Source organism: Trachypithecus francoisi, unplaced genomic scaffold, assembly GCF_009764315.1.
Source record: "Trachypithecus francoisi isolate TF-2019V2 unplaced genomic scaffold, Tfra_2.0 Lachesis_group19, whole genome shotgun sequence".
NCBI classification, from domain to species: Eukaryota; Metazoa; Chordata; class Mammalia; order Primates; family Cercopithecidae; genus Trachypithecus; species Trachypithecus francoisi.
Window position 1 is genome coordinate 32,927,072 of NW_022681464.1, and position 144,179 is coordinate 33,071,250.

The 144,179-nt window shown below is 39.2% G+C and overlaps 1 protein-coding gene across 4 annotated transcripts; it reads right to left on the bottom strand.

The window, feature by feature from the left end:
• Positions 1-14,877: 14,877 nt before the first annotated feature.
• RBBP8 (RB binding protein 8, endonuclease) lies at positions 14,878-116,221 on the bottom strand. 4 transcript variants are annotated; one of them, XM_033178144.1, is made up of 19 exons: positions 115,976-116,221; positions 112,806-113,012; positions 102,975-103,017; positions 93,946-94,041; positions 74,574-74,686; positions 67,307-67,373; positions 59,932-60,107; positions 57,228-57,332; positions 52,945-53,042; positions 51,233-51,345; positions 48,629-49,520; positions 48,421-48,547; positions 45,267-45,355; positions 43,963-44,077; positions 39,363-39,506; positions 33,554-33,623; positions 24,502-24,598; positions 18,480-18,621; positions 14,878-15,226 (listed from the first exon to the last, which is right to left on the bottom strand). In XM_033178144.1, exons 2-19 carry the CDS (start codon positions 112,912-112,914, stop codon positions 15,129-15,131), a joined length of 2,694 nt encoding a protein of 897 aa, XP_033034035.1. In that variant the 5' UTR covers positions 112,915-113,012; positions 115,976-116,221; the 3' UTR covers positions 14,878-15,128. The 4 variants fall into 4 exon arrangements, with proteins under 4 accessions (XP_033034035.1, XP_033034036.1, XP_033034039.1 ...); XM_033178145.1 differs by lacking the exon at positions 115,976-116,221 and adding an exon at positions 115,259-115,625; XM_033178148.1 differs by lacking the exon at positions 39,363-39,506.
• Between the last annotated feature and the right edge of the window lie 27,958 nt (positions 116,222-144,179).

Here is a 144,179-nt window from a genome sequence, read left to right on the forward strand (position 1 = left end):
ACTTGAGGGGCACACAACCTACGGAGACAACAGGTTGCTAAGGGAGTGTTTGTGCTACCCCTCCCCTAACCGCAGGCAGTGCAGCTTGCAGCAATGAAGCTTGCTCCTTCCTTCTGCTTGAGGAGAGGAGAGGGAAGAGCAGAGAAGACTTTGTCTTGGATCTTGGATACTAGCTCAGCCACAGTAGGACAGGGCACTGGGCAGACTCATGTGATCCCCATTCCAGGCCCCTAGCTCCTAGATAACATTTCTAGACATACCCTGGGCCAGAGGGGAACCTACTGCTTTGAAGAGAAGAACGCAACTCAGGCAGGATTCATCACCTGCAGACTAAAGATCCCTTGGGCCCTGAATAACCAGAAACAATATCTAGGTAGTAAAACCATGGGCCTGGCCGGGCGCGGTGGCTCAAGCCTGTAATCCCAGCACTTTGGGAGGCCGAGACGGGCGGATCACGAGGTCAGGAGATAGAGACCATCCTGGCTAACATGGTGAAACCCCGTCTCTACTAAAAAAACTACAAAAAACTAGCTGGGCGAGGTGGCAGACGCCTGTAGTCCCAGCTACTCGGGAGGCTGAAGCGAGAGAATGGCGGGAACCCGGGAGGCGGAGCTTGCAGTGAGCTGAGATCCGGCCACTGCACTCCAGCCTGGGCGACAGAGCGAGACTCCGTCTCAAAAAAAAAAAAAAAAAAAAAACAAACCCATGGGCCTTGGGTGAGACTCTGAGATGTGCTTGCTTTAAGTAAGACCCAGCACATTCCCAGCTATGGTGGTAGGGGTGAGAGATTCCTTCTGCTTGAGAGAAGCAGAGGGCAAAGTAAAGGGGATTTGGTTTTGCACCTTAGGTACCAGCTCAGCCACAGTGGGGTAGAACACCAAGTGGGCTCTTGGGGTGCCTGATTCCAGGCCTTGGCTCTTGGATGGAATTTTTGGACCTTCCCTGGGCTAACAAGGAGTCCACTGCCCTAAAGGTTGAGTCCCAGGCCAAGCAGCATTCAGCACAAGCTAACTGACCAGCCAGTGGGCCTGAATTGAACGTCAGTGGTAGTAGTCTGGCAGTACTCCCCGTGGGCCTGAGGTGGCAGTGGTTATGAGGTGAGGCTCTTGTAGAAGAGTTTGGCACTTTCTTATAAAACTAAACATGCCATTACCATATGACCAGACAATTACATTCTTGGACAATTATCTGGGACAGATTATAATTTGTGTTCTTACAAAACTTGTACATGAATGTTCATAGCAATTTTATTTTATCTTTTGTTTGTTTTTTGTTTTTGTTTTCTTTTTTTGAGACAGGGTCTCTGCTGCCCAGATTGGAGCGTAGTGGAGCAGTCATAGCTTACTGCAACCTTGACCTCCTGTGTTCAAGCAATCCTCCCACCTCAGCCTCTAGGTAGCTGGAGCTATAGGCATGAGTCACCACACCTGGCTAATTAAAAAAAAAAAAAAAAATTGTATAGATGGGGTCTCAGTATGTTATCCAGGCTGGTCTTCAACTCCTGGGCTCAAGGGATCCTCCCTCTTTCACCTCCCAGGGTGCTACAATTACAGGCATGAGTCACTGTGCCCGGCCTGCAACTTTATTTGTAATAACTCCCCAAACTGGAAAGAAATCAGACATCCTTCAACAGGTGGATAGCTAAACAAAGTGTGGTACATCTGGCATAAAAACAGATGCATTCAGATGAATCTCTAGGAATTATGCTGACTGGAAAAGGCCAACCCCAAAAGGTTATATATTGTATAATTCAATCTCTGTAAGGCTTCTCAAATGGCAACATTTTAGCAATGGACAACAGATTGTTGGTTGCTAGGTGACTGTGGTGAATACCTAACATATGATACAATTGTGTAGAATTAAATACATACATTACACAAATGTGTAAAAATAAAAGGAGATTTCTGAGTAAGATTGTATCAAAGTTGATATCCTGGTTGTGATTTTGTGCTATAGTTTTGGAATATGTTACCACTGGAGGAAATGGGTAAATGTTTCATAGAATCTCTTTGCATTATTTCTTATAACTGCATGTGAATTAAAATTATCTCATTAAAATTTTCAGTTAAAAAAAAATTAACCAGGGCCGGGTGTGGTGGCTCATGCCTATAATCCCAGCACTTTGGGAGGCCAAGGCAGGTGGATCACTTGAGGTCAGGAGTTTGAGACCAGCCTGGCCAACATGGTGAAACCCCTTCTCTATTAAAAAAATACAAAAATTAGCTGAGTGTGGTGGCAGATGCCTGTAGTCCCAGCTACTTGAGAGGCTGAGGTGGGAGAATCACTTGAATCCAGGAGGCAGAGGTTGCAGTGAGCTGAGATGGCACCACTGCACTCCAGCCTGGGGGACAGAGTGAAACCTGGTCTCAAAATAAAAACAAAATATTAACCATAAACACAACATTTTCCTTAAAAAGCATCAGGCCAGGAAAACTCCAGGCCAAACTTTCAGTTCTATTCTGGAATGTCACAGGTTTTTCTCAGAACCTCATGTGACTTCAGATCGTTGTTCTTACTATGCATCTGTTCAGATACACTCACTCACATATATATATATATATTTTCCTTAATACGATTTTTTAAAAGACAGGGTCTTACCACATTGTCCAGGCTGGACTTGAACTTCTGGGTTCAAGCAATCCTCCTGCCTCAGCCTCTTGAGTAGCTGGGATTACGGGCACACGCCACAGCTCCCAGCTTCCACATCTGTTTCTTTACAATCTTCCTCATCCATCATTCTATTGAATAGACATTAAGACATGTCTATTATTTTTTTTTTTTTTTTTTGAGACGGAGTCTCGCTCTGCCGCCCAGGCTGGAGTGCAGTGGCCGGGTCTCAGCTCACTGCAAGCTCCGCCTCCTGGGTTTACGCCATTCTCCTGCCTCAGCCTCCCAAGCAGCTGGGACTACAGGCGCCCGCCATGTCGCCCGGCTAGTTTTTTGTATTTTTTAGTAGAGACGGGGTTTCACCATGTTAGCCAGGATGGTCTCGATCTCCTGACCTCGTGATCCGCCCGTCTCGGCCTCCCAAAGTGCTGGGATTACAGGCTTGAGCCACCGCGCCCGGCCGTCTATTATTTTTAATAATAGACATTAAGTACTTTGTAGGTTGATGAATTAATCTGTTGCTAATGTGGCCCTGAGACTCACAGCCCTTAATTGCTCTCTAGTGCCTGGGGTCTCATATGAGATTTCCTCCCTTCCTTTCCTCCCTTCCTCCCTCCCTTCCTTCCTTCCTTCCTTCTCCCATCCTCCCTCCCTTTCTTTCTCTCTCTGTCTCTTTTTTTGTCTGTGAGACAAGGTTTCACTCCATCACCTAGGCTGGAGTGCAGTGGCATGACCACTGCTCACTGCAGCCTCGACTGCCCAGGCTCTGGTGATTTTCCCACCCTCAGCCTCCTGAGTAGCTGGTACTGCAGGTATCCACCACAACATGCAGCTAATTTTTTGGTATTTTTTGGTGGAGATGGGGTTTCGCCATGGTGGCCATGCTGATCTTGAACTCCTGGACTCAAGTGATCCACCCGCCTTGGGCTCCCAGAGTGCTGGGATTATAGGTGTGAGCCACCGTGGCTGGCCAAGATTTCCTTTCTATGAAACTTGAAAATGTCTGATAGATGACCTTATAGCATTGAAAAGATTATGCCTTTAGATCTACTAATACTGAATTCTTTATTTTATTTATTTATTTATATATATATTTTTGAGACGGAGTCTCGCTCTGTCACCTAGCCTGAGTGCAGTGGTGCACAGTGGATCTCAGCTCACTGCAAGCCCCACCTCCTGGGTTGACGCCATTCTCCTGCCTCAGCCTCCCGAGTAGCTGGGACTACAGGCGCCTGCTACCACGCCCGGCTTTTTGTGTTTTTTAGTAGAGACGGGGTTTCACCATGTTAGCCAGGATGGTCTCAATCTCCTGACCTCATGATCCACCTGCCTTGGCCCCCCAAAGTGCTGGGATTACCAGTGTGAGCCACCATGCCCAGCCACCAAATTCTTATATTCTGGAAACACCAATCTTTTTATAGGGAAGAGACTAAATCTCCTTTTCCTCCTCCTTCCTCCTCCTCTTCTTCATTCTCTTCCTCACCTTTTTCTTCTCCATTTTCACCACATACAGACACTAGACATAGTCCTTTGCTTTGTCTCATGCTCACAACAAGCCTATGAAAGAAGTATTATTTCTGCCACCTTATACATATAAGAAAAAAACTGAGGCCCAGCCACTTACCCATGGTCACATGGCGGATTGCTGGAGGCCGAAAGAGTGAGGGTCATGATCAACTCGGTATACCACTGGGGGCTGTATGAGTAAGCAGCAAACTGTTTCTCATAATACAGAACGTTGGCAAACTGACAAACTGCGAATGCCACCTGGAAGGACTGCTGAGGGCAGTCATGATCCAGGCACAAATGTTTCTTATTATTAGGCTTAATTAAAGCCTGTCAGTAACAATATGAACCTGTGATCAATTAAGCAGCGGACCAGTTGTTACCTCCTCCTCCTTGCTCTTGTTACCCAATGAATACAAAGGGCTGCAGAAGCTCAGAGGCTGCCTTTGCTCACTAGAAGCAGGGGGCCCTTTTCTTCTTGTCTTCTTCTCTTTTCTTCTTCCCCATGTTAGCCTTTCCTTAAAACAGTTGTTTTTGTTTTTTGTTATCATTTCTATGTTCCTCCCTTCCTTTAGTCTCGTAATGACAGTCTCAGGCAGAAACAGCAGTAACTGCTGTAATGATGGTCTGAAGTAGTAACAGTAGCAACTGTTATAGTGACTGTCTCAAGTAGTAACTGTGGCAGTCTGCCACAGCTGATAAGTAGCAGAGCCAGGAATAAAGCATGGGTCAAATGTACATCCTCACAACACCACACCTGTGGTTCTGTTACCGCACCAGGTTCCTTGCCCAATGCATGACAAGTCAATACACTGAGACACCAAGTTGCAGCAGAGAAAGAGGTTTAATCATCAGGCAGCCAAGTGAGGAGATGGGCAGAAGCCTCAAATCCCAAAGAGTTTGGGGCTAGGGATTTTTTTTTTTTTTTTGAGGCGGAGTCTCGCTCTGTCGCCCGAACTGGAGTGCAGTGGCCAGATCTCAGCTCACTGAAAGCTCCGTCCCCCGGGTTTACGCCATTCTCCTGCCTCAGCCTCCCAAGTAGCTGGGACTACAGGTGCCCGCCACCTCGCCCGGCTAGTTTTTTGTATTTTTTAGTAGAGATGGGGTTTCACTGTATTAGCCAGGATGGTCTCGATCTACTGACCTCGTGATCCGCCCGTCTCGGCCTCCCAAAGTGCTGGGATTACAGGCTTGAGCCACCGCGCCCGGCCTATTTTAATTTTTATTCTTTTTTTTTTTTTCCAGACAGTCTGGCTCTTGTCATTCAGGCTGGAGTGCAGTGGTGCAATCTCAGCTCACTGCAACCGCCACCTTCAGGGTTCAGCGATTCTCCTGCCTCAGTCTCCCGAGTAACTGGGATTACAGCCACACACCACCACGCCCAGCTAATTTTGTATTTTGAAATGTGGTGACGCAGAGGTTGCAGTGAACCGAGATCACGCCAGTGCATTCCAGTCTGGGCGACAGAGTGAGACTCCGTCTCAAAACAACAACAACAACAACCAACAAAAACCAAATACTCTATATACCACAAGTATACTATATATACTGAAATTGCAAGTAAGGCTCAGTAGTATTTGCTACCATCAGTATAATCCATGTGATTTTTTTTTTTTTAATGTGATGGAGTCTCACTCTGTCACCCAGGCAGGAGTGCAGTGGTGTGATCTCAGCTCACTGCAATCTCTGCCTCCCAGGTTCAAGAGATTCTACTGCCTCAGCCTCCCGAGTAGTTGGGATTAAAGGCACCCGCCACCATGCCTGGCTCATTTTTGTATTTTTAGTAGAGGTGGAGTCTCACCATGTTGGCCAGGCTGGTCTTGAACTCCTGATCTCAGGTGATCCACCCACCTTGGCCTCCCAAAGTGCTGGGATTATAGGCGTGAGCCACTGTGCCCAGCCAATCCATGTGAATATTAATGCACAGAGTCTTTGAAAGTTTTGGCTACTTACATGATATTATTGTAAATGATTCAACTTTGTCTTGAAATTGATCTATTACTCTTCTTCAAGATTCTAGAATAATCTAACATAATATCTTGTGATGCAAGACAGATGTTAAAGATCTTTACCACTGGCAGGCCGGGCACAGTAGCTCACACCTGTAATCCCAGCACTTTGGGAGACTGAGGCAGGTGGACAATGAGGTCAGGAGTTCAAGGTCAGCCTGGCTAAATGGTGAAACCCCATCTCTACTAAAAATACAAAAAAGATTAGCTGGGTGCAGTGGTGGGCACCTGTAATCCCAGTTACTGGAGAGGCTGAGGCAGAGAACTGCTTAAACCTGGGAGGTAGAGGATGCAGTGAGCCGAGATTGTGCCACTGCACTCCAGCCTGGGTGACAGAGTGAAACTCCGTCTCAAAAAAAAAAAAAAAAAAAGAAGATCTTTATCACTGGCAAAACATTATCTGTGTGAGTAAAGATAATCCTGATGCTGAGCAGTCAAAATACAGAAATACCTTTACTTCTAAAGTTGGCATAACACTGCAGCTGTCATTTGTAACTCTGTTTCAAATTTAGCTGTTCATCTGTAAAACAGAAAGACAAGTAAACTTGTACCCCCAACCAATTTACTTATAATGAGAGGTTGGAATAGATTATTTCAAGCATTAACTTTTTATTCTCTGATTTTTTGAAACTGTCAAATGCATGCTCAGGCCATTTTTGCACAGCTTGCTATCTGTGATTTTCTTGAGCTTAATGCTAACTTCCTATCAAATCCACTCCAGATATTGCCTGGTTCACTGGAAATACATGTCTTTCAAATTTTGAGTCCACTTTCTACATTTTCTCACAAATACCTTATCAAAATTGATAGATACGTTGATGGTCTAAGGTTAATCTGAGTTTCGTTCTTTATTTGTCCTGCCAAACTTTGGTGGAAATGTTAATAAACAATGAAAGGGCCCAGACTCAGTAAGCATGAATAAGGGATAATTATCTTTCTGAATAAATGGTTAGAGGATAAATAGGAAAAAAAAAAAAAAGCAAATTTCCTGGACAAATTTCCAAGGGGATAGTGGGCAGCCTCAAATTTGAGTGCAGAATAACATGTTGGGCAAATATCCACTACATAATTGTCCCTGGATTCTTAAATATGTAAAAAGAAAGTTCACTGTAGAATTACTGATAGATTAATTTCTCTTTTTAAAAGTGTTACAATTACAAATGACATGTAGAACAAGGGTCCCTCCCCATTTCTAGTAGGAGACCGAGTTTAATGATTCTAACTTTGCAATGTTCCTTGTGACCACTGAGTTGGTTAAAGGCTCACTGAGGAGAATTTTCATATTCATCTTTGTGCTCTCAGCTGCCAGTTCTGGTATGTGACAATCATTAAATGGTTACTAAATTTCTTCTTTTCCATTGCACCTCCATGTCTTAGCTCAGGTGCTTCTCATATTTGGAATATTAGATTACTAAATGCTTTTTCTTGCACACCTGACTCTATGCCTGATCACGCCCTCACCAAATCCATTTTATATATATTGCGGGCCTGATGATGCCATCAACATTAACGCATTACTACACAGCTCAAAATATTTTCTACTGTCTTGAAGCTTAACATTGTACTACGTTTCCTTGGTGTCATAGCAATATTTCTTAATTTGCCTTATACTGATTTGTGAACTTGTTAGAAATATAAATGCTCAGACAAAATCAGAAACTTTGGGGAGGAGCTTGGCAATCTGTGGTTTAACAAGCCTTCCAGGTGATTCTGTTGTACACCACAGTTTGAATGCCACTGTACTAGCCTGTAACAGTGACTTAGGGCAGTGTTCTCAAACTTGGCTGCACACCGGAATCACACAGGGAGCTTTAAAAGAAATATTGATTGGCCAGGTGTGGTGGCTCAAAGGCAGGCAGATCGCTTGAGCCCAGGAATTTGAGACCAGCCTGAGCAACATGGTGAGACCTCATCTCTACAAAAACAAACAAAACAAAACAGGCGTGGTGGCATGCCTGTAGTCCCAGCTACTCAGGAAGCTGAGGCTGCAGTGAGCTGTGATCATATCACTGCTCTCTAGCCTGGGTGACAGTCTGTCTCCCCAAAAATTACGGATGCCTGGAACTTAACCTCAGACAATTGGCCTGAGGTGCAGAAAGCATTTGACTAGGTGGACTTACAAGTAAAGGTGATAAAATTGAACGCTTGAAATAAATTCATGTTATTAAAGTATCATTGTTTACTGAAGCTCTGTATAAGATTTAATTTGAAGAAAGGGATCTTCTACTAGTGGTCTGAAAAACCACAGTACTACAGACTCAAGTCTAGAGTCTTAATTTTGCATTCAGGACCCAAGTTTACTGCCTCTCTTACTAAAACCACATACTAGCTCTACTCCCTAGTTCTAATGCATACACCTGCAAAGGGGAAAGAATATCAAACTGAGGTCCCAGATGCCATACGTTCTGGTTCTAGCCCTTTGGGACCTTGGCAGTCACTGACTCTTTGGGCTCCTGTTTCTTCATTACAAAGTAAGGGGCTTGAATCAAATGATCTCTAAGGCCCCTTCTGACTCAGTATTTTAGCATTTCCACATTCCAATTAGTTTCTCAACTTAGATTGCATTGTCTCCTCTTTGCTTCTCTAGCTAGGTTAACTCATCCTAAGGCATAGTTTGGGTTCTAATTAGCCTTAAGATTTCTTCGGCACTCAGCCTAAGCCTCTTTGACCTTTTAGGCATCTTTTTACGGCTGGCTGTTCTCCCCTGGGTAATAGGATCTCATGCATTTCTTTGTATTCGTAAATGCCCAATATGTAGGTACACAATGTTGACTTTTTTTTTCCTCTCAAGACCATGAATTCTTACCTCTGCCCTTGGCTATATTTCAACAACAGCTATGTTGAAAGCTCTTTTTGGCCTGATGTGCTATCATTACTGTTGCAAAGGTACTCAATTCATATCCTATATATCCTAGAAATTCTCTTTTGATTGCTCAGCCTCTAGTTTCCAACTAATTATTTCTCCAAAAAGAGCTCTTGGCTGGGCGCAGTGGCTCACACCTGTAATCCCAGCACTTTCGGAGGCCGAGGCGGATGGATCACCTGAGGACAGGAGTTGAAGACCAGCCTGGCCAACATGGTGAAACCCCGTCTCTACTAAAAATGCAATAAAAATTAGCCAGGTGTGTTGGCGCATGCCTGTAATCCCAGCTACTCAGGAGGCTGAGGCAGGAGAATCGCTGGAACCTGGGAGTAGGAGGTTGCAGTGAGCCAAGATCGCGCCACTGCACTCCAGCCTGGATGACAAGAGACTCTGTCTCAAAAAAAAAAAAAAGTAAATAAATAAATAAAATAAAATAAATAAAAAATAGCTCTCTTCTGGCCTCTGCTGGTGTGATAGCAGACAACTGTTTCATTCTTTGCTTAAGTGCATGCCAAAGAATTAAAGTGTAAGGACACTTACATTTTCTTTTTTCTCTTTTTTCTTTACCTCTTCTCTTCTGTGAGACAGGATCTTGCTCTGTTTCCCAGACTGGAGTGCAGTGACACAATCGTGGCTCACTGCAGCCTCGACTTCCCAGGCTCAAGTGATCCGCCCGCCTTAGCCTCCTGAGTAGCTGGAACTATAGGCACACACCACCACACCTGGTTATTATTATTATTACTTTTTTGAGATAGAGTTTTGTTCTTGTTGCCCATCCAGGCTGGAGTGCAATGGTGTGATCTCAGCTCACTGTAACCTCTGCCTGCCAGCGATTCAAGCGATTCTCCTGACTCAGCCTCCCGAATAGCTGGGATTACAGGCATGTGCTACCAACCACATCTGGCTAATTTTGTATTTTTAGGAGAGACGAGGTTTCTCCATGGTGGTCCGGCTGGTCTCAAACTTCTGACCTCAGGTGATTCGCCTGCCTTGGCCTCCCAAAGTGCTGGGATTACGGGTGTGAACCACCATGCCCGGCCTATTATTATTTTTATAAGAGACAAGGTCTCGCCATGTTGCCCAGGTTAGTCTTGAACTGCTGGGCTCAAGTGATCCTCCAGCTTCAGCTTCCCAAAGTGCTGCGATTACACGCATGAGCCACTGTGCCCGGCCAACACTTCAGTTTTCTAAGGACTATTCTAACAGTTCAACTTGGCAGAGAGAAAGACTGAGGTGTCTCTTAAACTGCTAGATATGCTGAAAATACACAGTTGGATAGTAAAATTTGAGATATAGTTCAAATGCTTATTTCTGCAGTGGCATTTTTCAAAATTAAACTCATGGATGTTATGAGATGACAAAGATGACAAAGTAAGATTCTTAGGTGTTTCTTTAAAATCTTGCTCTTTTAGAGCATATCTGTCAAATTCTGCCGAATCCTGACCCTGTACTTAGTATTGTGCCTGGTAAAGATAAAGCGCTGAATAAACGTTTGTCAAATGAATGAACTAGTGTTATTTGGTTTATGTACCATTAGTCTTTTTATGTAACTGAATTACAAATGAAAGACCATCCTGGAGCCAGGTGCAGTGGCTCATGCCTGTAATCCTAGCACTTTGAGAGGCCGGGGCAGGAGAATCACTTGAGCTCAGGAGTTCAAGACCAGCCTGGGCAACCTAGTGAAAACTCATCTCTATAAAAAGAAAAAACAAAAAATTTAAAGAAAGACAATCTTCGGAGAAATCTGTGCCCTCTTTCAAAGTTATTTATTTCAGAGGGTCTAAGAATGCCCTACATACATTTAAAAATACAAGCTAGTTGCAGTTTATTATTTTGTCATTTATTGAGACAGGGTCTCACTCTGTCATCCAGCCTGGAGCGCACTGGCATGATCTTGGCTCACTGCTGCCTCAGCCTCCAGGGACTCAAGGGATCCTCCCACCTCAGTCTCCCAAGTAGCTTCTGTGCCACCGTACGCAGCCTAGATGCAGTTTAAACTGTTACTAATACATTCAGCCTATTGGCAGCAGCCTTCCCAGTTGGACTTTGAGAAAACTATTCACCGCAGGAAATGTTTCAGGGAACATTCTTCGGTTTCATCTGGCTTTTCTCTCAAGGTAACATTATTATGTTTTCTACACATATTTGGGTACCCATGATTAACTCATTCACACTGTCCCATTTGACAACCTTAGGTTTCAAACGGTTTAATCAGAGTATCTCTTTACTAAAGGTAGGAAAGCTGGCAGTCAAATGTTAAGTGCTGACATATAAGTTCTGCATGTTTCCTAAGTTTAAGTCAATAGTCTCTAACTTTAAAAAGCTTGCTAGTGGCCAGGTGTGGTGTCTCGTGCCTGTAATCTTAGTACTTTGGCAGGCTGAGATGGACGGATCACCTGAGGTCAAGAGTTTGAGACCAGCCTGGCCAATATGGTGAAACCCCATCTCTACTAAAAATACAAAAATTAGCCGGGCGTGGTGGCGGGTGCCTGTAATCCCAGCAACTCGAGAGGCTGAGGCAGCAGAACCGCTTGAACCCAGGAGGTGGAGGTTGTAGTGAGCTGACATCGTGCCACTGCATTCCAGCCTGGGTGACAGAGTGAGAGACTCCGTCACACACACAAAAAAGCTTGCTGGAGGCCGGGCGCGGTGGCTCAAGCCTGTAATCCCAGCACTTTGGGAGGCCGAGACGGGCGGATCACGAGGTCAGGAGATCGAGACCATCCTGGCTAACACGGTGAAACCCCGTCTCTACTAAAAATACAAAAAACTAGCCGGGTGAGGTGGCGGGCGCCTGTAGTCCCAGCTACTTGGGAGGCTGAGGCAGGAGAATGGCGTGAACCCGGAGGCGGAGCTTGCGGTGAGCTGAGATCCGGCCACTGTACTCCAGCCTGGGCGACAGAGCGAGACTCCGTCTCAAAAAAAAAAAAAAAAAAAAAAAAAAAAAAAGCTTGCTGGCAACCTGAAATTACATATAACTATATATAACCAGTGAATGACATTCTTATGAAATATCATCTAACATGTCTATTATACAAATACTTTACAAATGTATAAAGCCCTTTAATATATATCTTTTTAAAGAAAAGCTTGAGTGCACTGTCATAAACAGCCATTTTGCATTTATGTATCTAACTCAAATTTTTTTTTTGGGGTTTTTTTTTTGAGATGAAGTGTTGCTTCATCTGGAGTGCAGTGACGTGATCTCGGCTCACTGCAGCCTCCACCTCCCAGATTCAAGCGATTCTCCTGCCTCAGCCTCCTGAGTAGCTGGGATTACAGGCGTGTACCACTAAGCCCGACTAATTTTTACATTTTTAGTAGAGACGGGGTTTCATGTTGGCCAGGCTGGTCTCAAGGTTTTGACCTCAAGTGATCCACCCACTCCGGCCTCCCAAAGTGCTAGGATTACAGGCATGAGCCACCGTGTCCCGCCACTGAAATGTTTTTAAAATGTGTCTATTTCCTTACTCCATTTAAAGGTAGAAGTTGGTCCACAGCAGATAAAAAGGGAGACAGACCTCAGTTCCCTCAACTTCACAGTGTAACTGAAGAGAAAATGAAAACTGCTATAAATGGGATGGATAGCTGTGAAGCTACCATCAGGTGGACAAACCCTACCTCTTTCTGTTTAGGCTGCCTCTTAAAAAGCAAAATCCATTGAAAGTATATAGCTCCAACCACATATCCTGTGGCGCCTTGTTGAAATTCAGGTGTCTCTCAAAGTCCTGGCCTTTAGAAGGACTATACTATAGTGAAGATGAGTTAGTAGATTCTGGAATTAGGCAATTATGGGTTCTAATTTCATCCCTACTAGTTATTAGAGGTAGCCATGAGATGGATAATTCTGACCTCTGAGAAGTCAGGAAAGTTGTGAGGTAGGGCTTTCTGGAAAGTTTGTTGTAGGGAACAAAAACAAATGGCATGTACTTTTTTTCTTCTTTTTGTGCAGAACATGGACATGATGCTAGAGGTGGCGTAGACTACTTTACAGATACCAGGATGAACACCAATATAAAGTATGGAAGAGCAGAAAACTAGGAGAAATCTGGGTCCCTAAGGCCATTATGGAGCTGCACTAGTGGCCTTGGACTGCTGACCTCTAGACTTTTTAAGGTGAGAAAAATATAGCCAGTCATTTGTTGTTTAATCTGCTGTTTTTTGGATCCTTCTTTTTTTTGCAGCTTAACAATATTAAGTGATAAATTCACAGGGTTATTTGAGGATCGAAAGAGAAACATTTATGTGAAGAGTATAACACAGTTCTTGACATACAGTAATGACCAATGACTACTATTATTTTTGGAAGATTAGCTGACTACCAGCAGAGAACAAAAATCAAACACAGGAAGGGAAGAAAAGGGCTGAATAGAAGTGATGATAGGGTGATAAAAAATTCAGAATAGCTGGACGCGGTGGCTCACACCTGTAATCCCAGCACTTTCGGAGGCCGAGGCGGGCGGATCACAAGGTCAGGAGATCGAGACCATCCTGGCTAACACAGTGAAACCCCGTCTCTACTAAAAAATACAAAAAATAAGCCGGGTGCGGTGGCGGGCGCCTGTAGTCCCAGCTCCTCGGGAGGCTGAGGCAGGAGACTGGCAAGAACCCGGGAGGCGGAGCTTGCAGTGAGCGGAGATCGTGCCACTGTACTCCAGCCTGGGAGACAGAGTGAGACTCTGTCTCAAAAAAAAAAAAAAAAAATTTCAGAATCATGGAGCCAAACAATGTACATAAGTGGTCTGACATAAAGTATATAATCAATATGTGTAATTCCTTTTCCTATCCTATTTGTGAGAACACAAACTAATGGCATTTATTCACGAGAACCTTGATCAACAAGGAAGACCAGACTAAGCAAGAAGATTTTAGGACTCTGAGAAGTAAAGATTGTACTTATAAGGTTATTTATATTTGAGTGAGACATTCCATTCAATGTCTCTTTCATTTCTGCTTATGTAATACTGTCAAGATATGGATCAAAGAAATACACAAAAGAGACACTGATAAACAAAATGTCACTAGAAAAGATGGCACAGATTGGTCAGTCATCTTAGTGACTCATATACTAGGTCCTAGAGGAATAGAAAGTTGCTAAATAGAAAAATCTATTTTGAAACCAAATTGTTCATAACATTTGTCAGTCCACAGAAATAATACAATAGAAGTTGAACAAATGGGCAGAGAACTCAACATATTTAACCTTGAAACTGCACCAGAAAAAAAAAAAAGTATAGCTGGGCACGGTGACTCATGCCTGTAATCCCAGCACTTTGTGAGGCCAAGGCAGGTAGATCACGAGGTCAAGAGATCAAGACCAGCCTGGCCAACACAGTGAAACCCCGTCTCTACTAACAATACAAAAATTAGCTGGGCATGGTGGTGCGTGCCTGTAGTCCCAGCTACTTGGGAGGCTGAGGCAGGAGAATCACTTGAACCCGGGAGGCGGAGGTTGCAGTGGGCTGAGATTGTGCCACTGCACTCCAGCCTGGCAACAGAGCGAGACTCCTCGGGGCGGCAGGGGAGTATGATGAAAAGAAAACATGTGAAGAGCTGGAAAATTAGGACCAGATCAGAGAATAATGTTTACAGTATATGGGAAAGGAAAAAAAGTCGATATTTGTGGTCACTTGAAAGAAATTTATGACAGTGTAGTACCTGATTCCAATTCAACAAAAGATGGAGAGTTTTAAAAAACTATTAAAATATAGCCTTTCTTTTTCTTTTTTTTTTAAAAAGACTTAAATGCTAGACACTGTTATGACCTAGAGAAGAGCAACTGATTAAGAAAAATCTGTAATGATTAAAATGAAGTCACTGCTCAATATAAATACCAAGGGAAGATGAAGTAAAAAGAAAAGAACTGAAAGGGAACAAATCACAGACTACAACTATTGTATTTTGAAAATTGTATTAGGTATCACTACATAAAGTAAATAAAAACTCTTAAGTTAGAGTGCAAAATGAAAGCGCCTTATTGTTTTAAAGGTGCAAAAGCAAAATATCACAAACATTTTCAATAGAAAACTGATTTATAAATCCATTTATAGAAGATCAAAAAACCAATGTTTAATACCAACTTTAACTATAAATAACTAAGAAGGAAAAAACTGTGCTCCATCCTTCTGTTTCTGTTTCAACGTCTATGTCTTCTGCTCCTTGCCTTTTGGAGAAAATATTGCGTTGTAAGGCTGACGTCTTTTTGGGCGAGGACAAGGATCAAGATCTTCCTTAATATAACCTTAAAAACAAATCATAAACTTAGAAGACTGTATGTGCAACATGTATTTCTTTCAGCTTATATCTAGTAAACATTTCTTATTTGATGCTTTGTAAGTTTATGTAATTCTTCTGATTATTAGCTTTGTGATGCTGATGATTGATCTCACTATTTAGCATCAGTTTCCTCATTTATAATAATGATAGCAGTAAACATTTACCAAATGGTTGCACACAACATCTCATATAACTCACATTCCTTTGAAGTAGTTTCTACTATACCTGTTTCACAGATGAGGTAATAGAGACCCAAGGAAGTTAAATTACTTGTTCAAGTTCACAAAGCTAGCAAGTAGAGGAGCTGGGACCTGGCCCAAGCTCTTTCTTATTCCAGAACCAGAATTCTTAAACACTTTCCTATTCTGCCTCCTATAGGTAGTTGCAAAGGGGGACAAAGTGCTAAACATGAACTCTATTATAAATTTCAGGCCGGGCGCGGTGGCTCAAGCCTGTAATCCCAGCACTTTGGGAGGCCGAGACGGGCGGATCACGAGGTCAGGAGATCGAGACCATCCTGGCTAACATGGTGAAACCCCGTCTCTACTAAAAAATACAAAAAACTAGCCGGGCGACATGGCGGGCGCCTGTAGTCCCAGCTGCTTGGGAGGCTGAGGCAGGAGAATGGCGTAAACCCAGGAGGCGGAGCTTGCAGTGAGCTGAGACCCGCCACTGCACTCCAGCCTGGGCGGCAGAGCGAGACTCCGTCTCAAAAAAAAAAAAAAAAAAATAAATTTCAGGTACTTATCAAAAACACTTTTTACAGTAGCTATTTCAATAGATGACAATCCCTCTATACCCTTCAGACTATTAGATCTCCTAAGGTGTCTCTAGGTATGTAATTTTCAGGGGAAGTAGTTGCTCTGCCATACGCATAGGGGTACAATCCCAGGCTCTATCCAGACTGATTCTATCTGGTGACCAGGCAGTGAGATATCACATCAAAGGTGACTCAATCTAGCTTAATAATGGGGAAAGCAGAAATACAGTGAAAGCTGTCAGAGAGTTGGCATCTACCGTTAAACATCTGGAGCTTCTCTAAAAGTGAAGGTCTCTCTCTCTCCTTGTGCAGTCAAATCATCAGAACTCTTCATTGAGAACGGTTGCTTTTCAAAATTAAATTAAATTCATTGTTTTTTTTTTTTTTTTTTTTTTTTGAGACGGAGTCTCACTCTGTCGCCCAGGCTGGAGTGCCGTGGCCGGATCTCAGCTCACTGCAAGCTCCGCCTCCCGGGTTTACGCCATTCTCTCGCCTCAGCCTCCCGAGTAGCTGGGACTACAGGCGCCCGCCATCTCGCCCGGCTAATTTTTTGTATATTTTAGTAGAGACGGGGTTTCACCGTGTTAGCCAGGATGGTCTCGATCTCCTGACCTCGTGATCCGCCCGTCTCGGCCTCCCAAAGTGCTGGGATTACAGGCTTGAGCCACCGCGCCCGGCCAAATTCATTGTTTTTTTGAAACAGGGTCTTGCTCTGTTGCCCAGGCTGGAGTGTAGTGGTGCAATCACGGCTCACTGCAGCCACTACCTCCAGGACTCAAGCCATCCTTCCATCTCAGCCTTCTGAGTGCCTGCTGGGGCCACAGGCATGTGCCATCATACCTGGCTCATTTTATTATTTATTTCGTCTAGACCCAGGGTCTCACTCTGCTGCCATGGATGGTCCTGAACTCCTGGGCTCAATGGATCCTCCCATCTTGGCCTCCCAAAGTGCTGGGATTACAGGTGTGAGACACTGTGCCCAGCTGTGAATAGTTTCCATAAGATGGCAAGGCTGAAATGAAATTCTAGGTGGTATAATTTTATCATTTGACATTTATTTAATGCTATTTTTTCTTCTAGTGGGTAAAAATTTTAGATGTTTATCTATAACTGACAAACACAGGCCTAAAGCCTGAGGGCTACTAATTAATTAAAAAGTCAAATCATAAATATTCTAAACACTACTATACTTTTCAATCACATACCAGAAGACACATCCCGTTTTCATAAAACTCAGTATTTTTTTTTAAGACAAGTCAGGTACAGTAGTGAGAACGAAGGGAAAGAGTAAAAGAAGGAGTTTGATCTGTAACTGAACGATCAACTGAGATAACTAATGGCCTCTGGAACAGCTAAAGTCATTTTGGCTGGGTGCAGTGGCTCATGGCTGTAATCCCAGCGTTTTGGGAGGTCAAGGCAGGAGGACCACTTGAGGCCAGGAGTTCCAGACCAGCCTGGGCAACACAGTGAGACCCTGTCTCTAGCAAAAAACAAAACAAAAAAGTGCTGGGTGTGGTGGCACATGCCTGTAGTCCTAGCTACTTGGAAGGCTGAGATAGAAGGATAGTTTGAGCCCGTAAGTCAGAGGCATTAGTGAGCCATGACTGTGCATGCCACTGCACTCCAGCCTGGGTGACAGAGTGAGGCCCTATATTAAAAAAAAAAACAAAAAACTTGACAGTGTGCTTAGTGATACAGCGGATTTATACACTGGTAGAAAGTCTTTATCCTTATTAGGCCAGTAACAAAACTTCAGAGGTCTACATGTTTCTTAGTTGTTATTTGAATATGAGGTGTGTTTCAAAATAATCTTCCTATCTCTACGGTTTTAAAAAATAATTTAGATCTGAAAAAAAAAAATCATTTTGATGATAGAATGAAAGAGAAATTGTTTTTTGAAATTTGGTAAAGCAGAATAATATAAGCACAATCACATTAAAGTGATATAACCAATCTCTAATTCCAACTAAATTACTGAAGAGTCCTTTTATCTTTAGGAATGTTTTTATGTCACAACACTAGCACCCAACCTGCAGAAAAGGTAAAGAGAACCATAGAAAAAAAGGTGCATGTTCACATTTGGGCATACACAGTATTTTATTTTATTATCTTATTTTATTTTATTTCTGAGACAGAGTCTTGCTCTGTCGCCCAGGCTGGAGTGCAATGGCACAATCTTGGCTCACTGCAACCTCCATCTCCTGGGTTCAAGCGATTCACTTGCCTCAGCCTCACGAGTAGCTGGGACTACAGGCGTGTGCCACCATGCCTGGCTAATTTTTTGTATTTTAGTAGAGATGGGGCTTCACCATGTTGGCCAGGCTGGTCTTTAACTCCTGACCTCAGGTGATCCACCCGCCTCGGCCTGCCAAAGTGTTGGGATTATAGGCGTAAGCCACTGTGCCCAGCCAAGTATTTAAAAAAATTAATTATAAAATGTTACAATCTATACTCTCACCTCTTTCCATACAAGTCTGAGTGGAAGGAAAACCAACTTCCCAAAAATTCTCTGGTGTGTTGGGTGGAATGTAGCGGAATCGGTGTCTTGAGCAGGAAGCCAACTTCTTTTCTCTTTCTTCTGCTGGCATATCTGCGTAATACTAATAATAAAAACTGGTAAGTTTTTTCACTGAAGAATACTAAATGGAGTGTTATGCTTATTAATTATAAACTAGAAGCTAAAAAAGCCATTTACTAAGATATTCAGCATTCTAAGGAAACTTAATCCTCACTGATGATACTATTAGTAATTAATTCTTACAGACAGTATTGATGTTGGTCTGTGAAGTGCCTGCTTCACTGATGAGAAAAGGAGCTTGTATCACAATGTAAACCAATAAAGTGCTTCCTTCATCAATAAAGTCTTGCAAACAAAAAAAAAGCCAGTTGAACTTGACAGTGTGCTTAGTGATACAGCGGATTTATACACTGGTAGAAAGTCTTTATCCTTATTAGGCCAGTAACAAAACTTCAGAGGTCTACATGTTTCTTAATTGTTATTTGAATATGAGGTGTGTGTTTCAAAGTAATCTTCCTATCTCTAAGGTTTTAAAAAATAATTTAGATCTGAATGTTGTAGGCTCCATGAGTTCTCCCTTTAAGGTTTCAGTTAGGATCAAAAGCATTCTATTTTTTGGCAACTGTGAAAACAAAGAATTTGAACTTCATGCACACAAGGATAAAATTATATGTAAAAATTATACAGGTTTTTAAGGCCTAGACTTAATGAAAACAAAGCAGTAGTATAAGGTTTAACAGAACATAGATGGACAGAATCACTTTTTTTTTTTTTTTTTTGAGAGACAAAGTCTTAGTCTGTCACCCAGGCTGGGGTGCAGTGGCATGATCTTGGCTCGCTGCAACCTCCCACTCCTGTGTTCAAGTGATTCTCTTGCCTCAGTTTCCCAAGTAGCTGGAACTACAGGCATGTGCCACCACGCACAGCTAATTTTGTATTTTTAGTAGAGATGGGGTTTTACTATATGTTAGCCAGGCTGGTCTCGAACTCCTGACCTCAAGTAATCCACCTGTCTCAGCCTCCCAAAGTGCTGGGATTACAGGCGTCAGCCACCCAGAATCACATATTTAATCCAGCCAATTCCTTCACTTTACACTTGAGAACTTGAAAATGTAAGTGGTAATTTGCTAAAGATATCACCTATTGAAAGTGACAGGCCGGGCGCGGTGGCTCAAGCCTGTAATCCCAGCACTTTGGGAGGCCGAGACGGGCAGATCACGAGGTCAGGAGATCGAGACCATCCTGGCTAACATGGTGAAACCCCGTCTCTACTAAAAAATACAAAAATTAGCCGGGCGAGGTGGCGGGCGCCTGTAGTCCCAGCTACTCGGGAGGCTGAGGCAGGAGAATGGCGTGAACCTGGGCGACAGAGCGAGACTCCGTCTCAAAAAAAAAAAAAAAAAAGAAAGTGACAGACTTAAAACTAGAATTTAAGTTTGAAGTAAAAGCTTTTAATACATTTCTATTTTACATAGATTAAAGGCTTTAAAGAAGTGTGAAACAACTTATTCAGGTATCTTTTTCATCATTCTCACTGCCCTAAATTTAAGCCTTTGTTACCTTAGTCTGGGCTTTGGGATGAAATGACCTTAGAGAATCAGAGATTATTGGAAAAAACACTGCCACTAAATTAAAACATACTTGAGAAACAGTAGTCGGTCAGTGCAGTTGTAAGACGGCAAGCAAATGGGTGAGTGGTAGAACAGGAAATCAGAGAGGAAGTGCAGTGCCAGAGTTTATTGTCTTGATAAGGACTTTAGATTCTTTTTCTTAGTGGGATGGGAGGACACTGAAGGATTTTGGGAATGACATGATTTAACTTTCATTCTAAAAAAAGGCCATTCATTGCTGAGCTGAAAGTACATTGTTAAGAGACAAGAATGAAAAGTAAGAGAATGAGGACAGAAGTACGTGGGAACTCTATGTACTTTCTGTATAACTTTGCTGAGAACCTATAACTGCTCTAAAAAAATAAATATTTATTTATTTTTTTGAGATGGAGTTTTGCTCTTGTCACCTAGGTTGGAGTGCAATGGAGCAATCTCAGCTCACTGCAACCTCTGCCTCCTGGGTTCAAGCGATTCTCCTGCCTCAGCTTCCCTAGTAGCTGGGATTACAGGCATGCACCACCACATCCAGCTAATATTTGTATTATTAGTAGAGACAGGGTTTTACAATGTTGGCCAGGCTGGTATTGAACTCCTGACCTCAGGTGATCCACCCGCCTCAGCCTCCAAAAGTGCTGGAATTACAGGCGTGAGCCAGTGTGCCCAGTCAAAATAAAAGTTTTAGAGTAAAAAAAAAATGACCAGGAGAGCACTCAGAAGCTATTACAATTATAAAATGTTGGCCGGGTGCAGTGGCTCACGCCTGTAATCCCAACACTTTGGGAGGCCGAGGTGGGCATTTCACAAGGTCAGGAGATCGAGACCATCCTGGCTAAGACAGTGAAACCCCGTCTCTATTGAAAATACAAAAAAATTAGTCAGGCGTGGTGGCGGGTGCCTGTAGTCCCAGCTACTCGGGAAGCTGAGGTGGGAGAATGGCGTGGACCCAGGAGGCAGAGCTTGCAGTGAGCTGAGGTGGTGCCACTGTGCTCCAGCCTGGGCAACAGAGCGAGACTCCATCTCAAAAAAAGAAAAAAAAAAATTAAAAATGTTGCCTTGGTCCAGGGCATTAGTGGTGGTGATAGCAAGTGGATGGATATGGGATATATATATACACATATTTTTTTGGGACAGAGTCTCACTCTGTCGCCCAGGCTGGAGTGCAGTAGCCAGATCTCGGCTCACTGCAAGCTCTGCCTCCCGGGTTCACGCCATTCTCCTGCCTCAGCCTCCCGAATAGCTGGGACTACAGGTGTCCGCCACCTCACCTGGCTAGTTTTTTTTTTTTTATTTTTTAGTAGAGATGGGGTTTCACCATGTTAGCCAGGATGGTCTCGATCTCCTGATCTTGTGATCTGCCCGTCTCGGCTCCCAAAGTGCTGGGATTACAGGCTTGAGCCACTGCGCCCGGCCTGATATGGATATATTTTGAAGGAAGAATCAATGAATCAGTGGGGTTTGTTGATACGTAAGTTATTGAGATGTGAAATAAAAAAGTAGTGAATAACTACAAGATCTCAGGACATATAGGAGACTCAGTGGTGAGGTTTGGGAACTGAGGGCAGATATTGTATGTTTTTGGACACGTGAAATTTGAGATCACTATTGCAGATCCACATGAGTATTGCACACTCAACTTGTAGAATAGGCAATGGGATACATTTAAGAACTGCAAGCTTGTAGTTAGTATTTAAGTACATAGGACTGGCACTTCCACTTCTGTTTATGATTGAGTAACAGAACAGATTCACTCTCCTACATAAATTAACTAGAAAAACTAAAATGTACACAATAATGTTTTGCAGAGATTGGATAACAGAAAGCATGGGAAATGATTATTGAGAATGAATGCAACCTAACAGTGTTTCTATCAAAATAGCTTTTTTCTAACTAGTAGGATTAGTTCTAGATCGTAGAATTATGGATATAACTAAAAATCAGAGATTTACTCAATGCGGACCATTTCTTTAAGAAATCATGATATATTGAATTTGTGTAATGAAAACTCACGAACTCACATTATAGGCTTTTGCTTGTATTGCCAAACTGCTTTTCAAAATAGTGATCCCCATTGTTAGTACGTAAGAGCATATTTTTACCCAATGCTTACCTGCATTACAATCTAGTCATACTTTCACATATAATTTTAATGTGCTCGGTTATCAAATTTTCTAGCCCATAGGTTAAAAAGGAAATTTAAAAGGGGAAGTAAATTGCTGAAGGCAGGCATCTGAGAGCTAATGGACAAGGGAAGAAATAAAAACAGCATGCTCCAGGTCAAAATAGAACCTGCCTGGGACTATTTAGTAAAAGGACAATCAGTACAGTTGGCCCTTCATATCCTTGGGTTCTACATTCATGGATTCAACCAGCCATGGATCAAAAATATTCAGGAAAAAACCTGCATCTGTATTAAACATGTACAGACTATTTTTCTTGTCATTCCCTATGCAATATAGTATAACAACTATCTACATAGCATTTACATTGCAATAGGGATTATAAGTAATTAGAGGTAATTTAAAGCATAATGAAAGAATGTGCATAGGTTATAGGCAAACACTATGTCATTTTTTATCAGGGACTTGAGCATCTGTGATTTTGGTATCCACAGTAGGTCCTGAAGCCAGTTTTCCACAGATACAAAGGGATGTCTGTACCAGCTACTTCAACATCCAAGACAGCCAATGTATAAAAGGAAAAATGTAAGTGTTTAACTGTTTATTCATTGTATCTTGTTTAGGAAGAAAAATGTTTGGTGCGGTGACTCACACCAATTCCCAGTACTTTAGGAGGCCGAGGTGGGTGGATCACCTGAGGTTGGGAGTTCGAGGCCAGCCTGGCCAACATGGACCCGTCTCTACTAAAAACACAAAATTAGCCGGGCATGGTGGTGCATGCCTGTAATCCCAGCTACTTGGGAGGCGGAGGCAGAGGCAGGAGAATCGTTTGAAGCTGGGAAGTGGAGGTTGTGGTGAGCTGAGATCAAGCCACTGTACTCTAGCCTAGGCAACAAGAACAAAACTCTGTCTCAAAAAAAAAAAAAAGAAAAAGAAAAAAAGAACTTGGCCGGCCACGGTGGCTCCCATCTGTAATCCCAGAATTTTGGGAGGCCAAGGTGGAAGGTGGCTGGATCAGTTGAGGTTAGGAGTTTGAGACCAGCCTGGCCAAATAGTGTAACCCTGTATCTACTAAAAATACAAAATATCCATGCATGGTGGGGGGTACCTGTAATCCCAGCTACCTGGGAAGCTGAGGCAGGAGAACTGCTTGAACCTGGGAGGTGGAGGTTGCAGTGAGCCAATATCGTGCCACTGTACTCCAGCTTGGGCAACAGGGCAAGACTCCATCTCAAAACAAAAAAACAAAAAAACAAAAAAACAAAAAAAGAACTTACATTGGTGGTACCAACTATTTAAAAAAAATTAAGAGCATACCTAATTTCCTGAGAATGCTGGTGAAAATAATGCTTTTTTTTTTTTTGAGATGAAATTTCACTCTTGTTGCCCAGGCTGGAACACAATGGCATGATCTCAGCTCACTGCAACCTCCGCTTCCGGGGTTCAAGCAATTCTCCTGCCTCAGCCTCCTAAGTAGTGGGATTACAGGCAACTGCCACCATGCCCAGCTAATTTTTGTAATTCAGTAGAGACGGGGTTTCACCAAGTTGACTAGGCTGGTCTTGAACTTCCGACCTCAGGTGATTCACCCACCTCGGACTACTACCAAAGGTTTCCCTAAATAGTATATGTATAGGAGCATTTGCTATAACATAACACAAGGGGCAACAACTAATGCAAATACAGAAAAATGGCATGAATGTCTTAAGCTGGCCATAAGAACTATGGCTTATGCCCCAGACTCATGTAATCTAAGAGAAACTGAGGGTTTTTCATCTGTTTATCTCTCTCAGGTCACAGCCAGAATACCTTTTTTTTTTTTGGAGACAGCCTCGCTCTGTCACCCAGGCTGGAGTGCAGTGTTGCACTCTCCGCCTCCCAGGTTCAAGCAATTCTCATGCCTCAGCCTCCTGAGTAGCTGGAATTACAGGTGTGCACCACCACACCCAGCTAATTTTTGTATTTTTTAGTAGTGGCAGGGTGTCGCCATGTTGGCCAGGCTGGTCTCGATCTTCTGGCCTCAAGTGATCTGCCCTCCTCGGCCTCCCGAAATGCTGAGATTAGAGGCATGAGCCACCGCACCCAACCCAGAATACTCCTTATTCCTTCTGTTACGCCTGGCTCAAATAAGAGGTTTCTATAACAAATATGGTTTGTATATGTGATTTTAAAAGCATGCATTTATTATCTATAAAGTCATACTAAAAAAAAATTAGTATCTACATTAATACTTACAATTTCACATTCCTTACATGTGTGCCCAAGTAGTTTTCTTCTCTCCTCTTTTTTCCGAACCACCTCAATATGAGGAAAATTTTGCAAGCTAGTCTCTCTGGGGGAAAAATGAATTAAATTAACAAAGCTTAGAGTTCAGAGGAGAAATAATCCCCAAAACATTCATTCATTTTATTTGAAATGCTTATTCAGTATGTTAGAAAAATATTGCTTCATCAAATACTTATTAAGTGCTTACCTTAAATACATCAAGTATTTTTATGTAACTAAAATTACACAAAATTTTTTTCTAACTAAAAAAAATAAAACTATTTACTATCCAAAGTGATCTGGAAATTCAGTATAGTCCCCATCAAAATACCAATAATGTTCTTCACAGAAATATTTATTTATTTAGAGACACAGTCTCGCTCTGTTGACCAGGCTGGAGTTCAATGGCATGATCTTGGAACCAATCTCCACCTGCAACCTCCACCTCCCGGGTTCAAGTGATTCTTGTGCCTCAGCCTTCTGAGTAGCGGGATTACAGGCTTGTGCCACCACGCCCAGCTAATTTTTTTATTTTAGTATAGACAGGGTTTCACCATGTTGGCCAGGTTTCTCTTGAACTCCTAACCTCAGTTGATGTGCCCACCTCAGCCTCCCAAAATGCTAGGATTACAGGCGTGAGCCACCATGCCCAGGCTTTCACAGAAATATAAAAAACAATCCTAAAACTAGTATGAAACCACTAAAGACATAGCAATAGCAAAAGCAATCCTGAGCTAAAAGAATAAAGCTGGATGGGCACAGTGGCTCACTTGAGGTCAGGAGTTCGAGACCAGTTTGGCCAACATGACGAAGCTACGTCTTTATTAAAAACACAAAAATTAGCCAGGCATCGTGGCACAGGCCTGTAATTCCAGCTACTCAGGAGGCTGAGGCACAAGAACAGCTTGAACCCCAGAGGCAAAGGTTGCAGCGAGTGGAGACTGCGCCACTGCATTCTAGCCTGGGCGACAGAGTGAGACTCTGTCTCAAAACAAAAACAAAAACAAAAACAAAAAAAACCCATAGCTTCCAAATTTTGGGGGAAGGTGATTTAAATAATAACAACTCTAGTCCTCCTACTTGACTAGCTCTGCAATTATTATACTCTTTCTCTACTATAATATCACTGTCTCAGTGAATCAGCTCTTTGTATGGTGGGAAAAAAAGAAAAAAACAACCATTGGGGCCGGGCTCGGAGGCTCACGCCTGTAATCTCAGCACTTTAGGAGGCTGAGGCGGGCGGATCACAAGGTCAGGAGATCAAGACCATCCTGGCTAACACGGCGAAACCCTGTCTCTACAAGTACAAAAAATTAGCCGGGCGTGGTGGCGGGCGCCTGTAGTCCCAGCTACTCGGGAGGCTGAGGCTGGAGAATGGCGTGAACCCAGGAGGCGGAGCTTGCAGTGAACCGAGATTGTGCCACTGCACTCCAGCCTGGATGAGAGCGAGACTCCGTCTCAAAAAAACCAAAACAACAACAACAACAACAACAACAACAACAACAACAACAACAACAAACCGTTGGATGATTACAATATTTTGAAAGGAATCTTTTTTTTTTTGATCAGTAGGCTTAAAATATCTAGTAAACTGTGCAGTAAACAGATGCGCTGTCATCCAGGCTTTGTTGTTCTATTTCTAAAGTACAGGCACAGTAGATTTAGCATAATTTTTCAGGGTCCTAGGATTTTCGGAATGGTAAATGAGCAATGGCTTCAACTTAAAGTCACCAGCTGCATTAACCCAAACAAAAGTCAACTTGTCCTTTGAAGCTCTGAAGCCAGGCACTGGTTTCTACTCTCTAGTTATAAAAGTCATAGATGGCGTCTTCTTCCAATAGAAGGCTGTTTCATCTACACTGAAAATCTGTTGTTTAGTTCAGCTATGTTCATCATTGATCTCAGCCAGATATTCTAGATAATTTGCTGCTACCGCTTCTATATCAGTACTTGCTGTTTGCTTTGTAGTTTTATATTATGGACATGGCTTCCTTCCTTAAACCTCATGAACCAACCTCTGCTAGTTTCAAACTTTTCTTCTGCAGCTTCCTCAAACTAAAGAGAGTTAGAGGCTTGCTCTGGATTAGGCATTGGCTTAAAGGAATGTGGTGGCTGGTTTGATCTTCAATCTAGACCACTGAAACTTCCTCCATATCAGCATTAAGTCTGTTTCACTTTCTTACCATTGATGTGTTCACTGGAGTAAGTAGCACTTGTGATTTTCTTCGAGAACTTTCCTTTGCATTTGCAACTTGGCTGACTGGTATAAAAGGCCTAGCTTTTTACCTATCTTGGCTTTTGAAATGTCTTCCTCATTAAACTTAATCATTTCTAGCATTTGATTTAAAGGTAAGAGATGTGCAACTCTTCCTTTCACTTGTATACTTAGAGGGCATCATAGTTTTTAGTTTTTTTTTGTTTTTTTTGAGACAGCATCTTGCTTTATCTCCCAGGCTGGAGCACAGTGGTGCGATCACAGCTCACTGTAGTCTCGACTTCCTGGGCTCAAGCAATCCTCCTACCTCAGCCTCTCCCAGTATAATAGTTGGAACTACAGGTGTGTGCCACCATGCTCAGTTAATTTTTTTGGCATTTTTTGTAGAGATGGGGTTTTTCCATATTGCCCAGGCTGGTCTGGATCTGCTCATCATGGCCTCCCAAAGTTCTGGAATTACAGGCATGAGCCACCATGCCTAGTTCCATCGCATGGTTCTTAACTGGTTTAATTTCAATGTTGTTGTGTCTCAGGGAATAGGGAGGCCCAAAAAGAGGAGAGATGGGAAAATGGATGGTTGGTGGAGCAGCCAGAACACACACGGCATTCATTGATTGAGTTCGCTGTCTTGTATGGACATGGTTCATGATGCCCCCAAACAATTATAATAATAGCATCAGGCTGAGCGCGGTGGCTCACGCCTGTAATCCCAGAACTTTGGGAGGCCTAGGCAGGCAGATCATGAGGTCAGGAGATAAACACCATCCTGGCTAACGCGGTGAAACCCCGTCTCTGCTAAAAAAAATACAAAAGAATTAGCTGGGCGTGGTGGCGGGCACCTGTAGTCCCAACCACTCAGGAGGCTGAGGCAGGAGAATGACATGAACCCGGGAGGCGAAGCTTGCAGTGAGCTGAGATTGCGCTACTGCACTCTAGCCTGGGTGACAGAGGAAGACTCTGTCTCTTAAAAAAAAAAAAAAAAAAAGCATTAAGGATCACTGATCACAGAACACTAACAGATATAATAATGAAAAAGTTTGAAATATTGTGAGAATTACCAAAATGTGACACAGAAACATGAAGTAAGCACGTGTTGTTGGAAAAATGCTGCTGACAGATTTGTTCAAACAGGGTTGCCACATACCTTCAATTTGTAAAAAACACAGTATTTGCAAAGTGCAATAAAGAACCGTGAAATAGAAAGTATACCTTAAATGGAAGTGTAATAAAAAGATCACATACATGCCCCTCTAGTTGGTAAGCACTTTCCCTCAAAAAGAAAAGTTTTAGTCACTCTACTTCTAAGCATAAGTCCTTTTTTGTTTCAACTCAAGAACCCTCAACTCTGGTGTGATCTGTGAATTAGAAAAGGGAAACCAAGAAAGTACACATAAAAAATATTGCCACCACTATATTTTCTTTCAAAGAGTTTATGGAATCCTAGGATTATGCAGATCACATTTTGGCCATACCCTTTCCTCTGAATATTAACTACTCTACATATATAGTGTCTTATCATGACATAGGGAATCTCCCAGTAGAATGGCATGTGTAGTAGACCTCAAAGCATCACTTAAACAAGCTTCTTGTCCCTGATGCTACACAGTCGATCTTCCCAGGTTTGCAGTGTTAGTATTCTCAGTGGGAAAAGCAATCATGTAACTCTGAGAATTTTAGCATCCCCATGCCTCCATCCCCACACTTGCATTCACCTCTTGTTCTCCAGCTATCTAATTGCTTCAGAATAAATAAAGCTACTCATACATATTTTCTAAAAAACTAGTGAACCTCTAATATGAAACATTTAAAATGACAGTTTTTTTGTTTTTGAGACAGGGTCTCACTCTATTGCCCAGGATGGAGTGCAGTGGTGTGATCATAGCTTACTGCTACCTTGACTTCTGGGCTCAAGCGATCTTCTCACCTAAGCTTCCTGAGTAGCTGGGACTACAGGCACACACCATCACATATAGCTAATTTTTAATTTTTTGTAGAGACGGGGTCTCACTGTGTTGCCCAGGCTGGTCTCAAACTCCTGGGCTCAAGCGATTCTTCCACCAAAGCTGCCCAAAGTGCTGGGATTATAGGCATGAGCCACGTGGAAAATGACAGTTCTTACTCTGCAGTCCTACTTCTAGGAATCTACCTCAATGATCTACAGGCAAAAATATGAAAAGAGAACGTGCAAGGTTATTCACTGCAGCACCATGCACACTAGGCATAACTGTCAACAGCCCAAGTGTCCATTGCTAGGGTATAAACTATGGTAGAGTCACATAATGAAGTACCATGGAGCTAAAAAGAAATGAAGAATATCGCTATATACAACTTAAGTGATTTCCAGGATCTCTAGTCAAATTAAAAAAGCAGGCTGGGAGCAGTGGCTCACGCCTGTAATCCCAGCACTTTGGGAGGCCGATGTGGGCAGATCATGAGGTCAAGAGATTGAGACCATCCTGACCAACATGGTGAAACCCCGTCTCCACTAAAAATACAAAAATTAGCTGGGCGTGGTGGTGTGCGCCTGTAGTCCCAGCTACTCGGGGAGGCTGAGGCAGGAGAACTGCTTGAATCAAGGAGGTGGAGGTTGCAGTGAGCCGAGATGGCACCACTGCATTCTAGCCTGGTGACAGAGTGAGACTCCGTCTAAAAAAGCAAATTAGAGAAAAGTATATATAATATTCTATATGAGTCACGGAGAGTATGTTTATACACATGTATTTGCTTCTATTTTTCAGGATAGAAGAAAAATAATAAATTTTAAACAAATGATTACCTATGGGGATAGGGAGCTAATAAGATATAGAGGCCAAGAATAGAAGTGAGATTTATCTGAATATACTTTATTGTAGTCTGGTACAATGTACATACTTTGTGTCCATTATACAAATTTTATATACATTTTATATATATAATGTATAAAGTATACATTATACTTTATATACTTTTACAATAATTAAATATGAAAAGAAAAAAACCCAATTCCTAAAAAATCAAAAGCAAAATAAACCTGGGTACTGACTTGGTGGCATAACTATGCAAAAAATATCCCAAATGACTTAAATAAAAAAAAAAAACAGTGATTTGACTGTACATTTCTAATAGAATATATTTTAAGGACAAAAGAGCATACAAAAAGTTTTCAAATTATTTTCATTAATTATGTTATTGGTGGTATTATTCTGAAGCTGCTTTATGTGTATTGTGGAATAAAATAAACTAAGGAATTATGTTGGTGGCACTGAGAAGTGGGATTTTTGGTAGGTGGGAAAGTAAATACAGATGTAAGATAGAGGAGTTTACATAAATATCCTGTGGTCCTGAATCTGAGTTAGAGTGATCATTATTCATTATGAAGTATAGTTTACCTTAAAAAATCAAAGTGATATGGCAGGGCGAGGTGGCTCACACCTGTAATCCCAGCACTTTGGGAGGCCAAGGCGGATGGATCACAAAGTCAGGAGATTGAGACTATCCTGGCTAACAGGGTGAAACTCTGTGTCTATCAAAAATACAAAAAATTAGCTGGGTGTGGTGGCAGGCCCCTGTAGTCCCAGCTACTCGGGAGGAGGAGGCAGGAGAATGGCGTGAACCTAGGAGGCACAGCTTGCAGTGAGCCGAGATCGTGCCACTGCACTCCAGCCTGGGTGACAGAGGGAGACTCCGTCTCAAAAAAAAAAAAAAAAAAAAACCAAAGTGATACAAAAAACCTTCTTTCTAACTTTGTCCACCTAAAAGGCTGAGAAACAATGACTACAGCACAACCCTAGCAGCCAGACTGTGGCCTACACACCATTCTCACTAAAAGGAACTAGCGCTCCAGGAAAAAGGAACTAGGGCTCCAGCAAAAATGGCAGATTCCAGATAGCAGAAGCAAGAAAGCTATGAAAGAAGCTTCCTTTAGGCAAAGATGGGACAATCTGAATCTCTCTAAAGATAATGACTGCAGGCCGGGCGCGGTGGCTCAAGCCTGTAATCCCAGCACTTTGGGAGGCCGAGGCGGGCGGATCACGAGGTCAGGAGATCGAGACCCTCCTGGCTAACACGGTGAAACCCCGTCTCTACTAAAAATACAAAAAAACTAGCCGGGCATGGTGGCGGGCGCCTGTAGTCCCAGCTACTCGGAGGCTGAGGTGGGAGAATGGCGGGAACCCGGGAGGCGGAGCTTGCAGTGAGCCGAGATCGCGCCACTGCACTCCAGCCTAGGTGACACAGCGAGACTCCGTCTCAAAAAAAAAAAAAAAAAAAAAAAAGATAATGACTGCAATGGATTACAACCCATCAAATATACTTCAATTGATGAGTATATAATGACACCTAAACAAAAAACAAACTAGTCACATTTGGGATGCTAGAGTACCATTTGTTTGGAAAACTGGTAACTAAAAAACAAGAATTAAGCATTTAACAAAATGACAGTTCTTTAAGAGTCTCACAGGAATAAAAAAAATCTTGGCCTGTTAGATTTCTAAATTCTCAATGGAAATAAAAATAAAAGGAATAACCTTACTAACTCAATTTACCAACATCCTAACTTAAAGAAAAAAATAACAATTTTTTTAAATGAATTACTATGTCTTCAATTTGCTTTAAGAACAAATAGTAGGTGACTGTAAGTAACAGAATTTGCAATCTTTGTGAAAGGCAGAAAGTCAAATTATGGTTAAATCAAGATGCTTAGGGTCAGGCGAGATGGTTCACGCCTATAATCCCAAGACTTTGGGAGGCCCATGTGGGTGGATTACCTTAAGTGACAAGTTCGAACCAACCTAATCAACACGGTGAAACCCCGTCTCTACTAAAAATACAAAAATTAGCCAGGCATGGTGGCGGCCACCTGTAATCCCAGCTACTTGGGAGGCTGAGGCAGGAGAATTGCTTGAATCCAGGAGGCAGAGGTTGCAGTGAGATGAGATCACGCCATTGCACTCCAGACTGGGCAACAAGAGTGAAACTCCATCTCAAAAACAAACAAAACAAAACAAAACAAAACAAAAAAACCCAAAACCAAACCAAAACAAAAATGATGCAAAACAAAAAGGTTTGTTTTGATTTTAAAGATTCAAAAATCCTCATAAAGTAATTCTGAAGCATAATAAACCTAAGTCTTACTACCTATTTTACTAAGTCTTGGCACACTGCAACCTCCACCTCCCAAGTTCACGCCATTCTCCTGCCTCCTGAGTAGTGGGGACTATAGGTGCCCACTACCACGCCCAGCTAATTTTTTGTATTTTTGTTTTTTTTTTTTTTGAGGCGGAGTCTCGCTCTGCCACCCAGGCTGGAGTGCAGTGGCCAGATCTCAGCTCACTGCAAGCTCCGCCTCCCGGGTTTACGCCATTCTCCTGCCTCAGCCTCCCGAGTAGCTGGGACTACAAGCGCCCGCCACCTCGCCTGGCTAGTTTTTTGTATTTTTTAGTAGAGACGGGGTTTCACTATGTTAGCCAGGATAGTCTCGATCTCCTGACCTCGTGATCCGCCCGTCTCGGCCTCCCAAAGTGCTGGGATTACAGGCTTGAGCCACTGCGCCCGGCCAATTTTTTGTATTTTTTAGTAGAGACGGGGTTTCACTATGTTAGCCAGGATAGTCTCGATCTCCTGACCTCGTGATCCGCCCGTCTCGGCCTCCCAAAGTGCTGGGATTACAGGCTTGAGCCACTGCGCCCGGCCAATTTTTTGTATTTTTAGTAGAGACAGGGTTTCACCAAGTTAGCCAGGATGGTCTCGACCTCCCGACCTTGTGATCCCCCCACCTTGGCCTCCCAGAACTTCTGGGATAACAGGCGTGAGCCACCGTGCCTGGCCTACCTAAAGTCTTATACTACATAAAACTTGTACAATTTAATAAATGCCCCAAGTTGAAAATAAGAATAAAAAGACGATTTTTAAAAAAATAATAAAACAGGCTGGGTGTGGTGGCTCATGCCTGTAATCCCATTAGTTTGGGAGGCTGAGGCAGGTGGATCACCTGAGGTCAAGAGTTCAAGACCAGCCTGGCCAACATGGTGAAACCCCATCTCTAATAAAAATACACAAATTATCCAGGCCTGGTGGCGGGCACCTGTAATCCAAGCTACTTGGGAGACCAAGGCAGGAGAATCACTTGAACCCAGGAGACAGAGGTTGCAGTGGGCAGAGATTGTGCCACTGTACTCCAGCCTGGGCGACAGAGTGAAACTCTGTCTCAAAAAAAAAAAAAAAAAAAAATACACACACACACACACACACACACACACACAAGAAAAATAAAGCAGAGAAAATCACTATTATGACTGCCAAAAAAAAGGTGATGGTGGTAAAAATTTTCTTATTTGTAAAATTTGTCATTTTTATGCTTGAGTCTTTTTTTATGACCATAAAGTAAATAATTTTAACTTAACCAAAGTAGCTATTTACAAGTTTAGAGATACTCTGACAAAGACAGCTCTATTGGCCAGGTGTGGTGACTCAAGCCTGTAATCCCAGCACTTTGAGAGGCCGAGGCAGATGGATGGCTTGAGCCCAAGAGTTCAAGATTAGTCTTGGCAAAGTGGTGAAACCCTGTCTCTACAAAAAATAATTAGCCGGGTGTGGTAGTATGTGCCTGTAGTCCCAGATACTCAGGAGGCTGAGGTGGGAGTATTGCTTGAGCCTAGGAGGCGGAGGTTGCAGTGAGCTGAGATGAAGCCATTGTACTCTAGCCTGGATGACAGACCAAGACCCTGTCTCAAAAAAAAAAAAAAAAAAAAAAAAAGAGAGAGAGAGAAATAAAAGACAGCTCTATTGTACTTCCAGTCACATTGCTGGTATAAATAAAAACCAACTTACCTTTCATTATCTTTAAAATACGGCTCCACAAATGCTTTCTGCTTGACTTTGTCTTGTTTATCACCATGAACTATAAATAAAACATGCACATTACAAACTAAATGTATAACTTAATGAGAAATAATTAGCTTGGAAGAAAATGACATGTACTCAAACTTCCATTTTCATTGGGTTTCATACTCTAGGCCTCTGAGCAACTCATTTAAATTTTCTGTAACTATGTAACTACTTTTTTTTTTTTTTTTGAGACGGAGTCTTTGCTCTGTCACCTAGGCTGGAGTACAGTGGCAGGATCTCAGCTCACTGCAAGCTCCACCTCCCGGGTTTACGCCATTCTCCTGCCTCAGCCTCCCAAGTAGCTGGGACTACAGGTGCCCACCACCATGCCTGGCTAATTTTTTGTTTTCTTTTTTTTTTTTTTTTTTTTTTTGAGACGGAGTCTCGCTCTGTCGCCCAGGCTGGAGTGCTGTGGCTGGATCTCAGCTCACTGCAAGCTCCGCCTCCCGGGTTCACGCCATTCTCTCGCCTCAGCCTCCCGAATAGCTGGGACTACAGGCGCCCGCCATCTCGCCCGGCTAATTTTTTGTATTTTTTTTAGTAGAGACGGGGTTTCACCGTGTTAGCCAGGATGGTCTTGATTTCCTGACCTCGTGATCCGCCCGTCTCGGCCTCCCAAAGTGCTGGGATTACAGGCTTGAGCCACCGCACCGGCCATTTTTTGTGTTTTCAGTAGAGACGGGGTTTCACCATGTTAGCCAGGATAAACTCAATCTCCTGACCTCATGATCCGCCCGCCTTGGCCTCCCAAAGTGTTGGGATTACAGGCGTGAGCCACTGCGCCCGGCCTCTGTAACTACTTTTTTCTTTCTTTTGCATCTGCACAATGAAGCGGGCGCTGTTTCATTTACCTCAAAATTACTAGACAGCTAAAAGTCATTATCTCAGAAAGTATTTCAGAGTTTAAAAGAGATATTCAGATGCCCACTATTATCATCTGACAAGAAACGACAACGAAAAGACAGCTTTCAATATTAATTTTGGCTGGGTGCAGTTGCTCATACCTGTAATCTCAGCACTTTGGGAGGCTGAGGTGGGTGGATCACCTGAGGTCAGGAGTTCTAGACCAGCCTGGCCAACATGGTGAAACCCTGTCTTTACTAAAAATACAAAAATTAGCTGGGCGTGGTGATGGGCGCCTGTAATCCCAGCTACTCGGGAGGCTGAGGCAGGAGAATCGCTTGAACCAGGGAGTTGGAGATTGCAGTGAGCTGAGATTGTGTCACTGCACTCCAGCCTGGCAACAGAGCAAGATTCCATCTCAAAAAAATTTAAAAAATTACACATAATTATACATCTTTATAGAGTGTGATACTCTATGTACACAATGTGTAATGACAAATTAGGATAATTAGCATATCTGTCACCTCAAACATTTGTTTGTCATTTCTTTGTGTTGGGAACATTCAAAATCTGTGCTTTTAGCTATCTGAGAACATATAATATATTGTTGTTAATTACAGTCACCATATAGTGCTATTGAACACTACAACTTATTCTATTTAGCATTTTGTTTATTTTTCTGTTTTTTGGAGACAGTCTTGCTCTGTTGCCCAGGTTGGAGTGCAGTGGCACGATCTAGGCTCACTGCAACTTCCACCTCCCAGGTTCAAGAGATTCTCCTGCCTCAGCCTCCCGAGTAGCTGGGACTACATGTGCACGCCACCACGCTCGGCTAATTTTTTGTATTTTTAGTAGAGACGGGGTTTCACCATGTTAGCCAGGATGGTCTCGATCTCCTGATTGTGATCCACCTGCCTCAGCCTCCCAAAATGCTGGGATTATAGGCATGAGCCACTGTGCCAGGCTCCCTTATTTATTTTTCTTAGAGATCAGGTCTTGCTATGTTGCCCAGGCTGGAGTGCAGGGGCAATTCACAGGCACTGTACTACTACTGATCAGCATGCAAGTTTCGACCTGCTCCATTTTTGAAGTGGGCCAGTTCACTGCTCCTTAAGCAACTTAGTGGTCTCCTGCTTCTAAGAGGTCACCATATTGATGCTAAACTTAATATGGATCATACCCCAGAACTCCAATACAGCACTACTCCAAGAACTCCAAGGCTCAAGCTATCCTCCTGCCTCAGCCTCTTGGGTAGCTGGGACCATGGGTGCCTGCCACCTTGCTTGGCTAGCTATATTTTTCTATTAATTAATCCACCTTTGGCTATCCCAGTCTTCCCCATCTCTAGTAACCACTATTCTACTCTCTACTTCTATGAGATCAACTTTTTTAGATTCCACATACGAATAAGAACATGTGGTATTTATCTTTCTGTGCCTGGCTTATTTCACCTAATATGATGCTGTCCAAACTCATCGATGTTTGCACATATGACAGAATTTTGTTCTTTTTAGTGGCTAAATAGTATTTTTGTGGCCGGGCACGGTGGCTCAAGCCTGTAATCCCAGCACTTTGGGAGGCCGAGACGGGCGGATCACGAGGTCAGGAGATCGAGACCATCCTGGCTAATACGGTGAAACCCTGTCTCTACTTAAAAAATACAAAAAAAAACTAGCCGGGCGACGAGGCGGGCGCCTGTAGTCCCAGCTACTCGGGAGGCTGAGGCAGGAGAATGGCGTAACCCGGGAGGCGGAGCTTGCAGTGAGCTGAGATCCGGCCACTGCACTCCAGCCTGGGTGGCAGAGCAAGACTCCGTCTCAAAAAAAAAAAAAAAAAAAAAAAAAATAGTATTTTTGTGTGTGTATGTATATGTGTGTGTGTATATATGTATCTATACATATATATCTATATATATAGTTTTCTTTAACTATTTATCTGTAAATAGACACTTAGGCTGATTCCGTATCTTGGCTATTCTGAACAGTGCTGCAATAAACGTTGAGTGCAGGTATCTCTTTAACATACTGATTTCCTTTCCTTTGAATACACACCCAATAGTGGGACTGCTGGATCTATGATAGCTCCATTTTTAGGTTTTTTTTTTTTTTTTTTGAGACGGAGTCTCGCTTTGTTGCCCAGGGTGGAGCACAGTGGCGTGATCTTGGCTCACTGCAAGTTCCACCTCCTTGGTTCACGCCATTCTCCTGCCTCAGCCTCCCGAGTAGCTGGTACTACAGATGCCTGCCACCACACCCGCTTAATTTTTTTGTTTTTTTCAGTAGAGACAGGGTTTCACCATGTTAGCCAGGATGGTCTCAATCTCCTGACCTCGTGATCCACCCGCCTCGGCCATTTTTAGATTTTTGAGGAATCTTCATACTATTTTCTAAAATGGCTATACTAATTAACATTGCCACCAATCCTGTTGATTTTTATAATGCATCTTTAAGGTAAGTTATAACTAGAGAATAAACAGATTAAAGATTTTATCAGAAAATTGGTGACAAAGATTAAAAACTAGAGCTCATAACTTGGGACCTGACTCCTAAGATGTCTAGACTCAAAATAGCTAAACGCCAGCATCTATTCAAAGAATCAAAATTTACTGAGCATTGTGCGAAGTTCCAGACATACAATTTGTAACAAGAGAGAGCAGGTCTCCTGTCTTCATGGAGTTTACATTACAGTGAGGAAAACAGACATTAAGCAAGCAGAGAGTTAAATGTTAAGCAAGTAGATAGTTAAGGGTTATGTGAGAAAGCACATGTAAGGTAGTAACTGGGTTGAGAAAATAAAACAAATACATAACAAATCCTAAATTATATGCCTGGGTGACTGGGAAAAATAAAAACATCTGAAGATTTTTTGGTAGGAAGTAAATGGAAATTGGCTTAGACATGTTATGTTTAAGCTGAAGAGACAAAAGTATCTCACAGTACTCAGAAATGCAAGACTGGGATTCATCAGAGAAGTCAAACCTAGAGATGCAGATTTGGAATCATTTTCAGAGGTAGGGCTAATAAAAGCTGTGAGAGAAAACAAGTTGTGACGAAGAAAGAGTCTTGGGGATATTCTAGGAAAGAAGATGTGATAAATAAAAAGAACGATGCAGCATCATCAGAAAAGGTAAGTGAGAAGAAATTCTGGGATAGTCAGTGTCAAATGTAACTTAAAACGAGGAACAGAAATTAATAAGTACATCTTTGCAAAAAAATATTCTTTTTGTTTGAAGTGAAACCTATTAGCAAAAGGTCCTTCGTGGGGGAAGAAGGATACGAACAGCTGTAAATTTTTATTTCAAAATTTACTTGATGGAGTTTTTGCCATGGACTAAGCAAAGAAAACACTACTGTCCTCTATCTTCGGTTTCGGTCTCGTTCATTTTTGAGTTAAGGGCTGTTTTAAAAACCTCATGGAAACATGAGCATAATCAAGATTGTCCCACAGTAGAACGTTAAGTTCATTTAAACCAGCATAAAACAATCTTTGCACTACATTAAAAATTCAGACCAATTTAATAACAATGAGAAAAATGAGAGAGATAACAAAAATTACAATTTTCAATCCAGATTATCTACTTAGATTTTCAATTACTCTTTTTCTGATTGCTATCCTACATTATAAAATTACTGCTTCTAATGAAAGAGATAATAAGACTAATACACGGGCCGGGTGCGGTGGCTCAAGCCTGTAATCCCAGCACTTTGGGAGGCCGAGACGGGTGGATCACGAGGTCAGGAGATCGAGACCATCCTGGCTAACACGGTGAAACCCCGTCTCTACTAAAAAATACAAAAAACTAGCCGGGCGAGGTGGCGGGCGCCTGTAGTCCCAGCTACTCTCCTGAGGCAGGAGAATGGCGTAAACTTGGGAGGTGGCGCTTGCAGTGAGCTGAGATCCGGCCACTGCACTCCAGCCTGGGCGATAGAGCGAGACTCCGTCTCAAAAAAAAAAAAAAAAAAAAAAGACTAATACACATAGTTACATTAGGTATTTTGGCTGGTAAGATAAAGCATTCACAGCAGAAAACAGATCTGAATTTTCCTGTTTTGAATTTAATTAATTTTTTTTTTTTTTGAGACAGGGTCTCACTCTGTTGCCCAGGCTGTAGTATAATTATTTATTTATTTGGAGACAGGGTCTCACTCTGTTGCCCAGGCTGTAGTATAATTATTTATTTATTTGGAGACAGGGTCTCACTCTGTTGCCCAGGCTGTAGTATAGTTATTTATTTATTTGGAGACAGGGTCTCACTCTGTTGCCCAGGCTGTAGTGCAGTGGGTGATTCACTGACGCAGCCACAGCCTTCTGGGTGTTCAAGCGATCCTCTCGCCCTAGCCCCCAAGTAGCTGGGACTAGATATGTGCCACCATACCGAGCTAATTTTTGTAGAAATGAGGTTTTGTCTTATTGCCCAGGCTGGTCTTGAACTCCTGAGCTCAAGCAATCCATCTGCCTTGGCCTTCCAAAGTGCTGGGATTACAGGTGCGAACTGCTGTGCCTGGCTAGATCTGAATGTTCTACAAAATTTTCTCCTTCTACTTTATTACAATTAATTTAATAATTAACAGAAGTTTCTAAAAAATTTTACCAATTTTATGCGTATTTAGAAAGAAATTTCTAATACCAAACGAATGTTAGTTTCTTAGTTCTAATAAATATTTTATAGCTATATAACACGTTAACATAAGGAGAGGTTGAGTGCAAGGTACAGAAGAATGCCGAACAATTTTCTGGAACTCTTATCAGTGTGACATTATCTCAAAATTTAAAAAAGGTGAAAAAAGTTATACAAGAAATATGAAACTTTAATTATTGATATGTTATCAAGCCTTTGTTATTAGCTTGATAACTTAACTTACTGAATTCTGCAACTGAGAAGCCATAGTTAAAGAGAAAATAATCTTACTGTGTGGTTTCTTTGTGGCAGCAGACAATTCCTCTTCTTCATCTGCTGCTTGGGAGAAACTATCTGCCAAACAGGATTCATACTCTTCATGTGTTGTCTGATCAAACATATCTTCCAAGCTATCATTCATTTTTCTTTCTTCATCTATGTAAAAGAGCATTGGCTGAGGGCAACAAGCAAGCTTTTGCTTTCTATATAGACCATCATGAAACTGTAGTAACTGCCACACAGTAACAGAATGCAGTCCTTAAAGATACTTCTTAAAACATAGTTGTGAAAATATGGATTATATATTGGGTACTGAGCTTAATAACTGTGATGTAATAATATGTGCAACAAGTTCCCATGACACGTGTTTATCTATATAACAAACCTTTTTATGAACCTGCAAACCTAAAATAAAATTTAATAGTTTAAAAAATGTTTTAAGTGGCTCAAGCCTGTAATCCCAGCATTTTGGGAGGCCGAGACGGGCGGATCATGACGTCGGGAGATCCAGACCATCCTGGCTAACACGGTGAAACCCCGTCTCTACTAAAAAAATATACAAAAACTAGCCGGGCGAGGTGGCGGGCGCCTGTAGTCCCAGCTCCTCGGGAGGCTGAGGCAGGAGAATGGTGTAAACCCGGGAGGCGGAGCTTGCAGTGAGCTGAGATCCGGCCACTGCACTCCAGTCCGGGCGACAGAGCGAGACTCTGCCTCAAAAAAAAAAAAAAAAAAAAATGTTTTAAGAAAAGAAAAAAAATGTGGATTACAGGCCTTATTTTGAAGAGTTTTCTTTCAGTGAATAGATGTAATATAGGTAGTGAAAGGCTTGTAGACATATATGCAAAAGATAGTTCTTTTTTTTTTTTTGAGACGGAGTCTCGCTCTGTCGCCCGGGCTAGAGTGCAGTGGCCGGATCTCAGCTCACTGCAAGCTCCGCCTCCCGGGTTTACGCCATTCCCCTGCCTCAGCCTCCCGTAGCTGGGACTACAGGCGCCCGCCACCTCGCCCGGCTAGTTTTTTGTTTTTTTAGTAGAGACGGGGTTTCACTGTGTTAGCCAGGAGGGTCTCGATCTCCTGACCTCGTGATCCGCCCGTCTCGGCCTCCCAAAGTGCTGGGATTACAGGCTTGAGCCACCGCGCCCGGCCAATAGTTCTAAGAATGTTACTTGTAAGCTGTCTTGTTAAGAGTGCTAACTTCAGTGAATATAAGTGAGTAACAAAGTAGAATGTATATTAATGAAGTGTTTAAAAGCGTGGTTATTACAATGAGGGTTGCAGGCCTAGCTGTGAAGAGTGTTCCTTTGGTGTATAGATGTAACGCATGTAGTGAAATGTTTGTGGACACATGCTAAACATGATTCTGAGCATATTAGTTGCAAGCTGTAAGGCTGAGTGTTAATTCAGTTGCTCTAAGTGAGTAACAAACTGTAATGTATGTAATAAAGTGTTTACAGACACTTCTTAAATCATGATTCTTATAATGAGGTTTAATTCTTGTAATTCGTGTATGAGGTAAGAATAAACTCCCAACTCTGGGTAGTTACTGTACATTTACAAAGACTTTATGTTATGGCTTTAAATGTCCTTTACTCATGCTTTTTTTTTTGAGACGGAATCTCACTCTGTCACCTGGGCTGGAGTGCAGGGATACGATGTTGGCTCACTGCAACCTCTGCCTCCCAGGTTCAAACAATCCTTCTGCCTCAGCCTCCCAAGTAGCTGGGATTACAGGTGTGCGCCATTATACCTGGCTAATTTTTGTATTTTTAGTAGAGACAGAGGTTCGCCATGTTGGCCAGGCTGGTCTCAAACTCCTGACCTCAAGTGATCCGCCCGCCTTGGCCTTCCAAAGTGCTGGGATTACAGGTGCGAGTCACTGTGCTCTACCCTCTCATGTTTACTTTTGTTATTAAATAGCGAAAAAGTATTTTCTTTCATCATCATTAGCATCTGGTAGTTTAGTATTACTAGAAATTAGGAATTCAATGCCATATTTGACATGGAAGTGATAAATTCATCTTCACAGATCTAACAACATTTCCCATTACATAATCACACTTAAAAAACACCAGAGTTTAAAACCAGTTGGCTAACAAATATGACAGAAAAGAGGTCTGCTGAGATTATTCTATGTAAGTACCACCTCTCCCAACCTGCAGCACTCTCACTCTTAACTTGCTTTACCTTTCTCCTGGACTTACCATCATCTATTATATATATAATTGCTTATTTCTATCATTAGAATGTAAGTTCCATGAGGTAAGTACTTTTGTTCTGTTTATTCATTATCTCTAGTTTCTAAAACACTTCCTACTACAAAATTTTTGCTGATATTTACTGATAATTACACATTTTGCATGCTGAAGGTCAAATCTGTAAATAAAATACAACTTCTATGCACCAGGCATTGTGCTAGGCATCCTCAGAACATTCTGTGTATGCTGTTTGTAAAGCAAAATGTTAAACTGCTGATTTATTTTTGTTTGTTTGATTTGTGATTGTGAAATACCTGAAGACAGAGAATATATCCTTGCTGATCTTTCTGTCACAGCACCTAGTAAGTCTAACACAGAGTAGGTGCATGAAAATTTTCTGAATTGAAATACTGGCAGTAATATGGAATTTTTATTGGTATATTTCATTTTAAACCAATTCTGAGTGTTGGAAAAGTTTTACCTTATGGGGTAAATTTTTTTTTTTTTTAAATATAACCTCAATAACGTCTCCCATTCCATGTGCTGTTCTTACAACATGATGTCAACACTCCTCCCACTGAGTGTCACTGAGGGCCTGTTCATTTCACTTTATGCCTGTGCAGATCTTTGTGACACTATGTTACCTCTGAGGTCATAAAAATGCCACCTGCTTCTGCTTTGTTCTGTTGGGGTGCCAACTCTGGGAACTTATCTTCCACGTGAAGAGGAAGCTCAAATGAGCCTATGTGAATAAGCCCTCAGAGTGAATGAGGAGATGCCAAGTCACTCTCCAGCTGCCCAGCCCTCTGCTGTTTCAGTTCCAGCCACCATCTGCCTACAACTGTATGAGACCCTGAAACAGAACTGACCAGCCAAGCCTTTCCTGAATTCCTGAGCTACAGAAACTAGGAAGATAAGAAAAGTTTTTGTTTGAATCCTCTGAGTTATTCCAGTGATTCATTCATTATGTAGCAATAGTATCCACAGCACTTTATTAGCCAAAATTATCTCTATAATTTCTCCTCATTAGTCCAAGTGCTAATTTCTCTTTCCCATCATACTTGCTTCAAATAAATTTGAGAAACTATTGTCTTCTGAATAGATTTAAAGTAGGTATACTTTAGATTTTCTCTTTTCTACAAAAATGAGAAAAACATGATCAGAGGCTAGTACCAGGAAGAAAATAATCTTAAAAGCAAAGTATCCTCTTAAGAAAAGTTATTTAGTGTCATACAAACCATAAAATGGCAATAAACTACTGTGAAGGTTTTTTCTTTTAATAGGTATTGGCTTCTCTACCTAGGTAACCATCTGCTTCATCATATAGTTTGTTATGTGTCATTGAAGAACAAATAAGGCAAAGACTACTAAAATTTTCTTTCATTTACTGCATTTAAGGCAGCAACAGATACGCTGATTCAGAAGAAGCCAGGGCAAGACTATTTTATTTTTTGCTCTGAGCAGGTAGACTATAGAAAATTCAGCAGAAGATAAGGAATGCACACGCAGCCTCAATGTATTTGGCTTCTAACAAATGATCACTGGGGAATGTCTCTGCTTTTAGCACTGCTTCCCCGTGTGGCAGACCCTTGCCCTTCAATACATAAGGGTGATAAATGACAACTGTTCCTAGTCTAGCTGTTCTCTTGTCATGCGCCCCTACAGTTAGGAAAGTTGCTAAGGTAGTGCTAACCAAAATCCTCCTATTGTTCTCATCTCTTCTGAAAAATCAAGACTTTGGGTGAATAACTAATAGATTCTCACTACAAAGGGCTGTAGACCACTAATTTGGCCAAACTGCCTCATCAGTAGAGGTGGAATACAGCGATTAACTCAGCATATGCACTAGGATTCTGAATGTTAACCTGTAAAACTATACTAACACTTCTCAGTAGATTTCTGCTTTCTTTCCTTATCAAATTGCTTTAGCAAACGTTAATTCTAACACAGGACTCAAGACTTCCTGTTATACCATTTATAAAAAATTGTCTACACCAGGGATCAGCAAACTTTTTCTTAAAGGGTCAGAAAATAACTATTTGAGGTTTGTGGGGCTATAAGGTCTCTGCACCAACTACTCAATTTTGCAGCTGTATGGAACAAACAGCGATGGGCAATACATAAAGAAATGAATAAGGCTGTGCTCCGGTAGAACTTTATTTACAAAACTGGTAGCTGGCTGTCATTTGCAAATCCCTGAAGATATGAATCTTTTCTGAAATGAAATTATTTTGGTTAAAGACTTTTTTTTCTGACGTACTGAAACTGAGCTTTCCTAAGAGGAACATAAAGTTAACAGAGCAGGAAAAAACCTGGTGTATGGTGAAGAGGTCACTTGAGCTAATCAGTGGAATGGTACAACTACAAACTTCACACACGTTTTTTATTAAAATAAAAAACAAAAACAAAAATCTTACTTGAACTTTTTTCTCCCTTCGGCTCTTGCTTCTTCATTTTTAAGAGAACGGTTTCACTAACCAACGTACAGTCCATGTCCACTGTTTCTCCTCCTAATTTTGACTGACTGCCATCCTGAATAAATATTTTAAAAATCAAAAGTTTTAACAATTATTCCTTTATGGTCTTATATTTAATTTTTACAAGACATTTTGGTAAAATATACATAACATACATTTTACCACTTTTAAGCATTAAACTATATTTACTTTTATACTTTACAAACAGGTAAGGATTTAGGTTTTACTGCTTATAAAACATTTTAGCTTTAGTATAATCAAGCCTAGGAAAAGAAGGACTGCTGCCAAGGAAAGGGACAATTATTTACCACTAAACACCCTTGAACTTTTCCTGCCTTTCTTTTCCAATCTGCCTCATAGTAATGAACATCAATGTACACTAAGAACAATTTCAAAAATTAAATTTAATTTCCTGATAGGCATATATTACTTAGCGAAATGTTAAATACTTTGTTATTAATATGCTACCAAGTGAAAGGGAACTTCTGAAACTACACAGAACCTAAATACAAGACAAAAAACTATTTCCGCTATGAATTTTAATTTTGAAAAAATACAGTATTTTAAAAAATAGTCGACTTGGAAGATAAATTTTATGGTACATTATTTTAAAGCTAATGAAGACATGATGAATTATTTTAATGAAAGATAAAATTATTTAAAAGACATGCAGCATTTTGCATTATTTTTATTTATGAGACAGGGTCTTGCTCTGGTTGCCTAGCCTGGATGTGCAGTGGTGTGATCATACCTCACTGCAGCCTCGAATTCCTGGGTTCAAGGTATCCTCCCAACCTCAGCCTCCCAAGAAGCTAGCACTACAGGTATGCAATACCATGCCCAGATAATTTTAAAATTTCCTGTAGAGACAGGGCCTTGCTATGTTGCCCAGGCTGGTCTCGAATTCCTGGCTTCAAGTGATTCTCTCTCTTCAACCTCACAGAGTGTTGGGATTACAGGCATGAGCCACTGTGCCTGGCCACTGCATTCTTTTAAAAACTGTATTACTATATTAATATTTTTCAGCAAAGCCCTTTAAAGTCAGAAAGTATTATTACCCTTTAAAAAATACCATAAAGTTAGAAGAATAAGCATTTTTATTTCTTAATTTTCTGCATAAATACACGTAGGTTTTAAGAGGTATCTGACTATCTTAAGGTAATAGAGTAAGTCACAAGAGGAGGTTGACTAACACCTCATTAGAACAAGAGTCAAATGAGTTTTGGTTTTACTTTTTAACTTACCTTTGTATCTATTACAGTAACATCCATTTTATACTGAGAAAGGTCTGCTCCCGGATCTATACTCCACTGGATATTTTCAAAGGATACATCTTAGGTAAAGGGAAAGAGCAAGCAATTAAAAATCTGATTTCAAAAATTCTCATCACTTTAAAATATTATGGGATCTAAAGAATATAAAATTTTTGCAAATCATATGTCTGGTAAAGGACTTATATCTAAGATATATAAAGAATTCTCGGCCGGGTGTGGTGGCTCACGCCTGTAATCCCAGCACTTTGGGAGGCCAAGACAGGCGGATCACGAGGTCAGGAGATCGAGACCATCCTGGCTAACACGGTGAAACCCTGTCTCTATGAAAAATACAAAAAAAAATTAGCCGGGCACGGTGGCGGGCGCCTGTAGTCCCAGCTACACGGGAGGCTGAGGCAGGAGAATGGCATGAACCCAGGAGGCAGAGCTTGCAGTGAGTGGAGATCACGCCACTGCACTCCAGCCTGGGCGACAGAGCGAGACTCCGTCTCAAAAAAAAAAAAAAAAAAAAAAAGAACTCTCCCAGCTCAATAAAAAGACAAATATCCCAATTAAAGATGGGCAAAAGATCTAAATAGACAGTTCCAAAGAAGATATACAAATTGCCAATAAACATGAAGGATGCTCAACATCATTAGCCATCAAGGAAATGCAAACCAAAACCATGAGATGGCAAAAATCAAAAAGCTGTAACAAGTGCTAGTGAGGATGTGGAGATACTGGAACCCTCACATACTGCTGGTGGAAATGTGAAGCGGTGTAGCTGCTTTGGAAAATAGGCAGGCCTTCAAAAGGTAAAATGTAGAATTGGCATATGGTCCAACAGTTCCATTCCTAGGTATAATCCAAGAAAAATGAAAACATACATCCACACAAAAACCTGTATGCAAATGTTCATAGCAGCATAGTTCATAATAGCAAAAAAAGCTACAACAACTTAAATGTCAACTAATAAATACCTAAAATATGGTATACTTATATAATAAAAAAAAGTTATCCAATAAAAATAAAATGTTGATATATGCCGTAACAGAGAACTGAAAACATTATGCCAAGGGAAAGAAGTAACAAAAGATCATACATTAAATGATTCCATTTATATGAAAACTCCAGAATAGGCAAGTCTACAAGAGAGAAAGTAGATTCACGGTGCCTAGGACTGCGGAGGGGATATGGGGAAGGAAAGTGATGAAAATGTTCTAAACCTAGACTACAGTGATGGTTGTACAACTCTGTGGGTAAATCAAATCACAGAATTCAACATTTTGGTGGGTGATTTTTATGGTATGTGATTTGTATTTCAATTAAAATTTTTTTTTAAATTAAAAACTGTAACATTGTCTGGTGGGGTTTTCAATGTATGTAGATATAATACACAGGAACTACATAAAGTGTAGTTACAGAACATGAAGTGGTACATTAACTCCAAGTAGACTGTAAAAGGCTAAGTGGGTATACTGTAATCCCTAGAGCAACCATGAAAAAAATAGAAACAAAAAGCTAAAAAAAAATCATGAATGATAGTGAAAAAAATGTTTTCATATAGAGACTAAAACACTTACTGGAAAAACAACTAATGACTGTGTTTCAGGAAAAAGGGAAAATAAACCCAGAATAAAGGAATAACTTGCCAATTAAGATACAAGAAAAAATACTGCACTTGAACTATAGAAATGTTTGGTGGCTGAAAAAAAAAAGAATTACTTTTTTAAAGATAGCACGCTGGGCGTGGGTGGTTCACACCTGTAATCCCAGCACTTTGGGAGGCCAAGGCAGGCAGATGGCTTGAGTCCAGCAGTTCGAGACCAACCTGGGCAACATGGTGAAACCCTGTCTCTTCAAAAAATAAAAAAATCAGTTGGGTGTGGTGGTGCGTGCTTGTAGTCCCAGCTATCCAGCAGGCTGAGATGGGAGGATCCACCTGAGCCTTGGAGGTCAATGCTGCAAGTGAGCCGTGATCATGCCACTGCACACCAGTCTGGGTGACAAAGTGAGACACTGTCTCAAATAATAATAATAATATTAATAAAAGATAGCAAAATTATGAAAAGATACCTATATATCTTAGGGCAAACAATTTTGTTTTTTGAGACGGAGTCTTGTTCTGTCACCCAGGCTAGAGTGCAGTGCAGTAGCACCATCTCGGCTCACTGCAAGCTCCGCCTCCCAGGTTCACACCATTCTCCTGCCTCAGCCTGCCAAGTAGCTGGGACTACAGGTGCCTGCCACCACGCCTGGCTTATTTTTTGTATTTTTAGGAGACGGCATTTCACCGTGTTAGCCAGGATGGTCTCGCTCTCCTACCTCGTGATCTGCCTGCCACGGCCTCCCAAAGTGCTGGGATTACAGGTGTGAGCGACTGTGCCAGGTCAACAATGTTTTTAAAGGAGTTTAAAAACATACGTTAAGTGGCTGGGTGCGGTGGCTCAGGCCTGTAATCTCAGCACTTTGGGAGGCCGAAGGCGGCAGATCACGAGGTCAGAGGAGCCAGACCATCCTGGCTAACACAGTGAAACCCCGTCTCTACTAAAAATACCAAAAAAAAAAAAAAATTAGCCAGGCGTGTTGGTGGGCGCCTGTAGTTCCAGCTACTCAGGAGGCTGAGGCAGGAGAATGGCGTGAACCCGGGAGGCAGAGCTTGCAGTGAGCCAAGACTGCACCACTGCACAGAGCGAGACTCCGTCTCAAAAAAAAAAAAAAGTATTTAAGTATATACATGAATATGTTTACAGATATACGTGTAAATGCAAAGAAAAATGACAAATGTCCTATGGGGTGACGAACAAAGTTTAGATAATGAACATTCTAATTTTTATTTTTAAAAATTCTGTACAGTTTAAATTTGTTAAAACTTTTGTAAAGAAAATAAACAACTATACAAAATAAGTAAATTTACAAAATCATATACAAAAGTAGGTATCAAAAGATCTCAATTCATTTTTTTCAAAAAGTATAAGAACAGAAAAATCACTGGTAAAATGTGAGAATCGTCCTATAAATACAGACACATGAAGGAAGAAATAAGTTTTTTTCCAAAACAATTCAATCCATTTAAAAAAGTAAATAATGACATTCAATTTAAAGTCATTAAAAAAAGTGGAGATCCTGTTTACAGTGTACACACCTTGGTTGTTTTGTAGAGACTTTATTTTACCAGTTCTACATGGATTTAACTGAAGAACTGATGCAAGTTCACATCCTCCATGGACGGACCTGGTTTGTATTTTTATTGGCTCATGAGAACCAGCACCCTAAAACACAAATAACTGTTAGCTCTAAATGAAATCACAAGCTACCATTTTAATCAAAATCCTTGAACATTTAACACAAACCTTCATGTCATCTAAAACATTCTCAGTCTCCAAACTTTCACGTGGACGTAGAGGAATTTTGAAGACAGCATTTTCTTCTTTTATCTGTAATGCTGGTTTATTGTCTGGAGAGAATTTACTCAAGGGCTGAAGGATGATGCATTCCTGTAAACAGGGTTCCTCTGGGGAATCTTTGGGCAACGTGCAGTTGCCATCCGAGGCCTTACGGCTTGAGGAAAAGCCCTTTGGAATGGTCTTCAAAGCCTCATAAAGAGTCACTTGCCTAAATCTGTTTTTAGAAGTCTCACTTCCTTGGCTTTTCTCTTGACGCTGAATAGCTGAAAATCTATCAGACAGATCCAGAGGTTTATCCATCACAGAGTCTCCATTCATGGAAAACTGATTATCCATTGGAAAAGGGAAAGCATTTTCTTTATCAAAAGAAGCTTGGGGGCAGCTTACTTCATGTTCACTTTCTTCCTCAGTTTTCTTCCTTTTGGATGTTCGGCCTCCCAATGATTTCAGGGGCTCCAAATGTTTATCGGAGTTAGAATCTTTAACGTACTCAGTCCTATCCTTCTCACCTATGGATTCACTTATATTTTTATTTATAAGTATCTGTTTATTAGACGATGACTGGATAATGATGTTGTTCACTTCGGACCCAAGACTCTGATGTGTGAAAAGGGCACTATCTTCAGATTTTGATCTAGTTTTTTCTAATCTAGATACGCAAGTGTTGCTAAAAGGGAGTGTTTTCAGGTGTTTTTTTTCCCCAGGCTGTAAAAGAGAAGGGGACAAACTTGTATTCAAATCTAAACCACTTTTGATAGTAGAGGTAGCTCCAAATATAGGCGATGACACTCGAGTAGGTAATTCTTCTTGAGGAGTCTTTGAAGCAGAATCTGAAAATCTAAATGAAGAGTGAAACAACTCTTTAATTCAGAATTAATAGTAAGGTCTTATCTACCTCTTAGAGGCAAATGATTAACCAAAATTTAAGACAAGGTAGAGCTTTTGGCTTCTCTTCATTTAGATGACAAAAGATAAGGGGAAAAGCAGAGAAAAATGACATATGAAGTATTTCTCAATATCATAATATTCACATTTAAAAAATTTTTCCTAAGTACTTTAAATCACTTTATTATACAAAAAATCATCTTTTGCCAGGCACGGTGGCTCATGCCTGTAAATCCCAGCACTTTGGGAGGCTGAGGTGGGCAGATCACTTGAGGCCAGAAGTTCGAGGCCAGCCTAGCTAACGTGGTGAAACCCCGTCTCTACTGAAAATACAAAAATTAGCCAGGTGTGGTGGCACACGCCAGTATTCCCAGCTACTCAGGTGGTTAAGGCATGAGAATCACTTGAACCTGGGAGGCGGAGGTTGCAGTGAGTCAAGCCTGGATGACAGAGTGAGACTCTGTCTCAAGAAACAAACAAACAAACAAAAATCATATTTTAATAAATTCCACTGAGAACCTAAGTTCTTTTGTTATGAAATTTTATTATGAGTAACTCCAAGAAACAAAATTCTTACACTATAGAATTCAACATAAATTAAGATTCAGCCTGTCTCTAGCAGAGGAAATATCCGTAGAAAGAGCAGTAAGTTTAAGTTTGAAGATGTGGGCTGGGTGAGATCTCTGGCTCTACCACTTAATAGCTATATGGCCTTAAACAAGATATCTAACCTTTTTGGAGCTGCATTTTTGTAATCTGTAAAATAAATCAAAACATGAGGGTAACAAAATCTACTTTAATCAGTTACTAAGATGACAGACTGTGATATACATATATAGATAGATACGTATCTATCTATATATCTAAAAACCGAAAGCTCTTTTAAAAAGCAAAATGCAAAATAAATACAGGTACAGTGGCCCTCCTTATCTGTGGGTTCTGCATCTGTAGATTCAACCATGTGGCTAGAAAATAATTTGGGTAAAAAATCCAAATTTCACAACGTTCCAAAAGGCAAAACTTGAATTTTCCATGTGCCAAGTACTATGTTGAATCTTTGCAAATGGACTGATATGTAGGCATTGTATTAGGTGTTATTAACTAATCTGGAAATTACATAAAATATACAGGAGGATGTGCACAGGTTATATGCAATAATGATGGCCATTTTATGTAACGGTCTTGAGCATCTTTGGATTTTGGTACCCACGGGGGAGGGAGTCCTATAACTAATCCCTCTCTGATATCATGGTATGGCTGTATTATTAGTTAATAGATATTCTGAAATTAGTAAAAATGAGATGCAACACAATCTTGGAAGCTTATCCAAGCTTCTAGATGCATTTTGTAGAACATCCAGTTTTTGGAAATATAAACCCCAAAGGGATGACTGGCTCTTTAAAGGAGCAAGTGACAAGTACTGGGAACAAGTACTGCTTGACAGAAACACAGAAAGTAGCTAAAAATGATATCCACCTTTCTACTGTAATGCAAAAAAGCTCTCAATCGGTCAGAAACTAGGGAGACAATTTTTAAAGTAAAAATGTATATAACCAGAATAACAAACTATATGTTGAAGGAGAGAAATGGTTTAATTATATGGAATTCATTGTAATGGGATCTCACCAATAGCTTATAAGTTTTCACCAATGTGCTCCTGATTACCTTAAACTATCTTCAGTATTTCTTGTAGATTCCTCAGAAGGCTGTTTCTTGTGATCTCCTTCCAGACAGTGGTAGAGCTCATCACCAAGGGGGCTCATGGGACCTTGAGTTTCCTTCAAGAGTAAAACATGAAGCACACCCATGTAATGGGATTTGTTCATTCTTAAAAAGGGATAAAGTACTGACATATGTTACGATGCAGATGAACCTCAAAAATATACTAAGAAGCCAGACAAAGGCCACATAACGTATGATTCCATTTATATGAAATATTCAGAATAGGCAAATCTATAGGGACAGAAAGCAGATTGGTAGTTACCAGAGGATGCAAGTAGGAGGTGGAAGAATGAGGTGAGGAGAATGGGGATACATGATTAATGGGTATGAGGTTTTCTCTGAAGGTGATAAAAATGCTTTGGAACTGGATAGAAGTGATAGCTGCATAATATTGTGAATGTACTAAATATCATTGAGTTGTACACTTCAAAATGATTGTTAATTTCACCACAATGAAAAATATGAAGCACATTCTAAGTTTAAAGAGAAAATCATCAGTGTTTTACGTAAGTATATTCTACTACTTGCATATAAAACTCCAATTCCAAAAAACAACATTAAGATGTGCAGAAGGGAACAGAGATAATTATTCATATTGATAGGAGATGAATTTAAAATAATCCTTTACAGAACAGTGCTTCTCAATCTTTTAACACGCATACAAGTCAACTGGAGATCCTGTTAAAATGCAAGTTCAGTAGGCCTGAGATTCCGCATCTCTACCAAACTTCAAAAGTAATGCAGATGCTGTTGGCCCATGGATCACACGTTGAGCAGCAAGTCATTAGATTTCAGCTCCCTTAATCTATTTGCTGTCTCAGCTATGACTTGCCAGGTTTATGGGTAGGAGGGAATTAGAAAGTATTAAAACGCATTCAAAGTTCAAAGGTTAAAAACTACCCATTATCATTTAAGAATGAATTTAAAACTAGAAAAGACAAACAAATCCATATGTAATGAAAAACCAATTCAAGTTTTAGAAATTCAACAGCAAGACAACTTAATAAGAGTACAGCTGGATGTGGTGACTCACATCTGTAATCTCAACAACACTTTGAGCAGGAGGATCTCTTGAGGCCAGGTGTCTGAGATCCGTCTGGGCAACACAGTTGAGGCCCCCATCTCTACAAAAATAATTAGCTGGGCATGGTGGTATATGTCTGTAGTCCCAGCTATTTGGGAGGCTGAGATGGGAGGATCACTTGAGGCCAGGAGTTTGAGGCTATAGTGCTCTATGATTGTGTTTGTGAACAGACACGCACTCCAGTCTGGGCAACACAGTGAGACCCTATCTCTAAAAAATAAAACAAACAAAACAACAATTCTGAAATCAACCTAAAGGTTTAGGTCTTTTCTTAGATGAGGGCAGGGAGGGGGCATGAGAGAAGGGGAAGCAAAGAAAGTTGACAAAATCTCTATGCCGTGATTACTCCCCTAAATTTTGACTCAACCCACATCCCAAGAATTCTAGATTCTAGATTTCTGAGACTGCTGGGCTGGACAAAAGAAATAGGACTTTCTAACAACATAAATTTTGTTTTAGGCCTTTACCCAAGATCTTTAGATAAAATAATTCTCTTGCTTAATTCTCTAAGAACTGACCTAAAAAGACATAAAATTAATTTATGTTATTGCCAAACTAAACAATTACTTACAGATTCTTCCTGAACACCAAGTCCAAGTGTTTCAGCAACAACTGTAGCTAAATTAAAAGATGACTTATCAGGGGTACAGCTGCTTGTTCCATGTGTTTCTAAGAATAAATATTAAACCATTTTAATAAATAATAAACCAATTTTACAAAACTGTAGAAGTTAGACATATTAAAATGACACAAGAGGAAGGAAAAGGCTCACACTTTGTAAGATGGCACTAGACACATTTTAAAATTCTGTGCAAGAAGTCCAAAATACCTACCATAAATGGCAGTAAGTTGCAGGTCTATGCATGCTAAAATTTTTCAAGTAAATTTTATGTTTTTCCTAAATGAACTGAATGCAATAGGTAATTTTTCTTATTGCCACTGGGGGAAAAAATCATAAAATGGATTTACAGTGGAATTATTGTGACTTATGTTACAGCATGAATATCAAACTGTATGTACAGTATCTTTCATGAAAACATACTTTGTAGGAGAGGTTGTCAGCACTGCATGTTTCAGGTTAAGATAACACATATTCATAAATCACCTATGTTCTAGTATTTTACAAAGGTTTACCTCAAATTTTTATGGAGCACTTATTATGTTCCAGGTATTGTGCTAAGCACTAGATGAAAAGAAAAGTTCTTGTTGTCAAGGAGCTTATATAGTTGAAAGGTAAAAAGAGAATTGCAACAGAATGTGATAAACATAAAGGGGTGATTCAAACATAGAATAAGGACTCCTAGATCTCTTGGGAAATCAAGGAAAGTTACAAGTGATGCTGAAGCTGACTCGAGAGAAGAAAGAATATGGCAAGTTAACTGGACTGGGACAGAAAGAATTCTAGGTATAATTAAGGGTCTAGATAAGTGAAATAAAATTGCTTGTTCGGGGTTTGCTATGCGTGGTTTGACTGCTAGAAGTCAAACTGCAGAAGATGGGAGTAGGACATTAACCCAGTTAGGTTGGTTAGGGGTCAGATTATGCTAAGGAGTTTCAAATTTATCCTGTAGACAATGAAGAGATGTCTAAGAGCTTTAAATAAAACAAATGCAATGTGTGGGCTGAAAAGGTATCTGTGGCTATGACACTCACTAGGCAAGAAGCAATCACTAATAGGCAAGAGGACTAATTAGATTACTAGAACATGTTGTCTTGATGAGAGATGTTAATAGCCTAAACTAGTATAATAGGGGCACAGAAGAATATGTAAAACAGATATGTAGGAAGCGGAATCAGTAAAACTTAGAGGCTGTTTAGAAAAAACAGATGAAGCAGAAATCTAGGATGACTCCAAGAGGCATGTATAGTGTCATTCACTGAGACTGCAAATGCAAGGATAAAGAGTTAGTTTGACAGGTTAAGTGTCAACTGCAGACATGCTGAAATTGAAGAATACCCCTGTAGAGATATCCAAAAGCAGGTAGATACATGGGTTGGGAATCCAGGAAAAAAGTTGGACAGAGATACCGGTTTGGAATTTATTAGCATATGAGTCAGAGAAGACTACTGACTCTAGGTGACATTCCTCCAGGAAGAGACATAAAGTGAGGCCAGGTACAGCGGTTCACGCCTATAATCCCAACACTTTGGCAGGCCGAAGCAGGTGGATCACTTGAGCCTAGGAGAGCGAGACCAGCCTTGGCAACATGGTGAAACCCTGTTCTACAAAAATACAAATATTAGCCAGACATGGTAGTGTGTGCCTGTAGTCTCAGCTACTTGGGGGGCTGAGGTGGGAGGATCACTTAAGCCTGGGAGGTTGAGGCTGCAGTGAGCTGTGTTTGTGCCACTGCACTCCGGCCTGGCTGATAGAGAGAGACCCGGTCTCAAAAAAAAAAAAAAAAAAAAAAAAAAAAAAAGAGAGAGAAAGAACAAGCACAGTACCACATATTTTGGAGAACAGCAACACTGATGACGTTTACAGTCAGAAGTAGTTCAAGTGTAAGCAGTAACAAAGGGTTTGTGAATGCATTCTCCTCTCTTCAACCCCTGTAAGTCTCCCTCCCTTCCCCTATACCCCGCTCCTCTAGCACTTTTCTCTCCTCTCCTTTCCTCCTTCCCTCCCCTTCCCTCTCTCTTCCTCTCTTGCAGCTGGGGGTGGGAGTAGAATCCATACTACAGTGAGTTGGAGTGAATGGGAATTAGGAAAGTAGAGACACTGAATGTAGACTATTAATACTTTTTCACCTCTGAAGAGAAGCTGTAGCTAAAGGTGGAGATTATTAAAAGTGGGGTTATTTTTTAAAGATGGAAGACAACATATATGTGTATATACTTAAAAATAAGACAACAGAGAAGCTGCAGATACTGTATAAGGAAGACAGGACAAATAATGGAGCAAAGACCTGGCAGCAGCAGAAGAGAATTGGTTCTAGAGAGCTGAGAAGCAAGGATCTGCTGCACTCAGTGTTACATCCCTAGCACCTTTGCTGGACCCTGAGCCTCCATGCACATGCACACATACTCATGGAAAGACAGACAGACACACATGTTAATATAAAATGATTTGCAGCTTTCAGAATGTAACTTTTACACTATTATAAAATGAGTAAGTGATTAACCTTGACCAACCCTTACAACTGGGCTCTGGATCTCATCTCCTCTGACCTTTTTAAGGATGTAGTAATTGTTCCCTCTTTCTCCAGAATTATTAATTTTCTCCTCTTTACTTGATCATCCTATCAACATAAACATGTGCTAATCATGCTATAATATTCCATCTTGAAAAAATCCTCCCTTGACTCATGTTCTTCTTTAGCCACTGTCCTGTTCTCTCCTCCTCTTTACTGTCAAGTCTTGGAAGACTTGTTTGTATGTGCTCTTTCCACTTTCTCTGTCCTTAGTTTCCCTTGAACATGAGACAGATCTCAGATGGTCACCATTACATCTTAACAGTTTTTATCATGTCACTAGTTTAACACTCAATGATCTCCATGCAACCAAATCCCATGGTCAATTCTAAGAACTCTTCATCTTACTTGACTTATTAGCATTGTTAAACACAGTCGACCACTCCTTCGTCCTCTCTCCACTTGGCTTAAAGGACATCATTTTTAGTTTTCCTATCTCATTGGCAGCTCCTTCTCTGTTTTGTTGGTTCCTACTCATTTTCACAACCTCAACAGCTACAATATTTTCTCTAAGGGAGTGAAAAATGGTTCAGGGCAGGGGGGAGCAAAAAAAACCTTACTATGTATAAATTGCACAGACATACATGCATACACGTTATCACCTAAACAGATATATAGTATATCTGCAATAATCAAACTCCAGCAGGGAAGGGATTGGGCGGAGGGGGAAATGTCTAAAAATGCTAGGGTCGGGGTTCTTCAACAAAAGTTGAAAATCATGGCTTTACATAATGAAGTTCCGCAAGGCTCAATACTTGGACTTCTCATCCCCTTCTATTATCACTTGCTTGGTAATCTCATCTAGTTTCACGGCTTAGATGCCATCTACATGCTGACAACTTCCATACGTGTCTCCATCCTAAACGTCTCTAAATTCTAACTCACATCTACTCATGAATCCAAACTCTACCTGAATGTTGAGTTTGCATTTCAAATAGAATATTCCCAAAACGAAACTTCTAATTTCTACTCACCCCTGCCCCAACCTATACACCTGCAGCTCCCAGTCTCTTCCATCTCAGTAAATGGTAACTCTACTTTTCCTTTTGTCCAAACCAATCTCCCCTTCACTCACTCTGCTCCAGCCACACAGGGTTCCTTAATGTTCCTCAAACAAACCAAATGCCATCTTCACTGCAAGGCCTCTGGGCTTACAAATCTCTCTGCCTGGGTGCCCTTCTCCCAGATTGCCAAGTGACTCACTTCCCTCCCTCAGTCCCTATGCAAACGACACTTTACAAGTGAGGCTTTCTAATATCCCTTCTTACCCTGCTCTACTTTTCTTCAGAGCACTTGCTTCTATCTGACATAAATTTTATTTCTCCCTCAACTAGATCATAAGCTCCATGAGGACAAGGGCTTTGTTTTATTCAGTGCCTGGTATACAACAGATCCTTAAATATTTGTTGAAAAATTAAGTAAATCACAGTAAAGCCTTCTTTACTTAAAATTATTAGTAATTTATATTAATATCATTAGGGATATTTATATGAACTAATAGGATAACATTACTTTCCAATATGAAAAAGATAGTAAACTAGTAATATAAACAAAATTATATGGAAAATACCTTTAAAATATTGTCTAAGTTAGACTGTGGGTCACTCTTACCCACCAATAACCACAATTTAAACTTGTAAAGTAATCTCAGTATCTTGCTTACTGGCCATTGGAGGTTGACTTTGGTCATAAGTGTCAGCTACTAGAATTTCATTATCATTAGGATTATGTTGTGGATGAGCTGAAGACTTGGAAACTTTTCTCAATTCTAAGGGGAGAAAAAAATAAGAGATTACATAATAAACAATGATGAAAAGTATTATCAAATTATTTTTATTTATTCATATTTAAAATTTTAATGTATTATCTGTATTTAAATACAATATAAGTACCATTTTATTGACATAATTATTGTATTCTAAGAAGTAAGCTCCTTTAATTTCACTAAGAAACAAAGCAGTTTAAGTTAAGACATTGGGAGAGGTGACTAGAACAGACAGCTTCTTCTGACCCAAATTGCCCAGAGTAGTAACATTTTAGTGTTACTTTCCTTTTTTTATTTCTTACACATCAGCAGGTTAATTTAAAAAGGTATACTGGGCTGGGCACAGTGGCTCATGACTGTAATCCCAGCGCCTTGGGAGGCTGAGGCAGGAGGATCTCTTGAGCCTCAAAGTTCCAGGCTGCATTAAGCTACAGATCGCACCACAGTACTCCACCCTGGACGACAGAGTGAGACCCTATCTCAAATAATCAATCAATAAACAAATGATCAAGCAATCTAATGTATACTATATCATTTATCTCCATGATCTTTGTTTTAGAGTTTTTATTTTCAGGAAGGAAACTCTGAAGCATGTGTTATCAGAAATCACTCCAATATTTAAAGATTTAGTTCAAAGAGAACCAAAATAAGGACAAAGTAAAGTGAAACAGTTTTACTATTTATAACTTGAGAATAATATTAAAAAGCATTATAAACCTTACAATAAGTAAGCAAGGGAAGTTACAGAACAGGACTAATTAGTCATTAAAGCATTTAAAATTATTATTATTATTATTATTAATTATTTTGAGATGGAGTCTCGCTCTGTTGCCCAGGCTGGAGTGCAGTGGCATGATCTCAGCTCACTGCAACCTCCGCCTCCTGGGTTCCAGCGATTTTCCTGCTTCAGCCTCCCGAGTAGCTGGGACTACACGTGTGTGCCACCACGGTCAGCTAATTTTTTATATTTTTAGTAGAGATGTGGTTTCACCATGTCAGCCAGGATGGTCTAGATCTCCTGACCTCGTGATCCGCCCACTTTGGCCTCCCAAAGTGCTTGGATTACAGGTGTAAGTCACCACGCCCGGCCTTAAAAGTTATTTTAAAATCATTTGTATGGCTCAAAGTTATCGTATATTTTAAAACTAAATTTCAGATTCCAAGTAAAAACTGATCAGAACAAGATTAAAGCAAGTGAATTAAATTTCTAAATAGTTATATGCTGTTGTCATACAAAGAAGAAATAAACCAGAAGCATTTATATTGGTTACAAAAGACTTTCCTAATACAGAATTATTCTCTAGATATTCTTATATATGAATTTAAACCTGATCTAAATTATGCAGTGATTATCTTTAATGATTCATGTCCTGTCTGATAGCAAACTAAAAGGTCAACGGATATTCATTTTAGACCTATGATTTTACATCTTAACTTAGCTCCTATTTAAGTGTAGGATTTTTAACAGTTCTTTTGTTCTCCACTAGATGGTGATACAAAGGCTTATAAAATGGGGGAAAACTGCCAATGTTCCAACATCTAAGAATAAAATCTGCTTCTTTGTTTAAAGGCATATTTACTGTCAACAATTTATTTGTATTATACAAAAATAGAAATACTTATATATCCCCCGCCCCCCATGCTTTCCTTGTTCCAAATAGTTTAGGTTAAAAATTAAAGTCTTTAATATTTGCTCTAGATTAATACTACAAGTAATACTTGTATCACGGGTACATAACAAATTTTGGGACTATGTGAAAAGGCAGTTTTAAAGCATTCAGCAGAAATGATAAATTAGGCTAGAATTAGAAACATGCCACTGAGAAGCCACCAAGTGGACACATTATAACACCATTGCTTGATTACCACTGACTCCTACAAATCACAACAAATAAAAACAGCCAGTTATAGACAGCTCCAATGGCAGGAGTACCCATGTGGCAAGACCTGGAGAGTACGAAAGTTCAGAGCTAAGAAGATCTGCATTTGAATTCTGACTCATCTACATGATAGCTGACCTTGAGTGAGTGATTTAACCTTTCTTTTTTTTTTTTTTTTTTTTGAGACGGAGTCTCACTCTGTCGCCCAGACTGGAGTGCAGTGGCCGGATCTCAGCTCACTGCAAGCTCCGCCTTAGAAGATTTAACCTTTCTAAACACATCTTTCCTCATCTATAAAACAAAAGAGCTGATAGTTATCTCACAAGCCTGTTACAAGAATTAAAACATAGCAAGAATACATGCAAATCACTCAGCATAATACCTGGTGCGCAGGAGGCAGAAATTAACATTAAGTTCCTTTCCTTTTTCCTTCTATCCCCCTTGGATATATACACATAGGAATATTTTAAAAATAAAAAGAAACTAACTATATTTATAAAATGTGATATATTTACAGGTCATATAGACAACATGTATCTATACATAACATGGGCTGAAAATGCCTGCCTTCTCGGTCACTTTACGAATAGAAGTTAAACTCATAGTTGTACCATAGAATACCGGAATAGTGACTTCTTTCCACTAGATCGAATAACATAAAAACTAGTACATGAACACTGGTTTACAAAACCAGAGAACGAAAATACAACTCCAACTCTTACCATTTGCACACACAGAGTGCTCCCATTTAGTATGTGTTTGCTCTATGTATCGGACATGGGGATTCTCCTTTCTTCGTAGCCGGTTAACGCCAGAAAATGAGAAGGCTGTTATCGGTGAATCTGGAATAACGTCTTCCTCACATTCAAGCTCAGCTGCTTGATGCTGCTGATCATTCCTAGAGAAGAATAACAATGGAAAGAAAATCAATTCAATGAGTATTAAAACATTTACTACATGGCGTGGAGTTACAGTAGAACACAAACATGAAGCTCTAAAGGATGTAATCCCTTGTATCTAATGTTCCAAATCTAAGTAGATAAGTACACAAATGATTGCAGTACCCAGTGGGGAATACTATTGTGAGAAGTGAAGTAGAAAGTATAGTCAGTAGCACTTCAGGTGAAATTAAAAGTATTTCCAATTGCAGGCAAGATCAGGAGAGAATTCAGTTTGAGGACAGGCATGTAGTACTGTATACTTATGTTGGAGAAGGGAAAGCTGGAATTACATGAAGGAGAGCCACGGGCTAAGTGTGCACATAATGTAGAAAGCAAGAGGAAAGAAATTAAGGTTTCAGAGCTTGGATATAATATGACAATCTAACAGTATTGTGCAAGATTGGGACATAAGGACAGGAGGCAAGGAAATCAATTAGATGGTGGTTGCAATAGTCCAGGCAAGACGCTCTGTCTGTGGTCTGAACTAGAATATTTTAAGTACACATGGAAAGGAAAGAACGTTAAACATCGTGGTAGTAGAATTGGCATGCTTGACAAATACAGGATGAGAACACTAACACTGATAACAACCAATATTTGTTATGTGTTTACATTGCCCGGCACTATTTAAATTATCAGTTTAATTATCACAACTCTGTGAGGTATTATTACTTTCGTTTACAAATGAGGAAATGAAGATATAGAAGTCATCTACTAAAATAGTAACAGCGTCAGGATTTAAATCTCAGCAGTCAGATCCTAAGGGCCCTACTGTTAACCAAATGTGTTATTCATAGTCTACAAGAAGGTTTCAAAATTTGAGTTTCTGTTACTTTTATCTAGGCCCCTTATCGTCTTCTCTCAACAGCAGTCACAAGAGTCCTATTATGACATAAGTCGGGGCTGGGTGCAGTGGCTCACGCCTGTAATCCCAGCACTTTGGGAGGCCGAGGTGGGCAGATCACAAGATCAGGAGATTGAGATCATCCTGGCCAACATGGTGAAACCCTGTCTCTACTAAAAATAGAAAAAATTAGCCAGGCGTGGTGGCAGGCACCTGTAGTCCCAGCTACTTGGGAGGCTGAGGCAGGAGAATGGCGTGAACCCAGGAGGTGGAGCTTGCAGTGAGCCAAGATGGCGCCACTGCACTCCAGCCTGGGCAACACAGCGAGACTCCATTTCAAAAAAAAAAAAAAAAAAAAGACGTAAGTCAGGCCAGGCACAGTGGCTCACACCTGCAATTCCAGTACTTTGGGAGGCCCAGGCAAAACCCTACTGCTACAAAAAAAATTAAAAAATAAAATTTGCCGGGCATGGTGGCACACGCCTGTAGTCTCAACTACTTGGGAGAGTGAGGTAGGAGGGATGCTTGAGCCCAGGAAGTCGAGGCTGCAGTGAGCTAAGATCATGCGACTCCACTCCAGCCTCGGCAACACAGTGAGACTCTGTCTCCAAAAAAAAAAAAAAAAAACCCAAAAGACTTAAGTCATACGGATGAAATTTCATTAAAACCCTGTCACATCTGCTCATTTCACTGAGAACACAAGCCAAAGTCCTTTGATCCATGAAGATCCTACATGACCTGATGGTGCCCCTCCCATATTTCCTCTCTGACCTTTTTTCCTATTATACTCTACTCCTGACACACTCTCTTCCTGAGGTTTCTCAAACATACCGAGCATACTCCCACCTTAGGTTCTTTGCTCCAATTGTTCCACCTGCTTGGAATGCTCATCCCCAGATATCCACATAGCTAATTATCTCTCTAATCTCCTTCAAGTCTGCTGGAATTGTATTGTTTAAAATTGCAACCTCCCTTCACACACCCTAGTACTCCTGTTCCCTGTTATTCTGCTCTATAAACTTTATCCACAGCATTTGTTACTTTTTAACATAGAATGCAATTTACTCGTTTTTATCTAGATTTTTTTTTGAGTCTGAGTCTTGCTCTATCGCCCAGGCTAGAATGCAGTGGTACAATCTCAGTTCACTACAACCTCTGCCTCTCAAGTAGCTGGGGTTACAGGCGCGCAATACCATGCCTGGCTAATTTTTGTATTTTAGTAGAGACGGGGTTTCACCATGTTGGCCAGGATGGTCTCAAACTCCTGACCTCAAGTGATCCGCCCGTTTTGGCCTCCCAAAGTGCTGAGATTACAGACGTGAAACATGGCGCCCAGCCGCAATTTATTGTATCTATTGCTCACCTGTTAGAATATAAGTTCTAAGAGGATAGGATCTTTGGTTCACTGATGAATCACAAGAGCCTACCCCAGCAGACATATAGTAGGTATGGTACAAACATTTGTTGAGTGAATATGAGACATTCCCAGATTCCACTAGAGAATAAATTTGTGTGGATCTAGGCATACGTTCTTGCCCAACTCAATTCAGGATCAATGGTAACTGAAAGACTGGGTTTGAATTGAACTGTGAATGTTGAGTAAAAATAAAGTTAATTGACTTTCCCATGTCAAACCATTACTGACCTTATTTGCCAACCGTTACCAGTCTGTCAGACATCTAGGCTTTACATGACCAAATCAGTCTGTCCTATTAGACTCATATCAATTTGCAATACTATTTCCAAATAAAAACTTATACAGTGAGAACTGTATGAACTATGACCAACAGAGATTTTTAAGAAACATTGATTGGAAGACAAAGACTAATTTCTCCCAACAAAGATTTACACTTTAATTTCCTGAATGATACCAATATTATTTGTAGGCTTTAATCCTATATTTTATACCAGGGAACAATCTTTAGAGCTAATGTCTAATTATTTAAAATTTTATTTTTATGTTTTTGAGACAGAGTCTCTTTCTGTTGCACAGGCTAGAGTACAGTGGTGCGATCTTGGCTCACTGCAACCTCTGCTTCCCGGGTTCAAATAATTCTTGTGCCTCAGCCTCTCGAGTAGCTGGGACTACAGGTGCATGTGCAACCACACCTGGCTAGTTTTTGTATTTTTAATGGAGATGGGGTTTTACCATGTTGCCTAGGCTGGTCTCAAACTCCTGACCTCAAGTATCTGCCTACCTTAGCCTCCCAAAGTGCTGAGATTACAGGTGTGAGCCACCACGTCCAGCCAAATTTTATTTTTAATTGACAAATAATAATTGTATCTACTTACTGGGTTCAACAAAATGTTTTGATACATGTTTACACTGTAGAATGATTAAATCAAGCTAATTAACATATATCACTTCACATACTTATCTTTTTCTTTAGTAAAAACATTTAAAATCTAGTTGGCAATTTTGAAATACACAATCATTATTTATTAAATCACCATTCTGTGCAACAGATCTAATATCTAATTTTTAATCTCTTCCTGTAATTCTCTTATTCTGGAAAAACAGTAAGTTAAAGTCATATGAGAAAGGCTTATAAATTAATGGAGTGTGAAATCTATCTGACCTAGCTTTAACTAATCACGTCACAGCCTGCTTGCCTATTAGTCATAAAATTAAACCTGAAACATGAATGAGTCACGAGAACAAATTGATTTCCTGGCAGAGTCAATGTGGAAGTAGCTGGGATCACAAAAGGAAAAAACAAAAAAGCAAAACTAGCTCTAACTAGAGGTGCCCAAACTAAGTAAATGAGTGCTGGCTTTGTCTTCCTTTGTCATAAAAGGAAAAAACAAAACTCCATACGTTAATCAAGTTCATTCTTTAAAACATTAGTCTCACTGACTTTCTGAGAAAAGGAAAGAGTTCATGCCACAGTTTTTGGTTAAATTAATTATGCACACTTGTCCTCCTTTCACTTTTCCTTCTGATGGCTTGAGTTGTTTGATCTGTGGACCCCTGCTCCCTCTTAAATTCCTGTCAAAACTGTTTTAGTTGGTTTCTTCCCCAAAGACCTATAATTACGGATCTGGAGTTTCCCTTCATGAGTCTGTAAAAAAGTTTTAAATATTCAGCTTTCTTCCTTTTCTACTCTGAAGTACTTACATTCCCAGTTAAAACATAATTTAACCTTAACGAAGTAATGTTATAGCCATCGTAGAGGAAGTGGCAGTACTGCTTCACTGATCAAGCTATACTAGAATATTGATTTCTTAATTCAGATATTGACAAACTAAAACATTTTTAAAAATTCACAGTTTGAAGAGTCAAAGTAATGCCACATGAATGAACAGAGGATATTTAATGCCACAGTTAATGAACAGAGGATATTTATTCTAGAGAAAACAAGACTCAGGAGGGCCATGATAGCTGTCTTTATGTATCAAAAGAGTCGTGAAGCAGCAAAGGAGAACAGACGTGTTTAAGATGGTCCCGGAAAGCAAAGTCATAATCAAAAAATATAACTTATAAGCAGTGTAATTTCTATAAACTTAGAATTTTCTAATAATTCTGTCTCACTAAATTTAAATAGGCTTGGAAAACAGTAAACTTCTACTAGACGTGTTCAAACAATACCTATTTGTTAAAGAAGCTGTATGAGGAATTCAATTTAGAAGAGGGTTGAATGAAATGAATTCTACAGTCCTTTGAACTTACGTATATAGACTCCCTTGACTTTCACTGACCCATCACATCTACTTTCCAAAATGAAGAGAATGATGACCTCAATACCTAGCTTTATATACATTTTTAACTTTACAGTGGCAAAATTTTACCAAATAATTTTGGTGTCACTAATAACCACCCTACCATACAAGCCATCCGTAATATCAAAACTAGCTCAGAAGAGTTAGAGTTACTGCATTTAACAAGCAGAAATATAAGTCAAATAATATTTTCTTCTAAAGTTCAGGGGAATTTCAGGCACAAATAGCATAACATGACAGTGGTTTAGGTGATCAGAGAAAATTAGGTTGCCTTTACAAGATGACACTTGCTTTAAAAAAAAAAAAAAAAAAGACTGCCGAGCAAAAGGCAATTTATTTGCGACCAAGCCACAAAAGATGTTGGTTCATGAGAATCACAACTATCTTAAATTTCAGACGAGAATAAAAGACACAATCAGATCTCCTATACTCTTTTGACTAAGCATGTCCTAAACAAACATACATGCCTTAAGCTCATCTATATGATTATTCTTTCCTGTAGTTTCAAACTTTCACACCGCCACTTCTTTTCTAAAATATGGGTGAGTTTCAACAGAAAAATGTATGTGCTTGGTAACACTAAAAATAAATTATAAACTAATTAGAATTCATATGTCTACCAAGCAAATGACATGATATAGTTTCAACCTAACTTATACACATTGGTTTTTGAGGTAATTGTCTATCTAATTCTGTGTTAACTTCTACAGACTTGGTATCTCATCCTTTTGGTACTCATAAAGATCAAGGCTGATGTGTTCAAAACACCATAAGCTACGTACATACATAATCACTTCACATAAATTAATGTAGGTCAACGATTCCTTATTTGAAATCCTTGGAAGCAGATGGGATTCTAAATTCAGATTTTTTAAAAAAATGAAAGCAATACAGTAATGCAGAACATATATACATAATTACATAACAGCTCTAGTGGAGTCTGAGGCATCATCCTGTAATCAAACACATTGATATTTTCACAGCAAAACATATGAATCCTCACATGAAGTGGGATAAAGACTATAAACAGCATTCTGTCATTGCAGTGGTTAGGTTGTGAATAACATTTCAAAAATAACCTTTTGGGTTTTGGAATTGTATGTTAACAGATTGTGGCTCTGTGTCCTGCATTCTCTTTTCTTTTTTTTTTTTTTTGAGACGGAGTCTCGCTCTGTGGCCCAGGCTGGAGTGCAGTGGCCGGATCTCAGCTCACTGCAAGCTCCGCCTCCTGGGTTTACGCCATTCTCCTGCCTCAGCCTCCCGAGTAGCTGGGACTACAGGCGCCCGCCACCTCGCCTGGCTAGTTTTTTGTATTTTTTAGTAGAGACGGGGTTTCACCGTGTTAGCCAGGATGGTCTCGATCTCCTGACCTCGTGATCCACCCGTCTCGGCCTCCCAAAGTGCTGGGATTACAGGCTTGAGCCACCACGCCCGGCCTCTCTTTTCATTATACAGCATTATTAAAATTAGAAAGTGCTGACATTTTCTTATAAACATTTATAACATCAGTCTGATCTCATAGGTTCATTTCCTCATCTGACTATTATCTCTCCTCAAAATTCCCTTTGGCTACCAGTATTCAGTAGACCGATCACATGGGAAGAATATCAGAATTCTACTGGATATCCATTATCCTAAAAGTATACTGGTAAGAATAATTCTACTTGTGAGTTGTGTTAATACAAAAATAACTATTCTAAGCCAAAATAATATGTTACATCTACATAGTTCTAACGAAGTTTTTGTAGATGTCTACTTAAACGCAACAGGATCTTTAGGAACTCTATGATGCCATTAGGATTATCTTGAATCTTGAGTTTTCAAAAATAGTACATAAGCTTTATATAAATGGGAACTAAAAGTCTGTCACATCTCCGCTCTGCATTAGTCAGATCATATCTAGAAAAATATTCTTTTTTTTGAGACAGTGTTGGATAATGGAAAGAAAAGAGGTTTTTCAGAAAAAATATGGGTCTGAGTGACAGTCCTATTACCTACTAGCTATAAGACGATAGGCAAGTTATTTGACTTTGTGACCTTTGGTTTCCCCATTTGTAAAGTGGGGATAATAAAACTACTTTGCAAAGTCACAGTGAGAATTAGAAATAATAAACATAAAACACAAGAGGAAGTGGCACACAAGATAAAAGTTACTCTTTTTATTCTTTAAGAGAAATGGGGAGAAGAGGGAGAAAAACAGAGGAAGGAAGAAGTTCTACAGGCCTGAGTACTACATGAGAGGAAACACTTACTCAGTTTGCCCTTATGAAGCTCTGGGACAGGGCTGGAAGGGAGCTAACAAAACTCAAACATCTGTTTGAAATATAAGTATTTTAACAATGTATTATTTATAATACATCATTATAAAAATTAAAATGTTTTAATTACAATGCTGACACTTTATTCAAGCACTAATCTAAGAGATGCAGTCACACTATACTCTCAAAACACAAAAATGTAGTTATTTTCTTTGTAGTTTTTAACTGCAGAACACTTCATAATTTTTAAAATGACATCTGCAACTCTTACAGTATCTTCATGATTTGTATAGTGAAGTAAAATAAAACAACAAGGATGGGGAAAAATACTTACTCAATTTTCTGCTGGAGTTGTTCAGAAAGCTTTTTATTTTCTTCCTGTAGAGTATTCCTTTCATTCACTTAAAAACAATTCGAAAAAGAAGGCACATAATATATTTATATTAACATCTATGTCAGGCTTTCAAATAGGTCAGCATGTATGAAGAAATTAGTACTTCTAATCCTAAATCATAATGTTTATTCAGGGTTAACACTAGTGTGCAAAACTAATTTGTTACTAGGTAGGGGGTACTACATCTCACATCGTGCCAGTTCCATGTAACTGATTAACTGATGATTTTATGTAATGCTTGCAGGCAAAAGAGAGTACTTCATGTACTAGGGAGTATAATTATTCATACTGAGGACAAGAAAGCATTCCATCTGGTTACTCAGTCCCACTAATTTCAAATACCATTTTAGCAAGAGTCACTTATCTTGAAATTAATTTGATCATAAAAATAAAATAGGTCGGGTGCAGTGGCTCACAGCTGTAATCCCAGCACTCAGAGGCCGAGGTGGGTGGATCACTTGAGGTGAGGAGTTTGAGACCAGCCTGGCCACCACGGTGAAACTCCATCTCTACTAAAAACACAAAAATCGGCCGGGCGCGGTGGCTCAAGCCTGTAATCCCAGCACTTTGGGAGGCCAAGACGGGCGGATCACGAGGTCAGGAGATCGAGACCATCCTGGCTAACACGGTGAAACCCCATCTCTACTAAAAATACAAAAACTAGCCGGGCGAGGTGGCGGGCGCCTGTAGTCCCAGCTACTCGGGAGGCTGAGGCAGGAGAATGGCGTAAACCCGGGAGGCGGAGCTTGCAGTGAGCTGAGATCCGGCCACTGCACTCCAGTCCGGGCGACAGAGTGAGACTCCACCTCAAAAAAACAAAAACAAAAAAAACAAAAACAAAAAAAAAACACAAAAATCAGCTGGACGTGGTGGTGCATGCCTGTCAGCTATTCAAGGTGGAGGCAGGAGAATCTCTTCAACCTGGGAGGCTGAGGTTGTAGTGGTCTAAGATAGTGCCACTGTACTCTAGCCTGGGTGGCAGAAAGAGTTTAAAAAAAAAAAACCACCAAAATCGCTGAATATCAGCGTAATTTTTATAACAAGCACATTTATCAAATCAAATTTTCTTCTTAGTCACACTCTACGTTTCATGAATAATTATGGTATCAGTAACTTAAATATATCCATTGAAGCACTATCTGCTTGTTTGAATCTCCACCAAATTTTCCTATCTATATTTATTTAATTTATAAAGCAGAAATCCAGTTTTGGACTGTAACTTCTACTGGAACCAGCATAAAACTCTCATCAAAGTTTAGTATGAGGTCACTGGTTAAGCATGTGCTTTAGTAAAAGAAGTAGATCCCAGAAATCAAGTCACAGTAAATACAATGAACTTTTACCAAAGAAGGTTAATCATATTCTAAAATTTGTTAATAATTTAGTGGTTTATAAATCTAAACATATTTTCTTACACTGAGTAAATTTTCTGGACTATCTACAACATGTGAGGTTATTAAACTACTTTTGTGGAGGATCCAAAAAAAATTAAGATATAGACAGTGACCTAAAGCAATGTGCAGTCTATCAAAGAAGACAAGATATTACATAAACATGTTTTATAGGTTTAAAAGTGACAAGGGCATTCTAGAAGTACAAATAAAGTACCAAGGAAATTTCCAAGGAGAAAGAGGTTACTTTGGGCCCTTGAGAAGATCAGGAAGGCATTCATCAAAAAAAGGGCAACTGAGCTGGACAGGAGACTATTCTACAGAGAAAATCAGTGGAACAAAGAAAGACTGGGTATAATAAATGGTAAAAAGCTTTCAATAGCAGGTTAAGAAATTAAAACTTTATCTTACAGATTACCAGGAATCATTTTTCATAGCTGAATGATGGGAAGACTGATTTGTTAGTACATATAGTATATACCAATGTGAAAAGAAAATATGGACAAGACAAAAAGTCAGGTGGTCTTTAAAATAAATGAGTATCTGGACCTATGTAGAGGTGGATAAATAGGAAGTAAAGACCAGTACAAGAACTGTAACAGAGGCAGAATCAGTAGTATTTGGCAACTCATCCTTTGTAGGGTTGACAGAAGTCAAAGATGACCTTAGATTTCTGATTAAGATGGTTTACTTGATTTTCCCTCTCCAAATCCAAATAAAATGACAACACTCTAAAATAAGTCTACTGGAATATTAAAAAGCCAAAAAGGGTATCACTAACAGATCAGAACTATAAAAAATTTCTGAATTATTTAAAAATAGGCTCAGGTTGATGGTAAAATCCAACGAAAAGGGGCCTTTAAAAAGGGAGTTTTCCCAGCAGAATCTCATATCAATTCTAGTACCAGGGGCAGCACGGCCCACAAACTGCTAAATGGGTAAACAAAGGGTGCCTAATAGTTGCCCTTAGGCTAAAGTCATGAGGATAGATCTCTAAAAGTTTTGACATAGGAGTCATTAATAAATACCGAGACAAGAAAATCAGAGCAGCGCTTCCAAGTAACTTATAGTAGACACGAGAGAACGTACTTTCACACTCAGAAGACGAGCTATCCATACAGAAAAGGTCTCTAGCAAGGCGTCTTTCCCTCCCATTTTCAGTCATTAGAGTAGGGTCCCTGTAAGATTTACTATTAGCAAAGCAAGGATTTTCCCTTGGGCTAATTAAAAGGTCATTTTACTTAAAGGTAATTTTTTTTTTTTAACAAGTGTCTAGCTAAAAAAAGAGAAAACTACACAGAAATGAAATACTGGGCAAAAGCAGCATATAAGTGGAGAAGAAGATCAAAGTTAAGTGCTTTAAGATTCTTGTATTATTCAGAAGAGAATTAAGATATTAACTTTAAAAATGCATGTAAGGCGGATCAACCGAAGTCAGGAGTTTGAGGCCAGCCTGGCCAACATGGTGAAACCCCATCTCTACCAAAAATACAAAACTTAGTTGGGCGTGGTCACACGTGCCTATAATCCCAGCTACTGGGGAGACTGAGGCAGAAGAATTGCTTGAACCCAGGAGATAGAGGTTGCAGTGAGCTGAGATAGCACCACTGCACTCCAGCCTAGCGGAAAGAGACTCCATCTCTTTAAAAAAAAAAAAAAAAAAAAAGAATGTAAAAATGATTCAAAGCATCCTAGTTAATTATTTGATCTTTTCTTTTTTGAGAGGGAGTCTCACTCTGTCGCCGAGGCTGAAGTGCAGAGGTGCGATCTTGGCTCACTGCAATCTCCGTCTCCCACGTTCAAGCAATTCTCTGTTTCAGCCTCCCGAGTAGCTGGGATTACAGGCGCCTGCCACCATGTCCGGCTAATTTTTGTTTTTGCTTTTTTTTTTTCCTTTTTTAGTAGAGATGGGGTTTCACCATTTTGGCCAGGCTGGTCTTGAAATCCTGACCTCGTGATCCACCTACCTCGGCTTCCCAAAGTGTTGGGATTACAGGAGTGAGCCACAGCGCCTGGCCTAATTCTTTGATCGTAATAGAACCTTGATAGCAGAAAAACTGAATGGACAAAATGATATTTAAATGCATGCTCCCCAATTAAAACATTAACATATCAAGTCTGTCTGTTTTAGAAATTAAACATTGGGGCTGGGTGCGGTGGCTCACAACTGTAATCCCAGCACTTTGGGAGGCCGAGGTAAGCGGATCATGAGGTCAGGAGTTCAAGACCAGCCTGGCCAACATAGTGAAACCCCGTCTCTACCAAAAATACAAAAAATGATCTGGGTGTGGTGGTGGGCGCCTGTAATCCCAGCTACTTGGGAGGTTGAGGCAAGAGAGCTGCTTGATTGAACCAGGAGGCAGAGGTTGCAGTGAGCAATGATGCCACTGCACTCCAGCCTGGGTGACAGTGTGAGACTCCGTTTCAAAAAAAAAAAAAAAGAAATTAAACATTGGTTCACCCTAGAAAAGCTATCAGTAAAACTCACTACATGAACAGATGCTAAGAATTTTATAAATTCACAATTAAGCAAAACTTAGCAAAAGAGGCAAAGAAGGAAATATCCATAACTTAACTTCACGTATCTACTAGAAGGCCACAGCACACTTAAATGTAATATAGTCTAGTCTTCCCTTATGTATCAACTGCTATTCTGGGCAGTATCCTAAAGTCCCTTAGGCCAATAAAGTATGTAAAGAAAAACAATCACCAAAAGAAACTAAAAATTGAAAGAAAAGATGAAATTGTCACTATTTGCAAATGATATTTTTACCTAGACAATCTGCAGCAAAATAAAGCTAATGAAAGAAATCCTTAGTCATCTTCCAACGATAGGGGTGAGTTGGAGGGTGGGGTGGTTCCTGACTAGTGAGACTGAAGCAAAAGTTATTGGGTGGGTGTTCGAAGAAGCTTTTTTTTTAAAAAAAAGACTCTCCTGGCATGCTCATTTCAGCCTTTTGCTGCTGCTTCTTCCTTCTTGTATGAACGCAGTCACGAAGACTGAAAAAGTACCTGCCATCTTTTGACCATGAGACAATAAGCTTGAGGATGAATGCCTGCAAACTCTAAAGATGGTACATTTCTACTTCACATTCCATGTTAAAAATTCCAGATGGATTAAATATGCAAATTTATGTGTCTATGTGTGTGTACACATACATCATATGTACAAAAATTGGAGAATATTTTTATATTCTTGGGGGTAGAGAAAGCCTTCCTAAACAAGGTAAGAAAATATACAAAACTTCCACGTCAAGTAGTTAAAAATGAAGTCAAGAGGAAGCAAGGTAGAAAATATATGCACAATATATCTACCAAAGTGTAATAATCCTTCTATAATATATAAATAACTCTTAATTAAAAAATACAGGCCGGGGCCGGGCGCGGTGGCTCAAGCCTGTAATCCCAGCACTTTGGGAGGCCGAGACGGGCGGATCACGAGGTCAGGAGATCGAGACCATCCTGGCTAATACTGTGAAACCCCGTCTCTACTAAAAATACAAAAACTAGCCGGGCGAGGTGGTGGGCGCCTGTAGTCCCAGCTACTCGGGAGGCTGAGGCAGGAGAATGGCGGAAACCCGGGAGGCGGAGCTTGCAGTGAGCTGAGATCTGGCCACTGCACTCCAGTCCGGGCGACAGAGCGAGACTCCGTCTCAAAAAAAAAAAAAAAAAAAAAAAAAAAATACAGGCCGGGCGCGGTGGCTCAAGCCTGTAATCCCAGCACTTTGGGAGGCCGAGACGGGTGGATCACGAGGTCAGGAGATCGAGACCATCCTGGCTAACACGGTGAAACCCCGTCTCTACTAAAAATACAAAAACTAGCCGGGCGAGATGGCGGGCGCCTGTAGTCCCAGCTACTCGGGAGGCTGAGGCAGGAGAATGGCGTAAACCCAGGAGGCGGAGCTTGCAGTGAGCCGAGATCGCGCCACTGCACTCCAGCCTGGGCGACAGAGCTAGACTCCGTCTCAAAAAAAAAAAAAATTAAAACAAACAAACAAACAAACAGCAAATAGGGCAATTTAAGACTGGGCAAAGAATAAATAAGCCATTCACTCAAGAAGACGATCATATAAAATAATACTTGACTGGAACAGTAACAGGGAATGCCAATTTTAAAAAGGTATAATTCTTCACCCACCAGATTGATTATTATTAATACATTTTTGCCCAAATCTGAAGAGGATGTAAGAAAATAAAAATTCTCAAACATTCAAACAAAAAGTTGAACAGTCCATTAATGTGATAATAGCTAAAAAACTGACACCTACACTACAGCATACAATGCAGCCATTTAAAAAAATGTTGTCTTATACTTTAACACCTAGACAAGCTTTTTTGCTTGCTTGGGGTTTTTGGCTCTATTTTAGATAATGTTGCTGGAAATCTATTAGATATGTAGACATTATTGGAGATTATTTCCAGTAGTACTAACAATAATATGACTGTGGATCTCAACTACAGTTGGCCTTCTGTATCTGTGAGTTCTGAATCTGTGGATGGAAAACATTTGGGAAAAAAATTCTACAAAGTTCCAAAAAGCAAAACTTGAATTTGCCACACATCGAATACATTTAATTCGCACAAAGGAAGTGATGTGTAGAGACTGCATTTGGTATTATAAGCAATCTAGAGATGATTTAAAGTACGCAGGAGAATGTGGGTAGGTTATATGCAAATACTATGTGACTTTATATAAGGTACTTGAGCATCCAAGGATTTTGGTATGTGTCAGGGTCCTGGAACCAATACCCTACAGACGACAAGGAACAACTATATATTTATTGAGATGTAACAGTTTTCTACTCATTGATAATATTCTTACATTCCTAAATAAATATATGCACATGTTCACCCATATACACCATAGAATCTATAGACATATTAACATGTGAAGACTTCCAAGACATAGTTTAAAGTGAAATAACACATTAGAACACAAAGTATGGTATGATCCCATTAAAATTAAAAAGAGAAGGGAGGGAAGCGGGGTCTAACAAGGGACAGAGATAGAAAAACCTGGACTTGGATAGATACGTATCAGACTATTAACAGTAGTTACCTCTGAGAGCAGAATAAAGTTATATTCTTTCTTACTCTTTTTAAAACAATGAACATATATTCAATATTCTTACTTGAATAACCAGAGGATAGCAATATAATTAACAGAAAAAAATAGAAGACAGAATTAGTTTGGAAAAGAAGATAATTAATTAGATTTTGAATACATTGATTGTGAGCTGCTTATGGGAAATCCAGGTAATGGTCACCCAAAGAAATAAATAGTTATAAGAGCGTAAGATTAACAGAGTATTAAAAAAATAAAAGAAGGCAGCTAAGAATGTAGAAAAACTCTACACTCAATAGGTAAGGAGAATAAACTGAAAATAGTATACTTATGAAAACAGTATGTCATAAATATCAAGAGAGAAAACAAGTGTAGAACACTAAATTTTCTGCTTTGTATTTAACTTTACTAAGTATTAAGGTTACATGAAATAAAGATAAAACCAAAGAAGCAAATACGGACATGTCCAAAAAAAAAAAAAAAAAAAAAAAAAAACTGCTTCTTGTCTTAGAACTGATGACTTTAAGACCAATGTGGACAGTATTTGCACAACCTTTCCGTATCCTATTTCTTACTAAATTAAGCATGAGATTAAATCTACAAAAAGTACAAAAAAGGACATTTGAACTTTTACTAAATAAGGAAAAATACATGTAAACAATCCATTTAATTACAATTAATTTACTAATAGGTCTTAACAACAATACATTATATACTTTAAATAATTAATACATGAAGAAAGGAAACTCACTAAGTTCTGTAATGAGTTTAAGATTCTGCTGCCGGATATTTTCAAACTCTTGCTGTTTTTTCCGCATATGTTCTTCAGTTACTGCACAGCGATCACATAATCCTGCTCTTAACCTATGAAACAAAACAAAGTATTTTCCATCTACTAAAAGAGATTTCTATTTGAATTCCAAGACTTTTATGAAGATTTAAGAAACTGAGTTGGCAAATACTGGGAAAATCAACTAGATTAATGATGTTATTATACCTTCAACATATTCTTACATAGGAAATCATGTTATACCACCATTTTCTTCAGATTGCAATTCTACAAAAATCTGCCAGTTTTAAACTCAATCTAAGGGAACTTATTTATTGAAGAAGCTGACCTTGTTTTAATTTATTATAGCCAAAATATGAATCCTAGTCCAATACCAGGGGGCAGAATTATACCTGAAGCAACTTTGCAGCTGCTTTGCTCAGCACAGCATATCACCCATAGTGACTGTTCAATAATATTTTTGATGAAAAATTAAATTCATCAAAATTTATTTGTTAATATTGGCAGGGCGCAGTGGCTCATGCCTGTAATCCCAGCACTCTGGGAGGCTGAAGCGACAGGATCACGAGATCAGGAGTTTGAGACCAGTCTGGCCAATATGGTGAAACCCCATCTCTAATAAAAAATAGAAAAATTAGCCGGGCATGGTGGTGCTCGCTTGTAGTCCCAGCTACTGAGAGGCTGAAGCAGAAGTATCGCTTGAACCCAGGAGGTGGAAGTTGCAGTGAGCTGAGATTATGCCACCGCACTCCAGCCTGTGGCACAGAGCAAGACTCCGACTCAAAAAAAAAAAAAAATAATAATAATTTTTTTTGGGTCAATATTGTTGAATAAAGGTCAAGAAATACAAGGGAGGAAAAGCCACCTCATATTTTCCTTTTGGCATAAAAAAATTATTAGTAAAAATTCAAAATGTATTATATAAAAAAAATTACGGGCCGGGCGCAGTGGCTCGCGCCTGTAATCCCAGCACTTTGGGAGTCCAAGGCAGGTGGATCACAAGGTCAGGAGATCGAGACCATCCTGGCTATCATGGTGAAATCCCATCTCTACTAAAAATACAAAAACTAGCCGGGTGAGGTGGCGGGCGCCTGTAGTCCCAGCTACTCGGGAGGCTGAGGCAGGAGAATGGTGTAAACCCGGGAGGCGGAGCTTGCAGTGAGCTGAGATGGGCCACTGCACTCCAGCCTGGGCAGCAGAGCGAGACTCCGTCTCAAAAAAAAAAAAAAAAAAAAGAATTCAGGAAATATATTCTAATATATATATATATATATTTTGAGACAGAGTCTCACTCTGTCACCCAGGTTGGAGTGCAGTGGTGCGATCTCAGCTCACTGCAAGCTCTACCTCCCGGGTTCACGCCATTCTCCTGCCTCAGCCTCCCGAGTAGCTGGGACTACAGGTGCCCGCCACCATGCCTGGCTAATTTTTTGCGTTTTTCATTGAGACGGGGTTTCACTGTGTTAACCAGGATGGTCTCAATCTCCTGACCTTGTGATTTCGTTTGCTTCGGCCTCCCAAAGTGCTGGGATTACAGGTGTGAGCCACTGCACCCGGCCTGAAGATAATAATTTCAAGTCAATAACTAAGCCAATAAGATAATAAGTATTTAAGCGTTGGCAGAGCACGGTGGCTCACGTCTGTAATCCCAGCACTTTGGGAGGCCGAGGTGGGCAGATCACCTGAGGTCAGGTGTTAGAGACCAGCCTGGCCAATGTGGCAAAACCTCATCCCTACTAAAAACAAAAATTAGCTGGGTGTGGTGGTTCATGCTTATAATCCCAGCTACTTGGGAGACTGAGGCAGGAGAAATGCTTGGAACCCAGGAGGCAGGGATTGCAGTAAGCTGAGATAGTGCCATCGCACTCTAGCCTGGGTGACAGAGTAAGACTCTGCCTCAAAAAAAAAAAAAAAAAAAAAAGAAAAAAAGATAGTAAGTATTTAAGTGTCTGTGGAAGTCACAGCATGGTAGTATATGCCAAGAATTTTAAAATAAATTATAGAGATAAAACATGAAAAGTATACCACTAAAGCAAAGCAAAATAAAAGAACACAGACTTTTTTTTTCTTCTTCTTCTTTTTTTTAAATGAGATGGGGTCTCACTATGTTGCCCAGGCTGGTCTCAAACTCCTGAGCTCAAGTGATCCTCCCACCCTGGCCTCCCAAAGTACTGGGATTACAGGCATGAGTTACCGTGCCTGGCCAGAACCCAGACATGTTTATACAAAAGTAAAACTCATGTGAAACAATGTTGATATAGATGTAAAAATAAAAGATAGGAAGTCATATATAGCATTAATAGAATCAGAATTTCTAGAATGAATGAACAAACAGCTAGGCATCATGATTTACATGGAATACAGTCTGAAGACAAGAATCAGATCAGAAGCCTTAAAATCACACTGTATAAAGAACACCACTTAAGCAAAGATGGTAAAGTCAACACTTGCATCTATTTCTGCTTTCTAGAATCTCATAAAATTACAGTAAAGATATATCTATATTTTAAAGATACAAACACATGAGGACAAGAAGAATGGAAGAGAAAACAAAACAAAGAAACGAAAGCAAGGTAGCTGGTGGGCAAATGGAAAGTGACCTGAGAATGCTAAATCCTAAGCCAATGATGCGAAAAGTTGAGAACTGCACTGTCCAGTATGGTAGACACAGCCACATGTGGCTATTTCAATCTAAATAAATAAAATAAAAATAAAAATAGAGTTTCTCAGTTGCAGATAAGTGCTCAGCAGCCACATGTCTACTTGCTACCATATTGGACAGTACAGATTTAGAACATTTCCACAATCGCAGAAAATTCTATTAGACAGTACTGACCTAGAACCAACCTGATTCACACTGTAAAATTCCCAAAAGGCTCAACAAGTTGTTCTGGGAGTGACTGATTAAAAGCACGTTTTAAGAAATTATTATACGAACATTCTCTCCTATATTCTGAGCAGTCAAGTGATTACCCCTTTGACACCCCAGCAGCAGACTGGAGGTGTTTAATCTTTAGTCGGTCTAAAACAGTGTCTGGTCTGGGAGCCATGAGGCTCAGGAGTAGGATTACAATAATGAAATGAATATATATACACACCAAATTCTCAGATTCCAGCGTAGGCCCTCATCATCTACTTGGCTCTGAACATTGGGAGTCAGCCCTATTACACTCTAGAAAAGACAATTAAGGAGTCTTCTCTAGGAAATCTGAACAACCTGACAGGAAAGACCTAAAAATACTGACATTAGGGCATCTTCAATGAAACAGACCAGCCAGATCATTCTAACATAGAAGCTCACAGTCTACACAGCTCTATCCATGAACTCAGAGCTTCCAATTACTTTGTTCTCATTTCTTAAATATAACAAATAACCAAGTATCAAAAGGCATCGGAGAAACGCTTGTAAATTATAAGAAACCAAAGCAAACAAAACATTAATAAAAAGAAAAAATCTGTAAGAAATAATAAGCTATACAGAAAGAAAAAGAAAAAATGCCAACGCTATCACAATCACAATCATCAAATTACAAAGAATACGGTAAGCCCTCACTTAACATCATTGATAGGTTCTCGGAAACCGTGACTTTAAGTTAAACGATGTAGAAGCAAGCTAATTTTTTCCCCTCACTGTTAAAATGAAACAATGTCAAAGGAAAGGATGTTATTCGAAGGTTGCTGTAGGTCATTTCTTTTAAAGTTACAGTCTCTAAGAATCTATCTACAATGTTAAGTGAGGAGGTACTATATTCTAGAGGTAAGAAATGATGTGAAAACTATGAGATGAGAATGGGATTGCCATAAAAGGAAATATTCTGAGAACAAAAAAGAGACTTTAGAAATTAAAAATAGTATCCAGGTGTGGCAGCCCATGCCTGTAATCCCAGCATTTTGGGGGGCTGAAGCAAGAGAATTAATCGTTCGAGGCCAGGAGTTCAAGACCAGCACGGGCAACACAGTGAGATCCTGTCACCATTTAAACAAAAACCAAATAAATAAACAAATTAATGAATTAATTAAAAATATTAAGAAAGACAAAACTATAAATAGAAGGTAAGAAAGTAAAGCTAAGAAAATCTACCCAAAAAGTAGTGTAAAAATGCAGAGAAAACAGAAAAGATAAAACTGGGCAATTATTCTAGAAGGTCTATCATAAAGAATAGGAGTTCCAGAAAAAGCAAGGAAGCATAGGAGGGGATTTGCGGCTGTGGAACAGTGAAGAAAATCAAGAACACGGCCCACTACTTAAAGGACTGAAAAGAAAAATAAAAAAACAAAACCCAAGTCTCCAGCACAATGGGTGTTAACAGATCTACACAAAAGAACTCATCATTATGGAGTTTCTGGATGTTGCAAACAAAGATAAGAGCCCATAAGCTTTCAGAAGAATTTTTTTTTGTTTTTTAAGAATACACAGAAAAGATAAAAAATCACAATAATGATGGGAGGATCGCTTGAGGCCAAGACTTCTAGACAAGCCTGGTCAACATGAGGCCCCATCTCAAAAACAAACAAAGACTCACAGCACTGTTTTGGTGGGGGGTTGTGGGGAAAAAAGAAAACTCAGAATAGTGTGAGATTTCCACAGCAACATTAGAAGCTAAAAGAAGTGACTTGGAATTCTGAAAGAGAATTATTTCCAACCTAAACCTACATTCTCCAACTAATACTTCAACAGAAATTTTCAGACATGTAAAAATCTAAAAAATTTTGCCTCCTATCATTAATTTTTTTAAGCATGACAATGTTACTTTTTTTTTTGAGACAAGGTCTCAAATGGTAGTGACGGGGACAAATCGGAACAAAGATGAAATAAGAATGGCCACAGTTAATAACTGTTGAAACCAAGTGATGGGTACACTGGAATTGGTTATACTATTATGTCTACTTCTATATGTGTGATTTTCTAAAATAAACTTTTTTTAGGTGTCATCCACTCCGTCTCAGAAACCTACTGGAGGAGGCATTCTACCAAAATAAGAAAAAATAGAAAAGAAGTCCTAGATATATGAAAAACGAAACAGTAAAAGGAACCTCTGATGACCACTACGTAGCAGGTAAAGAGGACAGAGTCCAAATTGAAGCGGATCAGAGCCTCCAAGACAGATGTGTTCAAAAAGGTGGAATGTCAGAAGATACGACCTATCTAAACATCTTGATACATTCAGATAAATGATGGAACATTGTGGTTGAACTAGTGGTTGGTAAGAACACTAAGCATATGAAAAAAATGTCCATCATAAACACTATGGACAACAGAAATTTGCATAGGAAGAAAAATCGCAGTTTACACTATGTTTCAGCTTTCAACTGTATTTACATAATCATAAAATAAAAACTCAATAGTAATCTAACCGAAATTATTATACACTATATAGAAGGAAGAGGGAAATGGGAATGGTGTCTATGTAGAAAGCAGAAAAAAGAAAAAAAAACACCTAAGAAAAAATTGTAAATAGCTCATAAACATTTTTAAAAAGACATTTCTGAAGTAAACAGCAAAACAATATGAAGAACTGAAAATGACTGCTTCTGAAGAAGGGGAAATTGGAAAGAAGGAGAACTTCATTATGTTTGTTGATTTCCTACTCTGAATGAATGTGTTCTTTTGGCTGACATTATAAAGATGAGAAAGATCAGTACAACTGTTTGACTCGGAATCTGGTAGAAAAGACACAATAAAAAAAAAAAGACACACATACAAAAAAAGAAAGTAGCCGGGCGCGGTGGCTCAAGCCTGTAATCCCAGCACTTTGGGAGGCCGAGACGGGCGGATTACGAGGTCAGGAGATCGAGACCATCCTGGCTAACACGGTGAAACCCCGTCTCTACTAAAAATATAAAAAAAAAAAACTAGCCGGGCGAGGTGGTGGGCGCCTGTAGTCCCAGCTACCTGGGAGGCTGAGGCAGGAGAATGGCGTAAACCCGGGAGGCGGAGCTTGCAGTGAGCTGAGATCCGGCCACTGCACTCCAGCCTGGGGGACAGAGCAAGACTGTCTCAAAAAAACAAAACAAAACAAAAACAAAAACAAAACAAAAGAAAACAAAAAAACAAAAAAAGTAAGTAAAGTAAGTTGTATAGAGTATTACAAGGTGGTATGTACTTTGGGGCTGGGTGCAGTGGCTCACGCCTATAATTCCAGCACTTTGGGATGCCAAGGCATGTGGATCACTTGAAGTCAGGAGTTCGAGACCAGCCTGGCCAACATGGGGAAACCCTGTCTCTAGGAAAAACATAAGAAAAATTAGCTGGACATGGTGGCACACACCTGTAGTCCCAGCTACTAGGGAGGTTGAGGTAAGGGGGTGGGGAGGGGGGTGTGTATGTGTGTGAGCTGGGGGGGATCACTTGAACCCAAGAGGTGGAGGTTGCAGTGAGCAGGGATTGCGCCACTGCACTCTAGCTTGGGTGACAGAGTGAGACAACTGTCTCAAAAACAGAAAAAGAAAAAGAAAAAAGTGATACATGCTTTGGGAGGAAACAAATTACAGAGGGAGACAGAAGATCAGTTAGGTTGGGGAACTTGGTGCAATTGTAAACAGGCTATGGAGGAAAAACTTCACTGTGAAGTTAACGTTTGAGAGGAGATGTAAGTGATGAGAGGGAGTGAGTTTTAGGAATACCTGCAAGAGACTATTACAGGTGAATGAGGATAGAGTACAAAATTCCTACAGGTGAAGAGTGCCTGGACTATTATAGAAATGTCAAGGAGGCTAGTATAACTTCAGTAGAGTAAAGCAAAGAGGAAAATAAGCAGGAGGAAAAAAAAAAGTCAGAAAGGTACTGAGGGCTGACAGCTGTCTAAGTATCTGAAAAGTTAATTATGTGACAGAGATTTATGATCTAAAGGGCTAAAACTAGGACCAATGGGCAGCAATTCTACAGATATCCACCTAGTATAAAGAAAACTTTCCAATTACAGTATTTAAGGATGGAATGTGTTACCTAAGAAGGGAGTGATTTCATTTGTCACTGGACATGGTTAAGCACAGAAAAGATGATCACCCAGAAATTGGGAAGATTTTAAACACATGCTGAATAGATCGTTAGATCAGTGGTCCCTAAACCCGGCTATTTCTCAAAACCACCTAAGCAGCTTTAAAAGGGAGGGAGGGAGAAAGAGAGGAAAAAGATTTTTAAGTCAACCCATGACCAACTGAATTAGAATCTGCGGGGATGTGGCTCAGGAACCTGCTCAGAAGCTTCTCTCCACAGATCGATCCTTAAAGCTTTACAACAGGGGTGTCCAATCTTTTGGCTTCCCTGGAAGAACTGTCTTGGGCCACACATAAAACACACTAACACTAAAGATAGCTGATGAGCTTAAAAAAATAAACTGCAAATTTCATAATGTTTTAAGAAAGTTTACAAATTTGTGTTGGGCTGCATTCAAAGCTGTCCTGGGCTGCATGCAGCCCGCAGGCTGTGGGTTAGACAAGCTTGCTTTAGAACAAGGCACTCTCATTTTATCCTTCCTATGTTCTTTTCGTGTCTTGTCCTTACATTGAGCCATTTCGTTAACAGTGAAAATCTAATGCCTGAGTACTTAAAATATATACACTTGCCCTACCACTCACTCTGGAGTATAAGTAGTATGGTATGCCTTGAACCTATGGAGCCATCCATGGCTTGCAGTAAGTTTCATCATCAGCACTCATTACATGCTTAGCTCTCTTACCTACCCGTATTGCTGGGCCCCCAGCTCTTCCACTCACACTTGGTTTTTAAACTCACAGCTAAGAGAAGAGTTAAGTAAAGCTAACAGGCATCTGATATTGATGCTGATCTCCTAGCTAAACATGCAAGTTTTTCTTTTCTGTCATTCACTTCTCCTTATTTCTTGCTGATTACTGGTCACATACATAAAATGCTTTTTACAAGTTACACTAGGAGTGAGTACAACTGTAATTAAACAAACAAAAATGATTAGTTCTCTTGGAACTGTTCCTATTTACCAATAATCTTTACAAGTTTGAAAAATCATGTCACTGATGAAAAACGCAGTTAGTGCTATTTGAATCATCAGTAAACATACTTATATGTCACATTAATGATCATTTTATGCAAAGGAACAAGTATCTCAACAATTCATCTTTTAGAACAGACATACCCATAATATTTACATTCTGATATACTACACATCAATTTTCTCTATATAGTTGTGATATTTTAAAAATAATTATGTATGTAGGTAGGTTATATTATTTAAATTTCATTTCAGGATAGTAAAAATTACATTATAAAAAACTTTTATAGGCCAGGCACAGTGACTCACTCCTATAATCTTAGCACTTTGGAAAGCTGAGGCAGGAGAATCTGCAGTGAGCTATTACTGTGCTACTGTGCTCCAGCTTGGACTTCTGAACGAGACTGTCAAGAGAAAAAAAAAATTTTTTAATAAAGGGAAACTGCAATATAAGCACTGATAATCATTTGTCTTTTTTGTTGAGACAGGGGCTGGCTCTTTCACTGGAGTGCAGTGGCCCAATCACCGCTTACTGCTGCCTTGACTTCCTGGGCTCAAGTGATCCTCCCACCTCAGCAGCCTGAGTAACTGGGACTGCAGGCACTCACCACCATGCTGGCTAAGTTTGTATTTTTAGAGACAGGGTTTTGCCATGTTGCCCCGGCTGGTCTCAAACTTTTGGGCTCAAGCAATCTGCCTACTTGGCTTCCCATGCTGGGAATATAGCTGTGAGTCACTGCACTGGCCTCTGTACACTTTAAGTGGGTAAACTGTATGTTATGTGAATTTTATCTCAATAAAGTTTTTTTTATAAATAGTAAAGCTCAGGTGGGCGTGGTGGCTCACACCTGTAATCCCAGCACTTTGGGAGGCTGAGGTGGGCGGATCACAAGGTCAGGAGATCGACACCATCCTGGCTAACATGGTGAAATCCCGTCTCTACTAAAAAATGTAAAAAAGTTAGTTGGGCGTGGTGGTGGGCGTCTGTAATCCCAGCTACTTGGGAGGCTGAGGCAGGAGAATGGCGTGAACCTGGGAGGCAGAGCTTGCAGTGAGCCGAGACTGCACGACTGCATTCCAGCCTGGGCAACAGAGCGAGACTCCATCTCAAACAAAAAAAAAAAAAAAGGAAAGTTCATGCTATATAGATTTTTACCACACAAAAAGACCTTGACGGGGAAAAGCAAAAGCTATCTAGCATTCCCGGAAAAATCTGGGAAATGATACAGCTATAAAACAAGAGTATACACACACACACACACACACACACACACACACACACAGAGCAACAATCAACAAATAATCAAAAGTTATTGGATATTACGTATGTGATTGTCAAAATAACTTCAATAGCACGGTTGGAGAATAAAAGAAATCTCACAGAACATGGAAGAAAAACAAGTAATAGAAAATAAGAGAAAAGATGATTAAAAAATCAGTCTTTGGGAAGTGTTCCAGAAAGAGACACCATTTAAAAAGAGAGAAAGTGGTAGAAAAAAATTAGCAGACTTTGAGATGCTAGTTTTTAGGTTAACAGGTTGAGTGTCCAGTGCAATGAAGGAAACACACACACACACATAGCATCACGAAGGTTCAGAATAAGGAAAAATTTCAGAAAGGAAAAGAAAATCTGTTACCTTCCAAAGAATTAACACTAGAATGGCAGACTGTATCAGCACTGGAATGCTAACAATGAGAAAATGTCTTCAAAGTTTTCAGGGAAAACTATTTTAAACTTAGAAATTTATATCCAGTCAAAATATCAACTATATTTAACAGTAGAATAAAAATATTTTCAAGTATGCAAGGACTGTTTGAAAATTTACTTCCTGTGTCTTCTTTCTCAGCAGTTACTTGAGGGTAAGCTGTAACAAAATGAGCTTAAAAAACCAATAGAAAGGAAAAACAGGCCCACATTTATCGATCACATTCACTGGTGTATCCTCAAGGTCTAAAACAGTGCCTGGAGCAAAACAAGTGGTTCATAAGTATTTGTTGACTGCTTAACATGAGAGAGATGAAATAACTGAATTAATGCAGGGATCTAATGAAGTGAAATCCGAATGACAGCTTTCCAAAATAGTCTAGAAAGTGAATGACCTAAATTAGTACAGAAAGTTTTTTAGCCCAAGAAATATTTCTTCAAGAAAAAGAACTGGCTGAACACAATGGCTCATGCCTATAATCTCAGGACTCTGGGAGGCTGAGGGGGGAGGATCGCCTGAGCCTAAGAGTTCAAGACAAGCCTGGGCAACATAGGAAGACCTCATCTCTACAAAAAAATCAGAAAATTAGTCAGGTGTGGTGGTATGTGTAACCCCAGCTACTCTGAGCCTGAGGTGTGAAGATCACCTGGGCCTGGGAGGTAGATGCTGAAGTGAGCCAAGGTCGCGCCACTGCACTCCAGCAGAGCGAGACCCTTACTCAAAACAAACAAAACCTATAACAAAAAAAATTAACGAATGAGTAGAATAATTGAGGCATTAAATAATATTAACAACGTAAGGGAACATGGTTCTTGTCTCAACATGAAAAAGGGTAGTGAGAAATTCTAGAAAAAAACGTTTAAATAAGTCATTATCATAACATAATTATGAGCTGATTTGAACAACTGATTGGGGACAAAGTAAAAAACAATGTATTTGATCTGGACATTAGAAACTATTTCCTTGAGTGGCAGAAAGGCCATGAAATTAGATATGTAAGGAAATGTAAACCTAGCTCTGCAGTGAATATTTATACAGTCAATAAATAAACTCAGTTTACTATTTTCCAACTTCTAGAATCAGCTTATAAACAAAATACAAAAAAAAAAAGACTTAAATCTGGTAATAGAAAAGAATATAACTATTGTCAACTTTGACCATATTTATATTGTAAAGGTTCAGCTGATCGAAGGCAGAGGGTATAAAGAGCCAAAGAGTGATAAAGGGTAAGAAACACTAGTATCTTCCTGCATAATGATGAGAACAGGGAAACTGTTTACAGGTGAAACAATATAAAATGAAGACCTAAATACATATATTAAGGTCGAAAGGTAAAACAGAAGAGCTAAAACAGTAACTTTTCAAATACAGGAGAGGGAGTTTTAAAATATCACTGGCTAGGTGGTTACAAAATGAAGCAACATTCCCTAGCTTTTTACTTTCAGTTTTTCTTATCACCTACCATTCTTGATAATAGTATCTGTGAAAAAGGGTCAATTTTTGATTGCTGATCCTAGTTTAAATTTAAATAGATGTAAGAAAATGTGCTAGCTCCTGTTTCCATCAGCATGGTTCCATTGCTTTCCTCTTGCCTATCTTCCGCTGCCGCTGCTAAAGAAAAAACACTCCCAATTTCACAAGAGAATGCAGTTTCAGTAGCTATATAACAGGTAAAGGGAAAAAAGAACAATTCCACAAAAGGCAGAAAGCAATATGCATTCTGAGTTTATTCCAGTTCACAGGGATGAAGAAATAAAAGCTTCCATTTGCTGCTAAAACTTATCAGACTAACAATCATGCTCAATTGTTTGCTATACCCCCAAAAGATTTATTCACATTTATTCATTTTCATTCAATATGGTTTCACTGTTTACTTACAATGTACTCAGTGCTGTAAATAAAACAGTGATGAAGATAATGCCATTTCTTTAAAAAGCTTATAGTCTACCAGAGAAAGACAGGCAAAAAAAAAAAAGGTAATTACAACAAAGTATAATTCATTCTGTTACAGCAGAAATATAGCGTACTATGAACACACACAGCAACTTAACCTAGTCTAGGAAGTTAGGAAAGTCTCCTGAAGAATCTGATGTTTAAATTCAAATCTATGAATAACAGCAACACAAAAGCGGATAGTTGCAGAACCGTAAATCTCCTGATTATAAGTATCAATTTTCCTTTTAACAACAGCTGAAAATGAGCTCTCTGACTGCCAAAATGCTTTAAAAAATATTAAACTACTAGACAACTGTGTTTTAACTTCTTTGTTCAGATATTTTTAAAAAATGCATTCTATCTACTTCTCCAGCACAGTGACTGTTTCTTAGATTTAGTGAAATACTTTAGTTCCTTGAAGGAAGGTCTGTAAATATACTCATTAAACATAATAAGAATTATTAAACATAATATAAAACATAATCATTAAACATAAATGAGGCATATAATATTAGAACTTTTTATTATCTAATTTACTTTTACTAGGTTAATTCCCTTCATTGAAATATCTCACAGTGTTTTTCCAATAACATAGTAAGAATTGCTTTGTTTTATGAAGAGTAGGCTGAATTACTGTTTAGAAATTTTAATAAAATAGGCTGAACATGGTGGCTGATGCTTGTAATCCTGACACTGTGGAAGGTCAAGGCAGGAGGATCACTTGAGGCCAGGAGTTTGACCAGCCTATGATCAACGCAGCAAGACAGTCTCTATAAGAACAAAAAAATTAGCCATGCATGGTGTGGTGCTTGCCTATAGTCCTAGCTACTTGGGGGGCTGATGTGAGACGATCGCTTGAGCCCAGGAATTTGAGGCTGCAGTGAGTTATGATGGTGCCATTACACTCTAGCCTGGGCAACAGAGACCCTCTCTCTAAACAAAACAAAACAAAAAGACCGAACAAAAGAAAAAAAAATTAACAAAATACATGTTGCTTTTTAAAGGCCTCAGCAAAACGTGAATTTTCACAGATTTTTAAAGCTTACTTTAGATAATCATTCTTACATATGACATAGAACTAAAACAAAATGTTAATTATTCACCAAAATACACCTACTTACTCCTTTAAAGGTAGTATTTAGTTAGCAACAATTAAAAAAACAAAAACGAAAAAAAAAACCTTCCAAGAAAACAGACTATGTAATAGGCAGTGTTGAAGACCTGATATTTCAGAGTGTTTGTTTTGGTAAATTTTAGGTCAAGCACTAAATACTTTGAGATGATCATTTAAGATATAATTAATTTACATAACGTTAATAAAGACAATATAAAGGGGAGGCATCATGAAATAGTAAAAATGGGAGCAGGGATCAGATTTAAGATATAAACTTAATTATGTATTAACTATGTGATCCTGGGAAAGTTTCTTTGCTCTTTGCCAGCTAGTTTCCTCACATGCAAAATGGATCTATCATCTATCCTGTAGCGTTAATAGAAAGATTTAGGACTGGATGCCTAAGTACACAAAGTGAATCCTCAATACAAATTAACTCCTGTATTTAAAAAAACAGATCTTCAGCTTAATTAAATGGAGCTTCATGAAACAAGAGATAAATCTTAAAGTGTGCCCAGAGGAAATTTTGGATTTTTATTTGAAGAAAGGTGAGCAAAAGCAAGTCTATAAAACAGTGAGCTACATACCCCTCAACCCACCCCGACTCCCTGCCACCAAATTAATACTACCTAATGAATTACAGGCCCATATACCTAAGGATGTAAAGGTGAACGGAATGAAAGGCAAGGGAATATTTAGAATGAGAAATAGCAAAACAGCATGGCATCCACCAGAGGTAGAATAGATCTTAAAGAGAAAAGAATCTATTTTTAAGAAATGTAGTCCTGGCTAACACTGTGAAACCCCGTCTCTACTAAAAAAATACAAAAAACTAGCCGGGCGAGGTGGCGGGCGCCTGTAGTCCCAGCTACTCGGGAGGCTGAGGCAGGAGAATGGCGTGAACCCGGGAGGCGGAGCTTGCAGTGAGCTGAGATCCGGCCACTGTACTCCAGCCCGGGCGACAGAGCGAGACTCCGTCTCAAAAAAAAAAAAAAGAAATGTAGAATAAAAGACATAATTTTAACAATTAAATATATCAACTGGCTGAGCACAGTGGCTTCTACCTACAATCCCAGCACTTTGGGAGGATGAGGTGGCAGAACTTGAAGTCAGGAGGGAGGGATCTGGTAGGAGGTAACTGACTCATAGGGGCAGTTAATGCTATGCTGCTGTTCTCTTGATGTGAGTTCTCATGAGATCTGATGGTTTCATAAGGGGCTTTCCCCCTTTTGCTTGGCACTTCTTCCTGCCGTCATGTGAAGAAGGACATGTTTACTCCCCCTTTCGCCATAATTGTAAGTTTCCTGAGGCCTCCCCAACCATGTGGAACTGTGCAGGAAGGGAAATGTTGGGTTGGAGCCTCCACATAGTCCCCACTGGGACACTGTCTAGTGGAGCTGTGATAACATGGCCACCATCCTCCAGACCTCAGAAAGGTAGATCCATCAAAAGCTTGTACTGTGCACCTGGAAAAGCCACAGACACTCAATGCCAGCCCATGAAGAAAGCTGGGAAGGGGGCTGTACCCTGCAAAATCACAGAGGCAGAGCTGCCCAAGACTGTGGGAGCCCACCTCTTATATCAGTGTGACCTGGATGTGAGACATGGAGTCAAAGGGGATCATTTTGGAGTTTTAAAATTTGACTGCCCTGCTGGATTTTGGACTTGCATGGGGCCTGCATCCCCTTCGTTTTGGCCAATTTCTCTCCTTTGGAATGGGTGTATTTACCCAATACCTGTATCCCCACTGTATCTAGCAGGTAACTAACTTGCTTTTGATTTTACAGGCTCACAGGCGGAAGGAACTTGCCTTGTCTCAGTTGAGACTTTGGACTTGGACTTTTGGGTTAATGCTGTAATGAGTTAAGATTCTAGAGGACTATGGGGAAGGCATCATTGTGTTTTGAAATGCAAGAACATGAGATGTGGAAGGGGCAAGGAATGGAATGACGTGATTTGGCTGCGTCCCCAACCAAAGCTCATCTTGAATTGTAGGTCCCATAATCCTGACCCGTGGGAAGTAATTGAATCATGGGGGTGGTTATTCGCATGCTCCTGTTCTTGTGGATAGTGAGTTCTCATGAGATCTGATGGTTTTATAAGGGGCTTATCCCCCTTTTGCTTGGCACTTCTTCCTGCCGTCATGTGAAGAAGGATGTGTTTGCTTTCCTTTCTGTCATGATTGTAAGTTTCCTGAGGCCTCCCCAGTTCTGCAGAACTGTGAGCCAATTAAACCTCATTTCTTTATAAACTACCCAATCTCAGGCAATCCTTTATATCAGCATGAAAACGGACTAATACAGGGGGAAAAATATACATACATATATATATATATATACATACATACACACACACACACACACACACACACACACACACATATATATATATATAGACTGCATAAAAGAAAGTAATTTAATGGGAAGGAGATGAGGCACTCATCCACTGATTTCTTCTCTGAAACGGCCTGGAGAAGAAAAACTACTTAAAAAGGAAGTGCAAGACTGCAAAGAATGGACAGCCAATTGTATCAAGCCAATGTTTCAAGCAAAACATAATGAAAATGTTATCCAGTAAATTTGAGTGTAGTAATTTTGGGCCCTAAACAACTTGCTAAGGAACAACTAAACAGGAAGGGTACTGGAAGTCAATATAATCAAGTCCTTGAGTCAGCCCGGTCATCTTATTGTCTACTACTGTGAAGAATAAAATCCCTGGCTCCACCTTCTGTGCTGTGAAATCCTTTACCTGTCCACATAGGTGAATACACCAGGGATCTCATAGTCAGATCCTGCTATAAATGAGGAAAGCAGGGCAACTATGGCTCCGGGACTCCCTGTTAGCCTTGTCAAGGCTCTCTTAAAAGTACAGTACCCTCTTCCCTCTCTTCTTCAGAGTTAGAGGCACGAAAGTCTGACAGCTCTCCCAGATGCCTTACTTCTTACAGATATTTTTCCCAATAAATCTCTTCAGTGTCCAAGGTCTTGTTGATGTTTGCTTCTCAGAGAACTCAGGCTAATATATTTAGTTATTACTGCCAATCTTAACATTTTCTTTACGTAGGAATCATGGAACAAAAAGCATTCCTAATCTCTTGGCGTTAATGCTATTACTCACTCCAACCTCACTGCTTGTAGAAAGTGGTGTAATGGTAGAAATGAGAGAAAAAAACGTGGTGAAATAAGAGAAGGAAGCTCTTCAATGGCTGGAGTTAAAGGTTGAGAGAGGCATGTTCCCTGAAATCCTCCACTACATATCCAGAGAAAATAGAAGGAAGCATCTCAACACACTACAGACGAGTAGTTTGTATTCATGATTTCCTTTCCAGTGCTGACCTGGGAAAGAGTGGGAGAGATGGCTTTCTAGTTTTCCTGACTTCTCAGCTAGATAGCCCAGACACGGCTGTGTTATATCATACAGACTAGAGTGCAAAAAGTTGGAATCATCTTTCAATTAGAAGATAGCATAAGTCTTATTAAATATCTATTATGTACTGCTACTTTCATTATCTCATTTAAACTTCAAAATAGCCCTGCAAAGAAGGTATTGTTAGTCATCAAGCCCTATGTTCCTGGCTTTTCTTCTATTTTAATAGTTTCTCTTTCTCAATCTTTTGCTGTCTGGGTCCTTATTCTTCATTAAACCTTAATCAGGAATGCCAAAGGATTCAGCCCTAAGACCTCTTTGTTCTTCCTCTACTATTCAAACATGTCCTTAAGAAATCCACTGAATTCTAGACTCACATATACATCTATCTACTTAACACTTCCATTTGGATAGAGAGAGGCTGTTGCTACCTACTTATATCCCTTTGTTATTCCCCTGCTGAAACCCTTCAATGGTATCTATCACAATTAAAATCCAAACTTTTGCCTATGTCCCTACAAAATCTAGTTGTTGCCCCACTAGATTTCCCATCTTACTCCTATCACTCATCCCCTTTACTCATTAAGCTAGAACCACAGTAGACTTTCTGTTCCTCAAATATTTCAAACTTATTTCTACCTTAGATTTTCACATTTGTCTGTTCTATTTCCTTTTGTCTCTAGTTCTTCAAGTGGATGGTTCCCTTTTGTCAATCAAGTCTCAGTTAAGATAGCATCCCAACTCCACGCGGACAGAAGCTCCTGTGTTTAGGATCCTTCCAGACCTCACCCTATGTATCTCTTCATTTTGGCTGTTGACTTGTATCCTTTAACGAATTTTTTGCAATAAATTGATAAATATAAATGTTTTCCTGAGTTTGGTGAGCCACTCTAGTAATTATAACCCGAGGAGGGGGTTGCAGGAACCCCAATTTACAGTCTGTCCAAAGCATGGGTAAACAACCTGGGGCTTGCAATTGGCGTCAGAATTGAGGGGAGGGCAGAGTCATGGGGACAAAGCCCTCAACCTGTGGGACCTGATGCCATATCCAGTGTAGGAACAGAATTAAGAGGACACTCAGCTAGTGTCTGCTGTAGAATTAATTGTTTGCTTGTTGATAGGGGAAACTCCTCCTCACACCTGGTGTCTGAAGCACGTTGTATGAGTACAATGGGAAAAGCTGAGTTTGGTTTTGTTTCTACACAGGTCCTGTGGTTACTCGGTAATTACATAATTTAATTTTATTTTCTTCATAGCATTTATAATCTGAAATTGTCTCATTTGTTTGTCATATGGCTTACTCCAAACCTTCGAAAATTAAATATATGCACAGACAGGAGTGCTAAATTATATTCACCAACTAAGATATGTAAGTCTTATTCAGCTTGTTATGTATTATTACTTGCACTATCTCGTTTAATCCATGACATACTAGGAAAAGTATCATCCCCAGCCCCCCTAAAGCAACACCTAAGACAGCAAGGACTCAAATATTTGTTGTGGAATCTGAATTAAGAACACAGGGTGAAGCTGGAATTCAAAAACATACGTGATTCTAAAGCACATAGGTCTTTATTCCACAATACACTGCCTATTCCAACAAATGTGCATCCACTGAGTTCATAGTTGCAGAAAGTACTCAATTTCAGTTTGCATATATGAAGAATATTAAATTATTTCACCACTAAAAGGGTAGAGACAAACTCAAATCACCCAGCCCTTCTATAACATATGCAAAAATATCAAGAAAAATAATTCTTTTAGGAGACAGGGTCTCGTTGTGTTACACAGGCTGGAGTGGATGCACAATCATAGCTTGCTCAAACTCCTGGACTCAAGCAATGCTCCTGTCTCAGTGTCCTGAGTAGCTAGGACTGCAGTCACATGCCTGGCTAATTTTTAATGTTTTGTAGAGATGAGTTCTTGCTATACTGCCACGCTGGTTTTGAACTCCTGGACTCAAGCAATCATCCTCTTGCCTTGGCCTCCCAAAGAACTGAGGTTATAGGCAGGAGCCACTATGCCTGCCCTGGAAAAACAGAAACGATAAAGAAAGTATGGAATATTGTGGGTTTTTTTTTTTTTTTTTTTGAGACGGAGTCCCGCTCTGTCACCCAAGCTGGAGTGCAGTGGCCGGATCTCAGCTCACTGCAAGCTCCGCCTCCCGGGTTCACGCCATTCTCCTGCCTCAGCCTCCCGAGTAGCTGGGACTACAGGCGCCCGCCACCTCGCCCGGCTAGTTTTTTTGTATTTTTTAGTAGAGACGGGGTTTCATAGTGTTAGCCAGGATGGTCTCGATCTCCTGACCTCGTGATCCGCCCGTCTCGGCCTCCCAAAGTGCTGGGATTACAGGCTTGAGCCACCGCGCCCGGCCGGTTTTTTTTTTTTTTTTTGAGACATGGTCTTGCTGTCACCCAGGCTGGAGTGCAGTAGTGCGATCATAGCTCACTGCAGCCTCAAAAACCTTGGACTCAAGTGATCCTCCAGAGCAGCTGAAACTACAGGTTCAGGCCACCACGCCCAGCTTTTAAAATGTTTTGTAGAGACAGGGTCTCGCTTTGTTTGTCCAGGCTGGTCTTAAACGTCTGGCCTCAAGCGATCCTCCCGCCTTAGCCTCCCAAAGTGTTGAGATTACAGGTGTGAGTCACCATGTTTGGCTGGAATATTGTTTACTATAGTAGGTAGGTAGTTTATGGGTCCTAAATAGCACTTACAATTCAGAAAAGGGAATATAGCAAATGCTGGAAGCCTTTGTAATCCTCAGTGTTAACCTCATAGGAGTGGGAAAGAAAGAAATCTGTGTATGGAAGTAAGTGATATTATCTCAGGAATAATCAGAAAGAAGAATCCCTAGACTCCCTCAAAGTGAGGAAATTTGCAAGGAAGAAAAGAGAACAGCAAGAGTAAGAAAAGATGACAGAAACAGAATTGTGAAACAGTTTCCACCCACTTAGAAGTAAAACTGGAATTAAAGCATTAAATGAATTAGAACATTGCTACCCTTGAGCTTTCACTACAGCAAACAACAGACAAAGGTATCGTTTAAAGGCTAAACTGATGTGATCTCACAATTAACGAAAATCTTTAAGACTAGATCCTTATTTTCATAAAGCATTCATTCAAAGGTGAGAGAAGGCTGTGGGAAAGATCACTTTCAATCCCAAAACTAACTACAAATGAAAGTCAATGTACTCCTTATTACGGAGGAAATCACGTATTACTCAAGACCTAAGTGCCAGACTCACCGATCTTCTAAAACTTTAATGGTTTCATGAAGGACTTTCTGCTGTTCCCTCAGCTGTTGATTTTTGGTGAAGAATTCTTCTAGTCTTTGTGCGTCTCTAAAGGTCAAAAAATAAATAAGTTTTTCAGATAAAAATACTCTTAACAGGATAATTCTAAGAGCTCCACTGCGTTTATATAACGAACTTCTTGTACCAAAACAAAACAACTGAAAAGGTCAAGTTGGAATATCTTGTAAATCACAGTTCAAATTATACTAGACTTTGCTCTGCAGAGCTCTTATATACCATAAAGGTATCATGCCACCATGGACTCAACTTTGTCAAAACAGCTATCAAAATGTACATTATTATTTTGCACATATTTATTAATGTAAATAATATTTCTCTACTCACATCACCTCTTTCAATTATGGGGAACTCATACTTCCTATTTTACTAATTTCTGTGTTTAAAATTTTTACCTGATCTTGCTTTTAAATCAGAGCTTACAGTGAAGTGGAAGAACATGAACCCTACGCCCAGATGCAACATGGGTTTGAGTCCAGCTCATTTACCAGCTGTGTGACCTGATACAATTAACCTTAACTCTCTGTGCCTCACAAAGTATAGATACATTAATATCCATTGCGAAACGTCTGAAGTATTAATGTATGTACTGGATATGGAACGGTGGCGCACAGTAGGCTCTATGTTAAGTGTTTAATTATGACTTTATAGTGAGAAAAAAACTAACAAAGACAACTAAAATTTTCTTCTACTTAAACCTGATTACCTTCCAAAGTTGTCGTATTTTACCCGTCTATCATTATTTTTAAAAATCACATTTTTTTTTTTTTTGAGACGGAGCCTCGCTCTGTCACCCAGGCTGGAGTGCAGTGGCCGGCTCTCAGCTCACTGCAAGCTCCGCCTCCCAGGTTCACGCCATTCTCCTGCCTCAGCCTCCCCAGTAGCTGGGACTACAGGCGCCACCACCTCGCCCGGCTAGTTTTTTGTATTTTTAGTAGAGACGGGGTTTCACCGTGTTAGCCAGGATGGTCTCGATCTCCTGACCTCGTGATCCGCCCGTCTCGGCCTCCCAAAGTGCTGGGATTACAGGCTTGAGCCACCGCACCCGGCCAAAAATCACATTATTATATAAAGTATGCTCATATTTTAATTGTAAGAAAACCCATTAGAAATTTGATTGGGATTTTCTGTATAGTCTTAAAGCTGAAAATATAAGATAATACTGTGATTCAAACGCCTTCCCCCATTCCCTTGAAGGGCCTAAAATATCAAATCAGAGTGGCAAAATCAGTCTGTCATAAAAAGCAGATGTCAAAATGATTGTGTCAAAGTGGCTAGAATATAGTGTCACTGGCACCAAAATAGATGGGTAAAACAACTAAGTCAAAACGTCAGGTATCAAATATAGAGGGTATTTCTTAAAAATTTGTTGAGCAGTTTATATTAATTGAAAAACATGTAAGAGCAACACCATCTTGCTATACAACAAATATGGTTATGGTAGCATGTAAAGACATCTGAGAACTTGAAGATAACAGACAATGATACATCACTGAAGCTTGTTAACTTGGCCATTTCTCATTTAACAAAAATTAAAAAAAAAATAAATATTTCCTAATAGTTCCAGAAAATGTATTTAATTCAGAAGGAACACCAGGTTTTCACTGATCCTATTCGGCAAATATAACCAGATAGCTTGTCTAAGCCTGGGGGTGTGATTAAAGTCATGTTCTAAAACAGACTGCCAACATGTATTCAAATTTAATAGTTAAATAATCTGTATCATAAAATACAGTAAATATTAAATTGAAGATTTACACGCACAGGCACACATATACATTTTCACTCTTAAGGAGTGAAAATAGCAAAGGGTTTTTTCTTAAATGATGAACAGAACTCTGTAATAGTAGTGAGTTATCTGATTTTCCCATATTCATATATTCCATTACTGTTCTATTTAGAATGACTCAGAGCATGACCGTATTTGTCTTAAAGTTAAACTATTACGTAGATGAACAACCTAAGTTAAAGTTAAAACTAACTTCAATTACTTAAAATATTCAGGTCAAGAAAGTGGTAACATAAAGAGCTTTTACTAATTGCAGAAATAATTTAACAAGGTCTTTAAGAAAGCAAATTGATGAATTCCAGACAGTGTAAAAAGAGTCATGCAATTTCGAAAAGTGTCTAATATATTAAAGACAGGTCTACCCTGGACCTCATCCAAAGGAAGAGTTATTACTACACCAATCACTAACTTCATTTCTAAGGCAAGCTCAATGTCATTAGCAGCATTTTACTAAAAACTCAGTATCATTTTCCTAACTGGTGGCCTTCTGTTTTTCTAAGGTAACTGAATATTTTAAATATAACTGGCATAGGAAGCTGGGTAAATCTTGTATTTGAAAATGTCACTGTAATAAGATAGATAACAAACCTTCCTGTCTCTTTTACATACCTATGCAGCACATACAACAATTTTTTCATTAGTTTGAAATCAAATGTCACATATGGGGGCTGCGGGGGGGGAGATCTATAGGGAGAGATAGGAACTACCATGAATAAAATGGACAAACATTATGTTTGAGTTATACTCTCTATAAAGAAACTTTTGTGATAAGGAATAGAAAGTAAGAAAACAGTGCTGCACAACTGGAAAATGTTTTTCTGTCTTTACAATTCTTTAAATTTCTTAATTAAATAACTTTTTAAAGAAAACAAGGGTTTATCTGAAGGTGAGTAGTCTACATTCTAGAATTTCTAAATTTCTCAGCAGCTAAAGATAATTTTCTTAGTAAGTGTTATAAAGCTGGCTGAATACAGCAGATGTCATCTTTATTATTTCCTCAGCACAAAGTAGTTACTGTTTTTAAGTAATGGCTGGTAATTAGGATGATCAGATTTGTCAGCTAATAAGAGAGTCAATCAGTTAGTAAATAATGGATATACAATAGAGAAAACAGATGTAGTCCATGTACATAACCAGTCTAAAATAATCAGGCTGAGCCGGGCGTGGTGGCTCACGCTTGTAATCCAAGTACTTTGGGAGGCTGAGGCAGGTGGATCACCTGAGGTCAGGAGTTTGAGACCAACCTGGCGTGGTGAAACCCCATCTCTACTAAAAATACAAAAATAAGCCAGGCGTGGTGGCAGGCGCCTGTAATACCAGCTACTCCAGAGGCTGAGGCAGGAGAATCACTTGAACCCGGGAGGCAGAGGTTGCAGTGAGCGGAGACTGCACCATTGCACTCCAGCCTCGGCAACAAGAGTGAAACTCCATCTCAAGGAGAAAAAAAAAAAAAAGAATCAGGCTGATCAAGCTCAAGGATAACTTTTCATATAACCTCACAATATCCAACAGTCAACAGTACCATGTTTCATTTTGTGAACTAATTTGTGTAAAAGAAAAGCATTAGCTGTGTGTAGAGATAGTTTTTCATCAAAACATAGGTCTGAAACAATTAACTGAAGAACAAATATTAATAGTATTCATTCTCTAACTGCTTTTTTCAGGAATCCTTAAGGGCTGAGATAACTTTCAAATCCAGCTATTCTAACAATATGGAGGTAAGACTGTATATTGTATACTGGGGAACAGGGGATTATAGTAATATAGATAAACCCAAATTCCTGGTACCACAATATAAAGACCTAATTTAGTCTAGAGGTGGTAAATAAAGGATCCCTTTAATTATCTGATTACTCAGGGAATTTAGCTACTTACCTATGCTTCCAAAATGTATAATCTTAGGCTACCTGAGGTGTACAGGTACAGAGTAATTACAATATATTTTAAAAGGTTGCCAAGAGGATCAAATAAAGTAAGGCATTATTATCAGCTACTGAATAATGGTGTATTTCCATTCTTTAAAAAAAATTCATACATTATATTTGTACATATTTATGTGGTACATGTGAAGTTTTTGCTACATACATAGGATGTGTAATGATTAAGTCAGAGTATTTAGGGTAATCATCACCCAAGTATTTATCATTTCTACGTGTTGCACATATTTCAGGTTTCCTATTTTCAAAATACAATACACTTTTGTTAACTATAGTCATGCTACTGTACCAAACATTATTCCTTCTATCTCTGTATGTTTGCACCCATGAACTGACTCTACCTCCTTCCCACCCACACACCACTCCCAGTTTCTGGTATCTATTATTCCATTCTCTACCTCCATATGATCTACTTTCTTACCTCCCACATATGAGTAACAATATGTCTTTCTGTGCATGACTTATTTAACATGATGACCTCCAGTTTCATCCAAAATGCTGCAAATGACAGGATTTCATTCATTTTTATGGTTGAGTAGTATTCCATTGTGTATAACACATTTGCTTTATCCAGTTCATCTGTTGATGGACGCTTGATTCCGTATCTTTGCTATTGTGAATAGCACTGCAATAAACACGTAAGTGCACGTATCCATTTGACATATTGATTTCTTTTCGAGTAAATGCCCAGTAGTAGAATTGGTGGATCATATGTAGTTCTCTTTTTAGTTGTATTGAAAAATTTCATAGTTTTCCATAGTAGCTTTACTAATTTACATTCCCACCAACAATGTACAAAGGTTCCCTTTATTCCATATCCTTGCTAGCATTTGTTATTGTATGTCTTTTTGATAACAGCCATTCTGACTGGGGCAAGATGGTATCTCATTGTGGTTTGGATTGCATTTCTCTGATTACTAATGATATTGGGCATTTTTCATACACCTACTGGCCATTAATACGTTATTTTCTGAGATATGTGTATGTGTGTCTCTCCTTTGCCCAGTTTTTAATGGGATTATTTGTTGTTATTGTTGTCACCCTGCTATTTGTATAGTCTGCATATGAGTTCCCAGTCAGATGAGTAGTTTGTGAATATTTGCTTCCATTCAAAGGGCTGTCACCTGACACAATTGTTTCTTTTGCTGTGCAGTTTTTTACTTTTATACAGTACAATTTGTCTATTTTTGCTTTTGCTGCCTGTGTTTTTCAAGTCTTAGCCTTAAAACCTTGGTTTAAACCAACGTTCTGAAAAGTTTTCCCTATTTTTTCTTCTAGTAATTTTACAGTTTTGGGTTCTCACATTTAAGTCTTTAATCTATCAAGTTGATTTTTGTATATTGTGAGTAACAGTTCAGTTTCATTCTTGTGCGTGTGGTTATCCAGTTTTCCCAGCAGCATTTGCTGAGGGGGTGTCTTTTCCCCGTGTATGCTCTTGGCAGCTTTGTCTAAGATTAGTTGGCCGTGATATATAACACGGATTTATTTCTGGGTTCTCTACTCCGTTCCATTCATCTATATATCTTTATATCAATATAATGCTGGTCTGGTTACTACAGCCTTGTAATATATTTTGCAGTTAGGCAATGTGATGTTACTAGTTTCTGGTTTTTTTTTTTCCTCCTCAGGATTGCTTTGACTGTTCGAGTTCTTTTTTTGGTTGCACACAAATTTTAGGAATTTTATTATTTTTGTGAAAAATGACATTGGTATTTTGACAGGGAATGCACTGCATCTATAGATTGCTTTGGGAAGTATGTTCATTTTAACATTAATTCTTGCAATCCATGAGCATGGGAAGTCCATTTGTTTGGGTCCTCTTCAATTTCTTTCATCTATGTTTTGTAGTTTTCCTTGTAGAGACCTTTTACCTCCTTAAATTGATTCCTAAGTATTTTGTTTCTTCTAACTATTATAAATGGGATTGCCTTTTTTTCCAGCTATTTCATTATTTATGTATAAAACACCAGTGACTTTTGTACATTGACTTTGTGTCCTGCAACATTACTCAATGTGTTTATTAGTTTTAAGAGGTTTTTTTGGCTGGGTGCTGTGGCGCATACCTGTAATCCCACCAGTTCAGGTCAAGGCTGGAGGATCACTTGAGCCCAGGAGTTCAAAACCAGCCTAGTCAATATAGCGACCCCATCTCTACAAAAGAATAATTTAAAAACTAGTCAGGTGTGGTGGCACACGGCTGTAGGTCCCAGCTACTAGGGAGGCTGAGGCAGGAGGATTGCCTGAGCCCAGGAGTTTGAGGCTGCAGTGAGCCATGATTGTACCATTGCATTCCAGCTTGGGCAAGAAGTGAGATTCTGTCTCAAAAACTTTTTTTTTCCCCCTCTAAATATAAGATCTTCTTGTCTACAAAGAGGTACAATTTGACTTCCTCATTTTCAATTAGGATGCCTTTTCTTTTTCTCTTGCCTGACTGCTCTGGCTAAGACTTCCAGTACTATGCTGAATAACGGTGGTGAATGTGGGCATCTTTGACTTGTTACAGTTCTTAGAAGAAAGGCTTTCAACTCTTCCCCATTTGGTATAATGTTAGCTATGGGTTTGGGCACATTTGACCTTTATTATTTTGAGGTTTGTTCATTATATGCCCTAGTTTGTTGAGAGTTTTTTTTAACCACGAAGGGATGTTTAATTTTATCAAATGCTTTTTCTGCATCTATTGAGCTGACCATAAGATTTTTGTCCTTCATACTATTGAGGTGATGTATCATGGTTATTGATTTGCATATGTTAAGCCATTCTTGCATCACTGAGATAAATCCCACTTAATAATGATGTATTATCTTCTTAATGTGCTGTTGGATTTGGTTTCCTAGTATTTTGTTGAACATTTTTGCATCTATGTTCATCAGGGAGACTGGACTGTAGTTTTTTAGTTGCATCCTTGTCTGCTTTTGGTATCAGGGTGATGCTGGTCTTGCAGATTGAGATAGGAAAAATTCCTTCCTTTTCACTTTTTTAGAATAGTTTAAGGAAAATTGGTATTAGTTCTTTGTAAGTTTGATAGAATTCAGCAGTGAATTTATCTGGTCCTGGACTTGGTGATTACTGATTAATTTTGCTATTCATTACTGGTTTGTTCAGGTTTTCCATTTCTTCCTGATTCAGTCTTGGTAAGTCATATATATCCAGAAATGCACTAATTTCCTCTAGTTTTCCAGTTTATTAGCATATAGTTATTCATAATGGTCCTTAATGATCTTTTGTGTTTCTGTGGTACTTCATTCTTTTTTTTTTTGAGATGGAGTCTTGCTCTGTTGCCCAGGCTGGAGTGCAGTTGAGCTATCTCGGCTCACTGCAAGCTCCACCTCCCGGCTTCACGCCATTCTCCTGCCTCAGCCCCCTGAGTAGCTGGGATTACAGGTGCCCGCCACCACGCGTGGCTAATTTTTGCATTTTTAGCAGAGACGGGGTTTCAACCGTGTTAGCCAGGATGGTCTCGATCTCCTGATCTCGTGATCTACCCACCTCGGCCTCCCAAAGTGCTGGGATTACAGGCGTGAGCCACTGTGCCTGGCCTTTTCATTCTTGATTTTATGTGGGTCTTCTCTTGTCTTTTCTCGGTTAGTCTGCTGGGGTCTGTTTCTGGCAAACTTTTATAATTAGTGAAAGAGGACCCAGGGATGTTCTGCAGAAGATGACTAGAATGGTGACAGCCAACGTTTTGCAGTGAGTTCAAGAATAAGACAGCAAGTCAGAATACTAAGGATGGGAGGGAAGAAAGAAGTAACCTGAGTCTTTGAGTCAGCTATTAACCAGTCCTACAGTCCCTTCTTTGGGCTTTCCATATAAAAGAAGAAATTTCCCTTACTGTAAAAGTCACTTCTGATTTTTTTATTCTTCACAGTAAGAAAATATCCTACCTAATAAAATGTACATCCTACATTCATTACTCAAAAAAGGATTATTTGGTTTTCTGTTTAAGTTAAAAAACAGCTCCATTAGGGGTACTAAACACAGCTCTGCCACAGAAACACAGAAAAGGGGTATTCTATGGTTAAGGAGGTTTTCAGTAACATCTTTAGGGTAGGAACATGTACAGTTACAACAAGGCACTTTAAAATGCTAAGAAGAACCAGAAATTTTCACTTTAAACAAAACTTTAAAAAAATGTATGATTTTATATTCCTGAATCAACTAAGTTCACTTCCAAACGTGACTTTTTGGTGTAACAGAAAATGTACCAATTTTCATTTGCAGATTATAATGGGAAAAAAAGCTTTTTTGTTTGTTTGTTTTTTTGGGACAGGGTCTCACTCTTGTCACCCAGGCTGGAGTGCAGTAGCACAATCTCGGGTCACTGTAACCTATGCCTCCTGGGCTCAAGCAATCCTCCCATCTCAGCCTCTGGAGTAGTTGGGACCACAGGTGCGTCCCACTGCACGTGCCTAATTTTTTGCGTTAATAGAAATGGGGTTTCACCATATTGCCTAGGCTAGTCTCAAACACCTGAGCTCAATCAAGTTGCCTGCTTTGGCTTCCCGAAGTGTTGGGATTACAGGTGTGAGCCACCGTGCCTGGCCACAGATGGCATGATACAGCCTTGGAAGCTTTCAGAAAGTGAAGTAACTGATGCCCAAAGACACAGACTGTAAAACAAATGTATTATTATTAGTTACATGATACTGACTTTTGTTATGGGTTCTGATATTTTACTCTGCCATCTGTTTCAGATTCCTGAATGTGGAAGCTCTAGAGAATCATGGGTAAAATCTGTTCCAGAACTTAAAAAATCAGATCTGATTTAGAACTTTATAAGCAAAACAATTCAGGGAATCTTCGAGTAATTTCAAACTACCTAAAAGGAGTCTTAAAATGCCCATTTAGTTTCCATTCAAATGAGTTTCGAAATTCCAGAATTATTCTGCTCCCCATCTTGTAGCATGTTGAATTCCAGGTGTTAATTACGGCTGAAAAAAGAACTCTGCTGACAAATCAAAATGAGACTACAGATCAATTGTCATTTTAATACTTTATGGGAAAAGATTACATATTTAAGTTGTATTACAATGTAAACATACATAATTAACTAAGGCTACACTTAAAATTACCAAATTATTCTTTTTACTTTAGAATTTGAAAAAAAAATTGCTGCTGACTATCCAAGGCCCATACTAAGTAGGGCTAAAATTTTTTATAAATAAGACATTAAGGTCAAATTGGACATCAGTATCAACTGTTCTATAAATAACACCTGAGTATTACATACTGATACTTACAAGATTCGTTCCTGTTTTAGCTTGGTTACTTTTACTTGTAAACCTGAAAAGTAAAAAGAAAAGGTGTTACTTCTACAAAAGTTCCTTTATGAGTCAAATGCTACACTATTAAGTCACATCAGTCTGGTCTCTAAATAATAAACCAGGTCTCTTTAGTTTACAGTATATTCCCCTTACTTGTATCCTGCAGTCACAAAAGCATTATCTGCAACATATTGCTTTTAGTCTATCATGTGACAGTCAAATGGAATAACGTTTTCCCCATCTAAAGTAAATTATTTCCTTTCTAGCAGCAAGGCAAGCATATAATTAGAAGTTCACTATAAATGAAGGTCTATGTTCTGACATAGCCTGTGTATTTACTAACAGCAATGGTGTTTATGTAGGCACAAATCTTCTGGGATTAAACTAGATCGTGGTAGGAAGTCCTGGACTAGGAGCAAAATTCCTTATAGAAAAATACCTAACAAAAGGCATGAATGTTTTATATCTCAAGATATCTATTACATGAATTTTTAATTTTAATTGAGTCTGACACAAAACATAAGAGAATACCACTGCCTATGGACTCAGGTAGTTATTGAGAAGAAAGCAGACTGACAGGCATTGAAACTGCAAGGAAGGATATGGACAAAACAGGGTATTTCTAATTTTCATGAACGGTAATTAACAAAAGAAAAAAAATCACTGAACAAATATGAAAATACATACATCATTAGCAACTAAATATAAGTCAAACAAAAACAATTACTGAGCAAAACTGTAAAAATTATAATACCCAATATTGATTTAGAAATGTCATTTAATTGGCTAGGCGCAGTGGCTCACGCCTGTAATCCCAGCACTTTGGGAGGCCAAGGCGGGTGGATCACCTGAGGTCAAGAGTTCGAGACCGGCACAATTAACATGGAGAAACCCCATCTCTACTAAAAATACAAAATTAGCCGGGAGTGGTGGCACATGCCTGTAATCCTAGCTACTTGGGAAGCTGAGGCAGGAGAAACACTTGAACCTGGGAGGCAGAGGTTGTGGTGAGCCGAGATCCGGCCATTGCACTCCAGCCTGGGCAACAAGAGTGAAACTCCGTATCAAAAAAAAAAACAAAACAAAACAATGATTTCATCAAAGATTAAAATAGTACAAACTGGAAAACTTTTTTATCGTTGAGTGTTGCTTTGCCCTCTATTTTCTCTATGCTCCCTACTTCCTGCAATGTGATTAACATAAAGGGGAAAAAAAGCCCTCAATATTTACTCTTTAATTTCTCAATCAGTGCTTTTAATATTCTACAATTTACCCAACTATAGATCTACTCAAGAATTTTTATTTGGTGGCAGTTAGTTACCAATACATAGTTATTAGTTGACTGATTCCTGAAGAATCCAAGAATATTTACTATGTGCCTTTGGCAGTTCACAGATTCTACCAAGTTAAAAATAGGAAAGTTTTTCATATATGTGTGTAGAAACAAATATATTTATCATTTCTAAGAACATAGTTTTTCTTTATCTGTTTAACTTGGTACAATCTTTTGGACAACATAATTTAGACAAATACAAATTTTAAAAACAAATCTATAAATTTCCCAACCATGGTCACATAGACACTAATGAAGAAGTCATCTCTTCTTATTGCCCTCCATGGTAATGATTTAATGCCAGGAAATCTAGGTATCGTGGAAAAATAAAGGCCCTGGAGAATGTTTTGGATGTTACATTTTTTCCTTATGTCTCAAATTTCACCTTTAGAAAATGTTCAACTGATATGACACATTTTACCTTTGATTCTATGCTCTATAATTTGAATAAAAAATGTTATAAATAAGATGGTGAAAAAAGTGTTACGGATAAACCTGTATTTGAATGTTCAAGCAGTCTTAGCCAAATATTAGAAACAACCCAAACATCCTTCATTAAGAGAGCTGTAACCTGTGGTGCATCCAGGCACATTTTTTCCCTTCTCAAAAATGTGTGAAATTTTACTTGACAGATTTTTTTGTTTGTTTGTTTTTAATTGTGGCTGACTTCTAACAATCAGTTCGGCCTTTAGAAGTGAAAAGTGCAGCCAAAGATGAAATGGATTCTTGCCATAAACCATTTTAAGAAAAGAAATAATGAGATAGAAAATCCATATAAACTTCAAAAGAAAATCCTTGGGAAACGGGAAGAACTACTCTTTTATCTTGTAAGCATTCAACACCTGTGAGGTATTTGTTCTGTCACGTAGATCACCCTGAAACAGGTTTATATATGTATGTGTGTATGTGTTTAAATTTTAGCATTTGCTATTCACCAAGTCAATTAGGAATCTACAATTAGAACCCCTATAAAGTGTGCTTTAATCCTGCTCCACACCCATCGGAAGGAATGAGGCTATACAACAATGCAGCTCCTGTATGAACAGGTAATCTGTTGAACAAAGTATCTGGGATTGTAACACTGGCAACGTAATATACCTATTGAGGAAACAGTGTTCACAAGACTAAGCACTGAGCTACAATTAACCCTACACTCACTCATAAATTTTGGAGGAAATGAAACAATCAAGGGCCTGTATAATACACAAAACAAATTTAAGAGTTCAGAAATGAGGCAAGAATTCAATTCCTTATGCATTAACAAAAACCACTGCTATGTTCTTACTTATTTTAGTTCTCTACCCAGAACAAACCATATATATATAATGTATGTACTGTCATTTTAAACAAGTTGTTTATGGTTCTGAATTACAAATGATACACTTAACATCACTTGCTTGACAAACAGTGGGGGCTTTATATACAAATGAAGTAATTAAACTTCAACCAAAACTACATTTCTATAATTGCGTAACAAATTATTTAAATTCCAAAGCCATATTTAAGGTGTGCTCAATTTGCTTAAGATTTAATGATCTTGGCCGGGCGCGGTGGCTCAAGCCTGTAATTCCAGTACTTTGGGAGGCCGAGATGGGCGGATCACGGGGTCAGGAGATCGAGACCATCCTGGCTAACATGGTGAAACCCCGTCTCTACTAAAAATACAAAAACTAGCCGGGCGAGGTGGCGGGCGCCTGTAGTCCCAGCTCCTCGGGAGGCTGAGGCAGGAGAATGGCGTAAACCCGGGAGGCGGAGCTTGCAGTGAGCTGAGATCCGGCCACTGCACTCCAGTCCGGGCGACAGAGCGAGACTCCGCCTCAAAAAAAAAAAAAAAAAAAAAAGATTTAATGATCTCAAAATGGGTAAATTAATTTTTGTGGATTTTATTATTTACAGATGTAAATGTAAATAAAAGGTGTGAGAGTTACTGATAATAATAATATATTATTTTTGAGACAGGATCTCTGTGACTCAGGCTGGAGTGCAGTGGGTGCAATCATGGCTCACTGTAACCTTGACTTCCCAGGCCCAAGCGATCCTCCTGCCTCAACCTCTGAAGTAGTTGGGACCACAGGCACGCACCACCATGTCTGACTAATTAAAATTTTTTTTGCAGAGACAGGGTCTCGCTTTGTTGCCCAGGCTGGTCTCAGACTCCTGGACTCAAGTAATCCTCCTGCCTTGGCCTCCCAAAGTATTGGGATTACAAGTGTGCGCCACTGCGCCCAGCCTGACAGCATTCTTAGTAATGAGTGGGACAATTCCTTTCACTGTTAATTTGTATAATCTTAAGGTAATGTTCTCTTTTTAGAATTTTTGATTCTATGTATACAAAATAAATGGAGCAATTAAAAAATGAATCAAGGAATATTTATCCTGTCCTATTAGAGCCCCCAAACTGTCCTATTTCTTCAAGGTGTTCCAACTTTGCCTCACAAAACCTGCCTAGTTTTCTCTGAAACTGATTACCATATTTATTAGACACAGAAAATATATTAGCTAGATGTTAACAGCAGAGGCTGGCATAGGCAAAAGATCGTTTATTAAAATATTCTGAAAATAAATCTTTTTTTGATATTCTGATAATAAATCTTTTAAATTCTATTTTATTACTTGTGCTTTTAATAATAAACTTGATACTGAAAAAGATTTTAAAGGCAATAAAATTTTGCACCCAAATAAATATACTTTAAGACTTTTGAAATTTAAAGGCCGGGCGCGGTGGCTCAAGCCTGTAATCCCAGCACTTTGGGAGGCCGAGACAGGCGGATCACGAGGTCAGGAGATTGAAACCATCCTGGCTAACACGGTGAAACCCCGTCTCTACTAAAAAATATGAAAAACTAGCTGGGCGAGGTGGTGGGCGCCTGTAGTCCCAGCTACTCGGGAGGCTGAGGCAGGAGAATGGCGTGAACCTGGGAGGCGGAGCTTGCAGTGAGCTGAGATTGCACCACTGCACTCCAGCCTGGGCGACAGAGCGAGACTCTGTCTCAAAAAAAAAAAAAAAAAAAAAAAAGAAATTTAAAGAATTCTGAAGTTCCCATTAAATTCTGTGAGTTCTGAATTTAAAGCACAAAGACTGTATATATTATCAGTAACAATCTGTGTTTAACCCTGATACTAGCAGCATCTGTCACAAGAGGAACATATCATGAAATGATACAATCATGAAAGGATACAATTATCTTAAAGGATATAAAAACTCGGTCATAAATGTCTCCAGAACTTTTCAACAAAAATGGTCTGGTTTGCATACTGCTAGTCTCCAACAGAAATTAGAACATTTTGCCTATTCTTTCCTAGTTTTAAAAGACGTGGATGCAGTTTATCATATTGTTGTGATCAGTGCACATACTGTCATATTTTGCTATCATTTTATTATGTTTTGGCAAAAGAGGCAAAAAAATTTCTAAACATATGTAGCAGAGCATTCGGATGCATGCAAGGTCCTATGGGTAGATTTCTGCAGCTAAGTAAAAACTATATATCTCAGATATTACCATTCCCATTCCCAACATAAGTAAAAACTACGTATCTCAAATATTCCCATTTCCAGCAGTTCTCTTTTATTTTTTGCTGACATGAAGCTTTAAAAGTCAATTTTGATTCCTATATATACCTTAAAACCTGCAAAGTCCAGACAAGTCCATGTTTGATGTCTTTCAAACAGCTTCTTATACTGGTTTCTACAAATCGATTCCCCACCTCCTTAAAAAAATTAAGTTCCCTTCAGGCATGTCTTTGATGTTATCATACAGAGACTCTAATTTTATATGGAACTATATGGAACATACTGACAAAGGCATGGCCCAAACCAAAATGTTTTTAAATGACATAGCAACTTAAAAAATAGTACTTATTCATTTAGTACCTTTAAGAATCCATAAGTTAGTTGAAATTGCCATGATCAAAATAATGTACCAAAGATTATCTTCTGAGCTCATATATCCAATATCTAACATTCATAAAACACATGGACTTTACCATATACACCAACAATTACTGTATTCCTCTCTTAATGTTCTTCAGAGTATAGAAATTTTTGTGGGAATATAAATAGAGCATAACCATGAGGAGTACACTTTAAAAGAATTATCTACTACAAAATATTTGCAAGCTTTATATATTCTATAATTTGATCAATATGGCATATTGTTTCTATTAAAGAGTGTATCATTTATTTTCTTGATGCTTCCTCATAGTAAAATAGGGATTTCATGAAGATCCTGTAACTCCAAAGAACAGAAGAAGAAATTTGTCAAGTATTTTATTTCTATTAAATTAATAGCCTATAAATAGCCAGGTACAGTGGCTCCTGTCTGTAATCTCAGCACTCTGGGAGGCCGAGATGGGCGGCTTGCTTGAGGTCAGGAGTTTAAGATCAGCCTAGTCAACTTGGTGAAACCCCATCTCTACTAAAAATACAAAAATTAGCCAGGAGTGGTGGTGTGTGCCTGTAGTCGCAGCTACTTGGGAGGCTGAGCCAGGAGAACTGCTTCAACCTGGGAGGCAGAGGTTGCAGTGAGCTGAGATCATGCCACTGCACTCCAGCCTGGGTGACAGAGTGAAACTCTGTTTCAAAACATAAAAAATAAAAATAGAAATCAAGAGTTTCAAGAAAGTTGCAGAATATAAAATCAACTCACAAAAACCAGTTGTATTTCTATACACTAACAATGAACAATCTGAAAAGCAAATTAAGAAAACAATTCTATTTACAGTAGCATCAAAAGAATAAAATACTTAAGAATACATTTCACCAAGGAGACAAAAAACTTGTACGCTGACAATCAGAAAATGTTGCTGAAAGAAATTACAGAATGACCAGGTGTGGTGGTTCATACCTGTAATCCTAGCACTTTCGGAAGCCAAGGAGGTCAGAGGACTGCTTGATCCCAGGAGTTGAGGCTAGCCTAGGCAACAGACTGAGATCCCTGTCTCTATAAAAAAATTAATTAGCCAGATGCGGTGGTGCATGCGTGTCATCTGAGCTACTCTGAAGGTGGAAGTGCAAGGATCGCCTGCACCCTGGAATTTGAGGCTACGGCGAACCATGATTGTGCCACTGCACTCAAGCCTGGGCAATGAGGCAAGACCTCATCTCTAAAAATTAGTAATTAAAAAATAAAAATCTTAAAAAGAAATACAGAAGACACTAATAAATAGAAAGGTATCCCATGTTCATGGACTACAAGACAATATTGTTAAGATGTCATTACTATACAAAGCAATCTACAGATTCAATGCATTACCTATCAAAATCCCAAATCCCCAAATCCCAATATTTTTTGCAGAAATAGAGAAATCTGCCCTAAAGTCAAGGCAAGATGACAATCTCTTTAGCATAGCACATACCATTTTACGTAATTTGGATCTATGCACATTTCTAGCATCATATCCTATCCACCTCCCCAAAAAACTCCCATCTCCCATTCCATTTCCTCTTAGAACTAAACCTAACCGTCCATAGTTCCTTGAATAGAATCAAGCTCTTATGTGCAAACTTTTGCATGTGCTATTCTCTCTACTCAGAAAATTCCCTCCCCTTCCACCATCTTCTTTGCCTGGCTAATTAGACTTCATCAGTTATCAAGCCTGGTCTGACATAAACCATGCACAAACCCACTTCCCCATGCAACCACACACACCCTCAGTTCTTCCTTCATGTTTTCAGATAATAACATAGTATACTGCATTAAAATTCTAGACTAGAAATTTCCTTAAAGCTAGCACTATATAGGATTCATTCTAATTCACAAGGTCTGGCACATAGTAACTGCCCAAAAAACATTTCTTGAACATTTTTTTGTATCTCCATGAACACCGGGGCTTGAAAGAATGCTTTTGGGGTTGTTATTTCAAAACTCATTAATTAATAAGAGTATTATCAAAAGTTTTGCCGGAAACTAAATTTACCATGGGAAAGTTTTTTGTTTTTTTTTTTTTTTGAGATGCAGTTTTGCTCTTGTTGCCCAGGCTGGAGTGCAACGGCATGATCCTGGCTCACTGCAACCTTTGCCTCCTGGGTTCAAGCGATTCTCCTGCCTCAGCCTTCCTGAGTAGCTGGGATACAGGTATGCACCACCACGCCTGGCTAATTTTGTATTTTCAGTAGAGACGGGGTTCATGTCAGTCAGGCTGGTCTCGAACTCCTGACCTCAGGTGATCTGCCCACCTCAGCCTCCCAAAGTTCTGGGACTACAGGCATAAGCCACCACTCCCGGCCTACCATTACAAAGTTCTAACACAGACCCACATACTACAGTTTAGATTCAGGTGGATTATGTTTTAATAGCACTCCAGTGTAATGATAGAGCTATAAAGCACTGCAGTATTAAACTTATAATAGGTAATCAAGAAACAAATGTCATATGAAGCATTTCTCACACATAGGGAAAGTTACAGAATTAAAGTATATTAAAATTTAGTATCAAAACCTTGAGCTTAGCTTCTTTTAATACAAATAATATTTACTCATCTCAATCACAATTGCTTAATCCTCTATATACTCCTTGCACTTCATAAAAACCTTTTAACTGTTATTTCACTGTATTGTAATTATCTGTTTACACGAATCTATCTCTATTAAGACTGCAGGCTCTCTGAAAGCAAGCTGCCATTCACTTTTGTATTTCAGAGCTACAGGTTTGTCAAACGACTTATGTAGTAATTTTATGTCTATAGCCTGCAAAGAATTTTGTAGAAGAAAATTAAATTTAGAGGTTAGGTAATTAGGCTTAAGATCACAGAGCAAGTGGGTAAATGAAATCAGAATTCAAATCCAGGTCTTCAGTCAACAAATTCTTTACCTTTTCCACTATCTTATACATATCACCACTAGTAAATAACAGCAAGTTGTATACAAATTATGTTCTGTGGTTAAAAAGCACCAATTTGACCATAAAAATGAATCACAAAAACTACAAGTGTAAATGTCCTCTAAAAATGAGATCTGGCTGTGCGCAGCTCACGCCTGTAATCCTAGCATTTTGGGAGGCCAAGGTGGGAGGATCACCGCAGCTCAGGAGTTTGAGACCAGCCTGTGCAACATGGCGAAACCCTGTCTCCACAAAAAATACAAAAACTAGCTAGGTGTTCTAAGGTGAAGGTTAAGTTAAAAAAAAAACAAAAAAAAAAACTAGCTGGGCATGGTGTGTGCGTCTGTAGTCCCAACTACTTGTGAAGATGAGGTGGGAGAATCACTTGGGCCCGAGAGATTGACGCTAATAGTGAGCCATGTTTGCACCACTGCACTCCAGCATGGGTGACAAAGCGAGACCCTGTCTCAAAAAGAAAAAGAAAAAAAGATCAGCTGGGCACGGTGGCTGACAACTGTAATCCTAGCACTTTGGGAGGCTGAGGCCAGTGGACTGCTTGAGCCAGAAGTTCAAGACCAGCCTGGGCAACATGGCAAAACTCTGTCTCTACAAAAAATACATAAAATTAGCTGGACATGGTGGTGCACACCTGTGGTCCCAGGTACCCAGGAGGCTAGGGTGGGAGGAACACCTGAGCCTGGGAGGTCAAGGCTGTAGTGAGCTGTGATCATACCACTGCACTCCAGCCTGGGCAATGCAGTGAGACCCTCTCTGAAAATAGGTAAGTAAATAAATACATGAATATATAAATAAATACACAAATAAATAAATAATGAGATCTTTGGGCCAGGCACAGTGGCTCACGTCTGTAATCCTAGCACTTTGGGAGGCAGAGACAGAAGGATCACATGAGGTCAGGAGTTCAAGACCAGCCTGGGCAACATAGTGAGACCCTGACTCTACAAATAATAAAAAATTAGCCAGGCACGGCAGCGTGTGCCTATGGTCCCAACTACAGGAGGGAGGCTCACTTGAAAATGGGAGGTGAAAGCTGCGGTGAGCCATAATCACACCACTACACCCCAGCCTGGTGACACAGTGAGACCTTGTCTCAAAAAAAAAAAAAAAAAAAAAAAACTTTGAACTTAAAGATGGTCATTAAACGTACAAAACTCAACAGTGGACTGAATTTTAAAAATGTACATACACATCATGGCATACTATGTAGCCATAAAAAAGAACAAAATGATTTTCTTTGCAGCAACTCAGATACAGCTGAAGCCATTACCCTAAGCAGGGAACAGAAATGCTGCATGTTCTCATTTATAAGTGGGAGCTAAACATTTAGTACACATGGACACAATGAGGGGAACAACAGGTACCGGGACCTACATGACAGTGGAGGGTTGCGGGGTGGGAGGAGGGTGGGGAATCAAAAAACTACTTATGGGGTACCATGTTCACTACGTGGGTGATGAAATCACTTGCACACCAAACTCCAGCAACATGCAATCTACCCATGTACCAAATTTGCCCATGTACTACCCCCCCGAACCTCAAAGCTGAAATAGAAAAAATAAAGAGAACTGTCATACAAAGGTATACAAAGCCACTACAGTCGCAACAAAATACTGCTTTAAGTATTTCAGATTTTACCTTGTACTTCTTTATCATGACACTCTTTTAGTTTTGTCCAAAGGTCCTTAAAGTCACTAGATATATCTGCAGAGTTAGGGCTTCCACAACTGCTTCCCGAGATGTTCATCTTGCTTAATATGCTCCACACTTCTTTTTGCTTAATATCTTCTGACTTTTTCTGTTACATTATAGAGGTATCAAGTCGTCTTTGGACAGGTCAAATACCTGAAATGACAGATTGCAACATAAATGAACGTTGCATTTATCTTTACGTACTTTGAAGTCAGGATGAAACACAAGCCCAGATATCCTCATTTACCATTTCCTTATTTACCTATAATCAATCATTTTTAGAATTTCAGAGGGAAAGGAAAGAATAAGGAAAGATGATAATGGTGAGAAAAGCCCTGATTTCAGTTATTTGGCTATATAAGGTAAATTTTCAGGCAAATTTTCTTATTTCTCTTAGAGGAAAAATTATCTAAATTATGTTAAACAGAAAGGATTTGGATATTGAGGAGTTTTTATCATTCATGGTCAGTATTAATTTACCACTATAAAATAATTAATTGTTTTGGCTGGGGGAGATGCTTCTTGCCTGCAATCCCAGCACTTTTGGAGGCTGAGGTGGGTGGATCACTTGAGGCCAGGAGTTTGAGACCAGCCTGGCCCATGGTGAAACTCCATCTTTACTAAAAACACAAAAATTAGCCAGGTGTGGTGGTGCGTGCCTGTGGTCCCAGCTACTCGGGAGGTTGAGGCAGGAGAACTGCCTGAAACTGGGAGGCGGAATTTGCAGTGAGCGGAGATTGTGCCATTGCACTCCAGCCTGGGCGACAGAAACCCTGTCTTAATTAAAAAAAAAAAAAAAATTTTTTTTAACTTTTGAATTGGTGCAACAGCATACTGAGCCCAAAACTGAAAAACATTCTAAGATAGCCTTGACTTAAGGATCCATATATATACACACATCTACATATATTTTATAAAAGAGATAGTCAACTGATGTATTAACACAGATGAGGATCTGTATAACTTTCCAAAAACAAGAGAAGTCAGTAAGATCTAAACACAGCAAAGATCTATGAACACAGAAACATCTTAGAGTTGTAACACAATTAGGGTAACGTTACTTCACGCCTCTCTTAGAATAAAGGTGAATGATTAAGTTTATTACATAGTCCTTGAAGAAACCAACAGGTTAAGAAGTTTGAACAGATTAGTAAATATTTTAATATGTGTTCTTAAAATGAAACCATTAATTAGTTACAACTTAAAAAGTATAGTGATTAGCAAGTCTACTAAACCTCACATCTGGCTCCTTAGCCAATGTACTACCATTTCTATCAAGTGCGGGAACTGATTGTTTCTTTCTAACCATTTCTTGAGGTTTCTGATGAAGGAGTTGAAACAGTAATTCTGAAGGAAGCAAGAGTATATGTGAAGCCACTTGGTGAACTGTAAAGAGCTACAAAAATAAACTATCAAGCTTTGCAAAAATTGTGATTAGACTTTTAAAAAATAATCAACAGAAACTAAATATGAACTGGATTTTAGATATTAGGGAATTATTAATTTTCTTGGGTATGATAATGATTTTTTTTTTGAAAGGCCTTATCTGTTAAAGGGATATTTACTGAGATATTTACAGGTAAAGGGATATATTCTCTGGGATTTGCTTGAAAAAGAAAATACAGCTAAAACAAACAAAAATGGATGTTGGGTGAAGAGATGAAACAAGGGCTGAACTTCAACAATTTCTGAAGCTAGGTGGATGGGTATGCAATGGGGTTCATAATTCTAGTATTTCTCTCGTGTACGTTTATTTCTGCAAAAAAGTTTTTAAAAGAATTAGGTGCACTGCATTAGTCTTGTTTCCAAAGAGGTTTTCATTCTATTTTTAACTCTAACAGACAAACAAATGGGCCTATATATAATTGTGAATAAAAGTCACCATTTATTGTTTCCCACATACCAGAAACTGTGCTGTAGAATATTTATATTTATATATTATTTAATATATAACTAGGTATTATTATAGAATATTTGTATTCTACCTAACTTTCGGAAAAACTCTGTAAGACAGACACTATAATTTCAATGTAGAGTTGGGGGAAGAGGCGTAAGGCAGTAAATTACTTGCCCAAGGTCACACAGCTGGGACATGGCTATGTCAAGGATGGAAATCAAGTCATGAGACCCATAACTGTAAAATACCTCTCTGCAGCAAAAAAAAAAAAAAAAGAAAAAGGACATAAACTATTTCTATTAAGTCAACAGTTTAAAAATAAAGGTTTAATTACTTTAATGATCGAAAAAGTATTAATATATTCGTTTAAAGCCAAGAGTGTAAAATAAGCATCCTTTACGTATCTATCTTCAAGTAAGTGACGTACGGTGCTTTAAAAACAAAACATAAAAACAAAACATTCAACTTGCAAATTCTGGCTCGCAAAACCCTTTCCACCTACCCCGCATGCCCAGCACTTTTTGTTAGCATCTCTCTCGGCACTGAACCGTTATTCGAGGCACGACAACAGTGTACATTTCTCAATCTCTCAGCACCGTACGTCTTGCGTCCCAAGTTGCATTCTGGGCTCAAAGGCCTGTAACTGTTTAATACATTTCTGTGTATTCCTTAGTATAAACCACCACACTATAGGGGTTCACCAAAATACTCGCTGCCATAGCACAGGTATTCTCACACGGGTAAGGCGAGAGGCACGTCTCGAGTCACACAGGGGACTTGAACAAACTGCACGGGGCATCTGAGCGGTCCTCACATGGGCGGAGCAGAGCAGAGCTGCAAAGACTTTCCAGCCAGGCCCCTTCTCCATTTGCCTCTCCCTAGGCGCCCGCGCGGGTTCCGCATGCGGTCTGGCCAAAAAAGCTCCGAAGGGCGCGCGCGCGCGCGCCGCAGACGGCGCATGCGCGGGACGCGCTTGGAGGTGAAAGACGCTTCAAGCCCGCGCGGGAGACCTAGAAATAGTACAGAGTGAGCGCTCGTCCTCTCGCCGGTCCACAGCCACCGAGTGTAGCCCGGGCCCGGCCTATTTCCTCAGACACAGCCCCAGAGCCCGGCGGCCACCCCTACCCCGGGAGCCCTTCGCCATGCGCGCAGCTCCAGACCAGAAGTAGCCGCTCCGACCCAGAGCTCCGGGTGGGGTAAAGAGATTTCTTTTACTCACCGCCTCCAAGATTGCCTCGGGATTGGCGAAAGCCCCCGAAGGGAAGCGACCACTTTCTGACGCTGTGAAGGGACGGCTGCTCGCTCTACTCTTCCGCCCTTTTCCCTCACCAGAGTGCCAAATCCTCGGTGGGAAGGCCGACCCCTCCGGACAGCCCGCGCTTTAAAGCCGGGGGCTGCCGGCCGGGCTCGGAGGCGGCCGGACCCGCCCCGCCCGGGAGCCCGCGCGACGTCACGCGGGAGTTCCAGCTGCGTCACGCCCCTTCCTCCCGCTGCCCGGCGCGGCGGCGCACTTGGTGCCCCAGCTGAGGAGAGGGCTCCGCTGTGCGGCCCATCCCGCAGGGCAATGGCTGGGGAGGGGAGCGACCCGAAGAGTCTGGCGACCGCCACAGCGGCTCTGAGATGCGCTGGGGAAAGCTCAAGCCGTTCTGTCGGGGGAGCATCAAGCCCTTGGGGTTCTGTGAAAGTTATCTGTACAGTGTGTCTAACTTAAACATTTTGCAGGGAAGCATGTGTGAGTGACCTGTACCGAACGGAGAGTTAAAATAACTGATGGTGGGGTATGGACGCGGATCCGGCTAACATAGCTTTCGGCCTTGTCGCTGTTATCTGCAGTTTAGTGATGTGACCTGACAGGATTGGGCGGTAACGCCATAGATCAAAACGATCTGTATTTTGCTGAGGTTCAATAGGAAGTTTCTGGCAAATCTGAAAAGAGAAGGAATCTGAAGCGATCAGCATTATTTATTGGGACAATATGCTGTTAGATAGTTTTTTTTTAAGTACAGTTTTCTTGTGACTGTTTGTTTGAGATTCAAACCGATAGTAGGTATTCCTGTTTCTCCTGATTTCTAAAAGAATCGTTTTTAGACCACTAGAAATTCTACAAATGAACACAATAGAGTAGAATCACAATATCTTTTAAACCAGTCCAGTACTTTTGTGTAATCATTCTAAGACCTGGGAAGAGGGCAAGGGATAATATTAACAGTTGAAAAGTTTAGTACTTAGAAAATCATAAATACGAAGTGGAAAGGTAATTTTTCCACCTGTCCCCACATCTTAAGGGATGAATAAATACCATAACTTAAAAAGTTAGTATACAGAAGAGGGGTGCTAAACCTTCTATTAGCGTGTTACAGCAACTATCATTCACTTTCCCGTTTTATAAGACTTAACTCCACATTTTTAAAAGAAAATGGATGAAATTTTGACTATGTAATGTTTAACACAAGGTAGGAAACATAATTGACAGAGTGAAGCTTTTATGTTTATGATATAACCTGTAATAAGTTTGTCATTTAACAGAGTATTGAAAGAGCAGTGTGCTGTGGTCTGTACTGTGGTCCAAAGAAAAAGTATCTGAGCAGAATGACCCAACCAACCTGTTCCTATGGCCTCTGCCTGTGTCTCACTAATCCATTTATGCAAGTCAGAAACCAGAGTCATCCTTGACATTTTATTCATCCCTAACTTCCATATGCAAGCCATCACCCAGGCCAGTTTTACTTACCAGACATCTAAATCCATCCCCTTCTCTCTATCACTACCTCCATAATCCAAGATACTGTTATTTCTTACCTAGTCTACTGCTAGTCTCCTTTCTACATCAACACAGCCAACCACCCCTCCTAAACCTTTGTTTTCACTGGTGTTCGGAAAAAATTTTGAGTATCTATTCTCCATATATATATTTAATTTTAAATTACATACATGTACTGCTGAAAAATGGTACATGATCTAATGAGGAAGTTACAGGCTCTGAAGTCAGACATCTGGGTTTAAATCCTGCTCTAATACTTCCTTACTGAGTGACATTGGACCGACTGCTTAACCTCGCTGTCCATTTTACCTACCTGTAAATTGAGGATAATAATAGTACCAACCTCACAGGGTATTAAGATTAAATGAATATATGTAAACTGCTTAGTATTCAGATATATGCTATGTGCCCAAAAGCTAGCCATAATTAGTATTTCTTAGCTAATATGATTATAATCCATTTTAAAAGCATTTTTAGAGGATGAAAAAAATAGAATAAAAATACATCTTCTTCCTTCCTCCACCTCAAATTGTGTCTACTTTGAGACTACTTCCTTATACTGCAGCTACTGTGATCTTGAAAAGTACATCTATTAATGTCACTATGCTGCTTAAACTCCTTCAGTGGCTTCCAGTTACTCTGTGAAGGAAGCCCCTTTGAATTGCCTCTGCTACCTCTTTGGCTTTATTTCCAGACATTTTCTGTTCTCTGGTCTCACTAGACTTTTGATGTCTCCCAGGCCATTGCATGCTATTGTCTCTGCCTGGAGTTCTCTACCAAACCTACCCCTACTCTTTGCCCTAGCTATCTACTAATCATGTTTTTATCTTATTTCAATAGTGTCTTCTACTAGATCCTCTTGTAGTACCATGTAACCTCCCCTTCTTACAGTTTTTATTGTTTTAGTTATTTAATTAATTCTGTCTCCCCGCTGCACTGTAAATTTCTTGAGATAAAAAACCATGTCTTGGGCCAGACTTTGGGTGACTGAAGCAAGAGGATCACTTGAGGCCTGGAGTTCAAGATGAGCTTGGGCAACATAGTGAAATCTTGTCTCCTATTCTAAAAAAACAAACCAAAATAGCTGGGCACGGTGGTGCATGCCTCTAGTTCTAGTTACTGTGGAGGCTGAGGTGGGAGGATCGCTTGAGCGCAGGAGTTCAGGGCTGCAGTGAACTATGATTGTGCCACTGTACTCTAGCCTAGGTGACAGAGCAAAAGACCTTGTCTCTAAAATTTAAAAAATAAAAAATAAAAAAGGTTTGTTCACCCTTTTATCTCCAGAAACTAGCCCAGTGCCTGCCACCAAATCATTCACTCATAGAAATGAGTGAATGAAATGGGCATTCCCTGATAGATCCCGTTTCTATGTAAGTGGAAACCTTTGGGTACATTCATAAGTCTTAGATTTTTAAATGAGATATTATATAGTCACTTTAACAATGGAAATGGCGGGCATCCTCATAGATAGGTTCCAAAGAAGCTTTAAGAACCACATGGAATAAACTTTGAAGTTCCAAAGATCTGCTGAAAAAACGTCTTTAACAGAGAAGCAGTTATTTTGAACTCTTCGTAATACTGAGTTTCGCGTATTTTTTTGGCTTAGAACAGTACTTCCCAAATTTTTTCAACTTCAGCATACTTAGAAAACGAACACTTGTGTTACATATTGTAATGAAAAGATGAGGCTGCTTCCATCCAGTGGCAACAGAAGTAGAAGTTGAGACTAGTCACCTCAGGCCCAGTGCTGCCACCTTCAGGGCTAGGTTTTTAATGTCCCAGCACACCTATTGGAGACCCCTGGCTGTGATGCTGAATTTAAATAAACTAGTGAAATAGTTAAAATGGTAAGTTTACGTTATGTATATCTAGGCACCAATTTAAAATAAAGTGTGTGATAGCAGTACAGACTCTAGGATTCTTAAAAGTAAAGTTTTGGGCCGGGCGCGGTGGCTCAAGCCTGTAATCCCAGCACTTTGGGAGGCCGAGACGGGCGGATCACGAGGTCAGGAGATCGAGACCATCCTGGCGAACACTGTGAAACCCCGTCTCTACTAAAAAATACAAAAAACTAGCTGGGCGAGGTGGCGGGCGTCTGTAGTCCCAGCTACTCGGGAGGCTGAGGCAGGAGAATGGCGTGAACCCGGGAGGCGGAGCTTGCAGTGAGCTGAGATCTGGCCACTGCACTCCAGCCCCGGCGACAGAGCAAGACTCCGTCTCAAAAAAAAAAAAAAAAAAAAAAAAAGTAAAGTTTTGGAACTCATGTAGATTAAAAAGTCATCTAACTCAAGCCATTTACAAATGAAATCCTGTAGATTCTACAGTCTATGCTTAACTCCTGCAGCTGGGTAGTTGAGTGTTGTGAAGGGAAAATGACATATCACATTAGACTGATATCACTAAAATCATATGGTTTCATACTTCATGCAGGGCATCAGTTAATCCTTAAAATAGCCTTTGTTCAGCTCTTTTTATTTTCTCTGCTGTCTTCCAGACTTTTACTATTTGCAGTCCTCAAGCCTCTGAAGGTATTTTCACTCTAGGTGGACAACCTGACCTCCTGATTAAACAAGACAGTTGAGCTCAACAAGTGTGATCTTCCTAAACTTGCTTTTTTCTTTCTCAACCCTAGGAATTAGGCAATACCATTTGCAGTTAAAAATGCAGCCTGAGACCAGATAGGGTGGCTCATATCTGTAACCTCAGCGCTGTGGGAGGCCCACGGGAGGCTCACTTGAGATTTGAGAAACTGCGGTATAGGCTGGATGACAGAGCCAGAACCCGTCTCTTAAACACACACACACACACACCAAACAATCCAGTTGCTTCTCACCTTTGTGTCCACCCTGGTTCAAGCTACCATCAACCTCTTCTATGGCAATATCCTTCTTTTAAAAAAATAAAAAAATAATCTGTTACCACTCTTTTCTCCATTACAGTATATTCTCCAACAGCAGTCTGAGAGGTTCTTTAAAGTCTTTCAGAAAATCACACTCCCTGCTCAAAGCATTTCAGGGTCTTCCATCACCCTAGAATAAAATCCAAACTCCTTTCCATGGTGTCAGGATGAGTCAGGCACTATATTCTGCTGATGATACCTCTTAAATATAATTTTGAATTAGTGCTTTCCTTTTCAACTTCACTTACTGCCCTAGTTTAGGCCCTAATATTTCTTACCTAGGCAACAGCCTCTCTGCTTTCAGTCTTGTTCACCTTAATTCAGTCTCACACAGCTGCCCAACATCTAAACCATTATTTCTGATTCTGGCATTCCTTTGCTTAAAACTCTTCACAAGACTATTGCCAGACCAGTGCAGTAGCTGATGCCTATAATCCCTGCACTTTGGGAGGCCGAGGTGGGCAGATCACTTGAGGTCAGGAGTTTGAGACCAGCTTGGCCATCATGGTGAAACCCCATCTCTACTAAAAATACAAAAATTAGCTGGGCGTGGTGACAGGAACCTGTAATCCCAGCTACTCGGGAGGCTGAGGGAGGTGAATCGCTTGAACCCGGGAGGCGGAGGTTGTAGTGAGCCGAGATCACATCCCTGCACTCCATTCTGGGTGACAGAGCAAGACTATGTCTAAAAAAAAAAAAAAAAAAGAAAGAAAAAAAGGCTATTGCCTAAAGGCTAAAGGTTAAAATTCAGTTTCTTTAAGATGTCACACAAGCTCTTGTCCTTGCACACTCTCTGCTGTACCCCTTGCTCTTTACCTCTTTCAACAGGAAACTGCTTTTATTCCTCTCTCCTTCCCTTGGTGGTTTCTTAGTCTTGGCTCATACAATGTTTTTCTCTTGGAATTACTTTCACCCCCATTTTTTACAGTTCATTTTTCTTATTCTTTAAGTCTCAGCTCAGACACTACCTCTTTCAGGAGACTAACCTGACGTCTCTCTTCATCCTTCCTTCCCATACCTTTTCACAAATGGCCTTCCTCATTCTCCCATGCCCTCAACGTATATCTTTATCATTGCACTTAACACCATGATATTGTGATTATTTTTGTGTTTTTAATCTTCAGCTAGGCTTCTTGATGTCAGACTGTGCTTTCTTTATTCTTCTGTTTTCCTACCTTTTTTTTTTGGAGACAAAGTCTTGCTCTGTCCCCTAGGCTGTAGTGCAGTGGCACGATCTCAGCTTACAAAAGCCTTTGCCCTCCAGATTCAAGTGATCCTCATGCCCCAGGCTCCCGAGTAGCTGGGATTATAGGCACCTGCCACCATGCCCGACTCATTATTGTATTTTTAGTAGAGACGGAGTTTTGCCATGTTGGCCAGGCTAGTCTCAAACTCCTGACCTCAGGTGATCCACCCTCCTCAGCCTCCCAAAGTGCTGGGATTACAGGTGTGAGCCACCACGCCCGGCCCTGTTTTCCTACCTTTCTTTTTTTTTTTTAATTTTTGAGACAGAGTCTCACTCTGTTGCCCGGGCTGGAGTGCAGTGGCACAATCTCGACTCACTGCAACCTCTGCCTCCTGGGTTCTTTCCTACTTTTTACTAGAGTCTTAGCACAGAACTATCCCATAGAGCCCCATATATTAGATTTTCTAAAAATTACATTTTAAGTAAAAATCAGGTGAAATTAACTTAATATATTTTATTTAACCCAGTTTATGTAAAATATTATTTAAACATGTAATCAATATAAAAATTAATGAGACTTTTTAGGTGGTTTTTCTTCATACCAAGTCTCTGAATTCTGATATATATTTTACCTTTACGGCACATCTCAGTTTAGACTAGCCACATTATAAGTGCTCAAGTCTGCATGTGACTAGTGGCCACTGTATTGTACAGCACAGGCCCAGCATATATAATATAATCAATGAGTGAACAAATGAGGTTGTGTGATTTACTTAAAGAAGCAGGATGGAAATGGGACATGAGTTTCTGATTCTTTGTTTATTTCTGCTATTTGTGCTGGGCATTTCCCATCTCCCATTCCCTGCATCATCCCATCCCCCACCCAGCATTGAGTGCCTGTATCTCCAGGCATAAAATTAAAAGGTAAGTGATTAAATCCTTTATGATTACTTATATAAAACTCTCCAGTATCTCTGACATGAACACACAATACTAGTAAACTGGGGTGAATTGTTATACTTGCAGTTGTAACTATTTTAAGAACACAACAAAAGGCTGTTTGAGAGGTGAGGGAAAGAAATTTTAAGACAAAAGAAAAGTATCTTAACTGGCAACATTTGTGTTAAATGAACACTTGATTCAATTTTTTAAAAGTTGTTTACAGTAATTAGTACGTGTTGTTTGTGAGTGGGAGTATACATCAATCAGTGATCTTGCCTCGAGTGCCAAAATGTTTTGTTTATGATTTGAGTTGATGGTGCCAAGATTCCAGGTTGAGAAGTTTTATAATTGTTTAAAAATATATATTTAACATTGGTGGAAGGTGTCAGCATCACAGTTTTTATTTTGACAGTATCCTAGGTGTTCATCTAAATGCTCATAACGGACATTAAAGAGTATACCTTGCTTTTTAATTAGAAAGATTAGCCTCGTGTGTCCTGGCCGGCTTCCAATTTAGATAAGGAAGCTTTATTTTGATCTTCACTGTAGCTACGTTGGACTTCATACCTCCTTCATTTCCCATTTTGAGCTGTTAACATAGTTTTCTGTTTGTTTTTAAACATCATTCACTGAACTGCTTCATTTCCCATCAGTAATGGCCAAAGTTTTATTGGTACATAATTTGCCTGATTTAGGAACTATCTCTTTATACTTGATAAAGAACAATATGTTCATAGTTGCCTAGGTTTAAATTATAATGGGATGATGAAGAATGTTGTTGATCTGTTATTTCCAAAATGGTTTATTATTTATTTATTTATTTATTTTGATACAGAGTCTTGCTCTTATCGCCCATGCTGGAGTGCAGTGGCACAATCTCAGCTCACTGCGACCTCCACCTCTCAGGTTCAAGTGATTCTCCTGCCTCAACCTCCTGAGTAGCTGGGATTATAGACATGTGCCACCACGCCTGGCTAATTTTTGTATTTTTAATAGAGATAGGGTTTCACCATTTTGGCCAGGCTGGTCTCGAACTCCTGACCTCAAGGGATCCACCTGTCTTGGCCTCCTAAAGTGCTGGGGTTGCAGGTGTAAGCCACCGCGCCTGGCAAAATTATTTCTTATCAATGGAAAGGGACACCTGTTTCTTCCGTGTCATCTATTTATAATGCAGTGGCTGTTTGGACAATATTTCATATCTATTCATATAAGCTTATGAAGCCCAAGAATTTTGTTAGGTGGTTAGCCCATAGGCCTTTTTTCTAACCCTGGCACTTATAAGAATCTCAGAACTTAACTGCTGAAAAAATAAGATAATTTAAGAGTGATCACTACGACTGTAAAATAGAAAAGTTTATTTTATTTTGAGAATCTCAAACAACAAATCTTTACCATTTTATCTAGTAAATAAAGTATTATACTGCAATGTACCTATGTATGATGCTACCATGATACAAGCTATGGGAATAATATTTATTTACAGTAATGGAAAATATTATGAAGGGCTAACTGTCGGAACAAGTCACTGACATTTGGATTCTATTAATTAAAGAATTCTTTGATAGGTTCACACAAGCAAACATGTTTAATATTCATTGCTTTGTCCATTTAAAAAAAAGTCGCATCTTAAACGCTGATTTTTTCGCCTGTGAATTGATGGATTTATTCACTGCCAGCAAATAGTTGTCATCTTTAATATAATTATGTGCTTCACAGATTACAGATATATCTTTAAGCGCTCTGTCTTTTTTTGGTCTTTATTCTAATTATGCTTGAGAAAAATAGACTTTAAAATATTGGCTTTTTGTTTTTCCTAATCCATGTTAGTCTAAGTTTAAGGAAGCTTTGATAGTTACTTTTCCAAAAGTAAAATAAAAAATTTAAAAATTTTTTTTTTTTTTTTGAGACGGAGTCTCGCTCTGCCGCCCAGGCTGGAGTGCTGTGGCCAGATCTCAGCTCACTGCAAGCTCCGCCTCCCGGGTTCACGCCATTCTCCTGCCTCAGCCTCCCGAGTGGCTGGGACTACAGGCGCCTGCCACCTCGCCCGGCTAATTTTTTTTTTGTATTTTTTAGTAGAGACGGGGTTTCACCGTGTTAGCCAGGATGGTCTCGATCTCCTGGCCTCGTGATCCGCCCATCTCGGCCTCCCAAAGTGCTGGGATTACAGGCTTGAGCCACCGCGCCTGGCCTAAAAATGTTTTATGTTCAAAGTTCAGTTCTTAGAGGAGATCCTGAGTTTTAGCTAGAAATGTTTTCAGTTTTATGTAAGTTATAATCAGAAATATTAAAAATGTACAGTGAAATTGTGTTTTCATTCAACTCATACTCTTAGTGACAGTTTGTTTTTGTGGACTCTTTAGGATACTAACGTTGAAATAGATAGGCTTCTGGCCAAGTGCAGCAGCTCATGCTCACAATCCCAGCACTTTGGGAAGTCTAGGTGGGAGGATTGCTTGAGACCAACCTGGGCAACATAACAAGACCCTATCTCTACAAGAAAATAAAGGTAAGTCTAGCTGGGTTCAGTGTTGTATGTAGCCTCAATACTTGGGAGGCTGAGATGGGAGGATTGCTTGAGCCCAGGAGGTCGAAGTTGCAGTGAGCCTTGCTAACACTCTAGGCTGGGTGACAGAGTGAGACTCTGTCTCAAAAAAAAAAAAAAAAAAAAAGCCTCCTTTTCTCAATTGTAGTATACCTCTTATGTGAGGTGAGCATATGCCCTAGCTTACCAGTGACAGTCCTGGTTAATTCCTATTGCTCTAGCTTAATTGTTAATAGAGCTCGCTTCTACTTTAAAAAACGTCCTGGTTTGGATGACTGTAAACCATATGGTCAGAGCCTGGTGCAGTGGTTCGTACCTGTAATCCCAGCATTTTGGGAGGCCAAGGCAGGAGGATCACTTGAGCCCAGAAGTTTGAGACCAGCTTGGGCAACATAGTGAGACTTTGTTTCTATAAAAAATAAAAACAAATTAGCTAGGTATGGTGTGTATGCCTGTGGTCCCAGCTACTCAGGAGGCTGAAGCGAGAAGATCTCTTGAGCCTAGGAAGATGAGGCTGCAGTGAGCCATGCACTGCACTCCAACCTGGGTGACAGAGCAAGTACATTTTTCTTTTTACTTCAGAAAGCTTCGGCCGGGGGCAGTGGCCCATACCTGTAATTCCAGCACTTTGGGAGGCCAAAGCAGGCAGATCATGAGGTCAAGAGATTAAGACCATCCTGGTCAACATGGTGAAACGCCGTCTCTACTCAAAACGCAAAAATTAGCCAGGCGTGGTGGTGCACACCTGTAGTCCCACCTACTCAGGAGGCTGAGGCAGGAGAATTTCTTGAATCGGGGAGGCAGAGGTTGCAGTGAACCGAGTTTGTGCCACTGCAGTCCAGCAGTCCAGCCTGATGAGTGAGACTCCGTCTCAATAAAACAAATGAACAACAACAACAACAACAAAAATGCTTTACACTGTAGGAGGTAACTAAAAGTATTTACAATTTGATCATAATTTAATTAGCCTCAGAGTTGAAAATAAACTGGGCTTCCTCAGTTAGGATTGGAGTGAAACACCTATTATGATCATCTCACTTCATTTTTTAGACTATTTAATTTATTTCTTAGCATTTTTGGTACACATGGTTTTTTTACTTGCCTTACAACAGGTACGTACATTTGAGAAATTAATATTAATTGACTTCTAATAGAATTAGAAAAATGGTTATACTGGCTTTCCCAGCCCTGGTTGTGAGTTGTTTCATGTACTAAATTTAAAATCAAGTAGATTGAAGGTTCTTAAATTATGTTGTAATCTCAGAAGGGACAGAGTAGGAAGTGCTCCAAAAAATTTTGATCATGTTCTACAATTAATGCTGGCATATAGCCATATTCCCAGCCTTCTTGTGCTATGGAAAGAGTCCTGAGCTGGGAGATAGGATGAGAGATTAAATTCTGACCCTATCTCTGATTATCTGCATGTTTCCTAGACAAGTCTTATTTCCCTTACTGAAAGAGGATATTAATACTCACTGTGCCCAAAGGGGTTGTGGTAAGAATGAAATAATATATTTGAAATTTATTAAAGAAGAATTAAGAGAAGTTTGAAGCAGCTTGCCTATTGGGAGAAGAATGGCGGAAGGCTTTCCAGGCAGAAGGCATGTGCAAAGGCTATATTGTGGGGAATCATTGTTGAGTTCTATAATTGCAAGTATATAGTAATGTATTTGTATAAGTTGATATTGGGAAGGCATCAGCTGCACCATCTAATTTGCTGAATGAATTCTAATTTTTAATTCTAATCTTGTTGAGCAAGTAATTTAATTTCTCTGTACTTTGGTTGTTGATCAGTGAAATGAAGGTAATAATATGTACCTTGAATGTTTTACAGGATTGTTGATAGGATTAAATGAGAGAGAAATGTAAGAAACTGTAACAATGTAAGAAACTGTTGTTAACAGTAGATAGATTTAAGAGCTACAGCTGGCCGGGCGCTGTGGCTCACGTCTGTAATCCCAGCACTTTGGGAGGCCAAGGCGGGTGGATCACGAGGTCAGGAGATCAAGACCATCCTGGCTAACAGGGTGAAACCCCGTCTCTACTAAAAATACAAAAAAAATCAGCTGGGCGTGGTGGCGGGTGCCTGTAATCCCAGCTACTTGGGAGGCTGAGGCAGGAGAATGGCATGAACCCGGGAGGCGGAGCTTGCAGTGAGCCAAGATTGCATCACTGCACTCCAGCCTGGGCGACAGAGCGAGACTTTGTCTCAAAAAAAAAAAAAAAAAAAAAAAAAAGAGCTACAGCTAATCAGATCTCTTCAATGGCTAAAGTTGTATAGTTATAGGGAAACTATTGAATTGCTAGGCAAATTGTGAAAGATTTATAATTATAGAAAGGATTAACTGTATTGTTAAATGCTTTTACATGTATTATTTTGATTTACATAATTGAGTTCAGGTAAGTTAGATAGTATTATTATATGGTTGTTGTTATTTTATTATATTCCAAGGGATTTAAAAAATCATCTAACCCAATGGCAAAATGGTATAGAAAGGAGAAATTAATCTATTCATTTATTTAAGAATTAGTGGTTATAAGAAATTATTTATTGGCCAAGCGCGGCGGCTTATGCCTGTAATCCCAGCACTGTGGGAGGTCAAGGCAGGTGGACTGCTTGAGCCCAGGAGTTTCGGACCAGACTGGACAACATGAGGAAACCCCACTGCTACAGAAAATACATAAAAATTAGCTGGGCATGATGATGTGCGCCTGTAGTCCAAGCTACTCCATAGGCTGAGGTGGGAGGATTGTTCCAGCCTGGGAGATGGAGGTTGCAGTGAGCTGAGATCTTGCCACCGCACTCTAGCCTGGGTGACAGAGTGAGACCCTCTCTCACAATTATTAATAATAATAAAATAATATCTGTTATTATTGGGCTTTTTTCAGCAGTGTGTATCTTCACTTTTTTGTATTTGCTGTGCACTCTTCAGTTTTCCTGTTTCCTCTTTATTCAATTCATTAGCTACTTTACCCCAACTTCTAAGGAGATAGTGTTTTTTTTTTAAACTCACCTTTAATTATTCTAACAGAAATTCAAGTTAAACGAAAAGATGATGTGCTTTTAGTCAGATTTCTTTTTTCTTTGCACCTGTTTCTCCTTCACTTTCTCTGAACTAAGTTTACATATTATACAAACAAATATGGTATTTACTTAATTAAAGTACATGATTAACTGTTCAGTTTTAAAATTTTTAATCTGCTTGACTAGAGCCTTCATATAATGTGGTTTTCAGAGCCAAGCCTCAGGATCACATTATAGGTTATAATGAATTACTTCTTGTAACTAGACCCTCTTGGACCCAGTCCAAGACAAACTTGTACTATTCAAAATTGTGTGTTTCACTGTAATGAAAAATGTTACTTGAGGGTCCAATGTAGTCAATCTGTTTTTACTATAACTTTACTAATGTAAAAACCTAAACAATGAAGTCTTTGGATCAATGCTGGACATAAGAGTATTTACAGAGTACATACTAACTGTCCATTTTGCTGCTGTTTGATCCTTTAAAAATTGGCAGCCAAATTCAGGAAATAAATTGAAGTTTATTAGAAAATACCTTTCTCACAGAAGATCAAGTTTCAGTGCATCTCAGGTTTTGTGGGAATGGATCAAATACATCAGACAAAAATAGGCTAAAGTTCCTTCCTCTCCATTTGAAATCGCTGTACTGATTTCTCAGAACATCTATTTTAATTGTATTTTGTATTAGAATTTTATAAAACTAAAGAAAAAGCAGTTTGACTATATTTGTCCTATAACATGATACGTTGGGCACGTCTTGGGCCCTGCTTGCTCCAGGTGTTTCAGTGGCAACCAGATTCATGCAGGTGAAACTTGACAGTCCCTCACCTGACTTTCTGTCCTAGGAGCTTCTCTGAAGCCAATAGAAACAAGTATGCGATTTGAAAGTGTAAGAAATTAGCAACCCATGCAGCAACTCTTTTTTTTTTTTTTTTTTTTTTTTTTGAGACGGAGTGTCGCTCTGTAGCCCAGGCTGGGGTGCAGTGGCCAGATCTCAGCTCACTGCAAGCTCCGCCTCCCGGGTTTACGCCATTCTCCTGCCTCAGCCTCCCGAGTAGCTGGGACTACAGGCGCCCGCCACCTCGCCCGGCTAGTTTTTTGTATTTTTTAGTAGAGACGGGGTTTCACCATGTTAGCCAGGATGGTCTCAATCTCCTGACCTCGTGATCCGCCCGTCTCGGCCTCCCAAAGTGCTGGGATTACAGGCTTGAGCCACCGCGGCTGGCCTGTTTTTGAATTATTAATGGAAATTTTAACTTTTAAAAATTTGCATGCATGGGTGGGATAGTCAGATTAATTGTATCAGTCATTTGTAAGAATGTTAATGACCCAAGATAGGTTGAACATGTGCATTTGAGGTTTTTCTGATAATGTTAATGGGTTAGATTTGAAAAGACTCACTCACTTGCTCATACTCTCTTGTAGGCAGAAGAATCTTTTCTTGCTGCTCTCCTAGGATCTACCAACCAGAGATTCTAATGTGATATGTTTGGAATGGAGTTATTGATCTGCATTTTTAATAGTCATCCTCCAGGTGAGTCAGATGGTCATGGACTACGCTTTGAGAAACACTGCTAGGTTATTACAGTAGTAATACTCCTGGGTATTATTAGCTACATAAAGTTATAATCAATCTTATATTTCTTAATGTTTCAAGAGTCATTGAGAAATTCATTAGATTTAAAATATTTTCATGTTGGAAGTGTTTCTCACTCCTAATCTAAATCATAGATATGATAGGCAAAGAACTTTCAAGGGAATAGATTTAAGATAAAACTTTGAAACTAAAAATTTGTCACTCAAGTTACATTTTCACTTTGTCAGTGGTACATAACTTCTAAGATAATAGTTTCTGGTTGTTCTTAAGGCTGTATGTCTTTAACACAATGAACTGTTATGTACTATATTTCCCAGTTTTGGATTTATAGACAGTTCAGTTGTTAGTCTTGAGTTATTCAAATTAGCTATTTGTATAAAATCATTTATGTATTTATTGAGACAGCATTTCACTCAATTGCGCAGACTGGAGTATAGTAGTGTGAACACAGCTCACTGCAGCCTCAATCTCTTGGGATCAAGTAATCCTTTTGCTTCAGTGTCCTTTGTAGCTGGGGCCACAGGCCTGTACCACTGTGCCCAGGTAATTTTTTATTTTTTATTTTTTGTAGAGACAGGGGTCTCACTTTGTTTCCCAGGCTGATCTTGAACTCCTGGGCTCGAGCAATCCCCTACTGTAGCCTTTCAAAGTGCTGGGATTATAGGTTTGAGCCACCATTCCCCACCAGAACATTTTAAAAAATTTTTAAATTTTTGTTGTTTTTCTGCCTTCTTTGCAATTGTTTGTAGTAGTATCTACTGTAAACATTTAAAAGTAAATGCACATTAAATACTAATTTTAATGACTACTCACATAGGCTAAATTGCTTACGTATATAATAAAATCCTTTTAATAAGAATATATAATTAATTAGGCGGGCATGGTGGCTCACACTTGTAATCCCAGCACTTTGGGAGGCTGAGGGGGGTGGATCACCTAAGGTCAGGAGTTCGAGATCAACCTGGCCACATGGTGAAACCCCATCTGTATTAAAAATACAAAAATTCACCAGGTGTGGGGGCATGTGCCTGTAATACCAGATACTTGAGAGTCTGAGGCAGGAGAATCGCTTGAACCTGGTAGGCAGAGGTTGCAGTGAGCCAAAATCACACCACTTTACTCCAGCCTGGGTGACAGAGCGAGAGTCTCTTTCTCAAAAAAAGAAAAAATATATATGTGATTAATTAGTGGGCTAAATTAGTGAAATAATACTTTTGTCTTTCTGCACACCATCTACATACAGTGTCTACAATTTAAGTGAAAAACAAGATTCTTTTAGCATGGACTTAAATTGAAATTATAGCATCAGCAGAAAGCTTTTTGTAAAGCAATTAAACATCTTTCAGGAAATTAAAGTTGATTACAAGAGCTCAATAAGATCAGTTGTGTTATAAAAGGATTATTAGTTGGTTCTAATGTTAACTCTTAACCAATTTTTTGCTCTTTATTCATTCATTGGAAGATATGTCATTTGACCTCTTTTTAGTTAAGCAAACTCTCAGAATGTTTGTCGTGGTATTCTGAACTCCCTTCTGACTAGTACATTTCACAAAAAGCTCCTCCTTTGTGATCTTTGCTCGTCAGCTTCATTCCCTAATCAATTAGTCTGAGGCTAATTTAATATTATCTTTAGAAAATGTTAAATCCTCTTCTATCTTCTTGTGCTCTATATATTTTGGACTCACTCTGCTCATCATTACTTGCTATCAAAATAATGCAATATAATTTAATATTAGCCTATAATACATTTAATTCAGAAGGGATTTTTTTTTTGTAGGAGAAAACACATTCCAGAGTCCTGAAAGAATAATTTACTTGGTAGTAGAAAAAACACAATCCTTAGAGCATATAGAAATTCTTAGGCTGAGGTAGGAAGATTGCTTGAGGCTAGGAGTTCAAGATCAGCCTGGGCAACATAGGGAGACCACATCTCTACAAAATTGTTTTTTAAAAATCCAGGTGTAGCAGCATGTGCCTGTGGTCCCAGCTACATAGGAAGCTAAACCTGGGTGACAGGGCGAGACCCTGTCTAAAAAAAAAAAAAAGAAAAAAAAGAAAAGAAATTCTTGGCCAATTAATTTGATGTCATGTTAGATAATAGATAAAAACAGCCGTTGGAAAATTCACAAGGCACAAGTAAGGTACAGCCATGCATTGAAGAGCAATGTTTTGATCAGCAATGGAATACAAATGCTACAGTGGTCCTATAAGATTATACTACCACATATTTTTACTGTACCTTTTCTATGTCAGTATATGTTTAGATACACAAATACTTATTATGTTACAGTTGCTTACAGTATTCAGTACAGCATGCTGTACAGGTTTATAACCTGGGAGCAGTAAGACATACCATGTAGCCTAGGTGTGTAGTAGGCTCTGCCATTGAGGTTTTGTAAGTAGACTTTATAATGTTCACACAACAATGAAATCACTTAATTTCTAATTTCTCAGAATGTATCCCTGTTGTTACTTAATGCATGACTGCATTCTAATTTGAATTATCCATGTCACACTTTCTTCCATTAGTGCAGATGATTGAAATTGAATTTTTAAAAAGTATTTAAGGCTTTTAATCATCTTGGTGTACTGCTCTCACAATACTTTTAACAAAGACTTCTTTGAAGTGAATCTTTAATTGGATTGTATTGTATGGGTTTCTGATTTTTTTGATTTAAGAAGGTTAAAATATTTTCCAGCATTGTATCTTTTTTTGTTTTTGAGACGGAGTCTTGCTCTGTTGACCAGGCTAGAGTGCAGTGGCGTGATCTTGGTTCACTACAACCTCTGCCTCCCGGGTTCAAGCGATTCTTCTGCCTCCGTCTCCTGAATAGCTGGAACTACAGGCACACGCCACCATGCTGGCTAATTTTTGTATTTTTAGTAGAGACGGGATTTCATCATGTTGGCCAGGCTTGTCTCAAACTCCTGACCTTGTGACTGGCTGCCTCAGCCTCCCAAAGTGCTGGGATTACAGGTGTGAGCCACTGTGCCCGGCCCCAACATTATATCTTAATGCCTTCCAAGATTGCTGATTTTATTTTTATCTTTCTGACAAAAATGTGCATATTCTAAGTTAAAGTTGACTTCTCTTACTGAAAGAAAATACTGAAATACTTCGGCAAATACCGAAGCTATTTGTTGAAATGTATTATATAGTCTATAAAAGGGATAAGAAAGATACTGACATTTGCTGAGCACCTGCTGTGTTCTAAGAACTACGTGAAGTGTTTTACATGACATCTCATTAATTCTTTCAACAACTCTGAAAGAATGGTATTAGTTTCTTAACTTCCTTAACTAGATGGAGAAAAGCTAACTCAGAGAGTTAAATAATTTCCAAGGGGAACGTAATCTGTAGCAGAGTTATTCAGACCCATGTCAATTTGGCTCAAAAGCTCACATGCTTTTCAGTATACTGCCTTTTCTCTTGTAAAGTTAAGAAACAAATGAAAGTGATTATTTTTCTGAGTCCACTTGGACTGAACTAAAATGACCAAATTTAGAAGCATTTCCCAGGTAGGATTTTACCTGTGAAAAGATAAGGTAATTAGTAGAATTAGCATTTAGTACCAGGAATCAGAATTGAAATTTTGGGCCTTTGGTTCTCCAACTTTCTGTAATCACATTTCCTAGGAATTCCTCAAATTAAAAATGTTTAAAACATTTTTTGAGCACTTGTGTGCAAAGCTTACCCCTTAAATAACGGCTTCTATCACCTCTAAGATGGGTTTTTAAGTCCTGTAATTTCTGTCTTCATAACGTAATTTTCCTGTCAGTTCTAACCAGACTTTAGGAATACTATATTAACTTAGACAAATCCTAGATTATGAGCATATAAGAATGACTAAAATAATACAAAAATACATGCATACTAAGAAAATAGACAGTAGAGACAGCTTAAAGCAATATTAAGTCAGAAAATGAGAGTGGGATCCACAAGGTGGGCAAGTATGAAAGAATGTGAGGCCTTCATCAGTTTGAAACAAAATTATATGATGGCATTAAGAGATTAGGGTTTGAAGTGGTAGTCATGTTCATTATCAATGGTAATCCCATATATATTCAGCCATTGTCCTAAAAATGTTTGGGGCAATAATGATACAGATTAAAATACAAAAACAAATGATTTCTTAGTTCACCAAAGATTGATTAACACACTATACAACATAATTTTACCTTTTTAGATTAGATTTCATGTAGTATTCAGAAGAGTCAATGTAGGGTAGTGAAAAAATTACTGGTCTTGGTGGTAGTCAGGAAACCTGGATGTTCTGGCTCCAGATCTACCCTTAGATTATATAATAGTGATTTAGCTATATTTTGGGGCTTTTCTTTTCTTAACTCAAAAATGAGATGTTAGATTCATTGTTTATTCTTTAAATGTCCCTCTTAGGTAAAAAATGTCATAATTCTAAGTGCTTTTAGTGGAAAACACATGAAGATATTCAGAAGGGAAAGAAGTTGCAGTTGTTAAGAAAGCTAGCATTGTTGACAAAAAGAGTTATGTGAAATTGTGTGACTGGGAATAAGAAGAAATGCATCCTCGACTAAAAGAGTAAAAAAATTTTAAATGAGTGGAACACTTTTTGACTAGGCGCTGAGATACGTTGGTCTGTATAAAATATACACTCCTAATTTGATTGACAAATTTATATGTCCTCAATTTTAACAAAAATATCACAATGTATCAATATTTTAAATGACTCAATTTATGGAAAATATATAAAAGTAATATTTAATAGAACTTACCTACATTTGAAAATGAAAATTCCATTAAATGAAAACTGTGCAATCCTCTCCCAAAATACAGAGTTAAGCTTGAAATTTTACCCATGGATTTTATATAAAATGTATATCTAGTTCCTAAATAGCTTTCTTCAAAACCATAAACATAAATAATGCTCAATAAATAAATTAGAATCCCAAATTAAATTTATCTTTAAACAGTAAGCCCTATGTTTTAAACATAGTGTGATTTAAATTTTTTAAATTACTGCATACAATATATTCACCAGAAATACTAACAATGTGCTCTATTGGTATATGTATTACCTGAAAACTAGGTTTCATGTAGTAAATTCAGAAAAATTCAGCCAATTGAAAGTTTTGATCCATATGACCAAAAACTTGTCAAAATACAATTTGTACTGAATAAAATTAATATTGGTTTGCTGAATCAGCACATTGCTTTTGCAGATACAACATTACATAGCTTTTCAGCAGTTTACCTGGATTACCAGAAATTCTATGCAGAACTGCCTAGAAGTAGGACTATGAAGCATCCAAGGGTTTTCCCTGCAAAAAATGAAATCTCATCTGAATGTTTATTTACACTTTTAAATTTATTCTGTCAACATTCTAAGGAAACTAATGTTACAGCCTTTGAGTTAGAAAATAATATTATAGCCTTTGAGTCTGAACATAATGACAAAGTGGGAACCCTAGGGACAATGAAAAGGATGCATCAGCCTTGCTCAGTTCAAAGCAAAGTCCTATTAAGATGACAGGAAAGCATTCAGTATAAATACGTTAAAATTGTTTTTAATTCCCAGATAAAATCGTATGTCAGCTGTTATGTTAAATTAAATGCCCCAGAAGACATGTGCTTCAATTCAATCTAACATCAGTAAATAGAGGGGTAGGATGGTATGCCAACATAAATCTAAAGGGATTGGTGACTTTCATTTTACATGATACAAACTACTAAAATAAATTAATTGGATTAAGTAAAGACAGAGATAAAAGGAAGATTTTTAATATAAATGGAAGGAAGATCCAAGTATTCTTTAACCTAAAAAGTTTTTCAGACCTAATAGGCATGACAAAACCTGTCTTCATTCCTTTCTATTCAGCTCAGCAAGTGCTTTTGAGCTCCAATAGTTAATCAGTTACCAGATTCCACAATCTTTGTTTTTCACACTCCTCAATTTTTGCTGTGAATTGTTCTAATGCATGTACTTAGGATCACCAGCAGGCCAATACTTTTTTTGGCCTTAAAAAGGCAATTATTATTTATCCACAATTAGATTTAGCATATAAAATTGTTACCATATAGCAACAGCCTATAAAACATGATAGTTACATTATGAAAGAAGTAGATGGCTTAATATAAATCATTAATATTTGAAATTTATTTGGCAAAATTATTCAGTCCAGCTTTTAAAATTACTACAGCCATGCACAACTTACAAAAAAGCATAGTAAGAGAATATTATATACCAAATAACCTTTATGCAAACAAATCAATGAACATAATGCAAGTGTTACAAAGCAATATCTAGCTTTATGGAAAAGGTATAATGCAGCTATTACTATGTTAAAAATCGATCATCTTTTTAAACATCATTTCTTAACTTTACAAAATGCATAGAAAACTGAGAAATTTAAAAAATATACTTACCCTTCAATTTATTTAGACACCTCTGCTCTTGGTGAAAAGCAGAAATTATTTCACTGCTCACTTTCCCTGAAGCTATGAACTTAAACATTAAATCAGTGAACACCACCTCTGGACCACACTAGTTTGTTAGACACTACTGCTATGTGGAAGAGTTCTGCTGCATCTAAGCTATATACTGTGTGCAATGGATAACCTAATATGCCTTTCATTTAACTGGCTGGGCAGGTTTCTACCGTCTGTGGAACATGGAATCAAACCAGAATATGTTGGCATAACAGGCCAGTAAAACCGGTTCTTCCGTAGATCCAGAACCTGTCCAACCAGTCTGTATCAAAGGCTAGTCCAACATGCTGCAGCGGCTCAGCTCTGCTAAGCTTGTACTGGGTGAGTTATCCCCACCTCCCGTGAACTCCCAACAAACTACTCAGAATGTTGTAGCCTCCAGCAAAATAATTCAGAGTTCTAGTGGGAGGGGTAGATCTGTGTCAGGTATAGCAAGAGTCCATTGTTATAAGACTCTCATGGTAGACATATGTAAGCAAGTGGTCTGTTATCTTCAGAGGTAGGTAATCCTTTTAAACATGTATTCTGGGGCATTCTGCTGACTACAGCCTCTAGAAATAGATTACCTATGATGAAGATGAATCCTATAATGCCTCCTTTTCCACTAGTCTGCTTGGCTTTGCTTAATCTAGCTTAGCCTTGAGGAGAGAGATTGATATTCCCCACAGGGTAGTGGGCTTGAGAGCTAGAAGGAAGTATTTCTAGAAGGAGAGAAACAAGGTGTAGGTTGACCAAACATTTGCCTGGGTGTGTTATCTTCCTTGTTCTCAAATGATCCTCATACCATTCCAGTCTAAAATTGGAAAAACTCCTACATACTAGGGACAACTTAAAGAGGTTTTGCTCTGAATATTCAACAGTTCAACACAAAGTATTTATATCAACAATGTTTCAAGAACTGTGCTAGGTACAGGGTTCACAATGTAAGTAAAATTAGTAAAGATGAGAGCAACTTCAAAGTTCCCGATTAAGCATGTCTAGTAAACTTTTGGAAAGAAGAAATGAGCAGCAAAACATTACATTTTGATAGAAATTGGTTTGTATTAAGAGAGATCATGTGAGATTTGTGCTTACTCTCTCATAATACTTACACATTTAGAAGCAGTATTTCCTGTCTGCTGCCATAGTGTTTCTGAAACTTTTGTGCTTAAGAATCATCTGAAGTGTTGATTAAGAGCACAGATTCCTGGGTCTAACCACCACAGATTCTGCTTCAGCATTCAATAGGAATGTTGCCCAAGCACTTCTAGTGATTCTGATGCAATTGTTGCAGGGACCATAGCACATATTCCATGCTCAGTTTCTTTTCTATTTTTATACCTCTTAATTAAAAAGAATACATATGAACCAAAAGTTGCCATTTTTATTTTTGTATTTCTAGTGTCTAGAACACTGACTGACACTTAGAAGGTACTTAATAAATGCTTATCAGAGTCAAGCACTTGCTAGATCTCAGAGGAATCACAACTAGTAATGACTATATGAATCAAACTCCATTAAATACTATAATTATAATAATTGAGATGGGAGCTCAGAAATGGGAGTGAGTATGACTATAAGTATGGGGAAGACTTCACATGGGAGATGGGTTTAGAGACTTTCCTTTTTAAACCATGGCCAAAGATTTCTAACTGCAGGATAATAAAAGGCTAAAGGAACAATAAAAATAGTGCCTTTGATTTGATAACAGTAACAAAAGTGTTAAGTATATGAGGACACCATGAACTCAAAACTTGGTAATAAGGTTATTTTCTACAGCAGGGTCAGCGGATTTTTCCTTAAAGGATCAGAGACTAATAGAGTTTGTCAGCTAGACTGTCTCTGTCTCAACTATTCAGTTGTAACAGTGTAGCACAAAAACAGGCATAGACAATAGTCATTTAAATGGGTATGATATTGTGAAATATGTGTTTGGTCTTTGACTTTTTTTCCTAGTGGACAACTCCTAAAATCCTTACTCTCCAAAGTGATGTCTTTGGATGCTAATGAGTTGTCTGATAGCTGGCAACCCCTAGGTAGCTTCAGGATGGGGGCTGGTCACCAGAAAGACCAAGGTAGGATTAGGGGCTTAGGATTTTCAGCCCTTCGCCACAACCTGCGGGTTAAATTGATCACTAATGGCCAATGGTTTAATCATGCCTGTGTAATGAAGTCCCAAGAAAACCCAAAGGACACGATAGCTTTCCCATAGCTGAACACATGGAGCTTCCTGGAGGGTGGTGCACTGGAGAGGGCATGGAAGCGCAACACACCTTCTCATGTGCCTACCCCATAACTCTCTTCATCTGTACCCATGGCAATATCCTTTACTGTAAACTGGTAAACGTAAATGGTTCCCCTAAGCTCTGTGAGTTGCTCTAGCAGATTAATCAAACCCAAGGAAAAGGGTCTTGGGATCCCCAATTTATAACCAATCAGTTAAAAGCACAGGTAAAAATAACCCAGCACTTGCAATTGGCATCAGAAGTAGGGGGCAGTCTTTTGGTACTGAGCCCTCAACTTGTGGAATTTGATTTCTAGGTAGATAGTGTCAGAACTAAATTGGAGGATACTGCCTGGTATCTGCTGCAGAATTCATTGCTTGCTTGTTGGTAGCGGAAAATCTCCATGTATTTGGTCGCAGAAATCTTCTGTGTTAATTGTTGTTGAGTGAGAGAATAGAAAAAGTACTTTGAGTTTGAGTGTGCTTTTTTCCACATGATGGGTGTGGATGTGTTCTAATAAAACTTTACAAAACAAGTGGCAGGCCAGATTTGGCTAGTAAGCCATAGTTTGCTGACCGCTGATCTACAGTAAAACCTGTGAATTGTTAATTGAAAAATTAAGAAGATTGCATAATTGGCTAGGCCAATTGGCTTTCGACTTATAAAGACGTGGGTTCCATGCCAGTTCTGTTCCACCCTAGCTTTGTCACCTGAATCAAACGTCAGTTTTATTTATAAAATGGGATGCAAAATAATAGTACCTATCTCTTGAGTTATTACAAGATTCAAATAATAATTTATGTAAAGGTTTATCTGAAAATCTAATACACAGTAAGGGCTTGATAAAATGTCAGCTGAAAATAAAACTAGTTAAACATAGCAGTTGAACTTGTTTATTTCTGTTGTTCTTGAAATCCCAATAAAAATGACAGTAGAGAACCAAAACTGCATGAACCCTTAACGATCAAAAAGATTGAGAGAAGTAGCAGATAAGAGACATCCATGTGTTTTTGCGAGGAGGAATGAGAATGAGTGGTGACTTAGCAGAATAGAGAGAAAGTCTAACTACTTGCCATAATAAAAGCAAGTCTGTCTCTACTGCAGAATGCTAGAAAAATTCAGGATTTGGAGGTACAAGGTACCCTTAAATAGCCTTGGGGAATAGAGTGGGCTTGGAATGGAAGGACTGGTTAAAATCTGCTTAAGGAACAGTTTGCTCCATAGGTCCCGTCTTAACCCAGAAGCCTGGATTCTTCGACCTTGACAGAGATAAGTAGGACTTGGTTGATTCATGGTAGAAGAGATTATGTCAGGTTTGTTCTAGATTTGAGAATACTAAGCAGAGCTGAGAGTAGATGCGAAAGCACCATACTGAAATCAAATGATTATATTATTTTCCTATTGGTTCTCTAACAAATTACCCCCAAATGTAGTGGTTTAAAAAAACACAAATTTATCATCCTATAATTACAGGGGTCAGAAGTCCAAAATGGGTCTCGGTGGGTTAAAATTAACATGTCAGCAGAGTTGTCTTTCTTCATGGAGGCTCTAGAAAGAAATTTTGTTTTTTTGCCTTTTCCAGCTCCTTTCAGCCACCTGCATTACTTGGCTCATGGCTCCCTTACTTCTTCAACCAGCAATGGCTTTTTCACATCATATCATTTTGTCCCTGACTCTCCTGTCCTCTTCCACATTTAAATCCAACTGAATAATCCAAGATAATCTCCCTTTGTTAAGGTCAAATTTTAGCAAGCTTAATTCTACCTGCTATCTAAATTCTCTTTTGCCATGTAACTTAACATGCTCATAGGTTCCTGGGATTAGGATGTGTGGACATCTGTGAGAGGCCATTATTCTGCCTACCAGATAGATTAAGTCAGAGTCTGTGTGTTGGTTGGTGAGATACCCATGTCTGTTCATTTGCTTGGCTTCCAAATGTTAGTAACTAGGTTCATATTCTTCACTCACAAAGTAGGAAACTGGAGAATTTCTCAGAGAAACTCTCAAGACCCTGATCACCCTAATGCATTGGTTATAAACTAGGACTGATTTCCCCCCACAGGGGACATTTGGCAATATTTGGAGAGATACTTGATTGTAATAACTAAAGACATGCGCAAAGGTGTGCTACTGGCATCTCATGGATAGAGGCCAAGGATGCTGCTAACCATCTTGCAGTACACAGGGAAGCTCATCTTCCTGTTCCCCAAAATAATTATTCAGTTCAAAATGTCAATAGGGCCAAAGTTGAGAAATCCTACCCTAATGTTAAGTCTATCAGTTAACATCACCCTAACGTAAACCAATGACTGATTAGAGAGCATGTAACATGAAAAAGAGGGGAGAATAAACCAACAGGTAAAATGAACTTATAAAAAACAGTCAATGCAGAGAATAGAATAGTATTTTAAATTGACTCTATTAATATGTTCAAAGAAATAAGACAAGTTACTGATTATGTAAAACAAGAACAGAAAGGCTATCCAAAAGTAGAACTTTTGAGAACAAAAAAGAGATAATTGGAAAGTAAAAATATGATAGTAGAAAGGAAGTCAGTAACCCAGGTAGAGTTTAGTGATTTCACAAAGATTGCCAGATTGGTTAAAAATGTAAGACCCAACTAACTGTATGCTGTCTGTAATAAACATATTTTAGACATAAGAAACCAAATAGGTTAAAGGTAAAAGGACCAAAAAAGACATACCATGCCAACACTAATCAAAAGATACTTACATTACTATCAGACAAAATAGGTTTTAGATCAGAGTATATTACTAAGGATAAAAAGTGTCATTTCAAAATGATAAAAGGGTGAATTCATCAAGGGTACCTAATGTAATTGTATGCATTCATGTGTCTAATAATATAAATGGAAAACACATGAATCAAAATCTGATAGAACTGAAAGGAATATAGGAAAAATTTATAACTAGATGCCATAATTATGTCTGGAGATTCCAATACTCCTCTTTCAATAATTGATAGGGTAAGTAGACAGAAAATCAGTAAAAGTATAGAAGGCTTAACCCTATCAACCTACTAGATGTAATTGACATTTGTAGATCGCTTTAAAACAACAAAACACACGTTCTTTTCAAGTGCACATGGAACATTGACCCAGTTAGGCTATATTCTAGGTCATAAAACAAGTCTCAAATTTAAACAGACTCAAGTAATACAAAGTATGTTTTCTGATGACAATGGCATTAAGTTAGAAATCAATAACAGAATGATGTGTGGGGAATTCCCCAAATATTTGTAAACTAAACAACACACTCCTAAATAACTCATAGGTCAGTGATGAAATCAAATAGGAAAGTATTTTGAGCTAGATGGTAATGAAAATTCAACATATTAAAATTGTGGGATGTCGCTACAGCAGTACTTAGAAGGAAATTTATAACACTAAATGTGTTTTAAATAAAATATAGACATTAAATGTCTATGTTGGAAAAAGAAAGATCTCAAATCAGTGACCTCAACTTCCACCTTAAGAAACCAGAAAAAGAAGAGAAAGAAAATAATAAAAATTAGAGTAGAAATCAATGAACTGGAAGACAGAGACAGAAAAAAATCACTACAACCAAAAGCTGCTTCTTTGACTGAATCAATACAACTGATAAACTTCTAGCCACACTGATCAGAGGGGAAAAGAAACAGGATAGGATTAGGGGTAGGTGGAGAAAACACAAATTTTCAATATTAGGAATGAAAGAAGTGATATCAATACAGATGCAACAGATTAAAAGTGTAAGAAGGGAATATTATGAATTTTATGCCAGTATAGTCAACTTAGATGAAATAGACACAGTTACTTGAGAGACACACAAACTATCAAAGCTAATCCAAGAAGAAATAGCCTTTTATTTATTAAATAAATTTAATTTGTAGTTAAAGACCTAACCATAAAGAATTCTAAGCCAAGAGTTTCACTGGTAAATGGTTTCACTGGAATTCTTACAAACATTCCAGGAAGAAATAACACCAATTTTATGCAAACTTTTCCAGAAAATCAAAGAAGAGGAAATAACTACCAATTCATTTTATGAGGCCAGCATTACTCTGATACCAAAATTAAACAAAGACATTGCAAGAAAATAATTTTATAGATTCATATTTCTTATGAAATAGTTATAAAATTCTAAAAATTTTAGCAAATTGAAGCCAATGATTATTTCAGTAGGTGCAAAAAGTTTTTGGACAATATTTAACAGACTTTCCTGATAAAAGGTATTTGTAAACTAGGAATGGAAGAGAATTCACTCATTATGACAAGTGGTATCTATGAAAAACCTACTGCTTGACATCATGGTTAATGGGGATAGTGAAAGACTGACACAAATAAGGCAAGAAAAAATAAAAGGCCATGTAGACTGGAAAGGAAGAAGTAAAACTGTCTTTTTAGGTACATGAGTATCTGTGTAGAAAATTCTGTAGCATCTACAAAAAGTATTCTAAAACTAATAATTAAATTTAGCAAGCTTGTAGTAAACAAGATCAATATATAAAAACAATAATAAATAATAGCAGTGAATAACCTAAAATTAAAATCTGAAAAACAATACTATTTACAATAGTATATTGAGTACTACCAAAAATTATGAAATATTTTGGTATAAATTTTTCAAAATATGTGTGAGAACTGTAACTAAAAACTATAAAATATTGCTGATGGACATTAAAGAATACTCAAATGGAGATACAGGGTTCATGGATTGGAGGACTCTTTATTCTTAAGATGTAATTTCTTGGCTGGGCATGGTAGCTCATGCTTATAATTCCAGCACTTTGTGAGGTTGTGGTGGGGGGATCGCTTGAGCCCAGGGGGTCAAGGGTGCAGTGAGCTGTGTTCATGCCACCGCACTCCAGCCTGGGCAACAGAGGGAGACCCTGTAAAAAAAAAAAAAAAAAGATGTAATTTCTTCCTAAATTGATCTATAAATTTTATGCAGTCCTAGTAAACATCCTAGCATTTTTGTATAAATTGACAGGTTGATTCTAAAATTTATGTTGAAATGCCAAGTCAGAACAACTTTGAATAAATTAGAGAATTTATACATAGTGGTGTGCTGATGTTTAACAACTAGCTCTCTGGAAATACTTTTGTGGTGTGAGTACACCATGGCTGATTTCAAGCTGCTAATGTGACATCACTGAACACAAGGTATGGAAGAGATGTACAAGATCAGCTCTTGTGAATGGGTACAAGCCAGTTTCAGCACACCACTTATTACACTACATGATTTTAAGATTTATCATAAAGCCACAGTAATCAATATGGTATGGTATTGGCATAGACAATAAAAATTCGGTAAGAACGTATAGAGAGTTCAGAGACAGATCCACACATATATGACCAATTCATTTTTGACAAAGGTAAAAAGACAATTCAGGAGAAAGGAAAGAGTTTTTTCAACAATAGTGCTGGAAGAATTGGATATTTACATAAAAAAAGAACTATCCGTACATTATACAAATGTTAACTTAGATCATGGTTCTAAATATAAAATATAAAACCTCAGAATTTTTAGGATAAAAACTTTGTAACCTTGAGTTATACAAATACTGTATATGACACCAAACGAATGATTCAAAAGAGAACAAAATACATAGATTTGACTTTGTCAAAGTTAAGAACTTCTGATCTTCAAAATTCATAGTTAAGAAATGAAAGGATAAGCCATAGACTGGGAGAAAATATTTGTAAATGATATATCAGATAAAGGGCTTATATCAAGAATATATAAAGAGGCTGGGAGCAGTTGTCTGTGCCGGTGGCCCCCGCTACTTGGGAGGCTGAA

Excerpts from the sequence above, each read along its gene's own strand:
- RBBP8 (XM_033178144.1), bottom strand. The coding sequence starts at position 112,914 with ATGAACATCTCGGGAAGCAGTTGTGGAAGCCCTAACTCTGCAGATATA. Across the intron at positions 94,042-102,974 it reads CTAAAACAGGAACGAATCTT|AGACGCACAAAGACTAGAAG; the intron begins GTAAGTATCAGT and ends TTTGACCTTTAG. Across the intron at positions 67,374-74,573 it reads TAAACTCATTACAGAACTTA|TGAATGAAAGGAATACTCTA; the intron begins GTGAGTTTCCTT and ends ATTGTTTTTAAG.